The sequence below is a fragment of the Puma concolor genome, chromosome E2 (assembly GCF_028749965.1).
Source record: "Puma concolor isolate L17-30 chromosome E2, mPumCon1.1.hap2, whole genome shotgun sequence".
Lineage (NCBI taxonomy): Eukaryota > Metazoa > Chordata > Mammalia > Carnivora > Felidae > Puma > Puma concolor.
In genome coordinates, this window is record NC_141681.1 from 14593850 (window position 1) to 14715415 (window position 121566).

The following is a 121566-nucleotide window of genomic DNA, read 5'->3' on the forward strand; positions in this document are numbered from 1 at the left end:
AAAAAACCATTAGCATTATTAAAATACCTTGGGGGCACCTGGATGGCGCAGTCGGTTAAGCGTCCGACTTCAGCTCAGGTCACGATCTCACAATCCGTGAGTTCGAGCCCCGTGTCAGGCTCTGGGCTGATGGCTCAGAGCCTGGAGCCTGCTTCCAATTCTGTGTCTCCCTCTGTCTCTGCCCCTCCCCCGTTCATGCTCTGTCTCTCTCTGTCTCAAAAATAAAATAAAACATTAAAAAATTAAAAAAAAAAATACTTTGTGGTATCATACAAGTGCCTCCAGAGCCTGACTCAGTTGATACCTTCCCAGTATTCCCTTGTCGGGAATCACTTCTGGGTTAAGCTTCTGGGTGGCTCAGACCGTTAAGCTTCTGACTTTGGGTCAGGTCATGATCTCCTGGTCTGTGAGTTCAAGCCCTGCATCAGGGCCTACTGCCTGCTTGGTATTATGTGTCTCCCTCTCTCTCTGCCCCTCTCCTGCTCGCTCTCTCTCTCTCTCAAAAATAAACATCTAAAAATTTTTTAAAAATGAGAAGAAAAAGAAGTAGGATTTGTTCCCTTTACAAGCCCAGGGCCCCATAGCTCCTGGTTCCCCAGTTCTCTCTACCTGTGCCAGGCTCCCAGTTGCTCTTCCACCAGGCCAGCTCAGCCAGCTGCCTCTAAATGGATTATCCAATTCACTGCTGTGATTTCCAAATCACTGTCTAGGTCACCGATCATGTGTCTCTCTGTCCAGTAGGCACTGGGACCTTTAGGGCAGAGAGAAGTGGCCATGCTCCCTGGAGACCTAGGCTTCTTTCTCTCTTTGAGGACAACCTAAGATTCCTTTAACTTGGGACATCTGTGGGATGCCCCCTACTCTTCCTTCTCCTCCTCCTGCGCTTTCTTTTCCTCTTACTTAAAAAAAAATTTTTTTTTAATTTTTTTTAATGTTTATTTATTATTGAGAGACAGAGAAAGACAGAGCATGAGGAGGGGAGAGGCAGAGAGGAGGAGACACAGAATCGGAAGCAGGCTCCAGGCTCCGAGCTGTCAGCACAGAGCCTGACACGGGGCTCGAACTCACAAACTGCAAGATCATGACCTGAACCAAAGTCGGACGCTTAACCAACTGAGCCACCCAGGCACTCCCCCCCAAAAAAATTTTTAATGGAGATTCTTCAAACATATGCAAAAGTACAGAGAAAAGAACAAACCCCCATGTCACCAATGACCAATACATGCCCCATCTTTTTTCTTCTAACCTCCACCTGCTTTCTCCCCCATTCCTACTGGATTATTTTGAAGCAAAACCAAGAGCTGTCATCTGTGAAAACTTCAGTACATATCTTAAAAAGGTAAGACCTCTTCTTAAAAACAGAGCCAAGGGGCGCCTGGGTGGCGCAGTCGGTTAAGCGTCCGACTTCAGCCAGGTCACGATCTCGTGGTCCGTGAGTTCGAGCCCCGCGTCAGGCTCTGGGCTGATGGCTCAGAGCCTGGAGCCTGTTTCCGATTCTGTGCCTCCCTCTCTCTCTGCCCCTCCCCCGTTCATGCTCTGTCTCTCTCTGTCCCAAAAATAAATAAACGTTGAAAAAAAATTAAAAAAAAAAAAAACAGAGCCAAAATACAATTATCATAATTCCTTAGTTCCATCAGGTATTTCCTAACCGTCTTCTTGATCATTTTATAAATGTTTCTTTACAGTTATTCTGTTCAAATCAGGATCTAAACAGGTTCTATACAGTACCTTTTTAAAAAAATTTTAAAGATATTTTTTTATTTTTGAGAGACAGAGACAGAGTACAAGTGAGGGAGGGGCAGAGAGAGAGAGAGAGAGAGAGGGACACACAGAATCTGAAGCAAGCTCCAGGCTCTGAGCTGTCTGCACAGAGCCCAACCCAGGGCTCGAACTCACAAGCCATGAGATCATCACCTGAGTCAAAGTTGGACACTTAACTGACTGAGGCACCCAAATGCCCCTATTCACTGCCTTTTAATGAACTATCCCCCCTTCTAGTGGGGAATGGTTTGGATACCTTGAACTGGGCCCTGAGCTTTTCACTGCTATTGAGTGGGTGGTCACTGGTCAAGGCTTTCAGGGTACACAGATATAGGAAATACAAATGTGTGTGTGTGTGTTTCCAAAAAGAAAGTGTATCATACATTTAAAATGACATTTAGAATTCAAAATTTAAATTACAGAAGTTTTCCTGAAGCCCTTAATTTTATGTTTGCATCTCTTCCTCTCATGTTGAAAATCCTAGTTTCTAATAACATCATTACTTATTTGGTTTATTTTACTATGTGTGTGTGAAATAGTTTTGAATAATGATATCAATATTATTTCTAATTATAATTTTGGTGAGAACACTTTAAGATCTATTTTTCATTTCTTTTGCCCTTAGGATATATTCTACTAAGTGTGTACAGTTAAAATAATGTTATATGGGGGCGCCTGGGTGGCGCAGTCGGTTAAGCGTCCGACTTCAGCCAGGTCACGATCTCGCGGTCCGTGAGTTCGAGCCCTGCGTCAGGCTCTGGGCTCATGGCTCAGAGCCTGGAGCCTGTTTCCGATTCTGTGTCTCCCTCTCTCTCTGCCCCTCCCCCGTTCATGCTCTGTCTCTCTCTGTCCCAAAAATAAATAAACGTTGAAAAAAAAATTTTTTTTTAAAAATTAAAAAAATCAAATAAAATAATGTTATATGAAATAAAGGTGTATGAAATAATTTTTCTTTGTGTACCTGCAACCAGAAACACAATTAGGTTCTCATGTTTTGTGTTTCTTTACTTGTTCAAAGACTGTTATTTCCATTTTTGAGTTAACTTTGTTTTGTAATCACAAAAAACATTTACACTGTTCCAATGTCAAATCTACACCTATGTACATCCTGCCAAGTTCAGTTTTGGTCCTTGTCCCCTCCACCTGTTCCCTCTTTTCCTTTAGCTACCTAATTTTATGATTATTATTTTATCTGTTAATATTAAAGAATGAATTTATAAGTGACAAAGCCTCCCTTTTTAAACAATAATCATGGATTGTTTTTTACTGACTAACACTGCTATTCTTTTAAGATCTGTTTCAAAAATTTCTAAGTGTTTGGAATCACAGAGAGGGAAATTGCTCATTTTTATAAGTAACCAAGAAAAAAAGGAAGACGCTTCTCCCAAGCACCCAGAAAATCCAGCTAAGGGTCTCACTGGCTACTTTTTAGGCACTGATCTAGCCAATGGAGTACATGGGCCAGCCCCACCTGAGATATTCTGATTCTCTAGGTCTAAGGGCACATCCGTGTGTTTTCACAAGCTCCCCAGGTGAGGCTAAGAAGCAGGCCTGTTGGATAACCACTATGTAAACCATGATGGAGAGTCAGGTTCCTTTCTGAGAATCTCAGAGCAATGTGTTGTGGGAATAAATCTTGCATCCAAGACTCAGGACTGACTGCAAGAAACATTACCTTATCTATCTTTAATGCCACTTAATCTCTATTCTCACCTCTCATCCCACCAGAAAACAGATCCTAAGTCTGGGCCAAACTGAGGACCCCCTAATCCCATTACACCTAGGTTCCCAGGACCATGGAGGAGTGGGGGAAGAGGGGGATGTGATCCTTGCAATCCCTGTCCACTGGGGCCTCCTGATTCAGCCACCACCCGTCCACCCTGACCAATGATCAACACAGGAGGCTGCTCAGTCATGGCCCATCCTGGCCATGGGATCACTCATGTTCAGCAGGTCTCTGGCTGGATCTGATGCTGTGCCCTAGACACTGAAATCATCCCACTGCTCTTCACCCTTGGAGGCCCTCCCTGCCCAGGTCTACCTACCATGCAGCCCTTTCTTTTCTGGAGCCCCACCTGGGAAATGGGGCACAAGTCTCTGTGAGTCTTGGATTCAGCAAACTGACAAGGTTTTTTGCCACATCCGCTGCCCTGACCTGGACTTGGCCCAGGGTACAGAGTTCAGGGTCTTCTTCTCAATGAATCAGGGTCTCTCTTCTCCCCTGATACTTGAAGGAATCTTTCTTTATTTAGACTGGGGCTGAAGAAAACCTTGTTCTTGGTTATGCAACATTCTCTCATCCTTTTATCTATACTTAGAGTTCATTTCATTCCCCCAAGGCTAAGGCTTTTGAATGCAAAATCCCTGAAGCATCTCCCTTTTCTTTTGTTAGCTCCCTTCTCAGGGCTACCACACTGCACAATTCAGGGAGCATCATGCACACAGTCTGGATGGATTTACACAGTGCACAACTTGAACAGCTGTATGCATATGTACAGCTGTATGTGTTGCAAAAACACTGACCACAGTACAGTCTGAACGGGAAGAAAAAATGCTATGGGGGAAAAATATTAGCTAATGTTTCAAAAACATTGTCCTACCACTTGAGAAAGTTCCAGGAGGAGGAGGAGGTGCCCATGAGCCTGGATTGTTACTTGCAAGTCTGACTGGAACAGAATAGCAAAGGTGAGAGTGACCTTCCTCTCCCTGCTTTACTATGTCCTTCCCCAGTCTTATCACCTCAGTGTACCAAGAAAAATCTCAGTCTTCCTCCTCTGAGCTCCAACAACCTAGGATCCAAGAAGATAAGCTGAAGATACTACAAATATGGCCAGTGAAGCCCCTGAAGATCCTTTCCCAGACAGAAGGAAGCACTGAGTGTCGGCATTGAGGGGCACCTGGGCAGAGTCACTTCTCATTGGTGAGCTTCCACACACCAGCACAAAAAAAGAGCCTTGTGAAAGCTACCTGGTCTCTGGTCTGTTTCCAGTCCCCAAGTTCTAAGATTCAGCCAGTTACCATGGCAGCTGCTACCCAATTGAAATGTTCACATTTATAGAAACTGGCTGAAGCATTTGAATCTGACAGGACTGGGACACCAAGCAGAGAATGTCACTTCCCCAGACACATAAGGATGCTTTCTCCAAAAAAACCGTGGAAGTGCCTGGCCCGAGACAGACCCCGTGACTCCAGGCCCCTGGCACAATTCACCACACGACTGTGAGCAGGTGTCCCACATGGAAGACCTCCCCCCCGACCCCAACACCTACAGTGTGCCTATTTCATCATTATTAATTCATTCACTCAACAATATCGAGCACCTTCTCTGTGTCAGGCAAGGCACTGAGGATAAACGGTGAGTGTTGTGGAGTCCCTGTGTTCACCTGGGCCATTTAGTCGGGAGGCCAGTGAGAAAACAGGGAATTACAACACAGTGTGAGAAAAACAACGTGGGGGCTGTGAAGGCACCAGACTGGGGTGAGAGGTCATGGGCACTTCTCAGGTGAAAGCCGAGCTGAGCCTTTGAAGGATGGGCAAGAGTTAGTGGGATGCAGTAGGGGAGTGGATGGAAAGGCACTCCCTGCAGAGAGAACAGCATATGAAAAGGCCTGTGGGGCAGAGCATTCCAAGCAATTCTAGGCTGTTGCAGCAGAAAATGAGAGTAAATGAGAGAGGAAATGCAACCTGAGAAGACAGTGAGCTCAGGACAAGGAAGGGTTTCCAGTGCCTGGCTCTCCTTCAAAATCTAACAGCCCAGGGCTTCTGGGTGGCTCAGTTGGTTAAGCAGCCAACTCTTGGGTCTCCACTCAGATCATGATCTCATGGGTTTGCAAGTTCAAGCTGACAGCACGGAGCCTGCTTGCGATTCTCTCTCTCTCTCTGCCCCCCCCACCCCACTCGCTCTCTCTCCCTCTCTCTCTCTCTCTCTCTCTCTCTCTCAAAATAGGTAAATAAACTTTAAAAAAATCAAACAGCCCCAGGAAAGATGGAGAGATTCATTGAGATGAGGCCCTGTATTTGGGGCAGGAAGGGCAATGTCCCTGAGAAGGGAGCTTAGAGGTGTGGCCACACCTCCCCAGTGCCCATCAGCCTCAACCCCCATTCAACCGAGATCTAGAGGAGCTGTCAAATAGGACATCCCTCCCACCTCCCATCTCTTGTCCCCTCAGTGCCACGGCTGCTGGCAGAAAACACCATTTCAACCTCCCAGCCATTCCATTCAGCTCTTCCAGTAGGTGAATAACAATTTATTGTGCACCAGCCTGGGCTGGGCCCCATGCTAAGTGCTTCACGTGAAAAATCCATCCAAGCCAAAAATTATTTTCAAGCACCTTCTATGTGACAGGCAATATAATTTAGAACTTGGGGGCATAGCCATGAACAAAAATAACAAACTCTCTGCCCTCAAGGAACCTCTATTCTCGGGGCAGGGGGAAATAGACGTGTTATACATCAGGAGGTCATGGTGGTTTAAGAAGAATAGAACCCAGGGAAGTGACAGAGAATGATGGTCAGAAAGGGGGTCATCTGAGTTAAGATCAGAGGGAAGTGAGGAAGTGAACCATGAGGCAATCCGGAGAAAGAATGTATCTTACTGAAAGGACAGTAAGTGCAGAGTGCAAATGTTCCCTCTGTGGGGTTGGGGGGCAGGACCAAGGGCAAAAGCAGGAGGGAACCCTGCCAGAGCAGTGGCAGGAACTCAGATCATTTTCCCAATAGCACGACAGAGTTGGATATTATTGTTGTTGTTGTTCCAACATTACAGATGAACTGAGGTTAAGCGATACACCCCAGGGTCTCAAAACCTTTTTTAGACAGAGCTGGGATTCAAACCCAGCTGCTCAAGCTGTAGAATATGTGCCCTTAACCGCTCCCCTAGAATGTCTTGGCAATGGGGCCCCTCAGTGGCTCAGTCTCTTAAGTGCTGGACTCTCAATTTCAGCTCAGGTCATGACCTCACAGTCTGTAAATTCGAGCCTTACATTGGGCTCTGTCCATGCTGACAGCGCAGAGCCTGCTTGGGATTCTCTGTCTTCCTCTCTCTGCCCCTCCCCCACTCGCATGCTCTCTCTCAAAAATAAATAAACATTGAGAAAAAAAAAGAGTGTCTTGTCAAGAAACTGCGGATAACTTATAACAGATCAATAAGATTCCAACCTCCCCAAAGGTTACCCCAAGCTTCAGTGATTCCACACCTAAAAATGTAAGGGGATTATCAAGGACTCAAACAAAGACTTAGCTACTTTGTTTATAACAGTACAATGACTGGCAATGATGCCTTTTCCCTGATAATAGGGAATTGGTAAGTATATATGTTTCATGCACACGAAGAGTATATTACACGTAGCCATTTCAAAAGACACCATAGAAAAGTAGGGGTTGTGGGTGGAGGGGTGGGCTAAATGGGTAAGGGGCATTAAGGAATCTACTCCTGAAATCGTTGTTGCACTAAATGCTAACTAATTTGAATGTAAATTTAAAAAAAAACTAAAAAATAATTTTAAAAAAGGACAAGTATACAACAGCATGGAAAGATGGTCAAAATATGTCACTGACATTAAGCCATACACACAGTAGGATCCCATTTTTGTAATAAATAAATAATACATAAATATAGGCACAGACAAAAGACTGGAAGGAATTAAACCAAACTGTTGATAAATCGCTCACCCAGGATGTGGGATTGTTGGGTGGGTTTCCCGCTTTTTGTTTAGCAGCATTTACTACAATGAATATAAATGATTTTTGTGCTTCCTGGGTTGGCCAGTCCCTGGGTGGGGTGGACCTGGGCTCCTCTCACCCCACCCCACTCCCTGACGGGGGCGGAAAGCAGGTTCTACCGCCTCCCTGCTAGAATCCCATTCAGGTTGGCGATCCTTATAATGAAGCAGCTCCCTGGCCTGAGACAGAAAATTCAGCCTCACCTCACTTCTCTACAAAGACTTCATGATTCGGGGCTGCCGGGAGGGCTCCAAGTCTATACTGTGGCAGCACATCAGCTGGGGTGCCAGAGCATCAGGGTAATTAGCCCTCATCTTGTCAAAGGGCTTGGTGCTATTTTTAAAATCTTTCCAACACGTAGATTTCACTAAGGATTCCAGGAGTCCCGCTCAGTCCACTCAGCGCTTTAGGAAGGCAAATGAACTGATTGAAAATTTAGTGGAGATCACCTAGAACTTTTAGGGAGATGCATCCCTGCAACCCCACCCCAGGCACACATTTGCCAGTCTTCCTACTGGAGATGGAAGGGAGTTAAGCCAACTGGAACTTTGTCCCCTGCCGCCCCTTTTTCTCACCTGCCTGAAAGACACCTGGAGCCATTCACTTACTAGACCTCTGTTGCAAGACCAGTTTAGCATAGAGGCTTCAGAACCAGTCTACAGGCCCTGCTACACACCTGCATGTGACCTTGGGCAGGCTACTTAACTTCTCTGTACCTCAGTTTCCTCATCTATAGGAACGATGAGGGGACAAAGCACCAAACTTCTAGGGCTGTTGTCGTGACCAAAGGTCAGCAAGCCATGGCCCCCCAGACTAAATCCGGCCCACCTCCTCTTTCTGTAAATACAGTTTTATTGGAACACAGCCATGCATATTCATTGATGTATTGTCCAGCGCTGCTTTCCTGCTACAATAGCAGAACTGGGTAGTTATGACAGAGCCTGTACGGGTCACAGAGCCTAAACTATTTATTAAATGTTTATTATCTGGCCCTTTGCAGGACAAGTTTGCCAACTCTGTCTCACATCAGACTCTCCCAGAAGCAGAACGTGAGACAAAGATCTGGGGGCAAGTGATTTATCAAGGAAATGCTGCCAGGAGGAACCAGTAAGGGGGTGGAGGTGACATCAGGTAAAGTCTCAGCCTCTGCCTGACCTGCTATGAGCACTTCCGGTCCCCCTGCAGGTGAAGTGGTTCAGGGGGTCCCTGAAGAAGGGAGCAGGTGACAGAAGCTGCCACATGCCCATGCCATCGTGCTGAGCACTTTAGGTACATTATAATACTGCTCGCGGCAGAATTAGGTGGAAAATGTATGATGCCCACTTTAGAGCTGGGAGGTAAATGAGATGATACAGATGAAGTCTCAGCCCAGCACTGGCCTCACACAAGGCACCCACCAAGAGGAACCACACATACCACGCTTCTGGCTGTGTGCTGAGTGCTGAGTGCTGGGGCCACACAGATCCGTGAGGCACAGTCTTTGTCCTCCAGGAGCAAGTGGACTGGTTGTTGGGGGATCCAGTGTGTAACATCCACCACAGCCCTCCTTGGCATTCCCACTAGGGAAGTCAGAAGAGGAGGATGTGCACTGGGAAGGAATCTTGAGGGAGGGAGGGAATTGCCAGGTTGGGGAAAGAGCTTTCCAACACAGGACACAGCATGTGCAAAAGCTTGGTGCTGGGGAACGAGTCACACTCCGGAGACTGCAAGGAGTTTGGGGTGGGTGGATGAAGGCGCAGAGCGAGGGGTGGTGGGAAATGAGGCCACGGGCATAGAGGAGTCACACCCAGCGCAGACCTAAGGTGATGGAGTCAAGGATTTCAGATAGGGAGTTTAGCTGGTGTATGTTTTCCAGGGCTGGCCCAAGCCACATGGCTTCAACAACAGGGATTTATTTCCGCAGGATCCAGAGGCTGGAAGTCCAAGATCAAGGTGTCAGCAGGCTTGGCTTCACCCTGACACCTCTCTTGGGGTTGCAGGTGGTCACCCTCTCATTCTGTGTGTGCACCACCAGCGTCTCTCCATGTGCCCATATTTCCTTTTCTCGGGACACCAGACTGGACTAGGGCTCACTCTAACAGCCTCATTTTAACTTAATGACCTCTTTAAAGGGCCTATCCCCAAACACAGTCCTGCCTAAGGCACTGGCAGGTTACAGCTTCAACATATGGATTTGGTGGGGGGCACAATCCAGCCCATAACAGCTGGCATTTCAGAAAGCTCACCCTGGTTCCAGGAGGGAGGGCAACTTGGAGAACAGACGCCAGGAGAGGCAGGCTGTGCAGAGCCCCACTGCAGCTGGCCAGCCAATGAGAGCCTGCAGTCGGGGGGCTGAGGCCGCAGTCTGTGGGATGGCCGAGCAGCAGGGGCCACGCAGAACAGGGCCCACTCCCCAGCTGTGACTGACCTTCGGATCCAGGCAGCAAGGAGAAAAGAAGGACAAAGGCACACCAAAGACCCACAGAGCAAGTGTCAAGGCCAACAAGGGCAGAGAGCCAGCTATCACCTGTCCTTTGGCCAAGCCATGGAGGGTTGAATTGCTGGGCAGAGCCTTGGGGGTGACAGGTGATACCCTCAGTGTCCTGACTTGTTCACAGGTTCCATGTCCTCCCGGCTCCTCTAGCCATCAAAGGAGCCAGGTTTAGAGCTCACATCAGAAGAGGCAGCACCTTCTCTCAGCTGTTCTCTAAGGTTCCAGGAGCCACTAAGGTGAGCTCATTCTGCTCATTCCCAGGTAGTTCGTTCCCAAAGAATCTATTTGTTCATTTCCTTTGGGCCACGACTCTGCAGTTTCCACCCTTGGTGATTACAAGTCTCTCTCTCTCCCTCTCTGTCTCTCTCATGAACTTACGCACACACGTACACACATACACGGTCCACGGTTCCTAAAATTCCACCACTCAAAGATTTATTCCTTTAATCCAATCTCCTGGGAGAAAGAAGGTGCAATACATTAAGTCACCAACACCTTAGTGTGAGTTATTAATCAGATTCTTCCCTCTGCATTAGCCAGGCGTTAAGAAAGTACCAAGCACAGGAAGGGAAATGTTACTGAAGGAAGATGAAATAGCAAAGGAAAAACAAATGTCAGCAGGGGAGAATCAACTTGCTTTCTGCTTTTCTTACTTTTGGACCTTTCCTGGTCAGCCTGATGCTCTAAGTCAGGGGGTGGCAAACTTTCTGGAAAGGGCCAGAGAGCAAACATTTTCAGCTTTGCAGGCCATAGAGCCTCTGTTGGAATCACTCGATTCTGCCGTTGTAGCATGAAAACAGCCATAGACAGCGAGGCTGTGTCTCTGTAAAACTACTGTGGACAATGAAATGTGAATTTCATTTAGTTTTCATTAAAATATTATTTTTCTCCTCACTGTTCCCAACCATTTACAAATGGAAAGGCCATCCTTAGTTTGCAGGCCATGCAGACACAGGAGGTGGCTGGATGCGCCTGAGAGCCACACTTCACTGACCCCTGCCCCTCATGAAGGGCGGAACTTGCACCTTTCACATCAAACCAAGGACAAGCCCTTGGTCACTCTCTGCTGTTCACCATCCTTACTTCCCCTCTAGCCCTAGAGAAAAAAAGCAGCTCTTTGTTCTGCGGGCTTTGTTCATGATCCCTGGGGATTTGCTCTCAAGTGTGGAGGAGATGACAGGGTGACAAATGGGCTGGCATGCAGGCAAGCCACTGGCAGCAGGCTGCTGTAGAACAGTGGCCTCAGGGTTCATGCTGGTTGACTGAGAAGTGAGCCAGGATGGGTTCCATCTGCCTACCCCTCCTTGGCCCACACCCCATGCATCAGGTCCCAAGGGTCCCATCTGCCACACTTCTGGGCCACCTTTTAAGCACTCCTCCCGAATTACCAAAGCTATTTATTATTATTATTACCAACTAATTTAGATATATACTCATTAACGAAAACAACACTCACTTCCTATTGAGTACTCAGTCTATGCAGGTACCATATAAACTTTCTACAGCTAGGTTTACTCAGGGGCCAGGCTTTGTATTAATTGCTATACATGTATGTAATAGTCCCCTCAGGAACCTATGCCTTCAGTACTAGTATTATCCTAATCTTATGGATGAGAAAACAGAGACTAGAAAAGTTAACAATACATCCAAGGTCACACAGCTGGGCAGGTCTGTGTGACTCCAAGCCAGGTTCATTGTCACTGGCTCCCTTGGCTCTCCCTATCTTGCAGCCCCCAGGCAAGACTGTATTATGATCCCAATTCCTCAGGTGCAGAAATAGAAACTCTAAGAAGCCACAGTCTAGGTCCAAGTTCAAACAGCTGATAAGTGGTGGTGCTTACAGCGCTGTGTTAGAACCACCACCATGTGGAGATACCGGAAGCCACCCTGTCCTCATGTGAAAGCACACATGTTTCTAGATAACATCAGAACCTGGGGTCCTAAACTGCAAAGCTGGGCTTCCCGGCAAGTGGCAAGAGAGATTTTAGTCTGACACTATGTCTTATGACTGATCTGAAAGCAGAGCCTGAGACAAGGATTCTTGTGCAAGTGAGTTATTGAGGGAGCAGGCCAAGGAGAAATCTGGAAGGATCAGGGGAGATGAATGGGGCAGAGGAAGAAGGTGCAGGTTCAGCTGAAGTCTGGCCTCAGCCTGATCCCACAGGGAGTTCTGGAGCATGAATGGTACCACAGGGGTTCTCACATCTTGAAGCAAGGGGCCAGGCCATGATGCCCTGTATCTGTCAGTCATTGGCTGTGGGTTGTCCTACATGGGGCTGTGGGGAGCATCTCTGGACCAAGTAGCAATTTTCCAGAGAATGGTGCAACTTGGAGCTCTAGCGGTCAACACTCAAAGCAGCTGGGGGCTGTTGTCCCATTGTTAGAAGGACCTTGGCAGGGCACCACTGGCATCTACTATAAGTAGGTGACCCTGGAGGCCCAGACTTTACTAACTGGCTCTGCAACTCCTGGAAAACCGTATCCCCTTCCCTTTTCTACCCTTCTCCCTGTCTTTCTCTCTTCCTTCTGGACCTCCTCCTTTGTCACCCTCCAGCACTGGCTGGGCTGGGCTTGGCCTGAGCTTCTGGCTCCTGTATCAGACCATCAGCAATAACAGCCAGAGTTGAAGATTCCAGGAAGTGCCCCACTGTGGAGTCTTCCGGCTTAGACCTGTTCCCCCTCAAGCCCCATCCTGTGGCCTGCCTCTGAGGGGATTCCCAGTGACGTGATCAGGAAGGCAGGGCAGGGAAAGAGCCAAGAGCCAGGCCTGGGGATTAGTGAATGAGGGGAGAGGCTGAGAGCCAGGCAGCTCCTCCCCACCAGCCGGTACCGCAGCCCCCAGCAGGGCGAGCAGCTGCCCTCCCGAGGGCCACCCAAATGGGCCCACTGCCTGATACCTGATTGCCAGGAGATGAGCTGGCCAGGTCAGTGCCTGGAGTCATTTTTAGAGCCTCCGGAGGGTCCTGATTCTATACACAGAAACATCCTCTTCCACTCTGCTGCCATTCATTCATTTATTCATTCATTCAACAATGACTGAGTCCATATGAAAGCTGGGAAAATCTGAACAAAACAGACGGATCCCTGCTTCCATTCCAGCAGGGGTGACAGAGAAATGAGTGTATCAGGGTCACAGAGCACTCAGAGAGATGCACAAGGAATATGCAGTTTCTTTGCTTCCCATAACCAATGCAATCATCCTCCCACCCTGCTAGGACGCAGGGACAGGAACGGGGGAACACAATTTAAAATTGCCCATTTATGTCACCACCATGCGGTTTCACTTAAGAAGGGCAGTTTGGGAAGATTTGGTTTCTTTTGTCCAGAACAGTACCTGAGTGTGAGTGTAACTACTGGTGGAAGGTGGAGGTCACTTGGAGAAACACTGAGTCCTCCCCGCTGGTCACTGGTCCAGAAGGGCTGGCCTTGTCTCTGCCTGCCTGGACTGCACAGTTGCACCTGGTCATATCTGGGGTGCAGCAGCTACTCTTGGGTGCCCCCCACCCCCCTCCCTGGCCAGGGTTCCCATCTTGCAGCTGCTGCAGGTGTCGGCCACTCACTTGTCACACCTGTATCCTTCTCTAGGGGATTGCCCTTGGCGGAAGGGAGGTGTCCCTCACTTTGGGAGACGGACCCTGGCTGATGCCTACCTCTCCAGGGTCACCCCACCATACACTCCACCCACTTTATGCTCCAGTCCCGCTGACCTTCTTACAGTTTCTCCACCACAGAACCCCTCTAGCCTTTGCGTGGTGGGATTTAAGTTTCAGGCGTGCTCACTACCTCCCTTCACCTAATTCACTCTCAGGATGGATTTCCCATAAATGTCAGGTATTTACAGGACTTTTGTTACACACTCACTTTGCACTTCTGTGTTCAACCGTGTGGTTTGATCAATGTCTGCCTCCCTACCTTGACTTTAAACTCCTGAGGAAAGGAACTGTTTATGTTTTGCTAACCATTGAATCCCCAGGGCCTAGTACAGTGCCTGGCACAAAGTAAATGATTAGTCAATTTTTTTTTTTTTGATGGCATGAACGAATTAAATTTTAAATGAATCCATTAATAAAAGGAATGCAGCCCTTATCTTTGAGTATTTCATTCCGACATTTCTGCCGCATCCTGGGAAATCCTGGAAGTAGGACACTCCTCCTTCAGGGACCCTTTTCCCAGCCTTGGTGAAAGGTTCCAAATTCCTGGCCACCAGGAAGTCCCATGCTGGCAGGAAACGGAGTAGGTTTGTTTGCAAATTGAGCCTAGGGCTCCCTGCCAGGTCCCTGAGCAGAGGCCAAGGCAGCCTCACACGGAGGCCACAGGGCATCCAGATTTGGATTCATCTGCAGCTATCCTTCCCTTTGCCCTCCTAGCCAGAGTATTGCCTTTCTCTAGTTCCTCAAACCCTCTCTTTAGGAATCCTGTCCCACCTTCTGAAAAGAGGGACTACCAGCTCCTAGCTCAGCTCAGAGAATAGGAAGGGACTCTTCTAGATTCGCAAAGCAAATTGGTGGATCCAGAATCCAGTTATTCTGAGATCCCACCCAATGATAAAGAGAAGAAAAGCAGCCAATATCTACCACTCTGTGCCAGCCACTGTACTGAGTAATTTACATACATTATTTTACCGACATGTTACAACGGTCCTTCTACATGGGTTCTATTACAGTCTCTATTTCATAGAAAGCGAAACTGAAGCTTGGAGAGGTCCGAGAGAGCCTAGAACTCATTCTACTAGATCAGGGGTCAGTAAACTATGTCCCATAGGCCAAATCCAGCTCACCACATGTTTTTGTAAATAAAGTTTTATAGCACAAAAACAGACACATCGACCAATGGAATAGAATAGAAACCCCAGAACTAGACCCCACAAAAGTATGCCCAACTAATCTTTGACAAACCAGGAAAGAATATCCAATGGAAAAAAGACAGTCTCTTTAACAAATGGTGCTGAGAACTGGACAGCAACATGCAGAAGGTTGAAACTAGACCACTTTCTTACACCATTCACAAAAACAAACTCAAAATGGATCAAGGACCTGAATGTCAGACAGGAAACCATCAAAACCCTAGAGGAGAAAGCAGAGAAAAACCTTTCTGACCTCAGCCGCAGCAATTTCTTACTTGACACATCCCCAAAGGCAAGGGAATTAAAAGCAAAAATGAACTACTGGGACCTTATGAAGATAAAAAGCTTCTGCACAGCAAAGGAAACAATCAACAAAACTAAAAGGCAACCCACGGAATGGGAAAAGATGCTTGCAAATGACATATCGGACAAAGGGCTAGTATCCAAAATCTATAAAGAGCTCACCAAACTCCACACCCGAAAAACAAATAATCCAGTGAAGAAATGGGCAGAAAACATGAATAGACACTTCTCTAAAGAAGACGTCCAGATGGCCAACAGGCACATGAAAAGATGCTCAACGTCACTCCTTATGAGGGAAATACAAATCAAAACCACACTCAGGTATCACCTCACGCCAGTCAGAGTGGCCAAAATGAACAAATCAGGAGACTATAGATGCTGGAGAGGATGTGGAGAAACGGGAACCCTCTTGCACTGTTGGTGGGAATGCAAACTGGTGCAGCCACTCTGGAAAACAGTGTGGAGCTTCCTCAAAAAATTAAAAATAGACCTAACCTATGACACAGCAGTAGCACTGCTAGGAATTTACCCAAGGGATACAGGAGTACTGATGCATAGGGGCACTTGGACCCCAATGTTTATAGCAGCACTCTCAACAATATGGAAAATTATGGAAAGAGCCTAAATGTCCATCAACTGACAAATGGAAAAAGAAATTGTGGTTTATATATGCAATGGAATACTACGTGGCAATGAGAAAGAATGAAATAAGGCCTTTTGTAGCAACATGGATGGAACTGGACAGTGTTATGCTAAGTGAAATAAGTCATACAGAGAAGGATAGATTCGATATGTTTTCACTCCTATGTGGATCCTGAGAAACCTAACAGAAGACCATGGGGGAGGGGAAGGAAAAAAAAATGGTTAGAACGGGAGGGAGCCAAAACATAAGAGACTCCTAAAAACTGAGAACAAACTGAGGGTTTATGGGGGGTAGGAGGGAGGGGAGGGTGGGTGATGGGCATTGAGGAGGGCACCTTTTGGGATGAGCACTGGGTGTTGTATGGAAACCAATTTGACAACAAATTTCATAATAAAAAAATAAAAATAAAAATGACATAAATAAAGTTTTATTGAAACAGAGTCATGTTCATTTGTTTGCATATTGTCTGTAGCTGCTTTTGTGCCATAGTGGCAGAGTTGAGCAGTTGAGACAGAGACCCTCTGGCCTGCAAAGCCACCCAGAATTTACTAATGGCCTTAAAAAAAAAGTTTACAAAACAAAAACAAAAACATTGTCAACCCCTGTTCTAAATTTTTTTTTTCAACGTTTATTTATTTTTGGGACAGAGAGAGACAGAGCATGAACGGGGGAGGGGCAGAGAGAGAGGGAGGCACAGAATCGGAAACAGGCTCCAGGCTCTGAGCCATCAGCCCAGAGCCTGACGCGGGGCTCAAATTCCCGGACCACGAGATCATGACCTGGCTGAAGTCGGACGCTTAACCAACTGCGCCACCCAGGTGCCCCTGTCAACCCCTGTTCTAGATGACACTCCTCACGCATCCCGCTCTGTGTTTTACGTGTGGATTCATTGGTCAGAGTGTTTTTACTCAGTTTTACAGCAAACATGTCCCACTGCCTGTTTGAGTTTTCCATCTTGAGCACCCAATTAATGCCACCATGCCCCCACCTCTAAGAGAAAAATCCCCCTCCCTGTCCTGTCGCCGCTTCCTGCCCCCAGCTGGACAATGGGACAGCAACCTATGATCTGAACAGGCCAACAGAAAAAGATGGGCTAGACCAATCACATTCTTCTCTTGGGAATCTGTTATAGGGAAACAGAGAGGCTATCAGGAGAAATGGTAGCTATGACTCTTGAGGACAAATTGACGCTTGGGTGGCTACGACAGGCGAGGAGGAGGCAAGGTTGGGAAGATGCTTGGTGTGGAAGAGAAGAAACTGTCCAAATGGAGACAAAATCTATGAAAGAGTGGCCCTGCTACCCTAAGAAAACAAGAAAGAGAGAAGTCTCCGTTCTTAAAGTTTCCCCAAGTTCAGCTTCCATTAGAACAATTGCCCTCTTCTTGGATTAGGAGTTAGAACTTTTTGGTTGCAAATGAAACAAAATTCAAAATTCAACACAAACGGGCTTAAACATTAATGGGGGTATATCGATTCATACAACTGAGGAAGTCTAACAATACTTCAGACTCAGCCTGATCCAACAGTTCAAATGATGTCACATGGGACCCTGATGTGAAGAACAAAGGCAAAAGAAATGTTAAAAAAAAAAAAAAAAAAGAAAGAAAGAAAAGAAATGAAATCTCCTTACAACTTGTAACCCAGTGACAAACACTTGAGGCAGGCAGAGTGACCTTCCTCCAGGAACTCAACTACCTAAATGCGAATACTTTGCTGGAGGCAAAAAGCAACTGTAGCTTGACATTAGCCAGACCTCCAGGATCCTGTAAGTCTTCTTTAAAAACCCCTTTGGAGGGGTGCCTGGGTGGCGCAGTCGGTTGAGCGTCCGACTTCAGCCAGGTCACGATCTCGCGGTCCGTGAGTTCGAGCCCCGCGTCGGGCTCTGGGCTGATGGCTCAGAGCCTGGAGCCTGTTTCCGATTCTGTGTCTCCCTCTCTCTCTGCCCCTCACCCGTTCATGCTCTGTCTCTCTCTGTCCGAAAAATAAATAAATGTTGAAAAAAAAAATTTAAAAAAAAAATAAATAAATAAAAACCCCTTTGGAAATTTCCTTTATGTCTATATCCCCACGATATATGTTAGCAATCATCCTTCAAACGTATGGCCCACTGGTATACATCTGAAGGGTCTCATTAACCTTATCTTAACAGCAGTTAGCCCCTTAAGATCCTGGAAGCCTTGCTCCAAATTCCTTAGAGACTCATGCTACTCCTAAACCCCACTAACTAAAATATACATAATCAGTCACCCCTCACAATCCCAGTGCAACTTTCTGCACATAGGTCCTGTCGCCATGCTTTAATAAAACCACCTTTTTCGCACTGAAAAGGTCTCAAGAATTCTTTCTCGACCGTTCGCTCCCAGACCCCAACATCACATCAACCCAATTTCTAACAGTCTTTTTGCCCTGCCTTTTGCAATATGGGCTTCATCCTCAATCTCCACTCTATGCCCTTCCCCATCTTAGGCCACTCTAGATTCTTCACTCATGGTGTCAGGATGACTGCAGCAATTCCAGACCTCACTGCTTCACACCAAAACATCTGCAAGTGGAGAGGGTATCCTTTCTGTAGCTCCTTCACATTCTGAGATACAATCTCTCGTTGCCTATCCCTGAACCAATCACTTTGGTCAGGAGAATTGCTACACTCATTGGATTAGATTTACCAATTGCCTTCTACTTTCTCATCTATAATAACATTTGAGGGCTTATCATGTCCCAGGCCCTACATCACCCTTTACATGTGTTACTATGTTTAACGCTCACAAAAGCCATACGAGTAATTTACCAGAATTATCCTCATTTTACCATTGAGAAAATGAAAGCTCAGAGAGGGTAGACACCTGGCCCAGGATCACACAGCCATCACCTGGAAAAACTGCGGATTAGCAGCAGAACCAAAAAAAAAAAAAAAAAAAAAAAAAAGCTGGAAGGGACCTATGGGATTCTGGAGCCGGAGGTCTCGGCCCCTATACCCTGCCAGTTGGGGGAGGGTGTCCCTCAACAGCCTCCAGCTCTTTTTATCCCACATCCTGTTGCCATTATGGTGACCCAAACCCCCTCGTCGGAGGGAAATGTTTTATCCATAGAATCTCAGGCTTCAGACCAAATTTACTCAAAAGTCCTGCTCCCACCTCTGGGTTCCTCCGGACTCTATTCTCCTCCACCTGATCTGTTTCCATGGAAACTGCTGGGCTCCTGCATCCCTTTTATCCTCCTTTCTGGGAAGCAAGGCCAGCTTTCCAGCGCTCAGGTAGCCAGGCCTAACCATTATAAAGACCAAAGAAGCAATATCTGGAAGAAATATTTCTAGGCAGAGGGAGGAACCATATCGGGCTTGTGGTTTTCTCTTTGATGTGCTCCTAACTAACACCAGGTGCTCTGAGGAGCTCAGCCAATTACCTGGGCCCAGTGGGTGCTGGCTGCAAGTCTGTCATCTGTTCCCCAGCATCTCAGCACCTCTCAGTCAGCAGGCCTCTCTCCCTTCGGAAAGTGATTCTGGGGTCTGAGCACAGGGCAAGTCAGGCAGGTCTTCTTGCCAATCCTTGGCATTAGGTTGCAGTACTCGGGGCACAGCTGGTGGGCTGGGGCTGCAAAAAGGAGAATGTTACCAGATTTTCCCCTTCTGGAGAAGGGAGGAGCCAGCCATCACCTTGAACCCATGGGCATCCTGGAAACAGCGGACATGGCATCACTCCTTGCTGCAGGGAGGTGCCCTGTGGCCAGGGTCTAGGAAGCACATTGCACACACTAGCCAGGGGCTTGGCACCTGGTCCCCAAGGACTCCGTATGCCCTGGAAACAGGAAACTGAAAGAGCCAGAGCTTTTCAGGGTCCCACCCTGGCTGGGTCTCGTTTGGGTGTTAATCTCTCCAAGCTTTGGTTTCCTTACCTTTAAAATGGGCCTAATTCTCGCACTGCGCATCTGCTAGGCTAGTTGCAAGGCCCAAACCAAACAAGACATACCAAAACCCTCTATAAAAGCATCTAAAGTAGCAAAACCTCAGACATCTAAAATGAATTACAAGAGTCTCAACTCATTGAGATATAAGCATCATCACTGCTTTCAAACACGCTCCTCGAATCTCTCTTCCCCATCCCTCAGCGATTTCCTGTTCTGAGTTCATGGTTTTCTGCTCAAGTTCAGTTACATAAACGAGGTCCAGTCTAACCTAAAACTCCAGTCTTCTCCAATTCAAAGCTTCCCATCTGCCCCAATGCAGACTGGATGAGGGCTCTGGCTCCACCTGGGCTAAGCATGACGTGGCGAGGAGGGGGTGCTCTGAAACATCTCCTTGCCTGGAGAAGTTGGGGAGGAACTCTCCTCACCCATCTGGTCCCCGTGTGCTGGAACAGCTACTGCTGCTGGTGTCTGGGGAGTCAGAGGGTCTAGCACAGTAGAAAGAAGCTTTTCCTAGAGCGGCCTTCAGCTCCACCCTGACTTCCTTCAACACCAAGGACTAACTGGCAGGTATCTGGCTTCTGCTCCTTCCTTAAACTCCATGCACCTTTCTCAGGAGGCACAGCACCCTCCAAAGGCTGCACAAAACAGGAAAGGGGTGCAATCCTTCCAGGCACAGGACAGGACAGTGCGGGCCTTCAGACAACCCTGAGTCAAAAACGGTACCGCTTCTGTCTTCACATGGGTCCCAGGCTCCAGAATTCTACTCTGGGACCAGCTGGGCATGCCAGCATCCTCTTACTGCAGATGTCCCCCCATGACCTGGAGAGGTCTTCTGAAGACCCCCCAAAACACTTGGCCCCAGAGGAGCCACAAATGCTGCACTGCCCAAAGGCTAAGGCTCCGCCCACAAGCCCCCCCATCCCACAGTCTTGTCTTCGAATAGCCCATGGCCTTGGGTGGAAGTGAAGGACAGGCTTAGCGAGTCCAGCAGACAGGAGGTGCTTGGATTCTGTGGGGTAACTTTACAAGTGGGGTACTTAGCCCCTTTTCAGAACAACAAGAAAAATTCCTCCCGACACCCTATGTTAATATAATAACTACCTTCTAATTAAGCACATACCACCACCAGGATTCCTGCTAGCTAATGCCTTGACTACATTATTTTTGGTCTTTACGCTTTGTGTGGCCAGTATCACTTTTATTACCTCTATTTTTCCTAAGGTTCAAAGAGGTTAAATGGCCTGCTCAAGGCCCTCAAAGTGGGTTTGACCCCACAGCTTTCTGACCCCAAAGCAGAGCTTATAAGTCCTAAACATGACTGCTCCTGCAGTACTTGGCTGGGGACAAAGGACAAAGGGACTTGCTTGGGTTTTACAGCCCTCTCTGTCTGAGATGGCCCAGGAATGGGCCTCTCAGAAAGACTCTAACCATGCATCTAAAATGAATGATGCAGGCTGTCCCAATGCAGAGCTGGAGGTCACCGGGGCCACACTACAGTCATACCCAGGACCTCCCCCATCAAGCCAAAGTACCCCCCTCATAGCCAACCCCCATCTAAGCAGCTCTGAAAAGTACAAAGCAGGAGATCCACTCTCTCTTCCTCACCAGGAAAACCAAAGCAACAAGGAGGTACCAGGGATGAGTTCTCTGACCCCACACATCTGGGAAAGGGGAGGAGCAGGAGGTGAGACAGAGGAGCCCAAGTGACAGCATCAAAGCTGGAAGGGGCTGAGCCTGGCCCCTGTAGGGCTGTACAGCACAGTGAAGAGCTCCTGCTTAGCCTTCCCCTTGGCCTCCCTCTGGGGTTAGCCCCTTCAGGAGCCGTTCACTACTCCAGAAGATGGATGCTGGCCAAAGAAGATCTTGCCAAGCTAATCACAGCTGATCTCTGGCTCCATGAAGGGCAGTGGGAACATCAAGTCATTTAAATCTCAGAGCAATTCTAAGAAGTAAATACTCACATTCCCATTTTGCAGAAGAGAAAATTTGAGACACAGATAGGTTACATAATTTGCCCAAGGTCACACAGCTTATTCTAGGATTCAAACCCTGGGCACCCAGATTCTAGAGTGTCTGCTCTTAACCACTGAACAATCCTGCCTCCCGGGGGCAGTACAAAAGAGACCCACGGGCTTTGGTGAATTTCTCAGCTCAGGACTCTCCTCTGGCACAAAGGCGAGGGGAATGCATACAGTCCTCAAAAGCTGGGTTTTTCTGATTCCTCTCTCCCAGTCTGCTCCTGCAAGAAACTGTGAACACATTTGCTCTGAGCAAAATCAAGTGGTGTGGGAACCTTCACTCTGTATTTCTCCTTCAGTCTCGCTCTAGGCTTGTCCCTCCCTCCAAGGGACAACCTTCCCCCTCGGTCTCCTCCTGGCTCCTCTGCCCCAGCGACCTCCTTTTGATTCTCACTTACCTCCTTCTCTTTCGCTCTCCCTTCGGAAGGCAGTTCAGCTAACACTCATTAGTACGTGTTAATGAGCATCAATCCATTTCTCAGTCGCTCAGCAGGAGAGGGGAGAAAGGAGGGACTAGCAGCTGCTCCAGGGGTAATGGGTGCACAGGCCTGGGGGCTCAGGAGCTCAGGCTACTGGAGAGAGTGGGGAGGGAGCCTAGTGCCCAGCTTGGGGAGTCCTGTCTGTTCTCAGGACTCTGCCCTCAGCAGCTGCTTCTGTTTTCTCTGAGACCGGCACAGAACATTCCTAGGTCAGCAATGGATATTCTCTGCCCACTGGCCTAGGCAAATTCCCATCATGTCCTTAGGTGGGTGCGGTTAAGACCCGGCACCAGGAGGTAGTTCTGCCACTCCATGAAGAACTGTCCAAAAGCCCCCAGAGCTTGTCCAGGAGGAGGCAGGTAACCAGGGCACAGAGGGACTTGGGGAGGGCAACAACCAAGACCCCAGGGGGACAGTGGAAGCCCCTCCTCCACTCCATCTGGATCTTCCCTGGGTGTCCCTGATTCCAGCCGCTCCCCCACCTCCAGAGCCTTGAAAATCCTTGGCTTCTCCCCAATATGGGCCCCATTTAGGGACCATGAGAGTGTGGGGAAAGATCTGGGTTCAAATTCAAGCTCGGGCCCCTCTTTGCTGTACAAGTCATGTAACAGTCATTTGAAGTCTCAAGTCCCCTCCTCAGAAAATTGGTCCCTGTTCTTCCTGTTGTGTAAGGGTCAGACGGGAGCAGGCATGAGAGACACCCAGTGAACCGTGAAGTGCAGATGCTATTTGTCAAGCTTACATTATTATTACTATTAGTGGTGCTGCGGCTACTACCCTTATTACTATTGCTACTGCTAGTAACAATACCTGGTAGCTGTACTGAAGAAGGTCAGAGAGAGGCAAGAGCAGCCTCTCTCCGCTCTTTGCACCGAAGGGCCCCTGCTTCCCTGGCCTGGCGGCGAGCGGTCTCAGCGCCCACGTGCGCGTCCCCGGCGCTCCCCGCGCCGCGCGCCCACTGGCCGAACCGCTGCGCGGCCGCCGCCCGCCGAGACCCGGGCTGATTCTCTGAGCGCGCGCGCCCCCTGCTGGCAGCCGGGCGCGGGCACAGCCTCCGGACTGTATATAAAGGCAGCGTGGAGCGCAGGACCTGGCCGAGTGCGGGAGCGGAGCCGGGCGCAGGGACAGCGCTGTGCGCCTGAGGTCTCCGAGCCGCTCGCCATGGCTAGCCCGCAGCAGCAGCCCCCTTACCTGCACCTGGCCGAGCTGACGGCGTCCCAGTTCCTGGAAATCTGGAAGCACTTTGACGCAGACGGTCAGTAGATCTCTCAACTTCTGTGCCCATTGGCCCCCAGGGAGCCTGCGGTGGAGGGGAAGGGGACTTTGCTGATGCGGGCAGGTGTACGTTGGTCCCTGGGGGTGTTTGGGCAGCAAAACCTGCTGAGGTCGGGGTCTGGAGTTTGGGAAACACCTGGCTGCTCTGGTGACAACTGTCAGCAACTTTTCTTCCCTAACACAGACGGCAGAGAGCCCACCAGCTTCTGCAGCCTCATTTTGGGCAAGTTGGAGCTTTCCCAGGGAGGAGGCCTGGGCCAGCAAGGCTCCCCATGATTCCCCCTGCCATCTTACCTTCCCCGCCTTTCTCTTCAAGGTAATGGCCTGCCTTCAGCTGCTGCAGCCACAGGTCTCAAAAGCCCACTCGTTTCTTTCTTGAGGTTCCCCTTTTGTTTAATACTAGGTTACCCCCCACCTCCCCCCCCCCCCCCCGTCACTGTCCTGGAGGCTGAGGTGAGCTGGGGGATACTGAAGGGAAACCCCTGGCCTCCCCAGAGTGATTGGCTGGGAGCGGGAGTGGAGAGTGACATCGGGGCCCTGAACACCCCTTGGGCTTCCTTTGCCCATTTCCCATCCTCCCTGGGCAGATGGGTCCCATACACAGCAGCAGTAGGTGTGGTGGGGGCAGGGGTGAGGTACAAACCTGACATTCCCTCATGGTGATAATCCTGGGTGCTTTGGGTGACACCATCTCTGGGTGGGGGAGGCACAATCTTAAATGCAACTGAGACATCGACTTACCCAGAAATCGAGGGCTGGACTGAATGACCTTTGGAGGTGGCTCTCAGTGCTGGCATTCTAAGAGTCTATGAATGGTCTGACTCCGGCATAAAGTGAGGCCCCCCTTCAGGAGCTTCTGATATCACTAGAAATGTTTTCTCCACCACTCCAAAAAAAATTAAGTGATCTGATTCCCTTCTCTGAATTCCCGGCTGGGGTTGGCATCCAAAATGTTCTGGCATCTCAGACCATTGGCAGGGTGGTGGCTCAGGGTGTTTATCCTGGGATTGACAGTGAGGGGGATGGGAACCAGAGAGAGGATCAGTCCCTGGTTCACTTAATTCTTCCCTCCTCCTTTTCTCACCTCCCTAGAGCATGAAAATGACAAAACAGAGGCCCTCCGCCCAGAGCCCTTGGAGAGGCAAAGGTTAATGTCCAGGGATGCTCATTAGTAAAGTTTTGTTTTCTTGGAGCCAAGCAAAGGACTGGGTGAGCAATACCTGGTCTAGGACAGTGATCTGCCTGTGAATTACTGAAGGAGGTGGGTAGGCTGTCACATCTGTAAAATGGGGCTAAGGAGGGGTTGTACTTCCAATCCCCAGCTTGTGCCATAAAACTCCCTTGGTGAAAAGGGCTGTAAGGTGCAGCCTCTTAGTATTCCAGATGACGTGCACCTTCCCTAAGGATGCTTCTGCCAGTTTATCTGCACCAGAGACTTTCAGGATTCAAGGAAAGTTACCAAGTGGCCAAGGTTACACCACCGGCCTCCTGCCAGATGAGTCAGCTATAATAAACAGAGGACTCCATAGATCTACTTCCCCCCTATGCTCGGGGGGACAGCCAATAGCACTCCCAATAATCAGGCGAATCCTTACATTTATCTGAGCCCTCGTACTGTTCAATATACAATCACACCTTCTTGAGTCCCACACTGTGAGGCTGCTGGGCAGGTCGCGGTTCTCCTTGTGCAGACAAGGAACCAGACACAATGGGTGAGTTCTCTGAGGTTGTATAGCAAGGTAGTAGTGGGGCTGGTTCCTGGCCAGTGTTTATGCCCTACTTTTTGGACATGCGTTTGGGTTGGAAGAGGGGTTTTTTCCATGATGATAGGTACAAGTTGCCCTCTCATTTGCCCACAGAAGAGCCTCCACAATCCGCAGGCTTGGAGGTGATGGACAGTTCCTTTAATCTCAGAAATGGGTCCTTGTCTGGGCTGGAGCATAGCTAAGGTAGCACTGGACACAATAGTCTTGAAAGGCCCCCAAAGCCACTGTGCCTCTGGCTGTCTCCTCCGAAATGAAAGGGGAGCTAAATGCTTGCTTCTTGGTTCCTTGTCCACCAGACACCCCGTTGCCCTCTCTGGTCATGGCCTCAGGGAATTCCCAAGAAAGGGCTGCAGACCTAACAGAGAAAGAAGACAAAAGGGCTTAAAATGCCAGAGATGGCTCAGAGGTGCTTTAGAAAAATGAGGATACGGTCAAGTTAGCATTCTACAAAGAACCCAGAATTATTAGGCTGTGGACTGACTTGCTCCATACCTTCCTTAACCTACCTGTCCCACATACCCAAAGGCTACTGGGGAGACCCCAGTAGCTCCCTGCACTAGCTGCTCCCCCACCACCACCCCGCTTACTAACTCTGGCTTCTATTTTCATCTGGGGGGTTCTTCCTGATACAGATTCCCCTGCCACTCACAAACTTAAAGAGCTCTGGCAGGACTCTCTTTTGCAGCTCACAGGTCCCTGGAGCCCAGTTAGGCACAGCCACCAGGGGCAGGGAGCCACTGCCCCACTCCTCCTGGACCCCCTAGGAAACAAAGACAAGGAGATCCTAGGAGAAGCTGAATGCCAAAGAGAGTGGAGATGGCATGGGGGGCTCTGACCCTAACTCAGCCTATTCCTAACCAAGAGAAAGAGTCATCCTGGTGACTTTGCCCTAAGAGTTAGAGTCTTTTCAAAATCATCATCAGTCTCATGGTGGAGGAAGGAAGGAGTGGTGGCGGGGGGCGGGGGCCAGGAATCCTGTACCATCCCTGACCCCTTCCTCCTCAGTCACCCAAGTTCACGCATTTGGGGGAGATTCGGATGTCATCGCTCAAAGGCAGAGGTAGGAAAGACAGTAGCCAAGCACACCGTAAGGCCCACATGCCACTTCCATGCTCTGAGTGACCCTTCCATGGCCCTGTATATCTGAGTCCACTGCCCTGTTGCTACCTGCTCACTTCTTTGTCAGGAATATCCTCACTCTGCAAGATCCAAGCAGCTGAGTGGTTCTGATCAGACGGGCCACCAGCCTCCTGTTCTGCCAGTAGGAATTTCCATGGAGAACCAAGGTGTGGCCCTAAAGGGAAACACCTTAGCTTTCAGAAGCAACTGAAATCATAGGGATAAGATGGATTCTCTGCCAGAGGCCAGCAGACATCCCAGATCCAAGTAGAGAATCCCACTCACCCTAGGAATCTATCTGACATAGGTACACTTGTACCTATGCAAAAAGTGGTATGAGAAGGAGTCTCTTACTGAGTTCTTTGGAATACTGAAAATTTGAGGGGGAATGTGCTTCATTAGTGAGGAGAAAAATGAATTGCGCCAGTCTTTAGAGCAGAATATTATACAACCAAGCAGAGTGAGGTGGGTCTTTTGTACTGCTGTGGGAAAATGTCCAAGATGTACTATTAAGATTTTTTTTTTATGGGGCACCTGGGTGGCTCAGTTGGTAAGGCGTCCAACTTCGATTCAGATCATGATCTCATGGTGTGTGAGTTCGAGCCCCATGTCAGGCTGTGTGCTGACAACTCAAAGCCTGGAGCCTGCTTCAGATTCTGTGTCTCCCTCTCTCTCTGCTCTTCCCCCACTCACTCTCTCTCTCTGTCTCTCTCTCTCTCTCTCTCTCTCTCACACACACACACACACACAAATAAACATTTTATTTTTTTTTTCAACGTTTATTTATTTTTGGGACAGAGAGAGACAGAGCATGAACGGGGGAGGGTCAGAGAGAGAGGGAGACACAGAATCGGAAACAGGCTCCAGGCTCTGAGCCATCAGCCCAGAGCCTGACGCGGGGCTCGAACTCACGGACCACGAGATCGTGACCTGGCTGAAGTCGGACGCTTAACCGACTGCGCCACCCAGGCGCCCCACAAATAAACATTTTAAACATGTAAAAAGAAAGATTTTTTAAATGGTAGCTGGATGATTATAGTATGACCCCATTTTCATTATTCATGAGGCAAATTGCTGAAAGATACTTGACAGAATATAACATAGACCATAGAGAACAGTGGTTCTCTCTACAGACTGACTGAGATAAAATTAAAAGGCATTTGCTTTTACTAAGTTAACTTCTGTCATGTTTGAAAACTGTATAAGAGCTTTTGTTTCTTGTGTTCATCTGCCAAACAGTAAAGATGTAAAAAGTTATTTATCTCCAGTTGTGGGAATCTGCCCAGACTCTTCTGGGCATTCGTCTGCCTCCAGATGGCCCTGGTGACATGGGGTGGTTCTCAAAGCCTCTTGCAGAGAGGAAGCTGTGTTCCCTATCTGTGTGGGCCTGCAGACCTTTGAAAATTAGGGAGAGGGAGGCCCTGCCCTTTTTTCCCTGCTCTGCCCTCCTACACCCAATGGAAGTGACAGAAACATCCCTAAAACACACGCACCGTGAACACCCTCCAACCCGAGCACCCAGACAGGCTCTGCCAGAGTGCGGGTCACTGCTAAGTTTGTGACCTGCAGGGAGCTAAGCCATAGGGCCTCACCCAGGTGGAGAGAGAGGACTGGGCCACTCGCACTGAAATACTAAATGAAGGCTCCTGGAACAGTGAAAAAAGATACTTTTTTTTCCCCAAACAGGGTTACAGAATATCCGGTATACATTATTTACACAAATACTACAACATTTACAATGCACTATAACTGTGCTATTCATGAGGTGACTATAGGACTCATAAAAACGACCACTTCTTGGCACAAAAAAGTCAGAGGCATCTGGTGCAGGGAGCCAAGTTCAGAGTTATCTGAGGGAGGCTTTCTTTTACCTGTCAAACGAATCTCTGTCAGGTCCATGTGTCCATTTGGGAGAGCAGAGCATAGATTTGGGGTTTGTGATGGCAGGATGTGGGGTTCTTTGGAAGTAGCCTCCTGTCCCATCCAGAGTAAGCCCTAGGAATCAGTCCCCCGCTCTGCTTCACCCCTAAACCCCCAAATGCTTTGCTAACAGTGCCCTTTGGTATGGAGTGTTCACGGCGTGCTGGGCGGCCCTGCGCTGGTGGCCTCCATGTGTGCCCCAGGCCCAGCAGCCTGCCTCCAGGGGGTGATTGCACCAGCCAGGGAGGCACTGGGGCTCCCCAGGGAGGCAGCCCTGAGACGCGTTTTGACAAACAAAACACTTGAGCCGGCCTCGCCAGGGCAGCCACCAGCCCAGGGAGCCTCCGTCCCTGCCCGCTCACCCTGTTTATTCCCCTCTAGACTCCAGTGGCTGCACTCGCTGAGCCCCTGAGGGAGGTTTCCAGGGCTAAGAAGACCCCTCCGGGAAATCTCTTCTAACACCTGGGGAGCCAGAATTACTAGAGCAGGCGCGAGGCTCTTCAAAAACAGTGCCTCTCCCCTGGTGGCTTTCCTGGCCAATGGCACCCCATGCCCTCCTTTGCCCAGCCAGGCCCATCTGCAGCCTCTGGCCTCGGCCCTCCCCTGCTCCTCCCTGGCTCTCTACTGTCCTCCCTCCTCTCTCGCCCAATCTGCCCATCCTTCTGGCCTTCCCCATGCCTGGGAATCGGCCCAGCGTTAGGCTGCCAGATGTCCACAGGTTCAGGGGACCCAGCCCAGCCCCAGAACCACTGTTCCAAAAGTGGCGCAGCCCAGAAACAGATTCAAAGTCGTGTCTGAACATTCATCCAGTAGCTGTTTGCACTGTGTTTTTTCACCCCTAGAAGTCACTGAGGTGACTGACAGAGAAGCCAAGACAAATGCAGGTTTGGACAGAGGTCGTCCCTGGGATGAATAGGACACCAGGCTGTAGGCTGTGACTCATCCCTTTCCCTCTCTCTAGCATCCTTACCTGTCTGCTTACCTGGCCGAGTCCTGAAGACCAACCAGCAGGGGTGGGGAGTAGGACCCTCTTTGTAAATGGTTCACACCATGAAAAGTAATATTAGTATCAGGGCAGGATCTCAGGAAGCCAATTTCTAGCCCCAAGGGGTGGTGTTTGACTGTCTCAAAGGGTGCTTAGGCTGGGAGGTACAGGGCTATTTGCCTTGCCATAAATTTGAACCCCAGACAAACAACCAAGTGGCTTGGCCTCATGAACACTTTCTTAACGAGGAGTCTGAAACTTCGTAACTCCTGTCTTCAATTTCTCTAACCTGTGCATCACAGAGAGACACAGACTGCTCCCACGTCTAGGCCAGTAGTTCTCAAACTTGAATGTGTAGGAGGGCTTGTTAAAACACAGATGTCTGGACCTCACTCCAAATGCTTCTGCCTCAGTGGGTCTTGGATAGTGCCTGGGATTCTGCATTTCTAACAAGCTCCCAGGCAATTCCAATGCTACTGTTCCACAGACCACAATTTGAACAGCAGGCCCTTATACTCCAGACCTACTAAATTGGGCTCTCCATTTTAATAAGATCCCCAGGTAATTCTTGCACACCTTAACATTTGAGACTCACTGCTCTAAAGCAGTCCTTAACCCTGACTGCACGTTCAGATCACGGAGAGAGCTTTGGAAACATGCCCACAAGAAGTCCCCATCCCGTCAATTAAATCAGAAGCTTGGGGTGGGGGGGTGGAGGGAAGAATCAGGCAATGGTGTTGTTTTAAAAGCTTCCCAGGTGACTCTAATACACCGCCTGGGCTGAGAACCAATGCTCTAAACTCTGAGCTGAAGAGTTTACAGCCATGGACTGGTTCAGAAGTCAGATTATAAAAATGATGCTTTCCATTTGTATGAGATTTTACATTTTCCAGAATGCTCTCACAACATTACCTTGTGTGGCTCTCACAACAGCTCTATAAAGTAGAAAGGGCATACATAGTTATACCAATTTTAGAGATCAAGAAATTGAGGCTCGGAGCCACAGAGCTGGTGGCTGTTACCTCTTACTCCAATTTCCCTTGCCTGTTCAGGTCTTAGAAAATCCAGATGTACACACAAGTCTCAGTGAGAAACAAGTCGGCCTCTTTCCAGCATGGGGCAGAGCAACCTTTGGTCAAGGTTTTCCAGTGTCTGTGATCAGCTTAATTGTAAAACAGTTTTGTCTCACTTTAAATTTGGGGAAATTGAGGTTAGGCATCCGACTTCAGTTCAGGTCATGATCTCGCAGTTCGGGAGTTCAAGCCCCACGTCGAGCTCTGTGCTGACAGCTCAGAGCCTGGAGCCTGCTTCAGATTCTGTGTCTCCCTCTCTCTCTGCCCTTCCTCTGCTCGTGCTCTCTCTCTCTCTCTCTCTCTCAGATATAAACATTAAATATAAATAAATAAATAAATAAATAAATAAATAAATAAATAAATAAATTTGGGGAAATTGAGGCATGATGGTGAAGAATGGTAGCAAGAGTACAATAAGGAAAGAGGCAGTGTCCCTGACTCCCACGCAGCCCCTTCCTAACATTCACGGGAAGTGGTTTGATAGGAAGGTGAGGAGTAGCGGTTGCTATGGTAACCACATTCTTGTCAATGCCCATCCACATGAGATTTTTGAGATTTTTGTGGTGGCCGGTCACCCCATGCCCTGATAAGAGGGTCATAGAAAAAGCAATGCATTTGTCTAGTGCTAAGGTCCTCCCTGGAAGGATGTTGGCCAGCCCATCCTCCACACCAGACAGACAGTAGCTGCCGCCTGGGTGATGGACGGAGGCGGCTCTGAGGGAGACCAAGTAGCAAAGGCCTTTCCCCCCCCCCAAAAATGGGGGATGCTCCTTCCAGGCCTACAGCCCCTGCCTCCCTATCCCATCTCTGCTCTTCTCCCTCCACCTTCAGCTGGTAGATCCTGGCCATTCTTGTTTGGCTGCCTCACCCCACTAGACTATTAAATGCTCCCTGGGAACGAGCCCACATCTAGAATTATCTACAGCTCCCTGAGCACCGGGCACAAAGTTGAACTGTTGTTTACCTCAGACAATATATGTGTGTTGAATTGAGGCACCTTTGGTCCCTTTGCTGGGGGCACAGAGAGGAAGCGGTGGTGGGATATTCAGCAGGGTGAGAGGGGCTTGCCAGCCTCTGGGACCGTCCTGCTGCCCACGCCGTGCAAGGTGGATCCAGGGAGGGGACTGGTTTCTACCGTGGCACTATCCTGGCTCCTCTCCGTGTCCGATTTTACGCCTCCCTTTGTCCTCCCTGCCCAGTAGCTGGGGCTTCTCAGAGAGGCCTTCCCTGCCCACCCTATCAAGCAGCCCTGGCAGGTCCATCTCTGTTCTGTTGCCTCATCATTCCTTCTCCTTGCTGTCCATCTGCCCCTCCCTTATCCCCACCCAGTTAGAACATAAGCCCCATCACAGCAGACCTTGTCTACCTCACTTTTACATCCCTGGTGCCTAGCATACAGCAGGCACAAAGTGGATGCTCAATAAATGTTGAGTGAATGAATGAATGAGTAAAACCTAGATCAGGAATTAGGATACTCCAATTCTGGTCCTGCCTTGCTGTGTGTTCCTGAACAGATTGCTTACCTTCTCTGTGCCTCAAGTTTCTTTGTCACAAGAAGAGGGTTCTGTTCTGCCCTGTTGTGATCCTGTGTGTCTGAAAGGATTGTGACAGCTTGGAAGACTGGAGCTAGATCTTGTACATCGTCATACCCCCACATGGTAACCTACACAGGGCCTTACACATAGTGAGGCTTCAAATGATCTGCTGAAGCAAAGAGAGAAGCAGATGTGCTTTGATCAATTAAAAGTGTTGTATCTGTAAGGAGTAACTGATATTCACAAGTGTCCGTCCTCTCCTGCTGGTTTAGGCGCTGGCTGATTATCTGGTTCTTAAGGTTGTTAACCCACCTTAAAACTTTTCTAGAACAAGAATAAACACAAATACATGGATGCTTTGTAAATTTCAGAGAAACCCCAAGGAAAAGGCGGGTCCCACAGGTCTGCACCTCGATGCTTTTCTTCTTCCCGTTCAGATTGCTCAGTGGGACATGGCTCAGTGCTGGCCTCACGTGCTTCGGCCTCCCTCTGCACCCCAAACTTTACTAGCCAAAGCAAGCAGCCCAAAGCCAAGGTGTTCCCCAGCCTAGGCAGCCAGCAGAAACACCGCCATGGTGGTAACGACCACTGGTATCTCAGAGGCTCATTGTGGGCCAACACATTCTGTGTGTTATTATCCCGTGGGTCTTCACTGCCAACCGTGTGAGGAAGGCACCCTCATTAGCCCCGTTTTATAGGTGAGGAAACTGAGGTTCGGAGAGGCGACACCCCAGAGTGAACCGGTGAGTGGTAGAGGCAGGAAGAGAACTGGGTGTGGGTGCCTCCACGAGAAGTGCGAATGACTGCCCCCACCCCTGCCCCACCCCTCCACGGCAGGTTCGGGAGCCAGCGGAGAAATGACAGTGCGTTGTGCCACCATGCAAAGCAGGAGCAATGGTGGTGAGGGGTGCTGTTCAGAGCTCAGTGGCAGCTGCTCCTTCGAATCCATTCTCCTGCATCTGGGGCTGACCCCTCCAAGTCCGTGTCCACCTCCTCCTAATACACTCACAAAACAGACTCACACTCCCTCCTTCATGCGTCTGTCCCATCCCGCCTCGAGGCCCACCTCTGGGGCCTCTGCCGGTTTGAACCCCAATACGTGCTCACAGTGCCGGCTCTGAGCCCCAGTCCAACCCAGCCCCGGGCTTCTGGAAGCTGTGCCTGGGCCCAGAATTCATCTCAGCTTTCTGCCTCAGAAATGGGAGAATAGCCAGACCACTGCAAGGAGTACCGAGGAAGAGAAAAATTGCTTGTTCCTTCAACTCAGAGTTCTCATCAACTAGACTGCCTTCCTGCCCAGAAAGCCCTTGGACCTTCCCTCATTCCCCCTCTCCAGCTGGCCTCACAAGCCATTAGACACGCACACTCATGAGATTCCAACTCTCCCAAGAACGATGACCACTGTATGCTCTGTGAAAAAAGGAAATTCAGGTCTTCCTTCCCCACACCCTAATTACAATCACATCTCCCCACCCCAGACAAAAGTACATCATTTATCTCCCCCCTGTTCTCTGCATGCAATGTTTATTGTGGCATCTTCTCCACTAGAGGGCTCCTCTCTGGTTATTTACTGGGAATGGAAATTCTCAGGGGATGGGGGGAGGGGGGGAAGTGAAGGGGGAGAAAGACCCTCCCCACACACACCCCATCCCCAAAGGCCAGGATAAATACTCCTTTTTTTATGTTCTTTGTGCCGTTCGTAATTCCAATGCCCTTAAAGAAAAGCTACCAGTTGACTATTCTCTATAAGAACCGTGCTCAATTGTTTTAGATCAGATTTGAAACCTGACTTTAGGCCAGTGGTTTCCAAACATGACTGCACATGGAAATCACCTGGGAAGCTTTCTTCAGAAAAAATCATGATGCCTAGTTCATACCCCAAACCAATGACATCAGCATGTCTGAGGGTAGGAGCCAGATGTCCATGTATTTTTTTTTAAATCCCAGGAGAGTCCAGTTTGCAGGAGTGTGGGGAGCACTGCCCTAGACCTGTCTGATTTCCCAGCCACAAATGCCTCCTCTCAATCACAGCAGAGACTAATGACCTTGGCCATGGACTCAGCTAACCCGGTCTCTGGGCTATCTGGATTCAAGACTTGAGAGCCTAAAGGGTCTCTCGCCTGTCCTGATCTTAAAAGTCAGGCCCTGACCTTGGGGCCCGGTCCTGATAATTGCAGTTTTCACCCAGATTCTTATACACAGGTTCTAGTAATTGAACTCAAACAACAGCAGCATTTACCATCCACTCAACGGGTTGGATGATGGGCTTTACATACAAAATCCCATTTAATTGTAATTACTCATTTTGCACATGAGGCAGGTGAAATGCCTTTCCACAGTCCTGCAGGTAATAAGTGCAGAACAGGGCTTTACTCTGTGCTCACAGACCTCATGGCCTCTGCTCATTGCCTTGCAGTGGGTTGTCTCCCCTACACGTAATCCCGGTGACCAAGGTGCCCCCAGCCCAAAGGACAGATGTCCTGGCTTTCTCCTCCCACTTTTCCTCTCTGTGTTAGTTTCCTGAAGCTGCTGTAACAAAGTACCACAAACTGGGTGGCTTAAAACAACAGAATTTTTTTTCCCCTTACAGTTCCAGAGGCTGGAAGTCCAAAATTAAGGTGTTGGCAGGATGGCTCCCTTCCAGAGGCTCTAAGGGACCGTCCTTCCGTGTCTGTCTCCTAGCTCTTGGTGGTCACCAGCAATCCATGGCATTCCTTAGCCTGGAGATACATCACTCCAGTCTTTGTCTCTGTCTTTACGTAGTCTTCTTCCCTGTGTGTCTCTTTGTGTCTTCACATGGCCTCCTATAAGGACACCAGTCATTGGATTAGGGCCTACCCTAATCTAGTATGACCTCATCTTAATTGGACATGGATTTGGGGGGAGGGGAGAACACTTTTTTTTTAATGTTTATTTACTTTTGAGAGAGAGAGAGAGACAGACGCAGGGGAGGGGCAGAGAGAGAGGGAGACACAGAATCTGAAGCAGGCTCCATGCTCTCAGAGCCTGACATGGGGCTCGAACTCACAAACCATGAGATCATGACCTGAGCTCAAGTCAGATGCTTAACTGACTGACCCACCCAGGCGCCCCAGGGAGAACACTTTTTTTTGAGGGGGGTGGTACAAGTGAGCAAGGAGCGGAGAGAGAGAGGCTCAAGAGAGAATCCCCCAAGGTACAGAGAGAGACAGAGACAGAGGGAGAAAGAGAAGCAAGGCTCACCCAAAGTGGGACTTGTGTTTTACCTGAAGTGGGGCTCATGCTCACCCGATGCAGGGCTCCAGCTCACCCAAAGCAGGACTTGAATTCACAAACTGCGAGATCATGACCTGAGCCGAGGTCAGATGCTTAACTAACTGAGCCCCCCAGGCACCCAGTGTGGAAACATTCTTCAACTCAGTACATCCTCCTACTCCAGAGACCCAAATTCTGCCTCGGACCTCACTCACCCTTGTGACCAGGGCCTACCACCTGCTGACAAACCCAGATGCTGATACCTTTTGTCCCCTGTTGGATTCTAGCTCCTGCTGCTTGCCCAGCCAGTTACGGACAGTTCCCAGCTCTGCTTACTTCTACCGGCTTGGCCCAGATGCTGGTCCCTCCCAGTGTTCTCCAACTACTGAATGTACACCCCCAAAGATACACAGCTATTAATCTTGCAGCTGTATCAGTTGCAAACACCCTGAGGGCAGGACCCACATCCCTAACACTACACAGTCCAGACACCTGCTTGTTGACCAGTGAGAAGTTCTCCACGAAGCCCCTCACTTCCCCATCACCCCCACCCCCATGAGTCTCACTATTTAGCTCTGAGGTCAATTGATTTGTTCTTTGCTTTCTTCACAGGAAATGGGTATATTGAAGGTAAAGAGCTAGAAAACTTTTTCCAAGAGCTGGAGAAGGCAAGAAAAGGCTCTGGAATGGTAAGACCAGTACTCTGTCCCATTGTTTGATTTTTCTATCATCTAGCCCGTGGCTTTGAGCATTGTCTGTCCCAAGTTCTGTATCTCTTAAGCCGGCCTGACATCTCTGGTTTTGACCTTCCAAGTTTTTCTTTTATTTGTAAGGATTTTTTTTTTTTTTTAACTGGAATCATCCCTTGAAAAGAAGCCTTGCTTCAATATCTTTGGGTGTCTGGGATTGAGGGGTGTTCATGAATGGATACTAGCGGTTAATGAATCCCCTCAAAAAACTGCAAAGCTTTGTGTCTGTGTATGCGTATATAAAAACTTTATTTTCCCCTAAGGAATAGTCCAGAGTCTAAGATTCTCAGAGGGATCGTGACTCAAGATTGGATGCCTCGGGGGTTTCGAGTGTCTTTATTCTAGACCAGAGTTTCTCAGCCTCAGTACTATTGACAGGGCTGGGTAATTCTTTGTTGGGAGGGTGGGGTTGTCCTGTGCATTGTAGGATATTTAGAAGTATCACTGTCTCTCCCTGTGAGGTGCCACTAGCATCGCCTCCAAGTTGTGACAATCAAAATTGCCTTCAGACATTATCAAATGTCCCTGTGGGGGGCACAGAATAATCCCCACTAGAGAACCACTGTTCTAGACCAGTCTAGAATCCTCAGCAAGGATCTAGGGGCAAACAGAGGATTGCTCCAAACCAGTATCTGAACCAGATACTACTGACCAGCCTCATTCACGGAGGTGTCAGACTGCCTTTCTCAGCCTGCCTGAAGCAACTCCAAATCGTGTCCCCACCCCTTAGTGGCAGGGTCATTATTTCCCACAGTACCAAGCTGGCACTATTAAATTCACTAAGGCCTTTGGAGGACTGTCTGAAATACTGAAAAGCTAAGGTAGTTGGAACTAGTCTGTTGTGGTTCCCACGTCTAGTTCTCAAATATACATAATCAGATCCATTCCCTACCCGAGGTCCCACTGGTCCTTTGGCGGTCTCTCTGCTTTCCCCTGCTGTGTGTCTGTTGGCCAATCCGTTGCTTATTAGCAAGTCTTCATGGCACAGTTTGGGAGATGAGTCACAAACCCAGCAAAGAGCTCCTGGTCCAGAATTCAACAGAGCGCCCAGTGAGGAGGAGGTCCAGGCGATGGGCTTAGGCGATGGGCTTAGGCGATGGAAGTGATTCATGGGTTTGTTTATCAACTGTTCTCCCATCACCCCTCATTACTAGGATAATGAAGCCTGGAGCACAGAAAATACAGGCTTCAAAACAGATTCTGGGATCATGGGGTAGGCGGAGGAATGTGTTTTTATGAAGTGCTTCTAGTCTGAAATCTTAGTCATTCCCTTCCTCAGAAGCCATCAAGGGGTGATTCTCAAGTCTGTCAACAACAGTCTCAACTGACACCACCCAGGACTGGTATTCAGAGCAGCTGTTCTATGCTAGAAGGAATACTGGCCTTAGAAGCCAGAGCCACAAGTTCCAATTCTAGCTACACCAGCTGGTGACCTCGGGAGAAGTCACTTCACCTCAGCCTCCATGTGTGTGTAAAATGGACGGGCCTCTCACCTCACTGAGGCTGTTGTTAAAGCTAAATCAGATGACCACATCTGTGATAAGAGCCTAGGATCATTCTGTGCACACTTGTAAGTATAAAGCAACACATATTGTTGAACACATAGTGATAAATTGAAGCCAGTTCCAAAGGTAGAAAGCAATTGAAGGGATACAGAAAAGACTCTAAAGTGAAGAATTAGTAGGATTCTCCTGGGCCCAGTTCAAGGAAGCACACAGAGCACCCAGAGTCGTCATAGAGGCTGATAGGCATCAGCTGCCCAAGCAGATTCACCATTGGTTCGGGATGACGAAGAGCTCATTAATGCATATAATTAAATCTGCAGCACCCAAACCAGGGTAAGATTTGAGAATTTCGGAGAGCCTTAGATTAAGATAGGCAACAATGGGCTAAAGAAGCTTTTGAAGTTCTCTGCCTTTGTAATGGTCACAATAATCTAACGGATGATTTAAATTACCTTGGCTATCTGAAGAATTTCTCCTCACATTCCTCCTGGGATGCAGTCCGAGTAAAAAATGTCGTGAATTGCTGTTAGATCTGAAAGAAGAAAATGCACAATTCACCTTTCTTGGTGCAGTGCTTAGTACCTACTGGGGGGCACTGGAATAAGTTGGGTTATATTACAAGCTGCCTTGGTAAAATGTTGGGGCCTTAGTTCTCACATCTGAGTGATGGGAATGAGTCCTCACCCTTCTGATAGAGCTGTGGTTTAATCCCATCTCAAAGGCAGAGGGAGGAGCATGCTTAATTACACAAATTACATGATCCAGGGGCATATGTCCTGTCCCTCTTTGAACATCATGTGACTGAGCCTCGAAGAAGAGACTACTTAGATTTGGAGGGACCTTGGCAAGGAGAAGAGTGCAGCCCTGACCACTCAGGGCGTTGGCCCAGCCTGGTTCTGTGCCTGCATAGTTGGGGCGCAAAATGATTTGCAATGGTGCTGCACCCAGCAGGTGAGAGATCCATGGTTCACATGGGGCCCGGCAGCACAATCAGCCCCATTTGTTTTTCTCCAGATGTCAAAGAGTGACAACTTTGGGGAGAAGATGAAGGAGTTCATGCAGAAATATGACAAGAACTCAGATGGGAAAATCGAAATGGCAGAGGTGAGTCCTATTGTCCAGGCTAAGAGCTGTGGCGGCGGGGTTGTGGGGGGGGGTGGGGAGGCAGAGAGGATCGTCCTGTGCTGTGGGCAAGCATCCTTTCTAGACTTCCCAGTGAGGTGGTGGTCTAGGAGCCCCCACCCCACCTCCGACACTTAGGCTGACCAAAGAGAACAGGTGGGACTTTTTCTGTGTCTCACAAGGAAAGAAGCAACAAACACTGGTTTAAGACAGGGATGGAGACCTTAAATGCTCTCAGTGTCCCCACAGCTATTGCAAATGTGTGATGAGCCCAGCTTAAGAGAGAAAGGAGGGAGACGACTGGAGAACAAGAGAGTTCATGCCCCACCTAAAGGCATCCAAAGGCAAAATTTTTAATCAATTAATTATTGCAACACATAATTTACATATATAACAGGTATAATTTATATATTTATATATATACACATACATTTATACATGCACAGATATATACATATTGTTAAAATATAAACTGAGGCCTATTAAAAATGTAAAGAATGGGGTACCTGGATGGCTCAATCGGTTAAGCATACAACTTTGGCTCAGGTCAAAAATCTCATGGTTTGTGGGTTCGAGCCCTGCGTTGGGTTCTGTGCTGACGGCTCAGAGCCTGGAGCCTGCTTCGGATTCTATGTCTCCCTCCCTCTGCCCCTCCCCTGCTCACACTCTGTCTCTCTCTTAAAAATAAACATTAATTTTTTTTTATTTTTTTAATTTAAAAAAAGAGTTCATTTGAGCAAAAATTGATTCGAATGAGGCAGCACCAAACCAGAAGTGGCTAGGAACACTCCACCAACAGTAGCTCGGGGAAAGACTTCTATAGAGAAGAAGTGGGAGCAGGGCAAGGAAGTTATTTGATTGGCCATAGCTTAAATGGTTATTTGGGAAAGCCTAGTTGGCTGTTTTGGCCGCTTGCTTCAGCTTTGGATTGCTCACAAAGGCCACTGAGGCATTAAGGCCACCTCGTTTAATGGCTTCCTTGTTTAATGAAACAACTTATGTATACGCACACATACGTTCATATATACATACATACTTACACATACAAATATGCATGTGTGTGTGTGCCTAACCGAACAGCTCTGGCAGTTAGTTGGTTACCTGTGTTCTAGAGGTCAAGAATAATGATGGCAGCACATGAACCTGGGCATAGCTCCTCCCAGGGTGGACTGGTTGGGAAGCTGCCTTAGGTCAGTGCCCGGGAAGTAGAGACTGAGACAGAGTCAAGCCGATGGGACTTACTGAGACAACTCCCAAAAGAAAGGAAGAGTGCAGCAGGAGAGGGCAGAGGAAAGAGCTTAGGAAGGATGTGGTCTCAGCTGGATCCTGGTCGTGGCCTGATCTCACAGGGAGCTCTGCAGTGTAGATTGTGCCACAGAGTTGGTCTCACCTTGAGGCAAAGCATGGGGTGGCCCTTTGTACTCCCATTTCAGTCAGTCATTGGTACAGGCAGCTCCCTCCCCCTGTGGGGGGGGGGGACGGTGTGGGGGTGGAGAGGAGGGTGACTGGGGCAATGGCAGTTTGGTGGAAGGCAGCTCTCCTGCAGGGGACAGCTATGAGCCACTACAGTCATCCTTCACATCATGAGGGATGGCCCACCAGCCTAAGCTAAAGGGGATCTAGAAAACGCACCAAGGGCACAGATTCCTAAAGCTGCAAGTCTCAAAATATCTGGACTCAAATGGGCTTCAGCCAAGGGTCACCAGACTTTTTTCTGTAAAGAGCCAGATTATGGTTAATGTTTTAGGGTTTGTGGGCCATACATTGTTACAATTCTTTCAATTCAGCCACTGTGGCACAAAAGCAGCCATAGACAATATGTAAATACATGTGCGTGGCCATGTTCCAGTATATGTTCATTTACAGAAACAGGCATTAGGCCAGACTTGGTTCATGGGTCATTGTTTACTGACTCCTGCTTTAAACTATGAGAGGGTCCTAATGAGAAAAGCCATGGGAAAGGTTGGCTCCGGATGAAGGAGTCCAGGTCCCCAGCCATGCTTCTCTGTAGTTCTTTTTTTTTTTTTTTTAAACAACTAGCCTGTCAAACAGGTTTTGCTTTTTTTTTTTTTTTTAGTTCATTTATTTGAGAGAGAGAGAGAGACAGAGAAAGTGGGGCAGTGGCAGAGAGAAGGAGAGACAGAATCCCAAGCAGGCTCCACACCATCAGCACAGAGCCCCTTGCAGGGCTTGAACTCACGAACTGTGAGATCGTGACCTGAGACGAGATCGCGTTGGATGCTTAACCAATTGCGCCACCCAGATTCCCCATTGCCTCTCTTGGTTCTGTTCTCTGCCCCCAAAACAGCTTCATCCTCAGGCTGGTAAACAGGATGGCTGCAGCAGTTCCAGGCAGCACATCCACACACAACCACAAAGGATCCACCTTATTTGGCCCCTCACAGGTACAAGGAAACCTTTCCCAGAAGTACCCTTAGTGCACCTCCCCTCACACTTCACTGGGCAGAGCGAGATCACATGCCTACCCATAAGCCAATCACTGACAACAGAAACAAGAGCACATTTAGCTGACTCAGCCCAATCAGAATGTGCCTGTGACCAGGGGAAGCCCAGAGCGAAGTAAGTGGGGGGCTGGGGGATGGCCAGCAGTGTGTGCTGAACAAAGGTATCTGCATTTTCTAAAAATCAGATTTGCTGAGGTAAAAATTTACATACAATAAACTGCATCGATTTGAAGTGTACCGTTCCGTGAGTTGAGGCAGTTGTGTACAACCATGTAATTGCCACCCACGATCAAGATACAGCATTTCTATCACTGTCAAAATGTTCCTCCACCTGGTGCGGGCCATCCTATCCTAGGCAACCGCTAAGCTAGGATTAGGTTGCATTTTTTAGAATTTTATATAGATGGAATGAATGCTCTACTAAGTATTCTTTTGAGACTGGATACTTGCCTTTTAAAGTGGCACCAGTTTCCTGTCCCTCCAGCTGCTCATACTCTTAAGATCTGGGGTGACCCAGATGCACTTCTCAGAACATCCTTCTTCCCTTTTGAAGGACGAATCTCAGAAAGAAAGCAAATTGCAGCTCCCACGCTGCCTTGCCACTGGCCATTTCACCCTCCTCCCCACAGGAAAGGCTACTCGCCCACTCTCCTGGCAGGGCCCTCCGTAATGTCTCTGTTGCTCTCTGGCCCCCACAGCTGGCGCAGATCCTGCCGACGGAGGAGAACTTCCTTCTGTGCTTCAGGCAGCACGTGGGCTCCAGCACCGAGTTTATGGAGGTGAGGCCAAGGCGCTGCCTTTTCCCTGCACACTCTTCTGCCTTTCTCCCATGTTCAGAGCCAGGCCCACCCAGATGCCAGGGAATGGTCCCTTGGGAGATGGTAAAGCCCTCCGAGCCCTACTCACCAAGTGGGGTCCGTGGACCAGCGGCACCAGCATCACCATCCCCTGGGTGCTTGTGAGCAATGCAGAGTCCCCGGCCCACTGAATCAGAAACTACATTTTAACAAAATCCCCAAATGATATGTGCACGTCAAAGTGTGGAGAGTATGGTGAGAATTAAGTGTGGGTCAAGTACCTTTGGGAAATGCCATGTACACACTTATCTCCCCTTTGGGAATTGGTCATAGACATTTGTATCTTATGGTCTCTGAGAAATCCTGCAGTGAAGAGGCCTGTTTCACATTATTTGCCTCCAAGATCTCACATGATTTGTTCTCAGTAACATTAGTGTCCCTTGAAGTCAGGGTTCTAAAGAGCATGCGTGGGGAGCATGGATTTATGTGCCATCCTGAAGATGGAAAACCCAGGGAGAATTCCAGCTTGTGGTATCTTCCAGTCCTGATTTTTAACTGTAGTCTGCGCTTCACTGCCCCCCCCCCTTTAAAATAGATCTTGGCAACAGAAATTCTTTGAAATCTTCATGTGAAATAGAACATCCTTACGTGTCTTTTGAGTAATATTCAAATGATTGAACCATGTGAAATTGTTGCTATTTGACCATTTTTGATTTACAAAAATTCCAAATTCCATATTGCTCAACTAGATATATGACTAATCCTGATACCTGGAAAACTACCAATTATTTCTTGGTATTTTTCTGGGACTCTGCACCCTAGCCATTCAATGTATGTGTCCCTCACAGTGAAACTCAACCCATACCCCACACACACTGCCTGCTATGATAATGACTGGCCTTCAGCTTGACTCGAGTTGCCATTCCTCGTGTTAAATCCCTTTCCAGACACCGGTAATCCCCTCTCCGTGACTTACTGCCAAGAACCCCATATGGCATTGAGTTCCCCTCATGGATAAAGAGTTGGTTGGAAATAACCGATTCTAAGGGCAGAAAAGTCATTTTTTAAGTGGCACCTTGCCTAAGCATCAGATATGGATTTCACTGTATGGTGCTTTAAAGGATTTTCTCCAGTGTTTTTTTTTTTTTCAAGATGGCAAGATTCCATAGCTAGTAATTGACACTCTGGATTTTGTTCTTAGTCCCTTCTCTTGCCTATGGGGGTGGGGGTGAGGAGTCTGCATATACTTGTAAGAATGCTGCTTTTGTGGGTGTCGATTTTGCTGTGTAGGAAAGGGAGAGTTATGCCTGATGGCTCCTTCTCTGATAGGAAGGCAGCCAAAGACTGGCTTCTATTCTACCTCTGATCTGGAAAATGGGGATGATGATAGCTTGCTTAAATGCTTAAAGAGAAGCAAAAATATCTTTCTCTGTCTCTGTGTGTCAAAATCATTAGTGGCTTCTCTCTGTGTAGCTGACATAATTCCATATTCTTATCTGTCTTCATCCTTTAATCCACAGTATAACTGCTGAGCCAACACCCCCACCAAGTTTCCTGAGACCCCACCATCCCACAGTACCACCCCCCTGGGTTGTTCATTTGCTCCATTTTTATCAGCTGGAAACATGAATTGGTCCCTCTGCCGCTCTGAAAGCCTTGTGCTGTCAGATAGCTCTGTCCCACTGCTAAGCACAACATTGTAATTTCTAATTTTAGTGATGCCTCAGGATTTCTTTGAGATTTCACAAAGCCCAGGTCTCTTGAACTCTTTTCCTTGAATGGGAAGAGAATGGCCCACTCACTGATGGATGAGCACAAAGTACTGGTGGGGAGAGAAGTGAGCCGAGAGCATGGGGGTGGAGAGCGTGGGGGTAGGGGAGGATCCAGGGAGGAAGGGAGGTCAGACCCAGTGGGAGGATCTCTCCAAAAAAAAGCAAAAAGCAAAGTGATGCTTTGCTCTGAGTGAGGACTAGGGTCCCTTCAGGTTACCCTCCTTTTAGGCAACTTAGGGGGTATCTGCCTTTTTTCCCAGTCAAGACTCAGATGAACTAAATTCTAACGTACTAAGTATATGCAGGTGGATGGTGAAGTCATACTTGTAAACCTGCACATATTTCTTAGTACTTTCTCAAAGGCAGGCTTTCTGGGCATGAGAAAGAATATTTTGATGGAACCAGAGCATTTTTCCCCCCAGAGAAAAGACACTCCACAGTCAGATACCATCTATCCAAGTTGTCTCTGATATAAGGCTGCCCTTTTGTTGGGATTTGCTTGTGTCTCATAACTTTTTTAAAAATCAGGATAAAAAGAAAACTACCAGATATCCTGATCCACAACTATCCCAGGAGAATTACACAGCCTTGTTTGCTGGTATGGAAGAAAGATCCTGGGATATCCATAAACTCACACTCCTGGCAATAAAAGGGAGAGATGGCATGGGAAAGGGAAGGGAGGCAGGAGATCCAAATTTGGCAAAATAATTTGTGCTTGCTGACTCTCATAAAACCAGGTGTCACTGATGTCCAGTGTGCAGTCTGGAGCTGAGGGAGAAGAGAGGAAAAGCCAAGGCAAGACCACTGGAAAGAAAATATAAGAAATATGATTAGGCACCAACATAGATCAAAGATTTGGGGAAACGGGTTCTCTGGATTGAGCAGGGAGAGGGGTGGTTTCCTTAAAAACAGAAAAAGGAATGCTTTATCACACAGATGGGGAGTGGCCTTGGGATACTCCAAACAAGCGGACTGTACTACAGTTCTGCTCTCATGCAGACATGGCTGCCATGTGCACCTGATGGGGGTACAGTGAGGTCCACCACCCAGAGAATGAGAAGATTTGAGAGCAGTGAAAGGACATGCTATATACCCACAGCAAAAATTGGATCCGTCAGATGTTAGTGCTAGAAGTTGCTTGGTTAGCACCTTAGAAAACCATAAACCATTCAAAAAAACAAAACAAAACCCTAGTTACAAAATGATCCAAAAAGAGACCCAGGCTTGTAGCCAGATAGAGTAGGGAGACCTTGTCCGAGCAGTTTTTTTTTTTTTTTCCTTCTCTATGTGACCTTGGCCATGACACTTTCCCCCATTTCTTCTGTGACTTGAAAGGGACTGGGCTAGCCCATCTCCATGCCCCCATCCCACTGTAATATTCTTGAACATCAAGACCCAGCCCGGTCCATTAAAGGAAATTGGAAGGAGGCTTATAGATACTAACAGGTCTTTGCAACTGGGTTGGCATTCCCATTGCAGGCTTGGCGGAAGTATGACACAGACAGAAGTGGCTACATTGAAGCCAACGAACTCAAGGTAGGATGGGCCTGGGGGAGGGCATGGAAGGCATGGAGAAAGGGACTGAGGCCACAGTTGGTGGTAGGTATAAGGAACCTGGGGAGGGAGGAGACGTTGGGTGAGGAACATGGGTTCGTGTTCTGCCTAGGAACACTTAAGCCTGGCTCTGAATTGGTGAACATGTTCAGGACAGCCATGTGAAATCAGTAACATGGAGCTGCAGGGCCACGGAGTTCAACCCGACTACACTCCTTTGCACATCAGTGCCCAGGACAGGCACCTCCAAGGCAATCCTATCAGATTGGCCTTCTGACTTCTACATATACCCCTACATTCCTCTGGAACTAGTGATCCCCAGGCACTGCTTAGCCCTGTGTCCTGGGCCCCCTGAGAAGCCTATCTTATGGGGTGAAGTTGCATCCAGGAGCTACCTCCAGGCCTTCATGGTCATTCCACAAGCATTAGGGATTAGGGGATTATGAAGGATAGAAACCATACAAATGGTAGACCTCAGAAAACAACGTTGACTAACTGAACAAGTTATGAGGGAAGAACTACTGAATGAGTCAGGAGCTCTGAAGAGACCTTTTGTATTCTAGGGATTTCTGTCTGACCTGCTGAAGAAGGCAAACCGGCCATATGATGAGCCCAAGCTCCAAGAATATACCCAAACCATAGTAAGTGGGCAGAAGTGTCCCTTACCCCTCCAGGGGCATAGGACTGGGGCCCCAAGCCAGTGGGATTCTGGGTTTTCAGGCTGAGTCTCCAGGCCCAGGTGAAGGGACTCCAGTGGCAACTGGCAAAAGGGATGCTAGTTCATGGCCCCACACACCCTCTCTCTGAGATCCTCACTGGGCTAGTGGGAGACTGGGAGCATCTGTTTCCATGACAACCTCCACAGCTCCAGGAGAGGATGGGCTTGGGGAGGGTGGGCCTTTGGTGCTGGCTGGCTGTGTTTCTGTGGCCCTTGCCCCGAGAAGGGAAGGGAGGAGCAGTGATCAATTTAGACCATGCTGGTCCCTGACCTCCAGGTGACCTCAGAAGAGGCAGGAGGCCACCCCACCCATCCTCCTTCCTGTCCAGTAGAAGGGGATGGCAGGTGAAGGTCCCACATGAGAGGTCAAAGCAAATAACCCAGGCACCTCTGTCTGTCCTAAACAGCTACGGATGTTTGACCTGAACGGGGATGGCAAATTGGGCCTCTCGGAGATGTCCCGGTAAGTGCCTGACCTCACCCCCACGATCACTTTTACCAGGACCTGTGCAGACCATTCCTGTGCCACCCACCCTGGCTCTAAGACCAACAGGGAGAGTGACAGTTCAGAGGTCCTGAAGCTCAAGACCAAGCTAGATAGAGTGTCAGTACCTCAGTGTGTCTGCCTCCCTCTTTTTAGAACTTGCCACTAATTCCTAAGTGCTCACAGATGGTTCCAGAAGTACAGGCACTGCTTCTGCATCCCCCCACGTGCAAGTTGTTCTTGCCTCTACCCTGTCTCCTAAGCTCTGCTCTAACACTTTCTTTCCAGACTGTTGCCTGTACAGGAAAACTTCCTGCTTAAATTTCAGGTAAAAGAACCACTCTGCTTTTCTTCACTTCCTCCCTTCCCTCATCCCTGTGTGCTTCACTCTGCCACCCTCCTGTCCACCCTCCACACACATGTGCATGCACATATATACATGCACACTCAGACACATGCACTTGCTCACTCGTGCACACATACACATGTGTGCATGCACACATACAGGTGCACAGTGAGACATGTACTTGCTCACTCATGCACACATATGCATATACGTGTGCACAGACACATGTGCTCGCTCACTCATTCACATGCACACATACACGTGCACACACAGACAAATGCACTCACTTGTACACACATACACATATACATGCAGACACGTGCACTCACTTGTGCACAAGTGCACACGCACGTGTGTGCATGCACACATACATGTGCACACGTGTGCATACCCACATATACGTGCAAACACAAACATGCGCTCGTTCACTCATGCACACATGCGCGCACACACATACATACACATGCACAGACACACGAGCTCGTTCACTTGTGCACATATGCACATGTGCACATGCAAACATACACATGCAAATGCAGACACGTGCTCACTCACTTGTGCACATGCATACACATGCACGCGTACACGTGCACACACAAATGCACTCACTGATGCACATGCACACACACGCGTGCACAAAGACACATGCCCTCACTAGCACACACACACTCTCCAGGGCTTTTGCTTCTCTCTTTAATACATTGGACCTTACAGGGTATGAAACTGACCTCTGAGGAGTTCAATGCGATCTTCACATTTTACGACAAGGTAAGAGGGAGGACAGCATGCGACAGAAAAGCAGGGGGCCCCATCGGCAGGGGAGCCCCTGGCCAAATGGCTCAACCCGTCCTTCGGAATCAGGAGGCGCTCAGTACTGCGCCCTTGGTGCCAGGTCATAATTGTGCACTGGAGCCGATTGTTTTGCTAAGAAGTTGGGAGTGAGAAGGCCTCCTGACCACGCACCAGCCCTTCCTTTACTACCCCCACCCGTGTGACTCTATAGCCCCCTCATAACCAAAGGGTGGGGGATAAACTTCAAACAGCCCCTGTATTCATCCTGACATCGCAGGGAGTTAGCTAAATGCTTCTTGAACCTCATTTATATTTTTAATGCAAATGAAAAACACCAGAATGCAAATTTGCCCCAAAATGTCCTGTTCCTGCCTTGACTGGTAAAAGTCAGCAGTTAGGTGTCATCCTGGCACCGCACGGTGTGAACACCTTCTGCACAGAGTAAAGGGAAGGTTAGACTCTGCAGGCCCCCGGGAAGAGTTGAGGGAATGGGGAGGCAAGGTCAGGGGTGGCGGGGCCTGAGTTCTAGAGCTCTGTGCTGCCTCTCCTCTGCTCCCCATCACCAGGACGGGAGTGGCTACATTGATGAGAATGAGCTGGATGCCCTGCTGAAGGACCTGTATGAGAAAAACAAGAAGGTAAACAACGGAGTCTGGAGGCCTAGGAAGGTGGTTCTGGGGCAGGAGAGAGGCTTCTCAGGGAGGGTGGAAAAGGAATGTGGGGTGCATTTTGCTCTTCTGATCACCCATAACTAAGCAATGGCAGTTTTGGGGTTGTTGTTTTGTTTTTCTGGTTGGATGATTGGCTGGTTGGTTTATGTTTTTTTTTAATGTAATAAAATAGACTTAACACAAAGTTTACCATCATAACCATTCAGCAGTATTAAATAATCCACATTGTTGGGCAACCATCACTACCACCATGCCCAGGGCTCTCTGCATCTTTTTTAAAAGTTTTTTTTAATGTTTATTTATTTTTGACAGAGAGAGAAACAGAGCATGAGCGGGGGAGGGGCAGAGAGAGGGGAGAGAAAGAATCCGAAGCAGGCTCCAGGCTCTGAGCTGTCAGCACAGAGCCTGACGTGGGGCTCAAACTCAAGAGTTGTGAGATCGTGACCTGAGCTGAAGTTGGACACTTAACCGACTGAGCTACCCAGGCACCCCCCAGAGCTCTCGGCATCTTGAAAAACTGAAACTCCAACCTCATTAAACAACTGCTCTCTGCTCCTCCCTCCCCTCCCAGTCCCTGCTCCCCACTGCCCGCTGGCACCCACTATTCCACTTTGTCTCGAATTTTACTTCTTTTGGTGCCTTCTAGAAATGGACTCATGCAGTATTTGTCTATGATCGGCTTACCTCACTTAGCATAATGTCCTCCAGGTTCATCCATGTTGTAGCATGTGTTGGAATTTCCTTCCTTTTTAAGGCTGAGTAATACTCCATTGTGTGTCTATACCATCTTTTTTTCTGCTCATCCGTCAACAGCCACTTGGGTTGTTTCCACCTGTTGGCAGTTTTGAATGATGCTATGATGGGGCACTGGCAGCCTGACTAGCACAGCTCATGGAGTGTCAGCCAAATTGCCATCAGAAAAGTCTTTTTGCACAAGGAGAGATTTGAGATAGAAGGGTCCAGTGGGAGGTGAAGATATTCCAAATCAATTAACTGCAGAGTCTGGGGCTGAGCAAGAGGCTCATAGGAGCCACAGAAGCATTTGTTGCTCAAAGAAAAGGTGGACAACTATTACTTTGCTGCCAGGGACAGACCCCACGTGGCCCTCCACGGGCTCATCCAGGTGCCTGGGGAGCAGGGAGGGGGCGGGGCGGCAGGTGGACCAGGATCCAGCAGCTCTTTTTGTAGCCATTTTCCTTCACCTCCAGGAAAACGCCTTTCTCTGAGCAAATAGTTTTGCGGTTTTCTTTAATTAGATGAACACTCTATAATTTCTTGTGGTGTCTAACTGCCTCTGCTGCCAGGCAAGAACTAAATTTACTGCTCAATTTCAGGGGGAAAAAAAATTCATCGCAGCCTCTGAGTCTGTCTCCCCTTCCAATTGCTTTCTGACTTCTTCATCTTTGTCCTGAATATCATTCTTCATTCCTTTCACCCTATATCTATTTTGTTTTTGTTATCTTCAGGTGCTTTTTGAAAGAGGCAGACAATAAATTATAAACAAATACTACTTAGGAAGAAGGACATATTCACCAGGTGTTTGAACTCAGCAGACTTTTTCCTGGCATCAAATTCTAGAAGAAAATTATTTATGCACCCTTATGTGTCCAAGGAATGTTGGGCATCCTAATGGGAAATATCTTTAACTGTAATTGTATTAATGAGGCATAATTATTCTCCATATGGCCCTGCTGGACACCTGAGGGTGATCAGCCCTGAGGCCAAGCATTAAATCTTGAAAGTGACCTAAGTAGGCTCTTTCTTAATTACCACAAAATACAGCTGAGATGGCTGCACAGGTTCACTTGAGGTGGGGAAACAAAAACAGAGTCAGGGGTTGGGTTTAGGAAGCACCCCTGAAGGTTAGAGAACAAAGATATCAATACATTTGTTTACCTGGGAGCCTGCTACCTGTACAAAGCTCAAGACGTGGCCCCCGGGGCTGGACAGGATGAGTCCATAGAGCCCCAGGACCGTAAACAGCAGCACCTGAGCTGGGAAGGGAGAGGCCGTTCTTGTGAACCCACCTGGCAGACTCACATTCCCTTTTGATGGTGCAGGACTGAGATACGGTTTCTGAGCAGATGCTGTTTGATGTTCCTGAGGAACAGACTGGTGAGACCCAACCTCAGTATTTCTCACCACTCCTGAGACAACTGCAGCTCGCTAAAGCCGTCCTCGGCTCCAAGCAGAACTTCTAGACCTGGAAACTGTGCAGCCCCGTCCCTTCACGCTGCTAAGATTCTTGATGCCACATTGAATCGGCAGTGGGGCAGGGGGAGGGGAGGAGGGGTCTCGAGCTCCAGGTTGATATATGGGGTTCCTTCCTTGGCTCCTAATTTGAATGGTAGGTAGTATTATGAACTAGGTAATATTTCCACGGACTTCACAACTTGAGGGAAGATGCTTCCCAAAGCTAGAGACGCTCACAAAGGGCCCTTGGGGTGGGTAGTGGCACAAAACCAAGAACCGGTCACATAAGGGGATGTCCTGAAAACCAATGACAAAAGACTGACCTTTGAGCACCAAAAAAAGAGGTGACTGAGCACAGGTGAGCCAGGTAAATATTAGATAGACCTTGGAACCCAGGAGACTGAGGATATTTATCGCTGTAGAGTTGGTCCAGCCCTTTAGCAAATACCTTAGTCTTTATACTCAGGTTTCTCATTAGTTGAATAGGGATAAAGACCGTCAGCCTGAAAGGGGAGGTATGTAAAAAAAAAAAAAAAAAAAAAGAAAGAAAGAAAAGAAAAGAAAAAATCTGCCAACATTTTCAAGATTAAAAAAAGGTGGGGGGGGGGGAGTAGGAGGGAGGGTGTGTCTAAGCCAGGGAGAAAGGAAAAGAAAAAGATAGTATAAGCCATGGATGACCTTGCTATATTTCAGACCTAATGGTTATTTGTGTTCAAATCAATTACTGTAAAGTAGGTATTCAACACAAGGCATATCAGGTATTAATGTTCTGTTTAATGTTGGCCTCTATTTTACCTGAGACAATGGACATATGTCTGTGGGTCACCTGTCTTAGTGGGCCCTGAAGGTCACAGAAGCCAGTGAACAAGAAGTAGGAGGTGAGCTTTGCTGCTGGAGGAGGCAGGAGTTAGAATTCCTTGTTTAAATGGGTGAGGTTTAGGAAAGGATGGTCCATGGGGCCTGCAGACAAGACCAGGGCACTTTCCCAGCATTCTCTTCCTCACATGCAAGGACCCAGACGGAGGGACTGGAGGCCTAGTTAAGTAAAGGACCGGATTCAAATTATGCAGAGATAATGGCTGCCATCACAATAGCTACCGATTTGGGGTGCATGCTCTATGTCAGGTGCTGTGCTATGTGTTCACGCCCATTCCCTCCGCTAACCATCCTAACACCTCAATGAGGCAGACACTGTGGTTCGTGTACCCATCTTACAGATGAGGCAGCTGAGCTGAGACTCAGAAAGGTTCAATACTCTCCCCAAAGCAATGCAGCAAGTGAGAGTTGAACCAGAGCTTTCTGACTCCAAAGCCCATGCTTTGCTGAAGAGAAAGGCTGTGGCCCAAGTGTTTGCGAGTGAGCAGGTGAGACGTTCTGGTGGAGCCGTCCAGTGAGGGGCTTACTCATTCCTTCTGTCTCCTAGGAAATGAATATCCAACAGCTCACCAACTACAGAAAGAGCGTCATGTCCTTGGCTGAGGCGGGGAAGCTCTACCGCAAGGACCTGGAGATTGTCCTCTGCAGCGAGCCCCCCATGTAAAGGGGGGCCAGGGGCTGCTTCTCCACCGTCCCCAAACCCTGCCCCGGCTGCCCTGCCACTTCTACCCGGACCCAGAGATCGTGAGCGCCCCTCCTCCGCCCCTGCAACCTGCACACACCAGCCCGCAGAGCAGAAAAGGAGAGACGGAGGGAGGGTTGCTGACGGGCCTTCCGGAGCCCCCTCCACCCTCCCCCTGACCTGACCCGGCAAACTGCTCAGCCTGCAGTAGGGCACCAACCGCATGGGAGGTGGGCGGGGCATGGGCGGAGCTTCCCTGCCCCTCTCCGCTGCGATGCATGAGCTCCTCCGCTGTACGATTTAGGCTTCTGTGTCCCACGGAGTGGACCCTTCCCTCCCGCTCTGCTCCCCTCCTTCCCATGCCACCACCCACCCAAACTCCCAAGTTCCATCCACCACCTTGCTAAAGGCATAGCTGTCTTCTCGAAGTCCCTGTTCGTGGAGGGTGCCGGCCCTTTGTCCTCTTGACTCAGCGTGCTCCTTTTCTCTGTGGGTTCCTTGTCTCCTTGTTTACCAAAGAAGAGTTTACAGACAATAAAGGGAAGCGTTCTGTGTGGAAGCTCACCCAGTTCTGGTCAAGTGGTTGACTTCTGTCTACAGTTAGCAGCGCTTACTGACCAAGAGGGAGCCAGTGCAGGGCAGAGTCTGGAGATGGATCCCACAGATTGGATCCACATTCCTTCCAGTAGGGGCACCAACTGGGTGTGGCAACAGTGGGACCAGGTAGCCCCCCACCCCCAGCAGGGGTACCTCCAACCAGGAGTTCTGGACCCCCCACATTGAACCACTCCTCCTCAAAGTGTAATTTACCCCACAACTCATCTGATGCCTCACATGGATCTACAGAGCTAAGATCCTAAAATAGAGAACTAATTTTTTGAAATGCTGTCATTCACTGTCTACAGGATGCATTTGGACATTACTTCATGTAATGCCGCAGCAATCCTATGGGATGGATCCCATTTTCAGAAGTAGAACCTGGAGCTGAGACATTAACTTGTTCAGGGTGATACAACTCCCACGTTGTATACCAACGTGGCTAGGCACTTGGTCACCAACTTGACTGAGGCAGTATACCACCGAGGTGGGGGCAGGGAGGGCTATACGGGGATCATAAAGAAGCCTCATTTCTTTCACAGCCACACCCTCCCCTGAGGGAGCCCATCCTGTTCCCCACCTGCATGATACAGCCCAGGAGGTCACCTGACCTCCGTCCACCTACCCTCAGCTGACTGGGCCAGTTAGTGTCTCCTGGGACCCAAGGTGGACATCCAGGGCCATCAGAGTGTGTGGCATTGAAGCTAGGTGATGATACAGCTTTGGAGGCAAGAGGTGGCAATCCCAAACCAAGCCCGAACTAATGCTGGAGAGAGTAGAACCCAGCGACTAGGACAGGGAGTCGGCCAGAGAGCAGTGGAGAACACGTGCAGAGAAAAACACAGGAAAGAAGGAATAGAATACAAAACAGAAACAAAGATTGCAGGGCAGGTGGGCCAGCTAGCAGTTCCCATGAGGCCCTGCTACACTTGTGGATTCCGATTTCCCTGCCCTCCGTAGGCATCAGACAAGGGCACTTCCTGCCCACCAGGTGCATCTCTGTAGGATGCAGTCTCACAGCTGCTCCACTTGCCTGTGCTTTCCCTCCGAGCATCCCAGACAAGAGGGGGAGGAGCAGCTGTCATGGTTTGGGACCCTAGCTTGCAGCTCTTAGATGGGGTTTGCTGGAGTCCCCTCTCCCAGGCCCGCTTTCTGCTCAGCCGAAGGGGAAGCTCACGCTCTCCAGGAGACCTAACCAGGCTGGTTAGTTGATTCTGAACACAGATACCCGTTGATCAAGGACAGAGGGAAGGAGGAGAAGGAGGCCGAGGCCATGACAGTGGGTGCCATGGGGGGTGCCATCATGAATGAGGTCATGACTCTTCTGTGTTGGGAGTCTGCACTGAGTGATCCCCAACAGGGAGTGTGGGGTGGCATCGCAATTTCCCTCCACAGCTTCTTTCTCTCCCATCAGCTCCAGACCCATGGCTGCCTGACTGGCAGATGCATCAGGGGCCAGCGTGCTCCCAACAGGACTCCTCCCTGGGAGGAAGAACCCGGCCCAGCCCCTCACTGGCTGAGTGGAATTTCCCATTCCAGATAGGGGCTTCCCAGGCCTGCAAGAGGCTGATAGATACACAGACTTCAACCTTGAAGGCATTTGTCTCCGGGGCGCATTCTGTCATCACACACAGTTCCCTTTGGAACAAACCCACGTAACCACATTTTGGAGGGAGCGCCTACATTCCCCTGTTCTCCCAGGCGCACCGCAGGCCCACATTTCCCTTGACCCGTGTTTCTCCAGCTGACTCCATCAACTCCCTGGCTCCTAATACAAGGTCAGCAGAAATGTCTACTAAGAGAAGGAAAATGCCCAGGGGCACCAAGTCCACCCAGCAAGTCCAGAGGCAGAGGGCAGGACTCACAACCTGAACTCAGTGAGCTGGAAGGGCCAACACGAAGTGGTTCCCAGAGCAGGCTGGTCAAACCCACAAGATGCCAGGTCACTGGGAAGAAGCTTTTAGGGTTTGGACCACTGCAGTTCTCCTCTCCAGGAAAGTGCTAATAACATTTTCCTGACAGCTACTTTCCACCACACTTGCATGGGGAGACAACAAGAAGACAAAGATGTGGGAGATAGGTCTGGTGGCACTGAGAGGCTGTGGCTCTCTGACAGCTCAGGGAACATGTGATCCCACAGCCACCTTGACTGTATGGCCCACAAACCTGATTGGCAGCAGTAACGGAGTAACTGTCCCTTCGCCTGGGAATCCCTCCCTGGCTTCCCACTGTTTAGCTTGGGTGCCACTCACATCGGCACCTTGCATTTATTTGCTCCATTTTCTTCTTTCAATAACAAGTATTTACTAAGTATTTCCATGGGAGCTTATCCTCTCAGGTGAAACACAATAAACATAAAGGTATCGGGGTGCCTGGGTGGCGCAGTCGGTTAAGCGTCCGACTTCAGCCAGGTCACGATCTCGCGGTCCGTGAGTTCGAGCCCCGCGTCGGGCTCTGGGCTGATGGCTCGGAGCCTGGAGCCTGTTTCCGATTCTGTGTCTCCCTCTCTCTCTGCCCCTCCCCCGTTCATGCTCTGTCTCTCTCTGTCCCAAAAATAAATAAACGTTGAAAAAAAAAAATTAAAAAAAAAAAAAAAAACATAAAGGTATCAAAATGTAAAGTAGGGATAAGTACTCTCAAGAAAAACTTCAACAAGGGAAAGGGACAGAAAAGGCAGAAGTGCCATTTTAAGTTCTCTGAAAAGGTGGTATTCAAGCAGAGACTGAAGTAAGGAAGTGAAACTTGCTGCCATCTTAAGAGAGTCCAGACTGAGGAAACAGCAAATGCAAAGGCCCTGAAGTAGAAGAGTTCCTCGCACACTTAGAAAGAAGTTCCCTGAGGCCGGAGCAGAATGAAGGTCAGGGGTGAACAGATGAGGTGGGGAAATAGGCAAGACCAGGTCAGGTGCTGTGTCAGGAAACCATGATAAAAAGGACTTGATCTTATCATGGGAAGGGAAGACATCGGGGGCTACATCAGAGAAGTTCCATAATTTATTTTATTTTCAAATTTTTTTTTCAACGTTTATTTATTTTTGGGACAGAGAGAGACAGAGCATGAACGGGGGAGGGGCAGAGAGAGAGGGAGACACAGAATTGGAAACAGTCTCCAGGCTCTGAGCCATCAGCCCAGAGCCTGACGCGGGGCTCGAACTCACGGACCGCGAGATCGTGACCTGGCTGAAGTCGGACGCTTAACCGACTGCGCCACCCAGGCGCCCCCCATAATTTATTTTAAAGGTCAGTCTGGCTCCTCTATGAACACTAAACTATAGGAGGCAAGAGGAAAAGCAGAGGCACCATTTAGGAGGATTCAGTAGTGCGGCTGAGAAATGCTGATGACTTGGACGGAAGTGGGCGTGGGTGTGGAATTAAGTATCAGATCCCAACCTGCCTCTGAGGCTAAAACAAAGGGTCTTGCTGAGGGCTGGGTAAGTACTACGAGAGAGAAACAAGTCAAGAATGACCCCGAGGCTGCTGGCTTGAGTAACTGGATGCATTGCTGACAGATGCCAGGAACCCAGGTGGAAGAGGAACAGGTTGGGGGAAGGGTGCGGAGGAATTAGGATATGGGACAGGCGGTGAGATACCAACAGAAAACAGACAGCACGTTCACAGTGCTGGGTGTTCAATAACTATCGTGAGATGGATGCTGGATGCTGGAGACACAGTAGTGAGGAGGACAGTCCCTGGCTGCCCTGGTGAGAGCTTAAAGATGCCTGGGCCTGTGAGGTGAGGAAGCTGCCAACTCAGCGTGGTAGGCAGTGGATCCGGGGAAGGCAACCAAAGAGGCCCTTAGCTTAGACTGGCGGTGGGGGGTGCAGGGGGGGTGGGAATTCCCAGGTGAGAATTCCTACCAGGGAAAAAAAACAAAAACAAAAAAGCATAAAGGATGGTACCAAAGCCCAAGGTAGCCAGGCTCATCTGGGGGAAGCATGGAGAGCTGAAGCAGAGAGAGAAGTGAGAAATAAAGCTCAAGGGCCAGACAGGACAAGCTCCAGAGGGGCCCTGATGCCTCACTTCCCCAGGCTGCTCTGTGACTCCTCACTTCCTCTTCTCCTTCTAGTCTCCATCAAATGTCACCTCCTCAGAGAGGCCTACTCCGATTAACCTGTACCCCACGGCACCCCAGCACTCCATAGCTCCTCCCTGGCAGTATCTTTTCCCCAGGGCACCAGGAGCACCTGACCTGGTATGTGTTCCAGCTGTTCCCCCGGCCAGAGCAGGAGCCCCTGAGGGCGGGCAAGCTCATCCTGCATGGGTCCTGCCCAGGCCTGCTCAACCCACACACCTAGGGGCACCATTCCTTCCAGCTTCCCCACCTAGGACCCCTCAACTCCCCAGAATTATGGCTCCCCCAAAGATGTCCGGACTTAGTCAATACATTATCTTACTTGGCAAAGGGGAATTGAGGTGGTAGAAGGAATTAGTGCTGCTAATCAGCTCACTTTAGGGACATTACCCCAGTAGGCCCGAAGTAATCACAAGGGTCCTTAGATGCGAAAGAGGGAGGCAGAAGTCAGAGTAATGCAATATGAGAAAGACTCAGCCAGCCATTGCTGGCTTTCAAGGTAGAAGCAGGAGGCATCCAAAAACCAGGAAAAGCAGGAAAACAGATTCTCCCTTGGAGGCTGCAGAAGTCCATGATACTTGGATTTTAGCCCATTTCAGACTTTTGACCTCCAGAGCCATAAGATAGCATGTGTAGTTTTAAGGCACCAAGTCCATGGTAACTGGTTGCAGCAGTGATTACACGGGCAAAGGCCCAGTCCACCTCCTCATTAGTATCTGTGTTCCCATCACATGATGAACTGTGGGCAAGAATGGATCTTCCTGGATAATCCTAGTTGCACACACACACCAGGCACAGTGCCTGGTGCCATAATATCTCTACATGGCAGCTATGGGATCCTGTCTACTGTGGTGGCTAGGGCTGAAGGGCCAGAAGCTTGCTCTGCCTCCAGCTGGGAGTTCTGTGGCTGCCCCAGGATTCACAGGGACTCAATTGGTTCTGAATTTGGGAAGGTGCACCTGGTGCACTGCCTCCTCCTTCAGAGATGTGAATCCTCCAAATGTGGCCGACCCCTCAAGGGAACAGATCTGTCTGCCCTGGCGGAGGAGGTGACCCAACAGACACATGGATCCCCTGGCAGAGGCAGGGAAGATGCTAAGGAGTGCACATGAGTGGCCAATATACACACACACAGAAGACTGATATCCAACCTGAAGATTTAGAGGGCATTTATGAGAGCAGCAATCCAGTTAAAAGGCACCTGGATGGAAGCTCATGCCAGAAGATCAAACTTCCAATAAATGTTTATAATAGCCATAAAAAAATAAGTAAAAGAGGGACATCGCCGGCCCTCAGGGAAATGCAAATGAAAACCATTACACACCAGTGAAAACCGAGTACCATTTTAAATGCCTTATTTCTGTTTACAAAAGCAGAGTCTACTAAATTGCGGGGGGTCCAGGGAGCCGAGGAAGAGAAAAGGCTTCCTCAGAGAACCAGAAAATAGAGCAATAAAATAGTACCAATCATTTAAATAACCACAATAAGATTTATATACACAATGGAATACTACATGGCAATGAGAAAGAATGAAATCTGGCCCTTTGTAGCAACGTGGATGGAACTGGAGAGTGTGATGCTAAGTGAAATAAGCCATACAGAAAAAGACAGATACCGTATGATTTCACTCTTATGTGGATCCTGAGAAACTTAACGGAAGACCATGAGGGAGGGGAAGGAAAAAAAAAAAGAGATTAGAGAGGGAGGGAGCCAAAACATAAGAGACTCTTAAAAACTGAGAACAAACTGAGTGTTGATGGGGGGTGGGAGGGAGGGAGGGTGGGTGACGGGTATTGAGGAGGGCACCTGTTGGGATGAGCACTGGGTGTTGTATGGAAACCAATTAGACAATAAATTTCATATTAAGGAAGGAAGGAAGGAAGGAAGGAAGGAAGGAAGGAAGGAAGGAAGGAAGGAAGGAAGGAAAGAAAGAGAAAGAAAGAAGAAAGAAAGAAAGAAAGAAAGAAAGAAAGAAAGAAAGAAAGAAAGAAAGAAAGAAAGAAAGAAAGAGGCGCCTGGGTGGCGCAGTCGGTTAAGCGTCCGACTTCAGCCAGGTCACGATCTCGCGGTCCGTGAGTTCGAGCCCCACGTCAGGCTCTGGGCTGATGGCTCGGAGCCTGGAGCCTGTTTCCGATTCTGTGTCTCCCTGTCTCTCTGCCCCTCCCCCGTTCATGCTCTGTCTCTCTCTGTCCCAAAAATAAATAAAAAACATTGAAAAAAAATTAAAAAAAAAAAAAGAAAGAAAGAAAGAAGAAAAGGAAAAAAAAATAAATAACCACAATAAAATTCCCTCATCATTCCGTGCAGTCCTATGTAATTCACTCTTGCTCCCCTGGATCTTGGATTAGCAGTCTGCTTTCACGAAGCCGTCTTAGAGCTTCTGGAATGGAAAGAGTCCTGGAATTCCTGACTTGGTCCACTGGGACAGTCTTGAGAGTTGCTCAAGTGACATCAGCTCAGAAGCCTGCACCCAAGGGTCTATTCTTTAAAGGCTAGAAGGTTTGGAGTACCTGGTACAGTCCTTTATCATGAGGCTGTAGACTGCCCTTTGTCACTGAAAACACAAACTGCAGCCTGCCCCTTAGAGCAGAACCTTCAGGGAAGCATCAAACGACAACATCTGTGAGGTGGCAAAGACGACTCGGCTGTGCCTACTTTCTTACTCTCACCAATATCATCAGAATGGAGGAGAGTAGACATCTCTATCTGGGTACAGCACAGAACTCGTTCCTGAGACTTTAGATGGGTGCTTCCCCTGAGGGAAAAAAACATACGGGCAGTGAGGGCACTGACAAATCTCCAGGGACTTCCCACAAAACACAAACACGCACATTTTCTAAAATACTTACATTAACATCGCATCCATGTAAGCTTCACTTCAGGAAGGCGGAACGGGTCTTCTGATCTGACAACCCCTCTGTGCGAATCTTACAACAGTAACACATCACACAAACCTCATTATTTCCAGCAGCTCTCTTTTAATAAGGAGCAAAAACAAATCTTTTGTGATTCTCCGGGATTCCTCTGGGGCATCTCAAACATCACTGTAGGTTGGAAAGATATCCTGAAAGTACCCTTTCATTCCCGCCACCCCTGTATATTTATTAAATTATTTGGTGAGGCAAAATCTAAAGAGTTGTCAGAAGAGATTTGGACACTTGATTAACCTATATCACAGGTGCCCGAGAAAAAAACCTTTGGTTACACATGTAATTAAGTGGTAACATTTAAAAGTAAACAGATCCAAGAGAATTAGAAGACACACAAAAACTTGCACCCAGTGTTCACAGCAGCGTTATTCATAATAGTCAAAGAGTGGAAGTAAGTCTAATGACCATCAACTGATGGATAAACAAAATACGGTTATATCCATACAATGGGATATTAATTGCCCACAAAATGCAATGAAGTACTGATATGTGCTACAATATGGATGAACCTTGAAAACATTAAGTAAAAGAGGCCAGACAAAAAAAGGCCACATATCGTGTGACTCCATGTATATTATATGTTCATGACAGGCAAATCCATTGAGACCAGAGGTAGATTAATGGTGGCCGAGGCGGGGGGTGGGAGGGGCAGGGGTGAGAGGTAAGGGGGAGTGACTGCTTATATCAGGAATTGGGGATTCTTTAGGGCCTTAACAATTGGGAATTAGGAATTCTACCTGGAATTAGGCAGAATTAGATGGTGGGGATGGTTGCACAGCTTAATAATAAAAACCACTAACCAATACTCTTTTCAAAGGTGAATAATATCTTAGTTTTCTTTAAAAAAAAAAAAAGCCTGTGCAAGATATGGATTGTAAAATAAATAAGCAAAATAAACAGGAAAGTATACATATGGCATGTTCATAAGTGATGAGTTTTGTTCTTTGTGTTTTAAAATCACCTATTCTAGGACATGACAAATTCAACATAAGGCACCAAAAAGTGTCCTGGTAAGACACAGAATAACCCTCCATATTGCAGGCAATTATCAGTAAATCACGGAGGCAAGCCCATCAAACCTGAGCAAACTTTGCTAAAATACAATATATTTCATAGTTTCTTTTCCGATGCAGGTATTTTTAAAATAATATAAATGAAATTCACTTTCCAAACTTTATCCTCCATAGTGCCCTTTTTCACATTCTGGAACAAACTGACACTTTACTACAGGATAGGAGTCTGCAGGATCAAAACTATTTTCATAATAATGTTAAAATATTATGTTAATTTGCAATGTGTTCACCATTGCTACTGCAAATGAATCGATAAATATTTAATACAAACGTCTGTCTCAATGTCTAATGTGGCAAGAATTGATAGTTTTAACCCACATAAACAAAAACTCTTTGGGTAATCCCAATAGGTTTTAAGCATGGAGAGGGAAAGATCGCATCTTAGAACATAGGGTTGAATGAAAAACAAAAAAAAAGAATAAGAAATGGTATAACAATACCATCTATGTGAATTAAACGAGCTTATACACAAGATAGCAATGATGTTTTGTTAGAGCATTCAAAAAAAGAAAAGACCAAAGACACCCATGGAGCATTCCAGAAGGACAGCATCCTGGGAGAGGGAGGAATGACCATGGGAAATTTCATCCAAAGGAATTAAAACACCAAGAGAAGGACCTTGCACAGACCACAGATAATGATCTGCCAAGAACTGAGGAGTGCTCCCACACCCCCCACCCAAAGGAAAACACCTGTGGGCTCTCCCACTCAGCGGCAGCTGCCCAGGACAGAGTGGACACCACAGAGAGACAGACCCTCTCACAGGCTCCCGGCACCATCTCCCTTCCCGGAGATGCCGCACCTGGAGGATTTTCTCCAGCAAATCCAGGCATGGTAAAGGAACAAAGGAGCATGGGTGGCCTAGGACAGGGAAGGCCAGTGGAGGTTGGTAGATCACTCAGGAGCAATGCAACCATCTTTATTATGTTCAGACCACCCACACTGACCAAATAGTTTGTTCAGTTGCAGGGATGAGGGTGGGAGGGCTGGGGGAGGGAGGGAAGGTGCAGGAAGCATATGTCATCCTGTTCAGTGGGCATTTTTGACATGCATAAGCTAGAGTGCCATGGTGCCCATTTGGGGAGGTGGTGGGGGTTAGGAAAAAGGAACCCAGCAGAGACACAAAGAATCCTGACTGGAGGGCCAAAGACTGAGAGAACAAAGTTCTTCGGGAGGCACAGAATGATCCCCAAGTTCAGGGCCACAGACATGTATGTACCAAAGAGGGCATGCTCCATCATGTGAAACCAACAACAGAAATATCAGTGGTCAACACCAAGTGAGGAGCTGGTTTCTGCCTAACCGGCGTGCTGACCGGGAGGAAACTTGCCCCTTGCCAAAGAAGCACATCCCACTGTCATGCAGCTTGGTTATGAAGTCTGCCGTTGTTCCCAAAACTATTCTTTGGAGCATTCGGTATGGGTGGTGAGTCTGCACCCACACTGGGGTCATTGAGTGAAGAACCAAAGCAGACCCATCCATGCCTGCCTGGGGCTCCCAGTCTGATGAGATGGCAAATAAACACTTGGCTGTTCTTGCCTCCTTGAGTCCCATACAAAATGCCTCATCTCATCCTATTCATCCCACTGATTTTAAGATGGCTCCTTCCCTCCGTCTGCACTCGCTCTCCTCAACCTCAGCCTCTTCCCAACGCTAAATGAAAACACACGGTCTCCTCCTTCCAAAAATTATGAAGAATTTCAAGACAATGACAGCAGAGCATTAAACCACGCAGAGGCTGCAAGTCCCTGAAGCCAGCCCGCCCACCCCCATGGGACAAAGAAAGAGAAACGAACTGGCAACCACTAAGGCAGGGCAGGACAGGCTGACAGCACCCAGTTCTGGTCAGTGGGGCAGCGGCTCGTCAGCTTGTCTTGCCATGAGGAGGGGATTGGCTCTCACCACCAATGGCTCCAATAGGACCCAGAATCTCACCAATTCCCCTTAAAAGGGATAGCTAAAATTTGTTAGAGCAGAAATTGCAAACAGAACTTAAATGTTAAAGAAAAAGCAAGGTTTCTGAATGGTAGTTTTAAAACCCAAAGTAAAATTCTGAAGAGTTCTTCCCAATGACAAAACTAGGCTCTAAATCACAAAAGCCCAAGCAGCCCACCCTGGCTGTGGCAGCTGGGGACAGGGCCACGTGTCTCCTGGGGGTGGGGGGTTACTGTCAGCTCACAGAAAGGAAAAGCTGATGGGGTGCCAGCTGCCTCCTGGAGTCACAGCCTAGAGGTGAGAGTCTTTGTCTCTCTCCAAAGGTGGCCTCTGTGACTCCTGGGAAGGGGGCTGCTGCTAAAGACTCCCTTTCCAGGGTGACTTTTCTTGGCCTCTGGTTTCGGGAAAATCACTGAAGTCAGTCACACTCTTCAGAAAACAGGATATTTCATCGAAGACTAAGCAGCTGAAACCATAGCTGGCTTAAAGGGTAAGGAGATGAAGAGTCACAGGCAAGAGAAATTGGCCCAAAAAGGTGAGGAGGCTACAAAAGTTCTGGAGAGTTAACACCTGCCAGCACCCCTCCGCCAAGGAGACTGGACAGACTCTGTGCATTCACACCCCAGATTCCTCGTGCCATTTACCAAGGCTCCCAGCAATACCCCCAGAATCCAATGCGCCACAAGTCAGAAAGCAGCTGAAGCCCAGGATGAGAAAATACAAAGTCAAATGATAATGTCAGATCACAATCATCCCAGGACAAAATACTGCCCACAATGGCTGGAGAGGGGCAACCCTTTCTGTTCTAAAAGGAGAGGGGGGCATCACTATGCCATAGCAGGAAGAACTGGAAATATGTATGGCCCAAAGGCTACCACAAAAATTGAGAAGAACATCACACAAGCCTTCAGAAGGCCACCAGCAACAAGTCAGGGCTCTGCAACACAGAGTCAGGAAGAAAGAGAGTGGTTTGAAAGAAATGCAGCCTTCCAATCCCAAGTGAGATCATGTGTCCAGTGGGCAAGAATTAGAAGAAAACATAAAGCAATGAAGGAGGCAGATGCTCCCTGAATTCAGTCAGTGCTCTCCTGGAACATGAAGGCAACACCATACAGGCCCTAACGAAGGCCATGGGCAACAAGCCACATTCATGCACAGACAGCTGATCAGGAAGGACAAAGAGCAGAAGCTGCTTGAGGAGGTGAAAATGGAACCAGCAGAAAATCCAAGACCTGGAGAAAAAAGTTTTAAAACAGGAAAGGTCCTCTAAAATCTACGTTTGGGTTGATGGGGGGTGGGAGGGAGGGGAGGGTGGGTGATGGGTACTGAGAAGGGCACCTTTTGGGATGAGCACTGGGTGTTGTATGGAAACCAATTTGACAATAAACTTCATATATTGAAAAAAAAAAATAAAAGATAAATAAATAAATAAATAAATAAATAAATAAATAAATAAATAAATAAATAAAATTTACGTTTGTATTGTAAACAGGAGAGCCATGAACTCTCATTCACAGCACAGGATGTTAAAAGGGCTCTTGCCACAGAGAAGAGAGGACCTGCCAATTTGAGGTACATTTTAGGACAAACACACCAAGAAAGAGAGAGAGACTTCAACAAACAGTGTCCCTCAAAACAGCTCCAAGAAGTAAGCAGTCACCAGAAACTTCCTGGAAGGCGCCCTCAATGACCAGAGAGTTCCTCTGGCCCAGCCCCCAAAACAGGTGAGACCTGGCTCCCAGCACCAATAATAAGCCGACCCGTGGGGTCTTTCTCTTCTTCCCAAAGGAGCCCAGCCTGGACTTGGAAGCCACAACACCAATTCCTAGGGGTCATGTGGGCCCTCAATTTCATGGCATGCCTCCTAGCAGGCACAACTGTGGTCCCACCAATGAAGACAAAAAATCCTTCTCCTCTAAAGAGCTGGATGTCACAGGCCACCTGTCGTTTCCACAATTTCCATGATTTCTAAGACTAAGATGCCCAGCCCACTGGGGAGAACACCATCCCACCCAGAAGGACCTCCTGTCCTTCTACCTTTGGTTCTTCTTAGACAGTAGCTACTGAGAAAACACAATCCACACTTTCCCCAAGTAAGAACTTCCTTTTGCCCAAAAGGGTACATGCAGACAACAATCTGAGGTTTAGGGTTTTAAAAATCTGTGTGACCACTATAAAGACCACTGCTCAACCTGTTTCTTCCCAGCACCAACAATGAGCCAAACCGTAAGATCCTCCTTGTCCCTCCCGGGGGCGGCTTAGCCTAGACTAGGGTCAAGGACTGCTGAGCACACCCCCACACGTTGTCCTGGGCTCATCTGGGGCCTCAGCTCCTGACTCCCTATCTGTGCTGTGCCCAAACCCTTCACTTCCACAGGGAAGCACAGGAAAACCACTGTGTCTGTCAGTGTCCTAAAGGAACCAGCTCAGGGGCCATGAAGAGGGCCAATCCTGGGCTAACCCAGTCAGCACCGCCCCCTCCCACCAAGCCTCCTGGCTCTTCCAAATAAGAATGACGAGATTGTGGCCCCGCTGTGTGGATACTGGAAACCCTCCAGCACCAGCTCTACTGTCCACACAGCAAATGGGAGGACTCCACACTGTTAAGACAATTTGCACCACAATCTTTGGTGCAGTTCGCCCGGCTTGAAGAGACTCCTTCTCAGAGGGGCCACCTGCAACTAACGTCAGACCTGATACCCCAGCCCCATGGTTGCCATGCCCATCTGGGAAATGGAATCTCCCACAGCTATGAGGACCCGCAGCATCAACTGGGTCTACACAATGCAGCGTCCTGGTGCATGATTGAGAAATCCCAGGATAAGAGCCACATTGGCCCTGCAGAGGGCTGGCTCAATGTTTTTAAAGCATCTAGCATCATTGCTGTGGTTCACAACACTTACCCAACCCTAGACATCTCTGTGTGTCACCTTTGTCATGGCACCACCACGGTGGTGTCACCAGGTGCTAGCTGGAATCCTTATCGTTGAGCTCACAGGACCAGCTGTGCAGACGACGGTCCAGGTCCACACAAATGCCAAGGGGACTCAAATGGCCACACTCTGTGCTGTAGACATGCACCTCCAAGAGCCGGATTCTGTGTAGATTCTTATACTTGGGTTAAGTGACAAGATCCCCAAACCCCACCGGGCAGAGGAGAGACTCAGGCAAAAAGCAGCCCCTGGTCCCCTTTGTCAGAGTCAATCCATCACCCAAGCATGCTGCAACCACAGCATTTCCAAACCTTGCTTCTGCTGTCTACTACCAGGCATCACAGTACCAACGATAAGATACCATTGTGCTGGCAAACCCACAGTGGAAGAACTGCCCAAAAGCAAGCTCCATGAGCATTCTGAAAAAAAAAAAAAAAAAAAAGCTGCCAAAGTCTGGAGGAACATTCTTCACTCCTGGGCAGTGACACAAGAATTCCTGGGGATATGTTAGAGCAGACATACGAGGAGTTAAGCAAGAGAAGGAGAGCTGAACCTTATTCATCTATGGAGGAGGATCTATCCTTTAAAAGTCGGGAAGTCAAAACCCTCATCATAGACCGGATGCCTCCCGCCACAAGGGCACCCAGTGTAGGGTATTCTTAGACCACCTGCTAAACATTGCGGACGTCAAATGCTTCCAATTCTTCTACCATATCTGTTTCCTGCTGGGCCTTCTCCTTAAAACCCTTCTCTGGCCTTTTCCCTGAATGAGGAACTACCAATTTGAGGTTTGTGGTTTAAAAAAAGAAAAAAATGTATTCACCACAAAAGATTACCTCAAGACCTTGTTCTCCACAGAATGAACTGTTTAACTTTCATTATAGCCCAGGTTTCAATAGTAAATGACTGAGTGATTTATGTTGCATTTTAATGCTCTAAAAACCCTTTAAGTGAAACAATAAAAACCAAGTTCCAATCGATCCAGCTGCCCAGCCAGGTTAAGAAACCAGTCATTTATATCAAACGGGGCCAGGGCTTGGAAAGCCTGTGGTCCATCAACTTTGAAAAACCCTCTGTCAGGATGTCACTGGACCCCCCCAGACAGTGCATAGAAGTAGGCAGACACACTGAGATTCAGAAAATAACCTTGGTATATGAACTTCAGCACAGCCAGCCACTCACTGCCACTAACTGCGGGTTCATGGCATAGAAAGCTTTGCAAGGCAGAAATTCTCCCCCGGAGGCAGTCTGTCTCCCTCTCACCTCCCTGAGGACATTTAGCAACATCTGGAGACATTTTTGGTTGTCACAACCAGCCTCTCCTGGGGAAGAGCTACAGATGCTGCTGATCATTGTACAACACGCAGGACAGCCCCCACCCCCTGCGACAAAGAGTTATCCGGACCCAAATGTCAATAGTGCTGAGCCTGAGAAACTCTGGTCAGGAATGAAGATACTTGAACCCTCCGAGGCATCCAATCTTGAGTCATGACCCTTTGGGCATCTTAGCACGTAGACCCTGTGCTTGAGGGGGAAAGCTACTTATGCACGCAGACACAGACACAAGGTTTTGCAGCTTGGGAGGGGGTGGTTCACCAGTCCCTGACGCCATTCAACATCCCCCTGCCCCAGTATCAGGCACCCAAAGATATTGAGGTCAGGTACTCTTCTTAGGGAGTATTCCTATTTTTTTAAATCCTTCTAAGTAAAAGAAACCCTGCTCTAAAGAACCTCTAGCATGTATCGTTCCATTTAAACCTAACAGCCATCTAATCAGATAGGATCACCATGTGACAGAGAAGGACACCGAGGTACAGAGAGGTGACACAGCCAGTAAGTGGCAGAACTGCAGGCATGGCCCAGGCTCAGGCTGCCAGCGCATACCGGGCACTCCGACACCAGTCTGGCTTTCTGCGGGGTTCACACTCCTCGGCCGCCCTCCATTCGCTGGGAGATGGTTGGCCAGCTGCCCTATCACACTGGCCTCAGCAGGGACAGCGGCTCCAGAGGACGGCATGGACGTGAACACCTGGCATAGAGCAGAGGCGGTGCCCTCCCCGTGGCCACCGAGTTTGCGGGGAGAGGGACCCTGCTCCGACTCTCCCAAGTTGAAGGTCTGGGCGGGTGTTGCCCTGGGATCAGGCAGGACAGGAAGCCACGGTCTGGGTCAGATCCTTCTCATCTCTAACCACGCTCACCTGTGAACGTGGCCTTCCACACCAGCAGCCGATCAGTGGAGTCAGCAAGTCAGCTCCGAGACACATCACCTGTGCATCTGCGGCCACCAAAGCTGCCCACCCAGACTTCTACCAGGCCCGGCTCTGTGCTCCTCAGAGGCCCACAGCCAGCCAATATCTGGAAAATAATGAGTGATGGTGAGTCCTCGAAGTTTCCTCATTTTTCCTTCATTAAACCTCTCCTTGTTCCCCAAAAATGCCTCTGCTTTTGTTTCACAGCAAGAGGTTGCTCGGGGAGCTGCTGTTCAGGGACCTCCCCCAGCTGAGACTGTGCCCCAGGACTCATCCTCCATCCTCACTTCCGGGCGGCCACTCTTCAGTCTCCCCGCCGGCTTCCTGTTGAAAACCACCCAGCGTAGCACCTTCGCATCCCTGGAGGCCTGTGACAAGCAGGAAACTGCATCCAAGCAAACTGTCTTCACAGGCACATTTTTCTCAGTTTGCAAATACACATCCTCAAATCTAAAACTTCTGTTTCAGAAAACAACAGCCAGCCCAATTTAACGGACATTACCCATTTGCTGAGTGTGTACAATACAGCCCACATCTGCACCCTGTTTGGCTCATCTCTTAAGAGGGCCCAGCTCCTTCCCTTGACTGGCTATCTCATCACCGACCAGTCATGCACAGGCGGCTTCTGGGAAGGGGATGGGAAATGCCCAGTTCAGGACCAATCCCCACAGCAGGAGACGGTGGCTCTTCTGGATTCTGGTCCCCTAAGGGCACTGTCTGAGGCCACAAAGCATGGATGGCCCACACAGCAGGACTACAGCCCGGCATGATTTGGGGGATGCTCTGCATCCTGGAACAGGCTGGAAGCTGTGGACCCAGCCATTTGGTGGAGAGGAAATAGGCCCAGAGAGGTGAAGTGAATGTGTCAAGACCACACAGATACTCAGTGTGTCAAAGCGCATCCTTGGCCCCAGGGCCTTAGTGTATTTGTGAGCTGGTGGCATCAACAGAACCTTCTTACTTTTCATTCCTTGAGAACAGGCTGTGTAGACGAGGGTCTTCTTCCAGCACATTCAGCCCAGCTAAGAGGAGCCAGGCCAAGTGCGCTAGTGTTAACTTGTGGGCATCCTGCCACTGGGATCAGCATTTCTGCTCCAGACGGAGAGGACTAGGGCACCAGAAGTGGGGACCTAGGTGGGGCCAGAGCGCCCCCTGCTGTCTAATTGCTAAGCGACCCAAGCCTCACGTCTGCCTCCCTGATTTCTTGTGCTCCCTGCCCAGGAAAGTTGAGGGCTGGGTTCAGGGTACACTCCCTCCTGGGGAGTTTCTCATTTCATTCTAGACAACCCGGGGGAGTCCCCAGGCTCCCTGGTAGCGGAGTCATGCCCACCATGCTTTTCTGTTTCTCCCTTGCTGCACCCCTGAATGTGTCCAGTCAGCATCACATATTGAGGGCTTTCTGCGGCCCAGCCACTGGGTCTGGTACTTTAAGAACCAGAAATGACAAGCCACTGTTCCAGAAACCCCACCACCACCCCTGTGGAGTCTCTGGAATGAGGCAGATAACCAAGGAAAACAGTGAAGCAAAGATCTGACAGAGGTTGAGAGCCAAGGGATGGAGAACCGACCAAGTACCAAGGAAACGGGTCAGAGGGGCTCTAATGGCGGATGTGGTGAGTCTAAAGAGGAAACAAAAGCAGACAGACATGGAGAGAGGGGAAAGGCATTTCTGGGGGCAGGCACAGACACAGCCAACGCTCCTCCTCACTTGTCCCAACTGCTTCCCCTTCCTCCCGCTCTTCCTCCTAACTCACCATGGGTCATGGAGGCTGTCCACCTCAAGAATCCCCCCACCTCTCCTGACTGGCCTCTCTGGCCAGGTCCGTGTCTGCTGGGATTCCTATGACCCTCTCAGCCCTTTTACCTTGGCCCTGCTGATGAACACGTGGTTTCCTGAACCCTACACAAAAGCCTGTCTGCAATCTGGACCCTGGAGAATTCGATACATGGGACAAATTTCTTACGCAGGGGATTCAGTAAAGTCTAAATCATCCTTTGCCCCTAAGAAAGGGAAATCGTCCCAGGGAAGCAGGAAAGGTGCAAAGGAGTCATGCTGAGGGAAGTTTCTCTACAAGTTAGGTGGAAGGAGCAAGTTCACTCTGCACCCCGTGCAAGACAAGAGGAAGTGGGCAGGAAGGGATAGGATCCCCATGGAGAGACGGAGTTAAGAAGCAAAGACTTGGAGCAGGAAGGCCCAGGAGAGGTCTGTGGGACATTGCAAGGAGGAGAATTTCCCAGGAGGCAGCTGTAGGGTTGGAAGCAGGAAAGGGACATAGTAAAAAGTGTGCTTATAAAGATTCCTAGGACAAACAGTGCCCAGTCTCTCTACAGCGGCTCTGATCAACCTGTACTCCAGGGGCGACTGGGTAACTCAGTTGGTTAAGCGTCCAGCTCTTGATTTCCACTTACACCATAGTCTCATGGTTTGTGGGATCGAGCCCCAAGTCAGGCTCTGCACAGACAGCATGGAGCCTGCTTGGGATTCTCTCTCTCTCCTTCTCTCTCTGCATCTCTCTCTGTCTCTCTCTCTTTCTCTCTCAAGCTAAATAAATAAACTTTAAAAAAATGTTTTTCAACCTGCCCTCCAGCTGGGAAGGGTGGGGACAGCTTGAGATCACCAGCATTTAGCAGAGCCTTGGCCCTTGAAGGCATCCTGCAAATGACCGTCTCCATGGGATGCCAGTCTTTAACCCAAAGGCCATTTAATACTCAAGGTCCAGATCAGAACAGGAAATAGAAGTCCTACTTTTGTGACCTTAAGCTTGTTACAGCACAGAATGGGAACAATAATAAAACCTCCCTCATAAGGTTACAGTGAGAATTGTCTGTGATAATACACAGTCCTACCTGGCATCTAGCGGCTGCTTGAAATCACGACGACGACGTTCTACTTCTTCAAACCTGCTCTTCCCAGGGCTTCGGGGACTTTACACCAGTTTGGTAGCCTCTGCAGCCACTTGACTTGCTCCCTCAATCTCCTGTTTTCCCTAATGAAATGGTAGCCTTTGTGAGTACTGTACACACGTGAAAGCACTTTACATATGCAAGGCATTTAATCCTACAATGGTGCTTTGAAAACAGGTTTTATTCCTTCCCGATTTAAAGACTAAAGTCAAGGAAACTCCAGGACAGAGCTCCCACGTGCACACACCAGGGGTCCGAATGGACTGGGGTTACTGGATCAAACGCCCCTCCCCTGAGCACGCTTTCACATGGCCCCACAGTGAGACTGCCTGGGACTCTGCCTGGGCTCCTTCAGGACCCTGGAGCCACGCTTTCTTCCTCCATAGCCCCTCCTCTGGCTGCTGTGGGAACCCATCTCACTCTGCTTTGAGCCTCCATCTTCTCCTTTGATCAACAGACCCACATTTCCAAAGGCCAGTGAAATATATGCACATGGATATCTGTCTTCCCCTAAAACCCAACCAGCTCCAAGCTCCTGACCCTGTCCTCCAGCCTCAGCCTCAGGCACCTCCAAGAAAGCACTAGGTTCCTTCTATCCAGAAGTCTAGTTCTCGTCCAGTAGGGGTCCTGGAGAGCAGCAACCTGTCCTCAGAGGCCACTCACAGACCCTAGCAGAGCAAATGTCGGACTCACCCATCTCAAACCAGTCAGCCCTCCCAGCTCCTCTCTTGTGGCTCACAGCGCCACCTTTCCTCCCATCCTCTGAGACCGAAGCTGTCCCCTGGACCCATCCCTCTCCAGCAGCCTTCTCACTCCCCCAACAGTCCTTTAGCCTGGAAACTGTCTCCCAACTGCCTCTCGGATTGTTCCCTTCCCCAACATTCCAACTGACCAACCGGTCATCCGCTCATCCGCACCCCCCAACCCCCTTGAGTCTTGACCACAGTCTGGCTTCTGTCAGAATCAATTCCCAGTGTGCGTCTTACCCAGTGAATCATAAACTCCTTGGGAACAGGAACTGGCTCTACTTATTTTCCATCCCCACGAAACTGATTGCCCTGGCACACAAAACCATTAATCTATTTTAAGTAAATAAATTTGGGGATTTACTTAAATCAGAAAGTGTCTGGTTCAGAGGGAGCATTTGATTAAAAAATAGTCTCGGGGCACCTGGGTGGTTCAGTCAGTTAAGCATCCAACCTCAGCTCAGGTCATGATCTCACAGCTCATGAGTTCAAGCCCCACGTCGGGCTCTGTGCTGACAGCTCAGAGCCTGGAGCCTGCTTCAGATTCTGTGTCTCCCTCTTTCTCTGCCGCTCCACAGCACGTGAGCACAAGCGCTCTCTCTCAAAAATATACATTAAAAAAAATTTTTTTTAATTAGCCTGCAAGTTCTATATACTTCCTGACGCAGAAACATGAAATTGCCCATACCCACAACCCAGGTCACCATGCCCCTTGTCATGCAGACATCACACCTACCCTGTCTTTATTGATTCATTTGTTTATTCTGTTTGAGCACTGACTGGTCACTCAAATATTTCTTGAGCAGAATGAATAAAAGAGATGTTAAAGTTCACCTGATCCAGGGGAATACTAGAAACACCCGGGGAGTTTGTTAAAAATACAACCCCTAGCCCCATTTCTAAGATTTACCAAATCAGAATCTCTGGAGGAAGACCCAAGGGCTTTCACTTTTATTCATTTGTTTTTAATTTTTCATTTTTTCTCTTAATTTTTAGACTTAGAAAATAGTTTGAGAATAAAAAGTTCCCACATACCCTTCAATGTTAACATTTACGTCACTGCTAACGCAATGATCGAGACAAGGAAATTAACATAGATATGTTTAACTAATCTACAGACTTCATTCAGATTTACCAGCTGCTCACTAATATCTTTTTACGTGTTCCAGGCGCCAATCCAAGTTACCATCCGGCACTCGGGGGGTTTAATTTATATATCTCTCCTTATGATCGTGCGTGCTTATATATGTTTTCATATGTTTGAGGACCATTTTAATTTGTGCATTGTGTGTGAATTGTCTCTTTGAGTCTTTTCTCATTTTTCTTTCAGATCATTCATCCTCTGTCACTCAATTTTCAAGAGTTCTCTACGTATTAGGGATTTTAGCTCTAAGTCTTTGTAGCAAAGCCCTTAGTTTTACATGTTGTGATTATTTTCTCCCAATTTTTTAGTTGTCTTTTGACTTTGTATATGGTGTGTTCTGCCGTGTCCAACTTACCAAGGATTCATTTAATTGCCTCTGGATTCAGAGTCACGGTTTAAAATCCTTTCCTTACACTGAGGTCAAGTGGAATTTACCCAGGCTTTTTGTTCTTCCCATTAGTACTTACTATGGTTTCCTTTTTTACATTTAAATTAATGATCCACTTGAGTGTATTTTTCCATAGGATGTGTGCTACGAATTTAGTTTTATCTTTTGAAATGACTCCCCAGTTTCCCAGCACCATTTATTGAAGAGTCTATCATTGCCTCTGAGATTGGGGAGGCCACCTTTGTCATACATGACGTTTCCATTTGCGTTCAGGTTTATTTCAGTTCTATTCTCTTCTATTGGTCTATCCACTCATGTGCCACAGCCCCACTGCTTTAATTACAGAGGCTTCATGGTTTGTTTCAATGTCCAGTGAACGAGACATTAAAAGACCTTCTTTCTTTTCAATGTTTCAGTGTTACCCTGGATATTCTAGCAGGTTTATTTTTCATATGAACTTCACTATCAACAAACCATTTGTCCCTCGAAACAGCTCCAAGAAGTAAACAGGCACCAGAAACTTCCTAAAAGACACCCTCAGTAGTCAGAGAGTTCCTCGGGCCCAACCATCAAAACAGGTGAGAGCTGGCTCCCAGCACCAATAATAAGCCAGCCTGTGGGGTCTTATTCTTGCCGGAGGAGCTCAACCTGGATTGGAGGCCCCAAAACCAGTTCCTAGGAGTCATTTGGGGCCTCAAGTGCATGGCATGCCTCCTACCAGACACAGCTGGGGTCCCACCAAGCCATGCAAGAAATCCTTCTCCTCTAAAGAGCTGGATGTCACAGACTACAGTCATCTCCATGATTTCATGATCACAACAAAACAAAGATGCCCACTCCACCAAGAAGCCCACAGCCCCACCCAAGAGGACCTCCTGTGCCCCCCACCCCCATGCTTCCACATACAGTTCCATTAGACCCACCGAGAAGACACAATCTGTGCTTCCCCCGAGTAAGAACTTCCTTTTGCCCAAGAGGGTACATGCAGACAACAATCTGAGGTTTGGGTTTTCAGAAACAGTCGACCACTATAAAGATCACTGCCTACACCGTTTCCTTGTATAGAATGACCTTCTTAGTTCAGCTCCTCCCAGCCCTAGAAGTAACTTCGAAATTTATAATGAATTTAACGCTATAAAGAAGTACTTTCTGTAGATGGACAGCAAGCATTCCACAGTTATTCTGATGTGCAGCCAGGTTTGAGAACCAGGGAAATATAACCGACGGGATCAGGATGTGGTGACTCTGGGGACTGCTGCCACTCTCTCGCAGGAGCCCTTGAGAACAGCTGGACCCTTCACGCCAGCAGTGAGGAGGGGAGCTCAGCAATGCCAGAAAAGGTCCTCCAGCTCACAGTGGTCAAACGATCAGTGATGAGTAACAGTGACCACAGCTGCCTCTCCATGCTAGGTGGATACGCACACTCTAGAACAATATCTTCCTTCAATCTTCCGGCAGCCCAGCAAAGTAGATTCGGGTATGATCACCATTTTATGGGAACAGAGAGGTTAAGACAACCAATCATGGCCGACCTGGAGATGAGCAGAGCCACCTGACTCTGGCAGCTGTGCACGACTGTTTCCAAGACCTGGTCTTCTAAGGGCAGTACAAGAAATAGAATGGCCCTAGCCCTGGGGATTTATGGGATGCTAGTATCCCAGAATAAGCTGGAAGGGGACTGAACCTGTTGCTTCACAGAGGAGAAACAACCCCAGAAAGTGAAGACAGTTTCTTCAGATCACAAAGCCAGTCAGTGTCAAAGCAGAAACCGGAGTCCAGGTCTCATAGGCAAGGTGCTTGGCATCTGTTATAAAGCAGTTAGGTGTTAGAGGCAATGCAAGGCTGCCCCCTGGAGGAAGGGCCAGAAACCTGCAGGCACCCCTTCCCAAGACCCTGGGCTGCTTCACTTTGCATGCTGGTAGATTTGGAGACACTGCCCCTCCAGGGATGGGGTCTCCTTTCTTTACTAGTGCCCCCCTGCAGAATCCCCAGGACCCTGTCAATGAAGTCCTATCAGGGGCCCAGTACACACAAAGCAGTTTTTCCTCTCACTGCACCCCTGAAATCACGGACTCAAGAAACACCTTGAGGGAATGGATTTCACGTGAGAGGCACTGCGGTGGGTACAGTGGGGACAGAATCTGAGAAAATAAACCTGTCAGTCTCCTCAGAGGTTATGACTTGTTGGGTGTCCCAAACACAACCTGTGGTGAGCAGAGAGCTGGAGTGAAACAGAGGGGAAGATCAAATACCAACTCGGGGCTCTTGGCAGGCATCCTGTCTGAGCTAAGAGTGAAGAGGCCAAGATTTCAGTAATGAAGAAGTCAGTAAGAAGGTCCTGGGGAAAGAGAGAAGGCAGGGCCTCCCCTCACATTCCCTGGTGCCTGCTTTTCCTCTCAGCTCCTCACACCCTGGCCACCCCCCATCCTAGGGCGTATCCAACACTGACTCCTTCCAATGTGCCCCCACCCCCCACTGCACCTGCCTCTCCTCTCAGGCCCTCTCCTCTCAGGCCCTGTCAATAAGCTAAAACTAGTTCTTCTGTACTTGCTGCAGAGGACCCAGAAAATTTTCAAACCAACCTCTGCTCCCAAAGAAAGAGAAATCGCCTGAAGGAAAGAGCAAAGGTTGGGAAGAAGTGACAGAGAGAGAGAGAAACATCTCTGCTAGTTCCAGGCCACTGTGCAGGAGGAGCCCAGGAAGATTAGGATGAGCACACAGAAAGGGAGGAAGGCAGGAAGGCCCTGGATGGTTCTGCAGGACAGTCTGTCTGGTCTGGCTGGGAGGCTGAGGGTCAGCCTTATCACTGCAGGGCCCCGATGGCTATTTCCCCTAATGGGCAGTGAGGAACCACTCAAGATTGAGTAACAGGACGCCCTGCAAAATGTGTTTAGAGAGATTCCTGGAACAAACCGTGTCCTGCCCTCTGCACAGCGGGAGCTCGGGTTTCACAGCTCTGACAGCGCCTGAGAACCCCTCCAGCTGGGGGGGGGGGGGCCTGCCTGTCCTGCAGCCAAGTCTCCACCTCCAATTCTTGGGGCAGAATTTGTGCCACCCAGGATGAAAGGGAGGGGAAGCCACAAAGTCAAAGTTGGGTAGAGGCTGAGAGAAAACCAAAGCCAAGCCGCTGACTGTCCGTGCACTGCTGTTTGCTCAATGCACACTCTCCCTCCAGCTCGGAGTCTGGGCGGCAGATGGTAGCAGAAGGTGGCTTGGGGTGGGGCGCAGTGTCCCCCCAACCCATCCTTCTGAATGTGGGGTACTTAGGGTTGGCTCAGATCCTGTCCCTAGATGGCAGAACACCCAGTCAAAGGAGGAGGCAGGACTAACACATAGGAAACAGCTGAAAACAACCTCAAACCACAGGATGTGCTACAGGCACTTCGTGCCCTAGGAAATCCGGGCAGTAAGAAGGAATCAGTGTGAACTGTGGTACCAGAGACAGCCTGAAACCTGTTTCCAATCCAGCACCAAACCCTTAAAGGCGCAAAGAGGAGGAAGAGACCAGTCCTACCAGATATGAAAACATATTATTTATTACTCTGGCGAAAGCAAGAATTCCACAAGAGCCGGAGAACCAAAAAGTTGACAAGTTAACACAATGCTCTTACCCCATAATAATCGCTGGGTAAATGGGATGCATGATGAGTCCTTCCACAGCAGAAATTTCCCTGCAGGAATAAAGAAGAAGGGCGGGGGAGAATAAGGAAGGAAGGCCTTCTTAGAAATGGTTGTATGTTCTGCCCACCCACCCATCCATCCACCCAGCAGTTTTATCACAATGAAACGTGAAACCCTGGTCAGGGGAAATGATGCCTCTCTTCTGCCCTTCAAGACGAGATGCCCCTTCTAATGAGGGAGTAAATTATTGTTAAGAGGATACAAAAATACAGAATCCAATAAACTGGCAAGTCCAAGGTAACCATAATTTCTTCCCTGTGTTTTCCTACTGAATTCATCTCTCAAGAGTTTTCTGGAATCTTCTCTCGTTTCCCCTACCTCACTCCCACCCCTATTCCAGGACCTGGGCCTGGAGACCTCACGCCCCTAACGGCTCTCAGGCCCACTCTCCTCCTCATCCCGTTCTGTCCTCGCTCGCCTGCTACCAGGGCCTTACCCACCCCTGGCTCAGGGGCGCCTCCTGCCGCCCACCCGCAGCCGGTTCCAGCCCATCCAGCCTCAGTTCCCACCCGTCAGCACAGCGAGCCTCAGGTCCGCCCGCCCACTTGCCAGCTCGTCGCTGTCAGGATTGAAGGCATCGGCTCTGGCAGCCCCTCTCACCTGCCCTCCGCCGGAGCCAGGCGCTCGCCCTCTAAGTGCCCGAGCGCGCCGGAGGGGTCATCCTCGGAGGCTGTGCACCTGTCGGGAGCGCGGCTGCCCGGGGCCAGGTCCGCGTAGGGCTGCTGGGGCCCGGGGCGCGTTCCGTCTGCCAAGACCGCTCCTCTCCCTAAAGAGCGACCCTCCTTCCCCATGTTCCCCCAAATATCCCCGCGTATCTGCATGTGCCGGCGGCCTGGGACCCGCGGCGGGGACTCCCGGGTCTCTGCAGGGAGAGATGGACGCGCGGAAGCAGCTCGGGCGGCGGAAGGGGCCGTAGGCACTTCCCTTCTGTGGTAAAGAAGCCCTTCCTTCCAGCGGCCCTCTTGGCGCAGTGGGCAGCGCGTCAGTCTCATAATCTGAAGGTCCTGAGTTCGAGCCTCAGAGAGGGCACGGTCATTTTACTGTGCTCCAACGTGGCGTCTGCATTAAAACTAACGAAGGGTGCTTAGAAGCACCACAGGTAGAGGGATGCCCTCCGTAAAGCAGCGTCCTGCCCCGGCGGAACTAAATCCTGGCTCGGCACACAGATCCCCCAGCTTCGCTAAACGAGAAAGCCGCAGGCAAGAGGAAGGACCTCGGCCACCCTCTCGAGCCAAGAATAAAAACCTCCGAGAAAAAAACCCGCCGTGTTGGCGCGACTGGGAGGAAATGGACAAGGCGGTGCTGAGCGGTGCAGTGTCTTTTACAACATCTGTGAAAACCAATCTCCTGGACCACTTCCGATCTCCCTTTTCTCCCCAGCTTCCTCTACAAGGAGCAAAGCTGTGTCTGCACCTTCTTTTGAGGCTGTATCCAGAGACTGTACCCTCGCTCTATTCCAGACCAGCCTTTCGAGAGCGGAGCAACCTGGGTAGTCAGCGCCCGTCCTTCCACGTGGCCCGGGACCGAAAGGTGGGGCGTGGCACTGATAGCCCAGGCGACGCCAAGCTCCACCCAAGGCTCTAGCTGAAGACTTCAATTTTTGATTATTCGGTTTACAGTAGCTTCCAGTTACTTTGTGATTTAATCTCTAGTTATTATTTAGAAGTAAATTTATTTTCCAAAATAGGGAGATTTCTAGTTTTATTATTCATTTCTATCTTAATTGGTTGCATTGTGGTTGTAGGATATATATAATATGATATATATATTTCTTTTTAAAGTAAGTTTTTACCCACTGAGAGGCTTGAACTCACCACCCAGAGATCAAGAGTCACTTGCTCTACCAACTGAAGTAGCCAGGAGCCTGGGTCATAGAATATATTCTATAAGAATTAAGTAGCTCAATGTATGGTCGTTTTGTAAATGCATTTTGAATATTTGGGGGAAGTATTCTGTACTGGTTGTGTGCATTGTACTAAATTTTCTAATCACGTTAATCTATATTCTTTTTTTAATTCTTGTTATATTTTTGTATGTTTGAACTATTGGTTATTTTCGATTTTGTCATTTGTATATACTTTGAGGCTACATTAATAAATGCATAAAGCATAGAATTCTTGTATCTTCCTTGTGAATCAAACCTGAATTGAACACTTACGAAGTGTTCATCTTTATCACTAGTATTGCTTTTCATTTTAGACTACATGTGGCCTAACATTAATGTAATATCGGCTTGTTTTGATTTCGTGTGTACAAGAAACATCTTTTTCTAGTAGTTTCCTACTTCTATTATGCTTATGTGTTTTTTTTTTAATTTTTTTTTCAACGTTTATTTATTTTTGGGACAGAGAGACACAGAGCATGAACGGGCGAGGGGCAGAGAGAGAGGGAGACACAGAATCGGAAACAGGCTCCAGGCTCTGAGCCATCAGCCCAGAGCCCGACGCGGGGCTCGAACTCACGGACCGCGAGATCGTGACCTGGCTGAAGTCGGACGCTTAACCGACTGCGCCACCCAGGCGCCCCTATGCTTATGTTTTAATGTCTCTTTTAAACACCTACATTTCATGGGGTGCCTGGGTGGCTCAGTTAAGCATCCAGCTCTTAATTTCAGCTCAGGTCACGATCTCTCAGTTTGTGAGATCCAGCCCTGTGGCAGGCTCCACGGTGAGCCTGCTTGGGATTATCTCTCAAATATAAACAAACGTTAAAAAAAAAATAAATGCGTATATTTGAGATATTTTTAATCCAGTCAGATAACCTCTACAGATTAATAGGAATATTTACCTTATTTACATTTAATATAATTACTGATCTATTTGGATTTAAATCTACCATTTTAATAAGGTCTCCCTTTTTGTTCTGCCTGTTCTTTGTTGTGCATCTTCTTTTGGATTGCTTTATTATATTTACATTAATAAACTAATAGGCTAATGAGTTAATAGATTATATTATTAATATGAATAATAACATTAGTGTTATTATATTCTATTATGCTAGTTTTTTCCCTCTATTTGGAAACTATACCCTTGTTTACTATTCTTTTAGTAACTAACCTTGAAGTTCCAATGCTACTACTTGACTTAATGAATACTGCTATTATTTGGGACTTTTACCTTTTACTTTTCTTGGGGGGGGGGTTACCTCTACGCCCAACATGGGGCTTGAACTCTTGACCCCCTGAGATCAAGAGTTTCATGCTCTACAGACTGAGCCAGCAAGGGGCCCCAGCACTCTTACCTTTTTTCCAAAAAAAATTTTTAAATTCTATTCCTTTATCACTCCGGTTGTGACCCCCTCAACTTATGTGCTTTTTCTTTTTTCAATTCTCTTGGACATATTCCTAACAGTGGAATTGCTAGGTCATATGGTAACTCTAGGTTAAACATTTTGAGCTACCAAACTGTTTTTCAAAGCAGCTGTACTTTTTTTACAATCCCAACAGCAGTGTATGGGGGCTCCAATTTCTCCACATCCTTACCAACACTTGCTGTTGTCTCTGTTTTAGTCCATTTGTCCTCGCAGGTGTGAAGTGGTATTTCATTGTGGGCTTGATGAGCATTTTCCTAATGACCTTGTTGAACATCCTTTCATGTGATTACTGGCCATTTCTATACCATCTCTGGAGAAATGTCCATTCAAATCCTTTGCCCTTTTTGAAATTGGCTTATGTGTCTTTTTATGGTTGCATTACAAGACTTATTTATATATTTTGGATATAAAGAAATTGGATTTGCTAATATTTCCTCCCCTTCTATGGGTTGCCTGTCCCCTTTCCTGTCTCCCTTGAAGCAATTTTATTTTGATGAACTTTTTTTTTGAAGAAATAAACGTTGCAGAGAGTTGAAGCTCCCGTCTATGACCCAATTTCGCTGCCTCCCTCTTCAGAGATTACTATTCTAAATGTGATCTTTTTAATTCCCCAATTTTGTTTTGTTTAATTATGCAAAATACCCATAAATGTTAACATCTTAACCACTGCAAGGTGTACGGATCAGTGGCACTAAGTATATTCACACAATTTGCCACCAACACCACATCCAGCTCTAGAGTTTTTTTTTTTCATCTTGCACAGTTGAAACTCTATCCCAATTAAACCCTAATCTTCCATTTTTCGCTCAGGCCCTGTAACCACCATTCTGCTCTCCATGAATGTTGTAAATACCTCCTATGAATAGAATCACAGTATTTGTCTTTGTGTGACTGGCTTATGTCAACTTAGCATAAGGTCTTCAAAGTTCATCCATGTTGTAGCAGGTGTCAGGATCTCCTTCCTTTTAAGGGTTGAATAACATTCCATTGTGTGTGTGTACATTACATGTACATCACATTTGCTAATCCATTCATCTATAAATGGACACTTGTTATAAATGTGTCTATTTGTCTATAGCCCAGTGGGCTAGATCTTCTATTGACCTCTACCCTCTGTATCATATTTTTGAATGGATTTCAATTATGTATGTTATTTAGAGGCACTCTGGCTATAGTAGGGGTAGGCAGACTTTGACCAGCACACCAAATTTGTCCCACTGCCTGTTATATATATACAATTCCATTGGAACACAGCCACATTCATTCATTTATCTATTGTCTATGGCTGCTTTCATGCTACAACAGCAGAGTTGAGGGACTGGGGCAAAAACCATATGGCAAAACCTAAAATATTTACTATCTGGCCCCTTAAGTAAGTCTGCTGTTTCCAAGGCAATAGTAACAAATAGATTCCAAAATGTGTAACAGCTCAAACACCAGCTTCTCTTCCACAGCATAGTCCAAAGCCAGCAGTTTTCTCCATGTTTGATTCATGTACACAGGATGCTTCCACTGCACGGCTCTGCAATCCCCAAGGGCCTCCATGTCTTTGCCTTGAGCTAGTAGAAGGGGATCAAGAACCTGGAGGGGACCCCCGTACTCCTTTAGCCTCGGTCCAGGAACGGAACTCATTTCTCACTCATGATTCATCAGCAAGAACTAGGTGCCTGACAATATCTCAAAGTAAAGAACGGCACATTCATGCCTCCTCCCAGTGACACAAGCTACAAATTTCAGTGGGAGGCCAGCTGTCTCAGCCATGCCAACACCCAGCAAGTGAAGAATCAGAATGAGCAAGAAAGCAGGCCGATATGGCTTGATTTCAGGAGATGGGCTTTTTCTGCCTGGAGAGGGCCAGATGGAATATTATAGAAAGCCAGAATGAAGAGCAGGCCTTTCAAAGATTCAGATAAAACTAGGTATCATCAAGCAGTTGCTAAAAGGAGAGAGAGAGAGAGAGAGAGAGCCCTTCCTTGGGATATGGTTAGACCAGCTCATGGACTCTTAACCTGGATCAAGAATTGAGTGTTGGGGGCGCCTGGGTGGCTTAGTCAGTTGAGCGCCCGACTTTTGCTCAGATCATGATCTCGTGGTTTTTTAGTTCGAGACCCACATCAGGCTCTCTGCTGACAGTGCAAAGCCCACTTTGCATCCTCTGTCTCCCTCTCTCTCTGCCCCTCATTCGCTCACACACACTCTCTCTCTCCCACTCTCTCAAAAATAAATATTAAAAAAAAAAAGAATTGAGTGTTGGTGGTCTAATGACACCCCAATACAGTCTGAAAGTTTACACAGGTAAATAGGTTTCTTCTTGAGCTTTCTGAAGGCTCCAAGAATTCTCTGACCCCCCTCCAAAAAGTTACAAACAAAACTAAGTGTGGTCTAAAATTCCTTCCACATCCTGGAAGCTGCTGAGTGGGGGCATAAGCAATCCATCACCATAAGTTTGTTATTTGGAAAAACTGACCACATCTTAGGCCATTTTGGTTTTTGCTTTTCTATTTTGTTAGTTATAAAGTCAGGTTTCCCCACCCAAACCCAGAAATCAGTGGTAGAAAAATAACAAAGGAAAAACCCCTAAGCCATCTCATAAAAACCTGAGCACAGGCTGAGCGTGTGCCAGGGGCGGGGGCAATGGACAGATGACGGTCCATCGAGGGTTAAGGTGGAGGTATCCGGGGCATGGAAGTGGTCATCTGCTCTACCTGCTGACCTTCCCTGGGTCTTCGCCAGCAGGATCACGGCACGCCAACCTTCAATACAAGAGCTGGTAAACGGTGGCACTGTTCTTGGAGCCTGTGACCAGATACTGGTTGTCAGAGGACACATCACAACACAGGATATCTGTAGACTCCTCTGCCTACAAGGAAAGAGAAGCCAAGAGTGACTACAGGCAGGGGCCAGGCTCGGGCCAGAGATGAAGGCCTCACTTAGGGCTGTGTCAAGGCTAAGGACAGACCTGAGCCTCAGTCTGGAGACAACAGGGCAGGTCTCGTGGTTCAAGGTGAAGCCCATGAGTTCACTGGACCTTGGGTCCTCATTCCCCTTGATGTATTAAATGGCCCAGATACCACCCCGGAGGTACTTTCCAGCACTGTCCTTGGGACCTGACATAATGGATCTGAGGCTATGAGCTCTGAGTGCCTGGGTGTGCCCATCCCTCCTCCCAATACCTGAAACAACCTTTGTAGAGAAGGTGCGGCTAAGCAATGGATCGATTCATCCAGCGTGGTCACAAAATAGCTCCCTGGCAAAGGAAAGGCAGATGGAGAGGCCAGACACCAAGCTTGCATTCCAATCCCAGCCTCATTCCCAAGGGGACTAGGGAAAGGGCAACTCCTTCTCTGCCTCAGTTTCCCCATCTATAAAAATCAGAGATAAGACCCAAGCCATTCCTTCATCTGGTCCTACCCTCCTGCTACACGTGGGATCATGGTCAGTATCACTGAACAAAAAAAAGGACAATCAGATGGGATTTCAAGTCTCTTCTGCCTGCCTGTGTCTTCAGGCTGCTGTTCTGTGTAGGAAGGCACCATTACAGAGAGAGCCAGAAAGGAGAGGGAGGGGGACAGAAGACAAACGGGGTGCCAGACCACAGCAGGAGAGGAAGCGGTGGGGAAGGGTAGGTGGGTGCAGAGGCAAGAGCAGCAGGCAGGAGAGTCGACACCTGGGTCTTGGCTTGGCTGCGCTTGGGGCTGGAGGGTGAGGAACAGACCCTGCAACAAGGCTGGGCCCAGATTCTGCAGATAGGTAGACACCCCATGGTGTGACAGGGCCCCTAGAGGTGTCACCTGGCTTCAACTCACCACAGGAGGAAAACTTGAGGTTGTGGCGGTGGATGTATTTGTTAAAGAAAATCTTCAACTTCTCCCTCCGGTGCGTGTGTAGGATTATGATGTCACTGTTTCTCAAGCCTACTAGCACCCACTCTTCACTGGGGTCATGGGTAATGCTGAGGATCTATTTGGGAAAAAAACTGGAGTCAGGGGTGCCTGGGTAGCTCAGTTGGTTAAGTGTCCAACTTCAGCTCAGGTCATGATCTCCCAGTTCATGGATTCAGGCCCCGTGTTGGGCTCTGTGCTGACAGCTCAGAGCCTGGAGCCTGCTTCAGATTCTGTGTCTCCCTCTCTCTCTGTGTGCCTCCCATGCTTCTGCTAGCGCTCACTCTCTCTCTCTCAAAAATAAATGTTAAGAAAAAATTTTTTAATTAAAAAAAAAAAGAAAAGAAAAAGGACTAGAGTCAGTGCTCCAAGCTGCCAACACCATCATTTGTGTCTCCTCTTGAAACCCGGCTCTTCCTCCTGCAGGACCCCCAGCTCCCAGCCACCATGACTGCCCTCAGCCCTGGCACCTCATGCCGGAAATGGTGCTCCTGCACCCTCTGGTAGTTCCTCAGATCCCAGGAATACAGGCTGGCGTCTTCACCTCCTGTCCAGAACTTATTGCCTGCGATGTCCACGCATCGGGATCCATATTCAGGGACTTCGTGCTTCCTGGAGGGAAAACAACTCATAGAGATTCACGCACTGGTTAAACACTGGGAAGTTCTGGGCCCAGGAAGCCCCCAGGAGTGCCCCCCCCACCATATCTTCTCCTCACAGACTCCCCTGATCCTACCGCACAGAGCGGGGAAGCGCTGTCCAGAAAGGGACACAGGCTTTCCCAAACACCTTACTGTCAAGCCCTCCCCTAGGTCATACCTGATCAAGATTTGGTTCTGCAAGTCCCAAATCTCAACAAATCCTTTGAAACAAGCCAAGCAGATCTGGGCATTGGAGGAGAGAGCCAGGGAATAGCACATGGGGCCTGTGGAGGCCAGCTGTGCCCTGACGCGAGGCGTGGGTGCCAGATCCCAAAGAGTCAGGTTCCGGGACAGACCCCCAGTGATCAGGCTCTGCTCATCAGGCAGCAGCTTGCAGGCGAGGACACGGCTCTGATGGTCCTGCAGGGACAGTTCCCACCCTCACATCACCACCTTAAGGCATGGGGTCAGAGTCTCACGCCAGAGATCATACCCGGGCTCCCCAAGCCTATCCCAAACATCCCTCACCTGGAAGTCCAGCTGGGCCTGTGGGGCCTTGTTGCAGGCATGCAGAGCGCTCTCGTCCCACACCTTAATGTAGCCATGCCCACACGTGTACACGTGGTGAGTCGAGCCGCTGATGGCAATGGCGTAGACCTTCTTTCCATGGCGGACATTGCCAACCTTCCAGGACTCCCGTGGGGCTCTCTGCCTGACCACCACTTCATCAGGAATGGGAGGCTAGGGACAGGAGAAGGTAGGCGGCCATCAAAGGGCATAGCCCCAGCCTACTGTCATCCACAGCCTGCCGGTCCGCTGACTGAATTCCTAACTGTTCACCCAACAGCCCTCTCTGACCCGGGGCGAAACCATGTTCTTATCTGGGGACCCCAGACCATAGACATCCTCCTGCACTAGCCACATGGTGCCCAGGCTTCCCTCCTTGACACACAGAGCCACATTTTGAGACAATTCTGTGCACCAGCAGGAAGAGCAGGACCCGGCACAGCCCCCTGAGGACACAGCTTTCGAAGAGGTGACACTGTGAGCTGAGGGCCCTACATCTTGGTGACGAGGGCAGGGTAGCCTAGCTCAGAAGTAGGGAGCTGCAGGACCACCCCACCACCACCACCGCCGCCGCCTAAGGGAGAGAGAATGAGGACACACTGCGTGCCCTCACCTTCTTCTTACTAGCTTCTTATTTGGGGCAGGGCAGGGGAAGGCAAAGATCCCAAGTTTGGAAAAATAACACACTTACAATTGCCCTGAGGAATGACCAGACTTCTTCACTGGGAGGTGGCGAGGGGCAAGGCTGGCCTGCAGGGAAATATCAACACCCACCCGCTCACAGAGAGGGGCAACGGATAGCAACAGAACCGCAGGATTCAAGGAGAGGGCCGCTGTCCTGACACCAGGCCTGAGTCTTGTCCCCCACCTTCCCTGCCCACGCATCCCACCTGGGACTTACCACACTCGGGTCCTGGCAGGAAGCTATGACACATAGAGAGCAGAGAGGGGACAGCGCATGAAATGCAGGGCTCTGTGCTGGGATCCCCTCTCCCACCACCAGTCTTGTTCAAGGGGAGACCTACCTGCGATCCAGTTCTGCTGCTGCTTCTGGCTCCGCCTCAGAAAGCCAGCTGGCCTGGAGCTCAGATCTGTCCAGAGGCTGGAGGACCCACTGTTGTGGGGTCCCAGAGCTCGTCTCCTGATAAACCGGGCCATGCGATGTCTGGGGAGCCGGGGGCTGCTGAGGCATCCCATACTCCCCCTCTGCTTGCGATTGTGCTTGGTGCTCATGCTGGGAGGAGATGCCAGAGCTTTCTAGCACGTTCCTCCACTCCTCTGGTTCATCATAAATTCTGAGTGTACTAAACGAGGCCCCCTCCTTCTCTCTATTCATGTTCTTAGATCAATCAAGTGTCTGAGCCACCCGGTTTTGGGCTTGAGAACTGAGTCCATCAAACAGCTCCCGGGGTTACCAGTTCGTCCTGATCCCCTGTAGCAAGAGAGAACAGATGCAGAGACACAGATGTGCAGCACTCAGGGCCTGTTTAGGAGGCTCTGAGAACACCTCTCATGGTGAGAGGATTCAAAAGACGGGTGGCCGACTAATGTTTTACCCTAAATGCTGGCAGTGATGGTGTCAAAGGTGAACGTTTCTCACAGACACTTTGAGATGTTAGTAGCAGGTGTTGGGTTTTTCCTAGACCCATCTAGAAAGATGGCATTTCCAGTCCTTTTAAATCCGAGTCACCCTTTAATCTGGCAATATACCTTTCAGATGAGGACTCACCCCCAATGTAAACATGGGGTAAGGGGAAACTCCACTCATGCCACAGGCGCTTTCCCTGCCTTCAGGGGATCCCCGAAGGCAGTATGCAGACATGATGTTCCATTTGGATGGAGCAAGGTCACACAACCACAGAGTTTGCTGGTGGGGACATTCATCTATCCCACCCTATATGGTCATTCTGAGAACTAAATGGAATCCCGTGTAGAATACTCAGAATTATGCAAGGCTACTGGCAGACCTTCCTTAAATGGCAGTGAGTGCATTTATCTGCGGACTGTGCCAGGGACCAGACCTTTGAGGATTTAAAACAGACCATCTGCCTTCCCCCAGGCCACCCAACAGCAAGCCCTTGGACGGGCCTGGGGAGACCCAGCGTTCCAGAATACAGCAGAGCAAAAGCTCAGCCAAAAAATGAGAGGTGGTCTGGGGAGGGGGTCTTCCCCTGTCTATGGAGACCATGCCTGGACGACCAAGCTCAGTCCTTGGTTCTCAGAACCCACCCTCCGCAAATGCCCCATGGTCACCCCAGAGAGGCCGGGTTGCCTGCCTTTGGGAAGATGTAGTTGTATCGCCAGACTCCACTCCTCTGAACACTTTGAGCTCTTACTATGTGTTTAGCCTTGAACCAAACACACTCCTCACAACCGTGTGAGCCACATTTCACAGATTTTAAAAACCGAAGCTCAACTTTGGTTATTTAACCAGAAAGCACAGGGAAAAGGATCAAATCCCGCCCTGTCTGGCTCTAAACAGTCTCCTTTCCTGACTCTCCACGAGGAGAAGGAAGACAAATATCCACTGTCTTTACAAAAGTGGTTACCTGGGGAACCTGAGTGGCTCAGTGGATTAAGGGTCCGACTTAGGCTCAGGTCATGATCTCGTGGTTCATGGGGTTAAGGCCCGCATCACTCTCTGTGCTAACAGCATGGAGCCTGCTTCAGATTCTGTGTCTCCCTCTCTCTCTGCCCCACCCCCATTCCCTCGCGCGCGCGCGCGCTCTCTCTCTCTCTAAAATAAATTTAAAAAAATTAAAAAAACAAATGTGGTTACTCTCCTACCTAACACTGCCACTTTTAGGGATTTAGCCTGAAGGTGCACTTAAATATACACAAAAAGGACACCTGTACAAGCAGAAGCACCACAGCACTGTTTGTGACAGCAGATGACTGGAAAAATCCAATGGCCACAGGAAGGGACTGGTGAAATGTCACAGTATATGCATTCTGCGGAATACCACACAACTGTTAAATGTAATAAGGACACATCTTTAAGGACTGGAGAAAAATCCAAGGTGTGTTAAGGAGGGGAGGGGTGGATCTAAGGTTCAGACAAATGTGCATAATAGCAGCTTTGGTGGAAAAGAAGGATGGAAATTAGAACCTATCTTTGCATATGTTTGTATGCACAGAAGAAATCAGGAAAAGCAGTCGTCTTTGGGAATGCAAATTGACCCAAAGGAAAGAAGAATGGAAGATTTGGCCACCGTAGAACCTGGGATGGTTTTTGCATCTGTGTGGCTCCTGGAATCTAAATGTAAAATAGTTAGACCTTGAATCTTTTCCTTGACCAAATCCATCTTTCTCACCTTCCCCCAAATGATAATTTGGGGTCCTTGTGATGCTCGGTTACTTGTTTAAATAAATTAACCAATTCATCCTGACGCCTTCAGCCTGCATTAAATGGGCCACGAGGGCTGGCTCACCCTGCTGAGGGTGGAGGCCCAGAGTACCCACATTCCCAGCCAGCGTGACAAGGATGAGCAAGCGGGGACTGGCAGCGAGCTGCCCTTGGGTAAAGCTTAAAGGCAGTGAGGCCATTTAGCCAGTATTTCACAGATGAAGAAGATTTCACCCTAAGAGTAAGACAAGGCTTTCTAGAAAGAGCAGAAGGAAGAGTCACTATCACTGAACCCCGCTCTGCTCTATCCCCAGAGCTGCAAATGTAGAGACCCCACCCCTTACCAAGCAACTCCTACCCCAGGTTCCACACAAAACGCTAGTGCTGGGGCTCCATCCTGCCCACAAGGCAAGCACTCACCAATCCCCATGGCTGGAAACTCACCCTGGAAGGCAGAAAGCCAAACCCCAGAGAAGGGAAGGCAGCAGCAGAACGGAGACCTCACTGGTGCTGAAACCCTTCCTCTCACACCCAGGCACAGCCCCCTCCGTGAACTGCTGCTATTTTTAAACCTTAGCTTAATTGATAATCAAGCCCTGGGTCAGAACCTGGGTCAGGTGTCCTGGCCCTGAATGGTACCTGAATGGTTCCTCAATTCCCGGGTGGGCGTGGCCACAACCTGCCATTTCCAATTAGACCCTGTGTCCTTGGAAGAGAGATAAGATGGAGGTCTGCCAAGTAAGGTCAAGGCAGGAGGCAAGATGGAGCCAGAAACTTTTGTGGGGGAAGTCTCTGGATCGGGTTCGGGCCGCCCACTAGAGCCAGCATTTGCACAGAGGCCGAGAACTGGGTAGAGCTGTCCCCAAGAGCTGGTTTAGATTCATGTCTTCTGGTGAATCTCTTTGGGATTGAAGGCTGGTTTGGGGCTGAGGCCAATATGGGCTTTGATGGGAGGAGAAGGGGGCCACTAGAAGGGAAGACCAGGGAAGCCTTTCTTTTCAGGCACCCCTCATCCAGTGGTTCTTAAATATGACACCCGGAGTGCAGCCCCCACCCCCACCCCCTTGCCACAGAGACTCAGATTCTGTAGGTGTGGGGTGGGGACTGAGACTGCCTTTCTAACAGGTTCCTGGGTGCCACATTTGAGAACCACTGCCAGCCCCTCAGTCTGGTGGTCCCCTCCTGCAGGAGAGAATGGCGGTGAAGCTGGATCCCCTCCTGCTCTCCCCCCGCCCCCCCAACCTCTTGCTCACCCTTCCAATTGAACACACTCTCTTCCACTCTGGTTCCTTTCTCATTTGCTGGCTTCCTTCTTTTGAAGCAGCAGTCCTGAAATGGCTGCTGTCCACAAAGAAATCTTTTGACCCCCTAATCTCCAAAACCCACTGTCTCTCCCTTTCTCTCTCCCCCTAACACACCCCTCATCCCCAAAAATTTTATTACTGCCTGTGGTCTCCCAGATAATGCCTGGCATTATCCTTGGCCCAGTATTTGAGATCTGTCCCCATCCAGGCTCAGCCTGTTCTCGCTTTTTCCCTGACTGCACCCTAACCTGACCCCAAAAGAACTTGACTGCACCTTTCCATCCTCATACTTCCCTATGCTGTTCCTTCATCCAAGAATGTTGTTCCTTGTCCACTCATGCGTCAAATTTACACTCCCATGTACTCTGAGCATGGTGCCAAGGACCAGTGATCAAGCTAAGACATGGCCCAAGTCCTTAGGGAGCTCTGATTTGAGAGGACAGGACAGAGGGTGGTTGATGTAATTCCCGAGCTGACGCATGACCATTTTGGGGGAGTTATCCCTTTTTTGACGAGTTATCCCTTTTTTGATTCTCACAGGAAACACACAGCAGTGAGGCATGGATTTTATTGCTAGTTTGGAAATATGAGATTTAATTCGGGGGGTCAGAACATCACAGAGACTTATCCAGGGTCTCACTGAACAGGTGGGAGAGCAAGGGTCCAAAGCCAGGCCTATCTGATTTTTAAAAATATGCTTGAGAGAGAGCTGTACTGAATCATAGGAGCTCTTTCTATACTCTGCGTATGAATCCTTTGGCAGAACATGTGCACTGCCTGTGTCTCTTGCCAACCTGTGGCTGGCCTTTTAGCTCTTAATGGTGTCTGTAGATGAATGGAAGTTCTTAATTTTAATTCAGTCCAGTTTATCTATTCTTTTAAGGTTTTTTTTTTTTTGTCTTATTTAGGAAATATTTTCTGCCTTCAATACCATGATAATACTCTCCATTGTTTTATTCTAGAAGCTTCTCTATTTTACCCTCTACATGTAAATCTACAAAACTTGGCAATATCTAGAAAGGGAACACAGAGGGTCCAGAGAAGCCTGGGCCTCTCTTGAAGGGGGAAGCAGCAAGCAAATGGTGAGGAGCCCAACCCTTCCATCAAACTCCTGATTTGAAGCCCAGGCCTGCCACTTCTCGGTTGCCAGCCTGTGCCTCAGCTTTCACATCTGTAAAATGGAGATGACAAGATTACATCCTTCTTAAAGCTGAGATCAGACCTGGAGGTTTAAGAGGGCTTTGAAGAGGCCAGGTTTCATGTAAATGCTCACTGAGGGTGAGCAATTCTTAGGGCCTACCAAAGAGGAAAGAAAAAGAGAGGCGAGAGAGGCCAGTGGGAAGTCCCCTGTGCAGTGAGGCAGCCCACAGAGGAGAGAGTTGCCAGCAGAGGCATAGGGTCTGGATCCTAATAGGCTGCATTGCTGGGCACTGGGCATGCTTCTCTGTGTCATCACTGCCCCCTCTCGGCTGCCCCAGGAGGGAAGTCACATGTAAGGAAAATGAGGTTCAAAGAGTTTAAGTACCTTGCTCAAGATCACACAGCAAGGAAGGGCTGGAGTGAGGGTTTGAGGCCAGGTTCACACAACCCCACACGGCCCTCTTCCAGGCTGCAGGGAGATGGAAAATGCCGGGAACGGGGCCATTTGGCTTTAGCAGCCTGGAAGTGGTGGTTTCTGTGCATTCTTGGGCCAGACACTAGAATGCTAATATGTGAATCGTCAGACGTTGAGAACAGAAGTGAGGGTACAGAGTACTTAACTGAGACATTTGAACAAAAGAAGAAATGGGGCGGCCTCTGTGGGGTACAGTGTCAAGAACAGTGGTTCCCAAGCTCAGAGGCAAGTTAAGGTAACCCAGGTACTTACCAATGCTCAGGTATCTGTGCCCTCCCCATTCCCATTAGTAGGGAAGCAGCCTGGGCAACAGCATTTTTCAGACCTCCCACTGTGATTCCAATGCAAGCTAAGGTTGAAAACCACTCAAGTAGAGGGTTTTGCAGAGAAGGGTAACAGGACCACAGAGATTGTGAGAGAGGGTAGAGGGAAGAGGTTGGGAGATATTCCAGAGGCTGGGGAAGGAGGGACAAAAATGATAAAGGAAGACCCCTGTGGTCTTGGGAATGGTTGAGGTCATGGGCACAGGAGGAATTTAGTTTGAGATGGAAAGGGAAAATGACCACAAAAAGATGGGCAAGGACAGTTTCACCCTATTGTCCCTCTGCCGAGCCCATGGATGGAGGTGCCCATCCTGAGCCCAGGCTATACTAGGGTTGGTGGCCAACAGGTAGGACCAAAATTGTGTGAACCAGAGTGTTGGAGCTTCCAGGAAAGGAAACAAAATGGGTCCAGGACTGCAATCAAATGCATCTGTGCACCCACCCACTCACTCACCACCCTTCCCTCCAAGTGGCCAGTGAGCACAGTTTTACTGCTCCCTGGTTGCACTGGTCTGGGAGGACACAGGGCTGAGCCTACAAACCTGGCCTTGACCCTTGTGAATTTAGGTCTTTGGAGTGAAACTAACAGTTGAACTGTCAATTATAAATCAGAGTGGAGAGTGTGACCTGATGAACTTAGGGAGGGTGTGACAGGGGAATACAGATAAGGGGGACACACCGGATGTGAAAGATCATGAGTGATCCGTGAGGTGTGCGACATGAAGGATGGGAGGCATCAGTGGGGAAAGCGGTGGGAGGATGGGGAGGAGAGCATGAGAGAATGTTCTAGGCAGAGAGCATAGCAGGTACAAAGGTTTGGAGAAGTGTATTTTATTTTTTTAAATGTTTATTCATTTTTGAGAAACAGACAGAGAGAGTGCGAATAGGGGAGGGGTAGAGAGGTAGACACAGAATCCAAAGCAGGCTCCAGGCTGTCAGCACAGAGCCCAATGTGGGGCTTGAACCCATGAACCATGAGATCATGACCTGAGCTGAAGTCGGATCCTCAACTGACTGAGCCACCCAGGCGCCTCTGGAGAAGTACATTTTAACAAATGGGAGAATTTTCTAGGAGCTGGAGCACAGGGAGTGTGTTGTGAGGGCAGGGAGGGCAGGGATGTGTGTTCTAATCTAGGGAGACTAGGTGGGGAGCAGCAAAGGATTCTGAGCTGGGGGAGACAGGAACGGACTTGTGTTTTGAAAGGACCAGGCCTTCAGTGGATAGTTTAGGGGAAGGCGGCAAGATTGCAGTCTGGAGACCAGTTAAAAATGCTCAACATTAGCAGTCGTTAGGGAAATATAAACCAAAAGCACAATGAGATACCACTTCCCATCCACTAGGATGGCTAACACAACAACAACAACAACAACTAAGAAAATGATAAATGTTGGTGAGGATATGGAGAGACTGGAATGCCAGGGCATTGTTGGTGGGAATGTAAAATGATGCTGCTGCCGCGGAAAGCAGTTTGGCAGTTCCTCAAGAAAGTTAAACACAGAATGACCATATAACCTAGCAATTCCACTCCTAGGTACATACCTGAGAGAACTGAAAACAGAGGCTCAAACAGATTTTTGTACACCAACATTCACAGCAGCATTATTCACAATAGTCAAAAGGTACAAATAACCCAAGCATCCATCAACGCACAGCTGGATAAACGAAATGTGGTCCATCCATACAAGGACTGTTAGTCACCAACAAAAAGAAATGAAGTGCTGACCATAGTACAACACGGATGAACCTTGAAAACCTTACACTAAATGAAAGAAGCCAGACACAAAGCCTGCATATCGTATGATCCCATTTACATGAAATGTCCAGAATTGGCAAATCCAGAAAGACAGAGAGCAGATTAGTGGCTGCCAGGGCCTGGGGAGCCGGAGCGATTTCTTAATATGGGGTTCCTTTTGGAGTGATGAAAAAGATCTGAGATTTTGACAGTGGTGATGGGTACACAACACTGTGAATGTACCTAATGCTACTGAAGTACACACTTTGAAACAGTTAAAACGGTAAATTTTATATTATGTGTATTTTACAACAATAAAATAAAATCAGACATTGTGTCATGAACTACAGGCCTCGCAAGTTACCATAGCATTTTTCCTCTTCCTTCATCCAGCAGATACCAGGCAGTTTAGCTGGTGGTTTTCTTAACTTTTGCTCCCCTAGTAGAAGAGCCAGCCAGCTGCAGGTGCCCCCGCCCCCAGACACCCTTGCCAGCTATAGTCAAATGGCAGCATGGGGTGGGGTGGGGGGTGGGGAACGTTAACAGGGTGGGGAAGTTTGGGGGGGTGGGTTACAGTGAGGAGCAGCACTCAGTGGGCAAACACTGAGGTCACTGTTTGGATCCTCAAAGCCTGGGCTCAAATATCGACCTTCAGATCTCTATTTGGGGGGTGCAGAGCCCTCTGGCAGGCAACTGGAAAGCAACCAAATTCTAAGATTGCGCTCACAGGCCAGTGTGCGCACTCGATGGTTGCTCTCATCAGAGGCTCCCTGACCCCAGGAGTTTCTCTTTCAGCACTAGACCCTCCTCGGGAATCCACCTGGACACCCGTTGCTGATGAAAACGTATATAAAGCATATAAACATAGACACAAAACATTTCTTCCCTTACTGATTTACTAACATCATCCACTCAACTGAAATTATTCAGCTAGCAAGGTCCTGCCCAGCCCAATAAGCTGTCCCCACTCCCACCCCCAGTGACTTTGTGGTCCACAGGGTAAGGCTGGAAAACACAAGCTCCAGGTAGAGGGCTCAGAGAGCTGGTGGAGGACACAGCACAGGGGACCCGAAGGAGAGGGGGGAGAGCCAGCAAGGGGGCAGTGGTGTTGGGCTGAGCTCAGTGTGAAGGCAGGGAAAGCCCTCTGGGTATTAACACCGCAGGGCTGGGCCCCTGCCCACTGTTTACCTGGTCCCTGCACTTCCTCTAACTCCACTGTCATGGGGAGGCCCCAACCCACTGTTCTTTACTATGTGCCCTTCCCAGGGCTGTGGATCCCACCTCCCTTATCTATTGTTCTTCCTACCCAACTCACACTCGCGGCCCTGCTGTGGAACGCTTGGATTCTGTGGAACGCATTCCGATTTCTGTCTTGGATACCCCTGTTTCCAAGACATCTTTAGGCACAAACCCCCTGACCTTTACTCTCGGGCCCACTGGCAACTGGCCCCTTCACAGTCTCCCACAGGGGCTCAACTTAGGTGAGTTTGCAGTATGCGCCTCTGAGTAAGATTTCTCCGGGCGGGGGAGGGCGGGGCGGTGGAGGAGTATGATTCTTTAAGAGTTTGCAGTGCCCTGGCCTAAGCCTTCTGTGCGTTCCAACTCTGGCCTGCCGGTTGTCTAAGGTAGTGTCCACCCCACCCCCACCACCGGTGGATCCCCAGTTGAGCTTTCCACCAAAAGCTCGGACCGGGCTGCCCCAGGAACACCCCTGGGATCTGGGTAGGGAGGAAAGGTCCTGCATCCGGGCAGCCTCACAGTGGGGGGTTCTGTGCTTCCAGTCCCTCCTGGAGAGCGGCCCGGGCTTCTTGCGCCCTGCAGTGAGCGAAATGGCCACAGGGGGCAGCAGGGGGGCCGAGGCTGGTGGCCAGTGGCTGCTAATGGCTTCTCAACTGCGAGCCCCAAAGCCCTGGACACGCAGGCCCGACGCCCCTGCCCTTTCTTGTTCAGGGGCCAAAACAGTGCCCTGGTGGGAAGGCTGCCACCTGGCTACCCACGCCGCGCGCTGTGGCCCAGGACGGATGGGACCCAGAGCCTCAGGTCCCCACCCTGGGAGCGCGTGGGACCGGGGCTCGCCGGCCAAGGACGGGTGGCAGACACGAGGTACGGGTAGCCGAACTGCCCCTTACCGTGGCGGGCTGGAGGAAATCGGCCGCGCAGCGCGAGGTCTTCCTGGAGGCTGGGCCTGTGCTGAGTGCCTGTGCGATTTCAGCGGCTGGCAGGGGCTGGAGGCACAATGCAGGATCACCGGAGCCACCCGGGGACTGGCAAGCTGTTGCAGGCAGAGCTGGAGCAAGAGGGAGGCTCTGGCCGCTGGCTGCCCGAGGCCAGTTGGAGCCAGGGCCCAGCAGAGCAGGTTCAGACGGGGAGCTAGAGTCTCGGGAGCCTTGAGACCAGTTGGATTTGCTGGGGACCACGTGGTCTGTGCTGCATTCTGGCCTCAGAGTTGGGGGAAGGGACTTGCAGGGAGCTCTCCCAACCGGTAGACTGGGGACTTGCGGAGAAGGCCAAGATTCGCTCATCTCCTGGTCCCCAGCACTTGGTCGACCCTGGCCTGTGGCAAGGGGAAGGGTGTCCTCAGTTCCCTATCAAGAGACAGGATAGCACATAGAGTGGGGTTGTAGTCTGGGGAGAATGCAGACGTCAGAGGCAGAGAGGACAGAAGAGTCCAGAGGCATCTTCTCAGAATTCTCTGCCAGGAGGAGAGGGATGATAGCCCAGGGGTAGCTGTGCTGGGCCTCTTGTTCCCAAGATGACATTGGAGGCCTGTCCTGCCTTGGCCTCTCTCCCCAGGCCATCCCCTCACCTGCTGGGTGCTGGGCAGCCATATTTCCCTCTAAGCCTCAATTTACCATCCTGACCTGGACAGGGCAGGAGCAGATGTTCTCTGAGGACCCTTCCAATGTGACAGGCCAGGGTAGAAGGGTGTGCTGCAGGGACAGAACATGCTGATGGGGACTGAGGGACAAAGGCTTTATTTAATCCTGGCCCTTCCAGGCTCACAGCTCCAGTTCAGAAAAAGAGAAGAGCTTTTGTGAGGGGACAGAGGTCTCCAGTGCCATGGCTCCTCTTTGTCCTGATAAGGCTTCCACTGGGCCCAGGCAGCTCTGGGCTGGAGTCACCTATGAGCACTGAGGCTACAGGATATCAGGACCACTGGTTGATGGAGCCATTCGACTTCATGAGGCTTTGCAGGTATCTATTTTCTGTTTCCTCTTGTCCTTAGTATCAGAATAGAGCACCTGCCCTGGATAGTAACAGACCTACAGAGAAAGAGAAAACCCTCAGGGACCATCCGGGTGGGAACAGCCTTGAGTTCTGTTGCCAGCCCTCACCCTGCACTGACAAGGGCCTGAGACCCAGAAACCATGGTCACATAGAACACTGGTATCAGATCCCGGACAGATTGTCCTCAGCGGCTGATTCTCCTAGAATCCCTGCCTCAGTCTTGCCTCAGCAGAGAAACTGCCAGATGCTGCTGCAAGCCAGGACTGCAAAGACACAACTAGTGGCTGCTCATGAACCAGGATGGTTGGCGAGTGCTGTGGCTTTCTGGCCTGTGTAAGAGACATTAGCAGCTGATTTGCTGGGTGACCAGGCCATCCACCTTTGGGCCTGTTTCTAAATAAATGGCCTGGGGCACTTTGAAGTCTGGAACTACCCAGAAGTGCAGGTTCAGATAGTCAGGGGGAAGGCCTTGTTCCCTCCTATGTTCTGAGGGGTTCCAGGCTCTGCCTCCACGCCCACTTAGTTCCCAGGAGCCTGGGGGCAGAGCAGTGGATAGGGATTTCTACAACAATGGCATCCCCAGGACACTCTGCTGAGGTCCTACACCACATCATTAGCTTTCTAACAGGAATGGTGCCTTTGAAATACTCAAGATAGTACCCCTGGCCAACACCGGTAGCTCGATCTACACAGCATGCAGCAGCAGGTGTCAGTGCCTCAGGGAGTGTATGGTCTCTGTATACGTAGGGTACATTGTGTCTGTGACCAGAAGTGTATCTATGGGAGGGTCTGTGGAAGAGAGGTTTGGGGGCTCCCTGTGTATGACTGTGTGCATGGTTTTTCACGCCTTAGAGGACTGAGCCTGAGCATCTCTTCATTAGTCATTTTTGCATCTTTTTAAAAACTGCCTGCTAGTATCATTTCCTGGGCTTTATTATATTACTTATCTCTTAATTGTAAGACCTTTTTATATATTAAACTTTTATACCACAAAACTTACAAGGGTATTTCCACTTTTTGTGCTTTATCTTTTAACTGTATTTGGAATTATTGAGAACATATGTATTTAATTTTGAAAACTCAGTGTTTTGGTATGTTTGCTTATGGTTGGTTTCTAGCTTTCATATGGTGCTCAGGAAAGGTTTTCTCCATTCCATGAAAATACAAAATGTACTCATCTTTTCTAAGGAAATTTTTATTGTTCATCCTCTTTACAAAAGTGATACATGCTTGTTGTCAAAGGGAAGTAAATTTAGGTAAAGTGAATATCTTGAGTTTTCCTGGCTAAGAACAAGGTTTCTCTCTCTCCCCCATTAATTTTTCCTTTTGTGGCCCTTACTGGAGATTTACTTCTCCAAAGACCTGTGTATAATAATTAAGTTTATCCCAAGAAAATCCACTTTTCTTGATGCTGTTGGGAATGGGATCCGTTCTTTCATTATACTTTCTAATTGGTTGTTGGTATAGAACAAGCTATTCACTTTTGGATGTTAGTTTTTAACCAGTCCTCATTCTTGATTTTAAAAGATGGAAAAGATTTGTTTCCATGTGAAGATGCCCCATTCATTTCCCTCTCAGGGTTTTCTACCAGGGGGAATCTGATGATACTTGATCCATTTCATTAACCTTGAGAGTTTTCTGCCACCTCCTCCTCATTAAGATTTGCCTTCACCATGGACACTTTGATGCTGACTAAGTTGGAAGCTAAACCTGAAGGCTTTCCCACACACATTACACACGAAGGGTTTCTTCCAAGTATGGACAGTCTGATGTATTATACAATCAGAACTATAGCTGAACCCTTTTCCACACTCCACACATCTAAAGGGTTTCTCCCCAGTGTGGCTTCTCTGATGCCGAATTAAATGGGCATTAACATGGAAGGCTTTTCCACACTCCTTACATTGAAAGGGTTTCTCTCCAGTATGGATCCTCTGATGTACAATATAGTCAGAACTACAGCTAAATGCTTTTTCACATTCCATACATTTGAAAGGTTTCTCCCCAGTGTGTATTCTCTGATGCCTAGTTAGTTTCGCATTGATAGTGAAGGCTTTCCCACATTCCTTACATTGGTAAGGCTTTTCTCCAGTATGGATTCGATGATGATCAAGTAGGTTTCTTTTAGAAGTAAAGCATTTCCCACACTCATTACATTCAAAGGGTTTCTCCCCAGTGTGAATCCTCTGATGTTGCATTAGTTTTGCATTAACGTTGAAGGCCTTTCCACACTCATTACACTCATAAGGCTTCTCCCCGGTGTGGATTCTCAGATGCTGCCGCAGCTGAGAGTTACACCTGAAGGCTTTCCCACACTCGTTACAACCATAGGGTTTCTCACCCGTGTGGATTCTCTGGTGCTGGATTAACTTCCCTTTGACACTAAAGGCTTTTCCACATTCAGTACACTCATAGGGTTTCTCACCTGTGTGGATTCTTTGATGCTGAATGAGTTTTGCATTATTACTGAAGGCTTTTCCACACTCCTTACACTGATAAGGCTTCTCCCCAGTGTGGATGCTCTGATGCTGCCTAAGCTGGGAACTGCACCTGAAGCCTTTCCCACACTCATTACATTCATAAGGTTTCTCTCCAGTGTGGATTCTCTGATGTTGAATTAATTTGGCATTAACATTGAAAGCTTTCCCACAGTCCGTGCACTCATAAGGCTTCTCCCCAGTGTGGACTCTCTGATGTGTGATATATGCGGAACTGCAGCTGAAGCCGTTTCCACACTCCTTGCACTGATAGGGCTTCTCCCCTGTATGGATTCTCTGATGCCTGTTCAGACTCCCATTAACGCTGAAGGCTTTCCCACACACCTTACACTGATAGGGCTTCTCCCCGCTGTGGGTGGTCTGATGTGTGATATAATGGGAACTGTAACTGAAGCTTTTCCCACACTCCACACATTTGAAGGGCTTCTCCCCGCTATGAAGTCTTTGATGCCAAATTAATTTTGCATTAACGCTAAAGGCTTTGCCACACTCCTTACACTGATAGGGCTTTCCCCCAGTGTAGCTGTTTTGATGCTGAGAGTTACACCTGAAGGTTTCCACTAATTCTTCACATTTAAAAGTTCTTTCCCCAGAATTAATTAGTTCATGCTGAATAAGTTTTGTATCAAAGCTGAAGCCTTTCTCCAATCTCATATGTTCAAGGGGCTGCTGTCCAGTGGTGACGGTGTGACAATGAAAGAAGTTTGGACTCGGACTAAAGAAACATTCCTCCACGGGGCTGGTGTTGTCTTTCACCGTTGCATCAATGATGCTGCTGTTTTCTTTCTTCATGCTTCCTACTAAATGGACTTCCTGCTGTTTCTCTAGAATACAGGCTTCTGAAAAGTCTGTTTCCTGGAAAAAGTCCCTCTGAAGTTCAAATGATGTATTATGTTTTTCTTTATATATTTCCTTTGTCAAGTTATTGTCAGTCTGGCTCTCAATATCTACTATAAAAAAAAAAAAACAGAAAACAAAATATCATGTAAGAACCATGTTAGAAAAAAAAAAGAATGGTGGTAAAAGTAATAAAGAATCATAGTTAATCAGGATTTCTTGACAGTCACCACACTAGGTCAAAGAATCTAAGGTTCATCCATAAGATGGAATAATATATAGTTGGCAATCAATCAATCAATCAATCCATATATGCTGACCTGAAAAGATGTCCAAGATACACTGTTAAATGGAAAAACAAGTTGAGAAACGGATATAAATTAGATTCCATTTCTATAAAGGAAAATAAAACGGGATAATAAATACATATAGATTTGTATATGTATGCCTAGAAAACTACTGGAAGAATACACAAGAAACCGAGCAATCTGGCACAGGAAGTTTCAGCGACTTGTTTCTCCAGTGTGCTTTATACACTCTCTGTACAGTTTTGAGCATGAATGATTTAAGATGATGTTCCAGTAACATAAAAGTTAAAAGTGACAGCAGTAGAACAAAATCCTAGGTCTTCTCCACCAGATGAGCATTCTTTTTATCACACCACACTTTACTACACGCTGCAGTTTTTTTCTCAGCTGTCCATGCTTAATAAGAATGGAAACTACTTACAAAGGAAAAGGCATAGGATCCAACAACTTGTAGCAACGCTGAGGGTGGCAAGTGTTTGCAGCACCAGGAAGTGAAAGAGAAATAATCTTATTTCTTTTCTTGGAACTTAAACTCTAGGCTCTCTAAAATTCCTCCTTCACCTTCTGCTTTCTCTGCTTACAAAGGCAATCTTTAGGGGCATCTGGGTGGTTCAGTCAGTTAAGCGTCCAGCTCTTGATTTTGGCTCAAGTCATGATCTCACGCTCAGCACAGAGCCTGCTTGGGATTCTCTCTCCCTCTCTTTCTGCCCCTCCCCACTTTGCATGCACATGTGCACTCCCTCTCTCTAAAATAAACATTAAAAAAAAAAAAAGACAATCTTTTGGCCCGCTTTATCCCTTTGATCCATCTCTCCCCACCCCTCCAGAACACTGCTGCATTCTCCTGGTCTTTCCTTCTACTTCCTCCCTCAATCCTGAAAGTGGTCAGTCCCTAACGTTCTTTTTAGAATTCCTACAGTTCCAATGGAGCCAGGATCTGTCTTTGCTCCCAAATCTCTTAAAATTGGCCTCAAAATGCCTGTATTTTTTCATCTCCCATCTCTCCTCAACCACATGTAATAAGCCCACTTCCCCAGTATTTCTCCCTCAAAAGATCCAAATGACCTAGATTTCCCTAGCAAGCATTTTCAAAATACTGTTGGTCTTTTACCAATTATAAAACTAATATTCATCTCTAATATCAGAAACATGCAAAGAAAAAAATTCAAATTACCTGAAATACAACCACCTAACAACAACTACAGCTAATCTTCTGATGTATTTCCTCCCTCAACCATTTTCCTTCCAATCATTCTTCTAAAAACATTTTTTCAAAAATGGAAATATTTTTCTTTCCTAACATTAATAAGGATAATTTTCCAGTATCTTTAGATATTCTGTAAAAATATTTTAAAGGGGCGCCTGGGTGGCTCAGTCGGTTAAGCGTCTGACTTCGGCTCAGGTCATGATCTCACAGCTCGTGTGTTCGAGCCCCGCGTCGGGCTCTGTGCTGACAGCTCAGACCCTGGAGCCTGTTTCAGATTCTGTGTCTCCCTCTCTCTCTCTGACCCTCCCCTGTTCATGCTCTGCCTCTCTCTGTCCCAAAAGTAAATAAACGTTAAAAAAAAAAAAAAATTAAAAAAAAATTTAAAAAAAAATTTTTAAAATGGCTAAATAAGCATTCCATCCTAAAGAGGCATGTTAATTTAATCAATTATCTCTATCCTGATTATTCAGGTTATTTCCAACATTTTATTATATAAAATTATGATGAACTTCCATGCATGTACATCTTTGTTTATATCCCTGATTATTATCAGGACACCCTAGGAGGGAATTTCCAGGCTATCAAGGACAAACTTTTAAAAGGCTTTTGATATGTATCGCTAAAGTACTTTCTAGAAAGACTACTGATTCTCATTCACCTCCAGAAGTCTATTCCAGTTTGGTGTATTCTCTCCATCCCTTACTATAATTGTTCTCAGTATGAGCGAGGAAAACTGAGGGGACTCCATGAAAAACTACTTGCTTCTGTTCCTGCTTCTATTCTTTCTAGGATCTGCACTTTGGCCACGTACATGCCTTATGGAACAAATGATGTATGTCCTTCCTGTGTGAGTTAGAAGTTAATGATTTTTTACACTCTTCCAGCACAGGTGGTAACATCTATGGAATGACTAAGCAAGGCTGTCATGTATGTTTTCCAGACCACTGACTCTAGACACCTGATGCCAAAACCCCCTGGCAGCAGGGAATAAGTGAATTATGGAGGACACCCGGACACTTGTCTTTGTTCTGACCAGTTCCTGGGTGCCATGTACATTCTGAATAGAAACCCCAGACCCTGAGCAAAGGAGAGACTCACTCTCCTTTCTTTTCTCAGTCTCCCAGACACTCATCTGCTATACTCTATCACTTATGCTATTCAGTAAACTCTGCTTTCACTTTATCCTGGCTCGCAACTTGATTTCTATCCTGCTCAAAGCCAAGGACCATCTTTTCTGGCCCTGCAGACCCTCTCTGGGTCTTCAGACCCACCCTGCCTATGTCAAGTATGTTAGGTGAAACATCTGTTTTAATTTCTTTTTCATTGCTTTCTATTGAGGGTGAAGATTTTTCATTGATTTAAATTTGTACTTCTTATGCGGATCAAACATTTATATTTTTTGCCAATTTTTCTATACTAGTGACCTTCTATTTGCCAATCCTACAGTGTGACAGATGCTACCGGTTTCTTAACCAGTATCCATTCTCCCTTTCTTCCTTACTAGCACAGCCTCCAATGTGTTTGAGGTAGCAGTAAAAACTACAGCTAAAAACTATTTTCTGCCCTCTCCTGCAGTAGGGGGACCAGAAGACACAGTTGTAGCAAATGAGATATAAACAGATGTCACTATGTGGGCCTTCTGAAGAAGCTTTTTAACAGAGAATCAACTCGGCTGACATGGGCCTTGTGCCCTAGGCCTTCCCCTTCTGTCTACCTAAAAAGCCATCTGATTCCTCACTCCAATTAACAAACACAAACTAATTGGATTGATGTTCCCATTCTCAGCTAAGATCACGATGGGTTATTCAAAAACTTTAAAGACTTCAGGATTGTCTGTTGCCTATGGAATGAAATCCAGACTCCTTTGAGGAGATCCACGATTATATGGAGCTTCCTCCATATTATATGCAATGCGCTTTAAACTCTTGATTTTGCAAAACATGTCTTCCTTTGTCAGGAATCATCTGGTTGAATGACTACAAGGAACAAAAATCCACTGAATCTTTAAAGGATTCATGGGACACTTGAGTGGCTTAATCAGTTAAGTGTCTAACTTCAGCTCAGGTCATAATCTCGTGGCCCATGAGTTCAAGCCCCACATGGGGCTCTGTGCTGACAGCTCGAGCCTGGAGCCTGCTTCAGGATTCTGTGTCTCCCTCTCTCTGCCCCTCCCCCACTCATGCTCTGTCTCTCCCTCTCTCTAAAATAAACAAACATTACAAAAAAGTTTTTTTAAGTAAATAAATAAGAGGATTCGTTGAAAGGACACAAGAGAATCTTATGGACCACAAACGCAGAGAAGTAAATAGGAAATCACAAGAAATGGGAAATCGTCTGGCAACTACTCTGTTTAAGCCAATGAGAAACTTGCTACTTCAAGTAAGATCTGGGAAACAGATACATTGGCAGAACCTGAGAATTAACAGAAATGTAGACTCTTGGCCCCATGCCAGACTTACTAAATGACAATATGCATATTTACAACAAGATACCCAGAGGTGATTCATTTGCACATCATTTGAGAAGCACTGAACTGAGAGCACTTCCTTCCACCTTATTTCCCACAGCTTAAGCTGTCTTCTCCACACACACAAAAAAATAATAATAAAAACTAATATTTCACTGAGCACACACTGTAAGTTACACATTTAATATGTATTATCTCATGTAATCCTCAACCCACAAGACTAGCACTGTTCTCTCATTTTATTATTCCATTTTCAGGGATAAAAACATTGAATCTTAGAGAACTCAAATAACTGACCTACTCAAAGTCACAACTAGGAAATCCTGTAACTAGGAATAGCAGTTGGGATTGAACCTCAGGGAAGTCTACTCCAAAGACTGTACTTTTAACCACCAGGCTATTCTGCCTTTCTGTACAAAAAGACTGTTAATTCTCCATCCATCACATTAAGTGTACAATGTTTAGAAAGTAGCAAGGACCCCAAAATACTGAATCCATTCATTTCATCTGAGAAAGGCAGAATTCCAAAATTAGAACTGAAAAGAATTAGAATAAGGCATTTGAAAAAAAGATCTGTTCTTGGAATTACAAAGAAACAGCAAACTGCAAAAATAATCAGGTCTCAACTGTACATATCTCTATAAATCATCAACATTATTTAAATTTTATTTTCTACAGCTGGCTCATAAATGTGGCATGCTTATATGTTGCTAACGTTGGTTTTCTTCCTAAAGAGTTTAACTCCCCCATAAAAGGCAGCTGTGTGTCCCTTACCAGTCCAGACACCCTGGGAGCCTATTTCTGTTCCAGCCACCAGTGGAGATGGGTCCCCCAGCTCACCTGCTCCCTCCAGTTGCAATATCACAGCAGGTTTGAGAAGCGAAAATCCTGTTTAGGGGGAAAGAAAGAGGAGAGAGAGGTGAATAATCTCCCAGAAATGAGTTCTTAAGCCTCTTCTCCAACTGTCTTGGCAATGGGAAGGGAAAATAAGAGCTGTAGGGGATCCCATGCCTAAAGACGACAGGAAAGGGGGGAATGGCTTGGAAAGTGTATGTGTGTATGTTGCGGGGGGGGTGGGGGGGGAGTGCCTGAGAAGGTGTGGGAGGAGTTGGGAATGGCCTGGACTGTGAGCCCGAAAGACCAAGATATGCAGGTCAGATGAGGGTGAATGTGAAGATAATGCTGTGGAACAGTAAGTTTCTTTTTCCCACACTGTATCCAAACGACAACTTCTAGAGGATGGATAAAGAGTGCACACTAGTCCCAGCAAAATCCTATATTGGCCCAATAAAGGCTTGGGATTCACCCTTTCCAGCAACCCCTAACTCAAGGGGGATTAGGAATCTCAACCCCTGGGGTTCCGACTCAGTAAAGGATTTCTACAGACCCCACCTGCAACCTGTCAGGGGTCAATAAGCCAGGAAACCCCAACTGGCAGAGTCTGGGTCCCAGGGGGAGAGAGGCCTTACCCAGGGAGGCCACATTTCCATAATTCTCCAGCATCACATCCCTGTACAGGGCCCTCTGTGCAGGGGACAGGCCATTCCATTCCGTCTGAGTGAAGTACACAGCCACGTCCTCGAAGGTCACCGACTTCTGAAACAACAGGTTCCTGCTGCCCTAGGGCCAGTTCCATGGCTCAGGCCCTAGGTGAGGGGCAGAGGGCAGTATAAGGGCTTGGGGAGGGAGCTTGTGAAGAGCACAAAATTAATAAAAAAGTGAAAGGTTTGAGAAAAAGCACCTGGAAAGTAAACCATGGAGAATTATCTGACCTTTCTCATGGCAGGGAAACCTCATGCCATATTTTACATTTATATCCTAAGTTGGGATGACAGAAAAAAATTCCCATAATCAAGTTCCCCAAAAGCAACTCCATTCTTTCTGCTAACCATGTCTTCAGGGGCAGATACGGCTCAGGACTTGCCCACCAGCATGCCCACCCTGATCCCTACCCCCATAAACATCCAGCCACCCCCAGAGAACAGCTATGGCCTCCATCTCAACCAGCCCCCATCTGGATTCCTGTCACTGACCCTGCCACGAGGGGCTGTGCAACTGCCTGAGCACCTCTAGCAGCTCAGTGCTGCCCAGACTGGCTGAGGCAGGAACGGCAACCCATTCTGCTTCCAGATGGGTCTTGCTGAAAACCCGATTTTGTTACACGCTCCCATCAGGCCTCATCCTTTCCAACTTTACCCAAGAACTCACTGTTTCTCCAGGGTTCGGGAAAGAGGGTAGATCAGCCTTCCTAGTGGCCAGGTGCTCTGCCACCATTCCAGCTGCTCATCTCTGCATCACTACACTGTGCACCCGGCACAGGCCCTGCATCAGGATTGATGCCTCCCTTCCGGGCAGCTGCAGCCTCTGGTTGCGCTTTCTCCCTGCCCACCTCAGTCCTCTGTAATAACCTGGGTGACACGCTGGCAGGGATATACCCTCAATTCCTTTCTGCCAGGATTTTGCTTGATTCTACTGACCCCCACCTATCAACAAGCATAGTCCAACCACTGGGTGAGTCTAAGTGTCACTCATCTGTGACCTTGGATGAGCCAAGGAACTTCTCTGCACAAAATTAAATACCTTCACTGCCCACCACCACCACCCTTTACCCCAGCAAGTTGGAGGCTCCTGAATTCAACCCCACCCCACCCCACCCCACCCCCTCCACTATCTGTGCAGGAAACGTCAGCTAGAATCCTGGGAAATGTTCCTGACTCCTCCCTCTCTCTTACTCTACCCTCAATCCTGACTCTCCATATCCTAAAGATTTTGTTAAGCATTACTTGAATTGGGTTCTTTTTTTTTTTTTAACTACTTTCCTTGATGAAGCCCATTATCACCTGGACCAATGGAATTCTTTCTAAGTGGACACCTTCCTCTTGAATCACCCTGAAAATTATTCCCTACACAGCCATGACAAATCTGACCACCTTAACGTCACTGATTGCACAGGTCACAGGAATGAGCAGAGAAGAATCAAATAACAGCTGTGTGACTTTGGGCAAGGCTCTCTGCTCCCCTTTGCCTTCCTATGTTTTGTAGCAGAGTGAGCACAACACAGCACCTATGTCAAGGGCAAGGAATCAAGACTGAGCGATCCATGTAAGTGCTTAGTATTATGCCTGCAGCATAGCAAGCCGCAAACAATGCTACTGGAATTACTGTGACTATGATTATTCCCAACCTGTAGTCCATGGAGGTCCATGGATGTGCTTCAGGGCGTCCGTGAAGTCCCTGAAATTGTATGGAAAATTTGGTTTGCATGCTTATTTTTCTAAGGGAGGGGGATGGTCCAGAGCTTTTATCAGAAACCTTAAGTTTGAGCCCCTGCACCCAAGCCCTGAAAGTCTCTCCAGGACACAATGAGACATCCTGTCCCATAGGACTTCCTGTTTTTTCCCTCTCCAGACCCCACTACCCTCGTCTCCACACCATATTAGAGGCACAGCCATCCTTTGTGTTGACCTGGTCCTACTACTCCTTTTCACCTATGCCCTGGTCTCTGGACATCCTAAGCCGGTGCTACCCTCCTCCATTCACATCCGTGCACGGAGCATCCTCCATGGGCAGCTTCCTGTCGCCTATTCACCAGAGGAGCAAAGAACCTCAGTGTGCAGAACACTTCACCCCTGCCTTCAGGGATGCTCTCCTGCTGCTTCCATCCCTTCACGTCACCGCTCTTCCCATGAGTTCCAGGCGGAAGCGAGGAAGACCCCTCCAACTTCCATCACAAAGCTCACCAGCTTCCCTTCTTCAATGTGAAACTGCTCAGAGGAAGAGCTGAAGGACCCACAGCTCACCTGGGGCCAGGCTGTCAGGAGCATGGCTGCCATTACCTGCTCTCCCTCTCAGAGAAGGCCTGGAGCTGAGGAAAAACAGAGAGACAGATGTGAAGCAAGTCCCGCCCCTGCAGGAACAACACAGCCCCTCAGAGATGTGAGACACAGGCAGCCAGTGTCCAGACAGGAATGCAAGCGGGAGCTGCCACAAGAAGGGGGTGATCCAGTGCCCACGACCCCTCCCACCGATGACATTGATCCTAGGAACCCTAGGGTTTTACAATTCTGACACATATCACATACACTAGAGCATACATAAAATGTATAGAGAGCCTAAAGAATAATAAAGCAACAATTCAGCTCAAGAAATAGAACATTACCAAGATCATGGACTTACTTCTTTTTCTCTAAACAAGGATCATCCTCGATTACACTGCAAGGGAAGCCAGGCCAGCACGGCTGCAGCCCCAGCACAGACGCCTGAGAGTCATGCTCCAGGGAGCTGGAGGAGACAGCTATTCCCCTACATCCTGCTTATTCCCTTACATAACTGAGTGTTCTCAAGAGCCCTGATACCTCTGGAGAGATCTTGGGAGGCCAGCCTCCCACATGGCCCAGGTTTACCTTTGAGGTCCCATGCTGCCTCCTCATACTTTCCAGCCCTCTGATAGTGAAGAAGCCAGGGCCTCAGCATCCTGAGGGGTCACTCAATTATCTAGGGTCCCGTGACCGAGCACTCCTTGTTCATTGTATTCAAAACACATGGACTGGTTATTTTCCGGTTACTGCTCCCAAAGTCAGTCTTGAAAACCTGCGTTTTCCTAAAATATCATCTATGTCTTCTAGGGTTTCACTTTAGTGCAGAACTGTGGAAAACACTGGTTCATGATTCGTTCCATTTCTTCCATATCTGGAACTACTTTGTTTTTCCCACTTCTTTTGAATATGTGTGCTTTCTAGACCCCTTCCCCTTTGTTAATGTTATGGATGGAACATGTCTCCCCACCCCCCCCAAATTCATATGATGAAGTCCTCTCCCCCAACATGACTATATGTGGATATAGATCCTATGAGGTAATAAGGTGAAACAAAGCCATAATATGAGAGGTCTGGTGCCCCTATAAAAAAGCAGAAGAGACACCAGAGTTCATTTTCTACCATGTGAGGACACAATGAGAAGACAGCCAACTGTAACTCAAGGAGAGCCCTTATCAAGAACCGAATTGTGTGGCATCTTAATCTTGGGTTCCCAGCCTCCAGAACTGTGAGAAATAAATCTCTGTGGTTTAAGCCAAATAACTTACTGTATTTTGTTACGGCAGCCTGAGCAGACTAATAAAGTCAAGTGGAACAATGATTTGTCTATTTGAATGTTGTTTTCTTTTATTTTTAAAGAATAAGCTTTTCTATTTATTTAGAACATCACTCCTCTATTTCCTTCATTACGTTCTGCTTTCTTTGTTTCTTTAGCTCTGTAAGAGATACTTTATGTACCACTCCAAATCCTCTGGTCTCAGCCCAGTTCCAGAAGCTTTGATCAGCTTTGCGCAGGGACAACCTACCAATGCCTCCTCAAGGATCTATACCACATGTGGCTGGCTCCTGCCCTGGGGCTTTTCTGGCATCCTGTGTGGGACATCTGCAGATACCTGTGGATACCTGCTAGGTCCCGAAACACAGACAAGTTAAGGCTTGTGAGGCCACCCTTGACCAATAGGGGATAGAAGTCAATGGATAAATATTTTCCCCTTTAGTCCCCTACATTAGCAGCCATGAGATTCCAAGGCTGCTCAAAGATCCTGCAAGAATGAGCGCCAGGGGCCTATAGACAGGCCAGCCTGACAACACATCCTTGTATTGGCTCTCCCTCCTCTGTTTTACTCCCCCTGCTGTTCACTCTGCCCTTGGAATACATTCCCAAATAAAGTGCCTGCACAGAAACCTCTGTCCTGTATTTTGCTTCTGGGGGAAGCTAGACTGTGAAAGGTTTTTTTCTACCTTCCTGAGAATGCATGATTTATTCATTTATGTTTATTCTTTACTATTTAGCAATTAAAATCTGTATGGCCATAAATTTTCCCTCTGAATACACTATTACCCACAGGCCAGAGGTTTTGAAAAAAATATTTTATGTTTTAATTATATTAATTATATTTTATAGCTGGTCAGCAACTGTGTTTTGTCTCTGACCACAGAATTGTTTAGGATAGTTTGTTATTAATTTCTTCTCTGTTCATAATTTTGGCTTTATTGCATGGTGTTTAAATAACCTGATCTATTTATTTCTGCTTTACAAAGTTTTGGGGGCTTTTTGTTTTGTTTTTTTTAGCTGAAATGCCTAAAAAAAATTCTACGAATGCTTTTAAAAAGAAAACCTATCCTATAATGGAAGAACATATAATTCTATTTCAATCTAATAAATCAACTCTACTTATTTTGTTATGTAGATATTTTTCTGTAATCCATGATCACTTTTACCTAATTAAACTGAGATAGCCAGTAAAGAGCAAATGCTCACAAAACAATGAACCCACATGTATCATGAACAAATCTTTTCAAGTCTTTAAGAAACGAGTAGTTCTAACAGTACTGAAACTGTAGAAAAAAACAGCAAAATAAGTTTTCCAGTCCTTTTTATGATGACAGCACAATACTGATGTAAAAACCACAGACCAGTCTCATTTATGAATACTCACAGAAAAATCCCCACTATAAAGGAATAGACTCCAGTAGTTCATTAAAGTGACATGCCATGACTAAAAGGGATCATCCCAGGAAAGTAAGTAAAGCTCAATATCAAGATACAGATTAGTATACTTTTCACATGAATAAATCAAAGAAAAATAAACACACTCTCCATCCCAACAGATGCCAAAGGAATTTAATCAAATTCAATATTCATGCCTAAATTTAAAAATGTATGCCCTAGAGAAACTCTCATATGTAGAAAATATGTACAAAATTATTATCAGTATTTTAATTAAAAAAAACTGGAAACAACCTACATATCCACTGAGAGTACATAAACTGTCTTATCATTTTTTAAAAAAATTTTATGTTTTTAGTTTACATTTGAAAGACAGAGAGAGAGAGAGAGAGAGAGAGAGAGAGAGAGAGGGAATGAGTGGGGGAAGGGCAGAGAGAGAGACACACACACACAATCCGAAGCAGGCTCCACACTCTGAGCTGTCAGCACAGAGCCCAATGTGGGACTCGAAATCACGAATCATGAGATCATGACATGAGATGAAGTCAGACGCTCAACTGACTGAGTCACCCAGGTGCCCCTGTCCTATCATTTTTTTTTTTTTAATTTTTTTTTTCAATGTTTATTTATTTTTGGGACAGAGAGAGACAGAGCATGAACGGGGGAGGGGCAGAGAGAGAGGGAGACACAGAATCGGAAACAGGCTCCAGGCTCTGAGCCATCAGCCCAGAGCCCGACGCGGGGCTCGAACTCACGGACCGCGAGATCGTGACCTGGCTGAAGTCGGACGCTTAACCGACTGCGCCACCCAGGCGCCCCTGTCCTATCATTTTTTAAATGAACATTACCCACCCCCACCAAAAAATGAACATTACCCCGCAGCAAAAATGAACAGCTCACAATTACACACAACAACATAGATGACTTCAGGAACATAATCTTGAGTTACAAGAGGGGCACCTAGGTGGCTCAGTTGGTTAAGTATCAGACTTTAGATATCAGCCCAGGTCATGATCTCACAGTCGTGAGATCAAGCCCCACATCAGGCTCTGCGCTGGGTGTGGAGCCTACTTGGGATTCTCTCTCTTCTGTCTGTCTCTCTCTACCCCTCCCTGCACACATGTGAATTCTCTCTCTCAAAAAAAAATTAACTGAAATAAAATTATAAAAATAAAAATGTTTTCTTTTTTAAAAATTGAATTATACAAGCCCCAGATGACTAGAGACACTACAATGCCATTTTCATAAAGCTCAAAAACAAAATGTTTACAGACATATTTTGTGTGATAAAATTATTTTTATAAATAGGTAAGATGACGATTAATACAAAATTCTAGTTGTTACCTCTAGGGGTAGGAAGTTGGGAGCTGGGTTGAGAAGGAGCACACAGAGAGATGCACCAATACCAGAAATGTTCTCCTCCTTAAAGGGGTGGTGTGTTCATGGGTGCTCATTTTACCATTATGCTTCTTAAATGTCATGCTAGATGCAGTCTTCAGTATACATGAATAACGTTTTTTAAAAAGATACTTATCTCTATGATATGGAGTGGTTTCCAGAATATATCTTCAAATGAAACAAGCAAATGCAAAAGGTAGAGTGCTACCTTTTGTGTACCAAAAAATGGGAGTATAAGAAAATACACATGTATCTGGCCAATTGTACCAAAAAAAAAAAAAAAAAAAAAAAGAAGGATAAATCAGAAACTAAGGAGAATGGTTGCCTCAAATATGGATAGGAAGTGAAAGGAGCCTGTGATGCAAACAGGCTGGAAGGACATAGGGTAGATGGATTGGCAGGGGAAAGGAGGGCGTGACAGGCTTCTCTGAGTGTGCCTTTTTGTTCTGACACTCATAACCATAGTAATGTTTCACATATCCAAATATACAGACATTAAGCCAACCAACCAGGATGGGATAGGGTGGCGAGCCAAAAAGGAATACAAACAACAGCAAATGAGCCTAACTATACTACAATTGACTAACATAACCACACTGAAGTGGTGGGAAAGAAAAGAACTAAATAACTTTGGAAAACAGTGTTTTAACTAGATACTACAAGGCTAAAAAAACCTGTGCCCAAATGCTTCTTGAGGATACATGATTTATTTACTCATTTCATTCTTCCCTATTTGGCAATTAAAACCTATTAAGGCCATAAATTTTCCTCTGCGTACACTACGAGCCACATTCCAGAGATATATACATATATAGATAGATAGATAGATAGATAGATACATATATATAGATATGTAGATATATACATATATGTGTGTGTGTGTGTAATTTCTCGTGTTAATTACTATAATTTAGTGTAGTATAGTGTTTTCGTAAAATTGCTTCTCATGAAGGTATGAATGAGGAATTCTGGGGCTATTTTATGTGTATTCTAGAACTTCGCAAATAAGTGATTATAAATCATCCCCAGATCATTGTCATCCCAACGGCCCAGGAGTAGGGCCAAGTTACCTTTTGGAACGCACAGCTCCAGGAGACAGTGCCCTTCAAAAGCCGGGCTGGTTCTGCTCCCCGGTGTCTGGGAGGGCTCTGCTTTTTCTGCGCTCTCACTGAACCCTGATTCACGACCCTATGTTAGTTAGGAGTCAGGAAGCATACGGTCCATACTTGAAATGCATATAGCTAAGAGCCCCTGTATGACTTCAACATGTTAAAACACTAGTGATATCACCTCAAGCCGCTTCACTCCTGCCAATATTCCACCCCCTGGCTGCTCCGACATATCTTCCCAAAAGGTCAGTAGTATCTTCCCCGAACAAAATGCTAAATGCTCGGGGCTCCGAATTGTGACGGTAATCCGGCTTCGCCTTCCACGGGATGGAACGTATTCGGCCACCAAGTCCAAAGTGGGAGTCGAGGAGGGGCGGAGGAGGACCGCGGGCCGCCGTTCTACCCACTCCTGCAAGTGCGGGAGACCCATCCCCACAGCACCCACAGCTACCCGCCGGGGCACCGCCCCCGCCGCCTGCAGCCCCACACTCACCTCGCAGCAGGCGACTTCGTGGCGCGGCCGGAAGTGCGTCACCAGGCCGCGGCCGAGCCTCTCTAGGAGCAGCGTTGCTACCAGTGGGTAGCACTCTGGCCCCGCCTCTGCGCTCTGAGTCTCGGTGTCGGAGGCTCCTGCGCCCTATGCTCAGGTCCTGCAGGTCTGAGCAGCAGGGCAGTTGTTCCTCGAGGTGGGCTGGGGAAGAGTCGGGGGCCGGCAATGACGCCGGGGATCTGTATCTTAGTAAAGCTCCCGGTTCTACCGGATTCAGGAGTTTCCGGACTGGGCCAGTGGATCAATCACACGCCGACAGACCTTAAGGCAGCCTTTTTGTAACAAATATTTCCTAGTGACTGCTTTATTCTCCTGTCGTGAAACTTACGATCATGACTTAGAAGATCATAGGTAATATAAACAACCTACATTTTAAAAACTAATATTATGCTTTAATAGAGGAGATAAAATACACCTTTCAATATGCAAATGTATGCTCGTGACTGCTATAGGAGACCTAATGAATTGGTGGATAATTTGCCTTTTCACATGGAATGTGCCTGAAAGCCACAGCCACAATGCTGTCTGTCTTACGCTGCTGTTTCAAAAATCACAAGGTACGATCCAAAATGGTGAACACTTTTTGGTAAAGTTTAAGTGAAACAGTACAATCTTCTTTTGATTTTATAGGTATAGTAATTATATTTCTGGAGAATCAACGTATGTTAATTAAAACTGTGTAGAAATCGTTGTGTTTAGGGGAACCTGGGTGGTTCAGTCGGTTAAGCCTCTGACTTTGGCTCAGGTCAGGATCTTGCGGGTCACTGGCAGTGCCGAGCCTGCTTGGGATCCTCTCTCTCTGCCCCTCCCCCACTTGTGCACGTGCACACTCGCTCGCGCTCTCTCTCTCAATCTGTCTCTCAAAATAAATGAACTAACTTAAAAAAATTAGTTGTGTCTAGCTGAAAACACTTTCTAGACTCAGGTCATTTATAAAGTTTTTACCTACATGAATGTCCTGAAAGTATGTGAAAACTATTTCAAATAAGTGGAACCCTTCTGTGCATTGCAGGATTCCTGGCTCTCCAGGCTCCCATCAAACACCACCAAACACTGTAACAAAAATACTCCGATAAAATTACAAAATGGGAGGTGGGGGGAGGCGGGGAACAGCACTAAAAGCCACTGGACTGGACCATCCTTAGGTTCTGATCCCGCAATGCTACAGCACTGGAATGTGATTGGTGGTAGGCCCCACCCACCTCTCCAGCCTCTCACCACACCTATTCTTCCTCTATCAACTTCAGCCCCACTTTCCGAACAGGGCTCCCTAAACCTAGAATACCCTTCCTACTCTCCAATCTTGACTATTCCTTGAAGTCTCTGCTCAAATCCCATTTCCCTTGGAAAGCAAGCCTTCCCTGAGCACCTAGAATAAGGCAGGCCCGCCAGTTATGTGCCATCACAGCACTCTGTATTTCTCCGTACTTGGCACATGTGTGCTTTTTTAATGATACCAATTTATTTAACTGTCTTCTCTGCTCACTCCAAGAAGCAAGGACTATATCTATCTTGTTCGACACCATTATCCTCAGCTAAAGCACAAGGCCTGGCACAAAGGAAGTATGCAACAAACATTTGTCATTGACATCGTCCAAAGGCTCCAACCCCAACTCCAGAGTAGAACCCTTCTTCATTTCTGTGCCACTAGAGGTGGGATATATATTATGCCTGGAATCATAACATTGACCAGGAGCCCTTCTCAGTTTTGCCTTGACCTTGATCATCACTGTTTTCCTAAAATGAGCACTTTTATGGCTTCTCTTGTTCAGATAGAAAAATGGTCCCAGGATTCAGCACAGTGATAGCTGGAGATTACATTGTTCTTGGCATTACATGGTTTGTTTGTTTTGTTTTTGTTGTTGTTTTCCTTTAGCAGACCTCTAGCTAGGACTGAGGGCTTGACTGAAGAAATAGGAAGGAATTAGGAGATCACAGTGTCACAGAAGTCCTGGGCCCAAATGTTAGATCATAAATCAGTCACTCATCTTACAGATAAGAAAATAAGGCCTCCAAAGTAACCACGAAGCTCTGACTCCTAAGTGTATGAGGACAGGCACACACCAAGTTACAAAAGGCCTGAAGAAGCAGAGACCACTTGTTTGTTGATCTCTATTCTTCCCTTATATAGTAACGGAATCTATAGCAAGCCAAAGACAGTCCAGAAAAAATAACACGTGTTCTGGCTCTCTTTAAATCCAAGCGTGACAACACAACCAACTTCTGATAAACAGACTATAAGCAAAGGTGATGCCATGCCCTTAAATAGAAGGAACATGCATTTCCTGTCCCAGTATCCATCAGCTAGGTGGAACGCTGACAAGGGGGTGAGCATCTTGAACCATGTGAAATGAGGATGTGGCTCCTAGGGTTGACATAGCTGCTGGGTGGTATCATAAAGCTGCTGTACCAGCCCTAGACTGCTTAACTTAAGATGATACATAAGTGAGAAATAAGTTTTCATCATGTTTAACCACACTGATTTGGGTTCTTCAAATCAATACCCACAGCCATAGCCTTACCAATACCCCTAGGAATAAGGGATGATGGAAAAATCATACATACTTAAAAACAAACTTAAAAATTTAGGCTGGTTCTCATATTTCGCTGCTCTGGAAGGCTGGGCTTGCAGCCATGTTTCCCTCTGCTCAGCTCTAAGTATCCTCTGCCCCTTCAGTCCCAGGGCCTCCCTAAAACCTTTCTTCCCTTGCCCACCAGGAGAAACTGACAAATCTTCTCATGTTAAAAAAATATTTTTTGGTGTTTCTAGTTTTAAGATTACACAGTAAAGGTTGTTCTACCTGCGTTTCCTCTTAAAAATTGTGGGAAAACAACAAAGTCTGGGGTTCATTTCAAGAGTTCAAGAATGTTTCAATATTATAAAAATTCTCTTTACTTATTATGAATTAACAAACCACTCAACCTCCTATGTGGAGAAATAGGGCAGGAAGAGGTCTTATTCAAAAAAGCAACAAAGAAACCAAAAAGAACTTAAGGATAAACTTAATAATAAATGTTTAAGACATAGACGAAGAAAAATTTAAATACTCAGGGACTAAACCAACAAAAACAACAACAATAAAAACTTGTATAAATGAAAAGGCAAAGGTAATTTTTCTTTTTTTTTTTTTAATTTTTTTTTTCAACGTTTATTTATTTTTGGGACAGAGAGAGACAGAGCATGAACGGGGGAGGGGCAGAGAGAGAGGGAGACACAGAATCGGAAACAGGCTCCAGGCTCTGAGCCATCAGCCCAGAGCCTGACGCGGGGCTCGAACTCACGGACCGCGAGATCGTGACCTGGCTGAAGTCGGACGCTTAACCGACTGCACCACCCAGGCGCCCCGGAAGGTAATTTTTCAAAGAAAGGGCATTCATCTTGACTTGACCTGTAAGTCCAATTTCAAACTATTTTGAAAAAAAAAAGAAGAAAGTGGAAGGAATTGTCCTACACAAATAAAACGACAATAGGATTTGTTTGGGATCTTGTGAAGATGATTCTAAGGTTTATCTAGGGCAAAAATGTTATATATTCACAAGATATTACTAAAACAAAAATGCAAAAGGACTGAATGTTAAAGATATACCAGACAAGTATTAAGCTAAAGTAAAAATACCATTAACTATATTAATATAGTAATGAGTTTAAGACAAAAAATGTTATCAGGCAAGGTTCCATTTAAGGCAATATAGTGAAAGATATAAACTAGTATCCAGAAATTTAGGATAAGATACAATTTATGACATCATTTTATACCTAGCTCACAAGAAAGTATACCCAGGTACCAAACCTGAACAAGAAACTAAAACCAATGAGTTTAGCTGCATTGAATGCTTTGGCCAACACAAGTAGAAACAGTGGAGATTTGAAGATCTTGATACCTGAGGAGGCTGAATCATAATATTCAGGAGGCCACATAAAACAAGTAGGAATTAGGGCTTCTCACAAACACATACACCCACTAAAATGCCTGGACCCAGGAAAGGATAAATTAGGGGAAAAAAATCTTCCCACTAGCAAAGAGAGATAACAAAGAAGTCCTTTTGTAGGTTTTAGAGTGGTAGTGGGGATGTCCCGTAAGAATTTAGAATTATAGTCTGTATTACTGAATACATAGTTTAATACTACCTACCTGGACCAGTAACTCATAATCTAAGAACTAGAAAACTGATGAAATAGTCATTATAGATTTTGGAGACAATGGCATTTAAAGGTTATTATAACTGCATCTGCAGATTGAAAAATTAAATAGAGACATGGAAAATAGAGAAATGTCCTAAGTCAGGGGGATCTGGGTTGACTCAGTTGGTTAAGTATCTGACTCTTGATTTCGGCTCAGGTCACAATCTCACATTTTGTGAGTTTGAGCCCCACATCGGGCTCTGTGCTGACAGTGCAGAGCCTGCTTGGGATTCTCTCTCTGCCCCTTCCCCAAGTACACACACACACACACACACACTCTCTCTCTCTCAAAATAAATAAACTGAAAAAAAAAATACACTGGACCAGAGGGGCACCTGGGTGGCTCAGTTGGTTGAGCATCTGACTCCTGATTTTGGTTCAGGTCATAATCCCAGGGTTGTGGGACTGAGCCCTTCATCAGGCTCCATGTTTGGCATGCTTGGCTTAAGATTCTCTCTCTCCCTCTGCCCCTCTTCCCCCACACTCCTGCTCTCCCTCTCTCTCTCGCTCAAATAAATTTTTAAAAATACACTAAACAGGGGGCGCCTGAGTGGCTCAGTCGGTTAAGCGTCTGACTTCAGCTCAGGTCATGATCTCACAGTTTGGGTTTGAGCCCCGTGTTGGGCTCTGGGCTGACAGCTCAGAGCCTGGAGCCCGCTTCAGATTCTGTGTCTCCCTCTGTCTGCCCCTCCGCTGCTTGCACTCTGTCTGTCTCATTGTCTCAAAAATAAATAAACATTAAAAACTTTTTTTAAAAAATACACTGAACAGAATTGAGTAGATTAGATATGGGGGGTGGGGGGGAGGAAACACTTTTTAAAAAAACATAGTGAACTTGAAGTCATAGCAGTAAAAACTATCCAAAAAGAAACAGAGAAAGGGGTGCCTGGGTGGCTCAGTCAACTGAGCATCCAACTTTGGCTCAGGTCATGATCTTATGGTTCATGGGTTCCAGCCCTTCATCAGTCTCTGTGCTGACAGCTCAGAGCCTGGAGCCTGCTTCGGATTCTGTCTCCATCTCTCTTTCTGCCCTTCCCCTGCTTGTGCTCTCTCTCTCTCAAATATAAATAAACATTAAAAAGTTTAAAAAGGGAAAGAAAAAGACACAGAAAAGAAAATAAAAAATAAATGAACACTAACAAAACATATACAACACTTGAATATTGACAACCACAAAATGCTGATGAAAGAATCAAAGAAGATCTACACAAATGGGGATAAATATCAGGTTCATAGATAGGAAGATTTAGCATAAGAAAGATGTGAGCTCTCCCCAAATTGATATACAGGTTTAATGCAACTCTTATCAAAATTCCAGCAGACTTTTTGAAGATATAAACAAGATTATTTTTAAATCCATATGGAAAGGCAAAGGATCTAGAATGAATAAGACAGCTTGAAAAAAGGAGAGTAACATGGGAAGAATTGGTCTATCCAATTTTAAGTCTTATATAGCAATAACAATCAAGACTGTGTTATTGGCAGAGGAATATACAATAGATAGATCAATGGAAAAGAATGAAGAACCCAGAAATAGACTCATACAACTATGCTGAACTTACTATTTTTTGCAAAAGTGTATAAGCAATTCAATAAAGGAAAGATGGCTTTTTCAAAAAGCAGTGGTAGAGCAACTGGGCATCCATAGGGAAAAAATGAATCCCAACCTGAGTATCACAACTTATAAGCCCAAAATGGATCACAGACATTAATGTGAAAATGTAAATGTAAAATGTTTATAAACAAATGAAAGAAAATCTTTAGGGCCTGGGGCTAGGCAAAGAGTTCTTAGACCTAACACAAAATTTATTAGCTGTAAGAGGAAAAGTTCTAAATTAGACTTCATCAAAAATTTTAAAAATTTTTCTATGTAAAAGATCCTGTTAGGAGGATGAAAAGCTATTGAGTAGGAGAAAATACGTGCAAACCACATATCCAAGAAGTACTAGCACATACCTGATAATATATTTCCAGAATATATAAAGAACTCTCAAAACTTAACAGTATAAAACAAACAATCCAATTAGAAAATGGGCAAAATATGTGAAAAGACACTTCACTGAAGATACACAGATGACAAATAAACAAAAGATGTTCAACATCATTAGCCATGAGGGAAATGCAAATTAAACCACAATACAATAAACATCTATCAGAATGACTGAAATAAAACAACAGTGACACCACCAAATGCTGCCAAGGATGCAGAGCAACTGAATCACTCATATGTTACTGGTGGAAATGTAAAATAAAATGGTGCAGTCACCCTGGAAAACAGTTTTTCAGTTTCTTATTTATTTATTTAGAGAGGGACAGACACAGTGTGAGTGGGGGAGGGGCAGAGAGAGAGAGGAGAGAGAGAATCCCAAGCAGGCTCTGTGCTGTCAGCACCCAGCCTGACACAGGGCTCAAACCCACAAAGCTGTGAGATCATCACCTGAACCAAAACCAAGAGTCAGACAGTTAACTGCCTGAGCCACCCAGGCACCCGCAGTTTGCCAGTTTCTTAGGAAACTATAAACATGCAGTTATCATATGACCCAGCAACTGTCCTTCTGGGCATTTATTCAAGACAACTGAAAACTTAGGGCACTTGGGTGTTTCAGTCGGTTAAGCGTCTGACTCTTGCTTTTGGCTCAGGTCATGATCTCACAGTTTCCTGGGTTTGAGCCCTGTGTCAGGCTCTGTGCTAGCAGTGCAGAGGCTGCTTGGGAGTCTCTCTCTCTGCCCCTTCTCTGCTCATGCTGTCTCTGTCTCTCTCTCAAAAAAAAAAAAAAAAAAAAAGACAACTGAAAACTTTCTTTCACACAAAAAACTGTATACAAATGTCCATCTATAGCAGCTCTATTCATAATAGCCAAAAACGAGAGATGGCTCAGCTGTCCTTCAATAGGTGAGTAGTTCAAGAAACTGTGGAGTATCTATACTATGGAATATATTCAGCAATAAAAAGGAACAGATTATTGATACATGTAGCAAAAATCTCAATGCATCTCCAGAGAATTACTCTGAGCAAAAAGGCCAATCTCAAAATGTTATATACTGTCTGGTAACATTTACATAACATTCTTAAAGTGATTTTTAAAAATGAAATAGAGAATAAGTTAGTGGCTTCCAGGAATAAGAGAGAGGGTTGTAAGTGGCTCTATAAAGGCAAAATGAGAGATCCCTGTGAATATGGAAGTGTGTAGTATGTTGAGTTTTACCCATGTCAGTATCCTGATTGTTGTGTTACCTTTGGAGGAAACTGGGTAAAAGATACATAGGATCTCTCAATATTATTTCTTACAACTGCATGTCAGTCTACAATCATCTCAATATTAAAAGTTTAAATAATAAATGAACAGATAATTTGTGAGCTGTGGGACAATTTCAAGCAACCTTAAAAGATTGAGAGGAGTAATGGAAGTACATTTTTATAAGGTTTTTATACTGTACATGAAGTGCTATAATATTAAAGGCAGAGTGTGCTAAGTTTATATAGTCTAAATCCTAGAAGAACCCTAAAACAAAAACTATTATAGCTAAACATCCACAAAAGGAGATAAAATGAAATCATAAAAATTATATTGATCCAAAAAAAGGCAGGAAGGGGTGGTGAGGAAGAACTATAGGACAAATAGAAAACAAATATGAAGATGATAGGCTTAAACCTAATATTAATTAATAAGTATATTAAATACAAGTGATTAAATATTTCAGTTAAAAAACAAGAGATCACACATGATGATGGTGGTGGTGATGATGATAAAAAAGCAGAGACTACGTCTATAGCCAAACCAGGTACTTCTGGTTCCTTAAGGTAGTTTTCCTTGAATTATCTCGTTTGGCTATATTACAAACCACACTGGATAATAGCAAACTGCTAAAACCCCAATGTCCTTTATATTCAGGTTATTTGAAAATGCAATATAGATGGTGGGCAGGAAATGAAAAAGAAACAAATACGTTTGTTATGTATTATCAAGTGCACTAACTTCACACTGCCTAGTCAGTAAGTTCAAAACACCAGCCAGCTTTTGAGGCACTGTGACTTAGTAGGAATCATATTGAGGAGTTCTGGCTCCTTCCCTGACTAGCAATGAAACACTGGGCAATCACTTCATTTTTCTGAAACTCCATTCATCTGAAAAATGGGGTAATAG

At 47.5% G+C, this 121566-nt stretch overlaps 3 protein-coding genes, 2 long non-coding RNA genes and 1 other non-coding gene across 32 annotated transcripts; 2 read left to right on the forward strand and 4 right to left on the reverse strand.

Annotated features, from left to right (window-relative positions):
• Nucleotides 1-19146: 19146 nt before the first annotated feature.
• Nucleotides 19147-23050, reverse strand: LOC147573390 (uncharacterized). The gene is made up of 2 exons (XR_015244539.1): nt 22955-23050; nt 19147-19334 (listed from the first exon to the last, which is right to left on the reverse strand). It is a non-coding gene; the product is annotated as an uncharacterized LOC147573390 (long non-coding RNA).
• Nucleotides 23051-23232: 182 nt separating this feature from the next.
• Nucleotides 23233-52341, forward strand: CALB2 (calbindin 2). 2 transcript variants are annotated; one of them, XM_086688960.1, is made up of 11 exons: nt 23233-23399; nt 35664-35740; nt 38320-38409; nt 41591-41671; nt 44941-44997; nt 45579-45656; nt 46141-46196; nt 46506-46545; nt 47278-47331; nt 47922-47993; nt 51643-52341. In XM_086688960.1, exons 1-11 carry the CDS (start codon nt 23306-23308, stop codon nt 51757-51759), a joined length of 816 nt encoding a protein of 271 aa, XP_086545086.1. In that variant the 5' UTR covers nt 23233-23305; the 3' UTR covers nt 51760-52341. The 2 variants fall into 2 exon arrangements, with proteins under 2 accessions (XP_086545086.1, XP_086545087.1); XM_086688961.1 differs by lacking the exon at nt 44941-44997.
• On the reverse strand, nt 24998-71318 carry LOC147573391 (uncharacterized). 5 transcript variants are annotated; one of them, XR_015244711.1, is made up of 9 exons: nt 71163-71318; nt 70413-70552; nt 67515-67671; nt 59295-59420; nt 58956-59200; nt 52177-52282; nt 51046-51254; nt 48711-48858; nt 47240-47972 (listed from the first exon to the last, which is right to left on the reverse strand). It is a non-coding gene; the product is annotated as an uncharacterized LOC147573391 (long non-coding RNA). The 5 variants fall into 5 exon arrangements; XR_015244709.1 differs by lacking the exons at nt 47240-47972; nt 58956-59200; nt 59295-59420 and adding exons at nt 24998-25540; nt 37758-37837 and having other exon boundaries at nt 71163-71314; XR_015244712.1 differs by lacking the exon at nt 58956-59200 and having other exon boundaries at nt 71163-71315.
• A 6066-nt stretch (nt 71319-77384) lies between these two features.
• TRNAM-CAU (transfer RNA methionine (anticodon CAU)) lies at nt 77385-77457 on the forward strand. Its single transcript has one exon. It is a non-coding gene; the product is annotated as a tRNA-Met (tRNA).
• Nucleotides 77458-82364: 4907 nt separating this feature from the next.
• Nucleotides 82365-97436, reverse strand: TLE7 (TLE family member 7). The gene is made up of 10 exons (XM_086688996.1): nt 95280-97436; nt 85855-86261; nt 85731-85753; nt 85521-85579; nt 84791-85003; nt 84441-84682; nt 84092-84233; nt 83547-83700; nt 82914-82987; nt 82365-82600 (listed from the first exon to the last, which is right to left on the reverse strand). Exons 2-10 carry the CDS (start codon nt 86163-86165, stop codon nt 82496-82498), a joined length of 1323 nt encoding a protein of 440 aa, XP_086545122.1. The 5' UTR covers nt 86166-86261; nt 95280-97436; the 3' UTR covers nt 82365-82495.
• Nucleotides 97437-97552: 116 nt separating this feature from the next.
• On the reverse strand, nt 97553-113200 carry ZNF23 (zinc finger protein 23). 22 transcript variants are annotated; one of them, XM_086688978.1, is made up of 7 exons: nt 112650-113175; nt 107496-107560; nt 106880-106929; nt 105165-105291; nt 104536-104583; nt 100443-100480; nt 97553-99826 (listed from the first exon to the last, which is right to left on the reverse strand). In XM_086688978.1, exons 4-7 carry the CDS (start codon nt 105242-105244, stop codon nt 98034-98036), a joined length of 1959 nt encoding a protein of 652 aa, XP_086545104.1. In that variant the 5' UTR covers nt 105245-105291; nt 106880-106929; nt 107496-107560; nt 112650-113175; the 3' UTR covers nt 97553-98033. The 22 variants fall into 22 exon arrangements, with proteins under 22 accessions (XP_086545104.1, XP_086545107.1, XP_086545091.1 ...); XM_086688981.1 differs by lacking the exons at nt 106880-106929; nt 112650-113175 and adding an exon at nt 113182-113200; XM_086688965.1 differs by lacking the exons at nt 100443-100480; nt 106880-106929 and adding an exon at nt 113182-113200 and having other exon boundaries at nt 104470-104583; nt 107436-107560; nt 112650-112767.
• Between the last annotated feature and the right edge of the window lie 8366 nt (nt 113201-121566).

Coding starts and splice junctions, on each gene's coding strand:
- TLE7 (XM_086688996.1), bottom strand. CDS start 86,165: ATGAATAGAGAGAAGGAGGGGGCCTCGTTTAGTACACTCAGAATTTAT. Junction 84,234..84,440: donor CAGAACCAAATCTTGATCAG/GTATGACCTAGG, acceptor TTTTCCCTCCAG/GAAGCACGAAGTCCCTGAAT. Junction 83,701..84,091: donor AGCACCATTTCCGGCATGAG/GTGCCAGGGCTG, acceptor TTTCCCAAATAG/ATCCTCAGCATTACCCATGA.
- CALB2 (XM_086688960.1), top strand. CDS start 23,306: ATGGCTAGCCCGCAGCAGCAGCCCCCTTACCTGCACCTGGCCGAGCTG. Junction 46,197..46,505: donor GGCCTCTCGGAGATGTCCCG/GTAAGTGCCTGA, acceptor CTTTCTTTCCAG/ACTGTTGCCTGTACAGGAAA. Junction 46,546..47,277: donor ACTTCCTGCTTAAATTTCAG/GTAAAAGAACCA, acceptor TGGACCTTACAG/GGTATGAAACTGACCTCTGA.
- ZNF23 (XM_086688965.1), bottom strand. CDS start 107,528: ATGGCAGCCATGCTCCTGACAGCCTGGCCCCAGGTGAGCTGTGGGTCC. Junction 105,292..107,435: donor ACATTGAAGAAGGGAAGCTG/GTGAGCTTTGTG, acceptor CTGTTGTTTCAG/AAGTCGGTGACCTTCGAGGA. Junction 99,827..104,469: donor CTCCCAGGGTGTCTGGACTG/GTAAGGGACACA, acceptor TTTTTTTTATAG/TAGATATTGAGAGCCAGACT.